This window comes from Chrysemys picta, chromosome 2 (assembly GCF_011386835.1).
Source record: "Chrysemys picta bellii isolate R12L10 chromosome 2, ASM1138683v2, whole genome shotgun sequence".
NCBI lineage: Eukaryota > Metazoa > Chordata > Testudines > Emydidae > Chrysemys > Chrysemys picta.
The window spans coordinates 147,403,542-147,545,922 of record NC_088792.1 but is presented as its reverse complement, the minus strand read 5'-3'; the positions used below and the strand labels follow the sequence as shown (position 1 = coordinate 147,545,922).

The 142,381-nt window shown below is 49.0% G+C and overlaps 2 protein-coding genes across 7 annotated transcripts in view; one reads left to right on the top strand and one right to left on the bottom strand.

Annotated features, from left to right (window-relative positions):
- The window catches only part of LOC101949339 (interleukin-36 receptor antagonist protein-like), an 8,829-nt gene extending 332 nt beyond the window's left edge, over window positions 1-8,497 (bottom strand). Inside the window, exons 1-7 of the mRNA XM_005279281.4 lie at window positions 8,444-8,497; window positions 8,070-8,124; window positions 6,828-6,876; window positions 5,762-5,915; window positions 4,348-4,473; window positions 3,736-3,860; window positions 1-2,335 (exon numbers count right to left, since the gene is read on the bottom strand). The exon at window positions 1-2,335 is cut by the window's left edge and continues 332 nt beyond it. Of these exons, the coding sequence (XP_005279338.2) occupies window positions 2,120-2,335; window positions 3,736-3,860; window positions 4,348-4,473; window positions 5,762-5,864 (570 nt within the window). The 5' untranslated portion in view covers window positions 5,865-5,915; window positions 6,828-6,876; window positions 8,070-8,124; window positions 8,444-8,497 and the 3' untranslated portion in view covers window positions 1-2,119. The remainder of the gene's footprint in view (window positions 2,336-3,735; window positions 3,861-4,347; window positions 4,474-5,761; window positions 5,916-6,827; window positions 6,877-8,069; window positions 8,125-8,443) is intronic.
- A 25,875-nt stretch (window positions 8,498-34,372) lies between these two features.
- Window positions 34,373-137,411, top strand: OGDH (oxoglutarate dehydrogenase). 6 transcript variants are annotated; one of them, XM_008168311.4, is made up of 24 exons: window positions 34,373-34,529; window positions 43,172-43,420; window positions 75,425-75,613; window positions 83,855-83,957; window positions 92,981-93,025; window positions 100,038-100,153; window positions 102,586-102,740; window positions 112,541-112,687; window positions 113,642-113,732; window positions 117,026-117,205; window positions 121,608-121,736; window positions 123,506-123,685; window positions 124,331-124,483; window positions 126,046-126,148; window positions 126,495-126,623; window positions 129,185-129,335; window positions 129,685-129,812; window positions 129,935-130,113; window positions 130,710-130,781; window positions 131,990-132,112; window positions 133,650-133,722; window positions 134,922-135,085; window positions 135,737-135,891; window positions 137,196-137,411. In XM_008168311.4, the coding sequence occupies exons 2-24, from the start codon at window positions 43,199-43,201 to the stop codon at window positions 137,314-137,316; spliced, it is 3,108 nt and encodes a 1,035-aa protein (XP_008166533.1). In that variant the 5' UTR covers window positions 34,373-34,529; window positions 43,172-43,198; the 3' UTR covers window positions 137,317-137,411. The 6 variants fall into 6 exon arrangements, with proteins under 6 accessions (XP_008166533.1, XP_008166534.1, XP_008166535.1 ...); XM_008168312.4 differs by lacking the exon at window positions 83,855-83,957 and adding an exon at window positions 83,644-83,734; XM_008168313.4 differs by lacking the exon at window positions 92,981-93,025.
- Window positions 137,412-142,381: the final 4,970 nt, after the last annotated feature.

The window sequence follows — 142,381 nt, the reverse complement described above, 5'->3', positions numbered from 1 at the left end:
ACCTTAATGAAAGTGGCACTAAATTATCCAGGTGGTAATTTAATAATTCAGGGGATAATGCTTGGCATATCCAGCTATGTTTCTGATGAATGTAGCAAAACATCTTCATCTGAATATCTACTGGGGTATTTATTGGCATATTTCACTCATTCACAGCACATGGTGACGCGGCCAATTTGCACTTCCCATTGAGTTCATATAGCAGAGCGTAGTCTAATCCAAAGTATGGTGGGTTCACACTTAATAAAACACCAAAGGGAAGATTAAGAAACAGTTTAACATTTTTAGCAATGACTTAGAAGAAAACAAAAGCATCACCGAAAGTTTGCAGATGACACAAAAATTGGGAGAGTGATATATAACGAAGAAGACAGGTCACTGATACAGAGAGATCTGGATTGCTTGGTAAACTGGGCGCAACTAAACAATATGTGTTTTAATACAGCTAAATGTAAATGGATACATCTGGGAACAAAGGCGGCAGGCCATATTTACATGATGGGAGATTCTAACCTAGGAAGCAGGGACACTGAAAAAGATTTGGGGGGTGCGGTGGATCATCAGCTGGACATGAGCTCCCAGTGCAATGCTATAGCCACAAGAGCTAATGTGATCATGAGTTGCACGAACAGGGGAATTTTGAGTAGGAGCAGAGAGGTTAATTCCTTCTATATTTGGCACTAGTGAGACCACAGCTGGAATCCTGTGTCCAGTTCTGGTGCCCACAATTCAAGAAGGATGTTGGTAAATGGGAGAGAGTTCAAAGAAGAGCCACAAGAATGATGAAAGGATTAGAAAACCTGCATTACAGTGAGAGACCCAAAGAGCTCCATCTATTTAGTTTAACAAAGTGAAGGGGTGGTTGATCAAAGTCTATAAGTATCTATAGGGGGGAACAAATATTTAATAATGGGCTCTTCAGTCTAGCAGAGGAAGGTCTAACAAGAGCCAATGGCTGGAAGTTGAAGCTAGATACATTCAGACTGGAAATTAGATGTACCTTTTTAACGGTAAGAGTAATTAACCATGGAAACAATTTACCCAAGATCATGGTGGATTCTCCATCACCGGCAATTTTTAAATCCAGATGGGATGTTTTTTCTAACAGCTGTGCTCTAGGGATTATTGTGGGCAGTTCTCTGGCTTGTGTGACACAGAAGATCTCACACTGGTCTCTTCTGGCCTTGGAATCTGTGAGGGAGCGTAAATCTGGTGAGAGATGTCTAAGGATTCAGTCCAGCTAACACCTTAACCTTGCCTCTGCTGCTTCCTACTGCGAGGAGTTCCGCTGACTGCAATGAGCATGCCCAGCGTAGCCAGCAGAGCACCCAGGAGTAAAGAGCCTGCAGAAATAGGCCCGTACTCATAGCATCCAAGCACTATAAGGTGGCTAATGGGATTTGGGAGCTTTCTAAGGAGATCAGAACCTGCACCATGGCCCTGAGTCAGGAAAGAACATGAGCCACACGAATTTGAAGCATGTGTTTAAGTGCTATATTGCCCACAGCTGCTTTCCTGACCTGGATCTAATAGCACCACTAACGCTACCACAGCATTTCCTTGGGGCCATATGCTGCGTGGGACCATATTTGTTAGTGCAATGCCCAATCCTATGTGAACCCATGTGACTGGGTCACAGGACCCTTGACGGTTGGCCCCGATGCAGGGGCTGGAGCTCCTTTTGGGATGGGTACCTAGTGATGCTGGCACAGAGATTCCGAGAGCAGGGGCTCACCCTGCCCTCCTCTGCTCTGAGTTTGTAGCAGGGGCTGGCTTTGACCTTTTGCTGGATCTTTAACAGCAAACGCTTTGCTCCCAACTATGTGTTGAGTGTTTGTGTTAACTGGAGGTTAATAAAAAACAAGACCATAAAAAACAGCCTGGCTAAATATCCCATCCCCTCTCAACTGCTCAGGATTTGCTTCCTTGGTGCCGGTGATGTTATAATGCCACAAGTTCTGGAGTCACCAGAGAGTCTCCCAGAAAAAGGAGAGTAGACACTACTTTAATTTCTAGGACTAAAAAGAAGGAAGCAATATCATTTGGGGTGAAGGGGGGAACCTCTGCGGCCTTCGTCATCCATCGCATACTTCGAGTGTCTTCCCATCGCAGGCAGCTATTAGGTCAGAATCCTATTAAAATAGAACTCAGTGATCTCTGTCTCGCCCATGCGGTTGGTGATGCGGATGGGCTCGCTGTTCTTCTGGGAGGTGCAGAGAAACCAGCCCGGGTAGGCGGCTGACTCGAAGCGGTGGGTGCTGCCTTCAGGAGTGTTGTGGAAAGTGAAGCGAGCGGCTTGCTCCTTGTCTTCAAATAATTCCATGATTTGCTTATTCTGAGCGGGGAAGAGAAAGGAAGATGCTGTTGCAGGAAGCTGGATTATTTCCTGGGAACAACATTCCCTGGGCGTTTAGCCCTTAGTTCTGCTGACTGATCAGGAGTTCTGCAAGTGTCTCTGTTATTCCTAACCAGTCTCAGGACCAGCTAGGATAACAATTATCAGCCTACTGGTTATTTGTGCATGGCTCGCTGTCTGCGACTGGTCATCAAAGTCACACGCTACTGATCCTGTTCGCTGATTGGCTGAATGTAGTTTTATAAACAGGGGACTAAGAAATCGCAAATATCCCTAATGGCAGGTGACAATGTCTAGCCCTTCCCCAAACATTTATGGGAACATAAGCCCACTTGTAGCAGAGGCTTACACGCCTCTGGCTTTGGGCCTGTCTGCTGCCTCAGTTTCCCTTTCCTCCCCAGTTAACTGAACTTCACACTGCCAGTGTTTTCTCACTAACTCTCCCCTTCCGGGAGTCTGGTTTATTAGCACAAAGTTCTAAACACACAGATCTTCCCCCAGCCTTCCTAGGGGGCTCACCACCTTGGGCCCAGGCTCTGAGTCCTCTCCCTGCTGAGCCGTCCTTCCTAGCAGGTCTCTCTCCCAGCTCTTCTAGCTCTGCAGAGACCCTCTGCCTAGGTCTCCTTGCTGGCTCTTTCCTAGGAGTGGAGCGAGCATCCATCCCCAGGGCTGCTCTCCTTGCAGTCTCCTCTGATTGCCCTCATATCCCCCATCAGGCCTTGTACACCCCATCACATGACCTTGGTCTTCATTCCCTCCACCCTGGCAGGGTCAGATCAAGACTAAAGGTCAGATCGCTCTGTGACTCTGTCCATACAGATGCTCATGAACCGTGCATCGCATGGGGCCACAAACATGGCAAATGGGGCAACAGTTCAGAGCTCCAATGCATTTTATTGAGCTCTGGGGAGAGAAGATTCCTCCATCACCTCCACTCCTGTCGGTGGCAAGGACAAATCCCGCTGAAAGTGAAAACAGTCAGTGCCAGCCTGTGGTTTCAAGGCCTGGACAAGTGAGATCAGAAGCTGAGGGGCAGGGTCTGGACCCTGATTCCTCCTGCCCCCTTTGTGTCTCCAAGATGGAGCTGGGTCTTGGGCAGGGTCTCCTGCCCCTTAGCTTCTTGCTGCCCCCTGATGGGCACACGGGCCCCACTCACCAAGCTCCCACATGGACAGCGTTATCCGAGAACCACGTCCACCCCACTCAGCCCCCAGCACTTGTCTGATCCACGAGGAGCCCCGCAACGGCCAGACCGGAGCAGCCCACGGCTTCGGCTACTTCAGAATCCCGTCCCTGGTGGGGGCCAGGAGCAGCCACCTCAGAGGAAGGTGCAAATTCTGTTCCTCAAGGCTGGTAACTCCCGTGCTGAGGACACTCACCTCCAGCTGCAGGTTGGGTTGGGCCGATGTTCCGCATGACAGGCAGCTACTTCCTCCCTGGACGCCCAGGATGATGGGATACTGTTTGCCCTGTACGAACCGGTTGGGCACCACACTGAGTTTCTCTGCAGGGCGAACACGAGAGGACTCAGGTCTCTAGACTGCCAAGAGTCACTTTACCACAGGGGCACACACATGGCAGGGGGAGGCAGCATTAATCCACCCCCCCAAGGAGCAACCATGCGGGCAGCCTTTGAACCACAGACCTGGCAGCCTCCTGCCCCACCCTGCCTCCTGCTCTGCATCGAGCCCCCTGGCAGAATCCGCGGGGCTAGGGAGAGCAAGAGGCTCTGCACTCAGATTTCCTCCTTGCCGGGCACCGCCCCGGAGAGGTAGGGTGACCAGATGTCCCGATTTTATAGGGACAGTCCCGATATTTGAGGCTTTTTCTTATATAGAAGCCTATTACCTCCCCGTCCCGATTTTTCACACTTGCTGTCTGGTCACCACATGGAGAGGGCAACACGGCCCTCAACCCCTCTCTGCCTCAGTTGGGGGAAAACAGCAGGACAGCCAGCGGGAGTGGGAAACGAGAGGGGGTGTGGACCTCACCGGGTTCCGAGTTGGAGGTCTCGGCCACAAGATTGTTGCTCTGCAAGCGGACGACCTTCTGCTTGACGTCACGCAGGGTGAAGATGAACGGCGTGGGGAGGTCCATAATAGTGGAACTACCTTCCTCTGGATGATGGGGAAAGGCAAAACGTTAATGCAGGACCTTAACTGTAGAAATTCTCCTATGGTGACGAGGATGTCCGTAGTAAAGGGATCTGCCCCCCGGCAGCCCCATAACTCCTTGCACTCCTCCCCTCCATTGCCCTGCAATGTCATGGCATTGCCTGGCGCCCCATGATCCCTCAGTGTGCACGGTGAATTCAGCTTCTTCCCTCTTAACTTGTCCCCTATAAACTATCCCAGGGAGAGCTCCTGCAAGGAAGCAGGTAACTGCCTAGGGCTTGCTGCTGCCCCTGCATCCCGGTCCCCGGGCCGAGCTCCAATGATACAGACCGGACTCTAAGAAATTGTATCTCCCTTTTTCTGAGAGTTTTCCCCTGAGATATGACCATAAAGCAAGCTTCTAGATCCCAGGGGAGATGGTTTAGATTGCACATAATTCAGGGCACTGGGGCCAGATTCTGTTCTCAGTGATGCTCCTGTAAACTGGGGATGCAAGCAGAGGTACTGGAACAATTTGTATAGTGGGAGTGCTGAGATCCATTGAACTACACTGTAAACCAGGAGGTGCGGCAGAACACACGCTCCCTTAATTCCAGCAGCACCTATTGGTGCAAGGCCTGTTGTCTGACCCTGCCATGCCCCTCCTTGGTGCTGGGCTGAGGACAGGGCCAGTGCAACCATTTAGGCAAACTAGGCAGCCGCCTAGGGCGCCTAGTGGTTGGGGGTGCCTAAAAGCCCGCTCAGGCGAGGAGGTGGAGTGGAGGTGAGCTGGGACGGGGGGGCGCGGGGAGGGCAGCCCTCAGTAATGGGGGGGGGCGCACAGGGGAACCGCTCCCCGCCCCAGATCACCTCCACTCTGCCTCCTCCGCTGAGCACACAGCCCCCGCTCTAATTCTCCTCCAATCGGCGCCGCAAGCCTGGGAGGGGAGGAGAATTAGAGCAGCGCTGGCATGCTAAGCGGAGAAGGCAGAGCCGAGGTGAGCTGGAGCAGGCTCCCCGGGCGGGGTTAGCTGCCGCGGGGAGGCCTCCCCGGGCGAGGGGAGTGGCGAGCTGCTGCGGGGCAGGGGTGACTGGGTTAGCTGCCACGGGGGGGTGGAGTTAGCTGGGTGAGGGGGGTGGGCGCAAGGTGGAAGTTTCGCCTAGGGCGCAAAACTTCCTTGCACCGGCCCTGGCCAAGGACAAGAGTGAGCAGGAATTTGGCTGATGAGAAGGCACAAAAAGGAGTTTTGCCAGGGAGCCCTCTCAGGCCCCGAGATTCTCCTTTATCTGGAGCCCGCGCCCAGAGACTCACCTTTCGGAATGAATGTGTCGAACAAAACCTTCATGTCTTTGTCCTGATTCCCAAGGGGTTCACTCGGCTGTCCCCCTGACCCTGCTCCTGGCTGGAATGCCATTGTGGTGGACGTGTGCCCGGTGCCTGTCGTGTCCTGGTGGGAGTGGGGTGGCTGGGAAGAACAGATGGACACCAGCTCTCAGGCAGGCTGGTCCCATGGAGGGAGCCCCATTGGCCCTGCTGAGCCAAAATAGGGGCAGAGCAGGGCCCATCTTTGGCCCACTGCCCCCTTCAGATCTTGGCAGCCAGCAGCACATGGCATGGGGTGTGCAGGGGTGGGAGTGAGCCCCACCTGCCAAGCAACCTGATTGGCTTGGATCTGGATGGACAGCAAATCAGGGCTTGTTCCTCATCTCACCTCCCTTGGCCCAGCTCCAGGGCAGCTCCCCATGGAATCGCCAAAGGGGCCGCCCGCCCCATGGCTGTGGCAAGAGGAAGGCCGTGGACTGGCCACTGGCAATGCTGCTGGGGGTGGGATGCTTCCCCGCTAGGGCCCGGCCCAGGTTGCAGCCGTGGGGGTTACGGGTCGTGACCCCTCTCTGCCGCTCTGAGAAGGCTCCGGACTGGCTAGCTGGGCCAGGTTGTCACCCCAGCTGCACCGACAGGGCTTGGCCAACCCAGGCTGCCCTACGCAGGAGGATCCAGGCCTCACAGCGCTCGTTAGCTGCTGGCAGGATGTGCTGGGCGAGGGGGGTTTCTCTAGCCAGGCTGGAGCCAGGGAATGACAGACACCAGGGTCAGTTAGTAACTGACCCCCCCTTAACCCAGTGGGCCACTGGCAATCTCACCCCTCGCTGCTCTGCCCCCGACAGGCCCCTGGGGGTAGAGCCAGGGAACAGCCCCTGCAGAGCGTGCCCCAGAGCAGGTCCAGGAGGCCAGGCTGGGTCCCCACCAAGAGGCTGTGCCCCTTTGGGACCCACTATGACCCAGCGCTCTGCGTATCTGGCTGCCCCTGCCCCTGGACTCGGCCGGGACTCTCAGCCATTTATACACGGGGCAGGGTGACATGAGCACAGATCAGTACCGTGTGTGTGGAGGCCGATCCTGCCGCGGAGACGGGGCCCTCAGGGTCACTGGAGAAAGAACAAGGAGCCGTGAGATTTCTCTCCCTTGGGTCTCAGACACGGGAGCTGCGTCTGCATCGCTCCCAGTTTACGCCTTGGTAGGAAATTACTGTCTGAGATCGTGAGCGCAGACACTCTGCTGCCCTCCCAGCCCCCCTCCAGGCCCACTGCCCCCTGTGCTGCTAGTTCGACTGCTCTCCCATGATGGGGGCGGGGAGAGATCTGATCAATTCTGGAATTTAGTACTCAGAAATTCCTTCATTTCTTCAACCCTCCGTCTCCCATAGCTAGCTTCTCTACCTTACAATGTCTCTTTCTCAAGATGTGATATATGCAATCGGTACCATGGTGTAGTAACACACTCCACCCCGCCCCAGAGGTACAGCCACACCAGAGTTTATATCCACATCTGCTGTGTTAATATTGCAAAACACCGCGATGGATGCAGCATTTCTTGCCAGAGCCACGGAGTCTAAAGTGCTGCTGTCTCCTAAAAGTGTTGTCTATACAATGGTGTAGTGGGGCGGCTCCCCCACTCCCGTGGGAAAAAGATTAAAGTCAGCCCTGGGAGAAGGTTGTGGCTGAGAGCTGCTAAGCTGGGCTGCTTGGGGAAGCTGCTGAACTTGGGCCATGCCCCAATCAGGCCACAGCTGGCCTGTATAAAAAGACTGTGAGGGAGGGACCCAGAAGAAGTCTGTCTCCAGGGTGGGAGACAGAGCAGGACCTGGCTGCCTGCAGAAAGGGTACTGGGAGTGAAGCAGGGCTAGAGAGAGCCAGGGGAGCTCCAGGCTGGCAACTCCCCAGGCTGCAGGGCCTGGTCCAAGGCCCATAGAGGTACTGGGAGGCAGCAGGTCTGAACCCCCTTGCCTATGATGAGTGGCTTTTACACTGCAGTCTGCCCCAGGGAGCAGGGGCTGGGTGATGACTGGCAGTAGCCCAGACTGAGGCAAGATGGGGATTAGAGGGTTGGGGGTTTCCCAGAGAGGGGAGACCCATAGAGACTGGTGAGGTATTGCCAGGGAGCAGGGGCAGCTCCAGGGTAAAGGGGCACCAGGGTCCGGGAGGAACATGGGGCCAGCTACAAGCGGGACACTGGCCTGCAGAGGGCACCCATGCTGGAAAAGAGCTAATTCCCTGAGATGACCAGTAGGAGGCGCTGCATGGGGTGAGTCCCGCACCTTTACAAATGGGAACAGATTTACCTGGAGACTGTCCTCGGATCTGTTGGTTTTGTGAGATCTCTTGGCAGGGCGTATTCTGAAAAGGAAAGAGAGAATTGTTTCTTTATGCTCCCCCATCTTTCTGTATCCACCTGCTCTTACTTGGCTTATACTTAGATTATCAGCTCTTTGGGCTGTCTGTACAGCACCTAGCACAGCAGGAGACTGGGCCGGGACTCGTGCTCCTAGGTGCTACCACAATATAAATAAAATAATAGAAAAGCATCCAGAGGACAAGCACAGTAACAAGCAAAGCTAGAGGAAGGGCCCAAACCATCTTGGGTGTTGCTGAAGGCCCAGGGGCTAGCAGTGGAGGAGAGGAATATTCCCAGCAGCAGAGCTGTCAACAGCAATACCTGTTGGGCATCTAGTTTGAAGCTCCTTCTGTCACAGGCAGGCTCAGGCTGAGCTCTCTATAGCGATCACCCAGCTATTTATACTGGGAGGGGTGGGTCTCATGGGAGTGACTTCTACATGCAAATAACCCATGCATTAGGAAATCCAGCATGTCTAAATGATCCTTCTGGACCAACTGGTGGAGTAGTTGAAAAGAGCCAGATACCAACTCATCCAGGAGACTCACTCGGCAGATCCCCAACCAGGCTGGCTTCATGTAGCAGATGTCCCACTGTAGCTAATCGGCCACAGATAACTCATTGTAGCCCACTGGTGGGAGCACTAGGTCGGAGCACGCTGAGTCACTGCACTGAGGGCCCGATCCAGTGCCCAGTATTCAATGGCAGTATGCCCACTGGCTCAGTGAAGAACACTACAATCGCAGCATCACATCCGGAGGGTGCTTGTCTCCTTTGGTTGTTTACTAATTGTTCCCCCCGACCCAGTTTCCTATTGCTTGCTGAGCTTGGCAGGCCCAGGACTCCTGTAGTGGTCCCAGCAGCAGCAAAGCTGCAATCATGTGACCACTGGTGAGCTTGGACTAGGAGATGCCATGGGGAGTCTCTGGTGTGGGTGTGTAACCCACTGGTGCGTGCTTGTTCCAGATCCCCTCCGTGCCCGATCCACAGAGGAGAGGAGCCTGGGATGGCCCCAGCAAAGATATGAGGCTAGGCCAGGTCGGAAGGTCCCGAGGCGATGACAATTCCCCATGGAGGGTTATGCTTGAGATCGGTCAGCGAGCCGGTATTTAATAGGGACTCACACAAAGGACTGATGAACCATCCCAGCTGGGGTGTTCCAGAGACTTGATTTGAACCTGCAGTTTATTCTATCGCTGCTACAAGCCTGAACCAAGAACTTGGCCATTACTGTATGGAACTGATTCCATTTAACTAATTCTAGCTCATCTATATTTTTTTTCCTTTTATGAATAAACCTTTAGATTTTAGATTCTAAAGGATTGGCAACAGCATGATTTGTGGGTAAGATCTGACTTGTATATTGACCTGGGTCTGGGGCTTGGTCCTTTGGGATCAGGAGAACCTTTTTTCTTTTACTGGGGTATTGGTTTTCATAACCATTCATCCCCATAACGAGTGGCACTGATGGTGATACTGGGAAATTGGAGTGTCTAAGGGAATTGCTTGTGTGACTTGTGGTTAGCCAGTGGGGCGAAACCAAAGTCCTCTCTGTCTGGCTGGTTTGGTTTGCCTTAGAGGAGGAAAAACCCCAGCCTTGGCCCCAGCCCTGCTTTAAGCAATTTGTCCTGAATTGGCACTCTCAGTTGGGTCCTGCCAGAACCAGCATCATTACCAGCAGAGATGAGGTTTGGGGTGAAGAAAGGGGCTCAGGCCTGGGGCAGGGGCTTGGGGTGTTGAGGGGGTGCAGGCTCCAGTAGTTTGGTTACAAGAGGGGACTCTGGACTGGAGCAGGGGGTTGGGGTGCGGGAGGGGGTTCAGGATGCAGGGTCCCAGTAGCGCTTACCCAGGAAGTGGCCACCAGGTCCCTGCAGTGCAGCCCCTAGGCGTATGGGTGGCCAGGGAGGCTCTGCGTGCTGCCCGCAGGTGTCGCCCCTGCAGCTCCCATTGGTCACGGTTCCTGGGCAATGGGAGTTGTAGAGCTGGCACTAGGGTCGGGGGCAGCACACGGAGTATCCCTGGCTGCCCATGTGCCTAGGGGCCGCAAGGACCTGGTGGCCGTTTCCAGGAGCTGTGCGGAGCTAGGGCAGGCAGAGAGCCTGCCTTAGTCGAAAGCCCCTGCTGTGCCGCTGACCAGACTTTTAACGGCCCAGTTGACGATGCCGACCGGAGCTGCCAGGGTCCCTTTTTGACTAGGTGTTCCAGTCGAAAACCAGACATCTGGCAACCCTATTCCGAACAGCATCTCCGAGCAGCTGGCCCCTCCCATGCGTTTGTCATCTTCCTCATCACTGCGGAAGGCAGGACGGAGCAGAGTCTACGCAACATGAACAACTCAGGGCTTGAAGGGGAGACCAGCCCACTAACTCAGCCTGCTTGCTCAAGTTAAACTGGTGCAGCAATAGCCATACAAAGAGTTGTAAACACTTGGCCTGCCTGTGCGTGCTTCATTTCCTTAGCTGTCAGGATTCAACGAGTTTCCTACTCATCCTGAGAGTCATCCTGGACAGGGCGAGGCCTGAATTTTGTCATCTGCCTCTGAACTTGTAGTGGAGAATCAAACACAAAACACCTGCAAAACAAACACCTCTCAGGTCTTCACCTACTGCAAAGGAGCCAAAGCCCCATTTTTTTTTTTTTTTTTGTATCAGAGGGGTAGCCGTGTTAGTCTGAATCCGTAAAAAGCAACAGAGGGTCCTGTGGCACCTTTAAGACTAACAGAAGTATTGGGAGCATAAGCTTTCGTGGGTAAGAACCTCACTTCTTCTTGCATCTGAAGAAGTGAGGTTCTTACCCACAAAAGCTTACGCTCCCAATACTTCTGTTAGTCTTAAAGGTGCCACAGGACCCTCTGGTGACTTTTTTTTTTTTTTTAAATGTCACAGGTCACCCCGAAACTCCCTCTAGTGTTTGCCACCCTGTACTGCATCCACTCCCTCCTGCTCTAGTCCATTGCCATGAGCCTGGATACATTTCCTTGTCCTTGTGACTCAGCCATGCCAAGAGACCCCCTGTGACCCTAGGCAGTGGGGAACGGGCCCAGTTGGCTCTGGCAGCGCGTGCAGATTCCCAGGCAGCACCGGCACCTCTCCCACACCTGCCTCTCCAGTGTGTTTCTTTGTCCTTTTTGCTTGGTTTATTGATGGGTGTAAATAGTCCCCTCTTGCCCACCCCCCAGGCTGGGAGCATCACTCAGCTCTACCAAAGGCTGCAGCACAGCAAGGCAGACTCCAGTCCAGCGCCCCTCAGTCCCTTCGGTTCTGCTCCTGGGACGCAGCTGGGGAGCGGATAGAATTGGCCCATGGCTCATACTTTTGCTTGTTGTTTCCTGCCTGGTTCTGTGACTCTCGGGGATCCTTCGCAGACAGCTGAGAACTATCCAGGTTCTCTGCTCAGCATCCTCCTTTGGCGCCCTCCCTTGGACCTCCACCACCATCAGTTTTTGTCCCCTGAAACCTGTTGTTTTCTGGGTCTTGTTGAGGGGCTGGGTCTTTAGTTCTGGGTGGACCCAGGATCCATATAAGCCTGTCTGGTTCTGCTCTAACGTGTGCCACCCTGGGCTGTGCTTTTTTAACCCCTCCTGAACACCCCATAACAAGTCTGGGAAAAGGTGATCTTTGGTGCTGGGGAAATGACAGATGTTTGCTCTGTTAACTGGCTCTTTCCTGCTCTGCGGATCTGTTCCCCACCTGTCCCACGCTCACCTGCGGCATTTACAGAGCTAAAAGATTTTCATCTACTCCCATTAGCTCCACAAGAACCAACCCTGCCCTGGATGAGGGGGCTGACCTGCAGCCTGGTTCGCAAATCGACAACAGTCGTTCCAGGTGTGGGAATCTTTCTGGGGGTTGATGCATGGGCCGGGAAGAGCCCAGCTTAGCTCTCAGATCCCAGGGTGGGTTTGCACGGAGCTTTGACCTGGAGTCACAATAAACGTGGAGCCCATGATCCTCTTCTGACTGTCACTTTTCAGAGGGTCGAACTGACAGCCAGATTTGGGTCAGGAAGAAATTTCCCCCGGTCAGACTGGCAGAGACCCTAGCGGGGTTTCGCCTTCCTCTGCAGCATGGGGCCCGGGTCACTTGCAGGTTTAAACTAGAGGAAATGGTGGAGTCTCTGTAACTTGAGGTCTTTAAACCATGATTTGAGGACATCAGCCACTCAGCCAGAGGTTCAGAGTCTGTTACAGGAGGGGGTGGGGGTGGTTCTGTGGCCTGTGATGTGCAGGAGGTGAGACTAGATGATCAGGATGGACCCTTCTGACTGTAAAGTCTATGAGTTTATTGGAGCCAGGACCAACACAGAAGCCCGAATCCAAACACTCCAGGCTCTGAGAACGTTTGGAATCCAGATCTGAAGGCAGTAGCTCAGACACTGTTGTTACCAGCTGCTCCTGACTGAGCCGTATGGTGTAGGGAATCCAACATACATCACAGCCCTGTGCAGTTCATGTGTGAGAACCATGTCTTCCTGCTGGCATCGTCCCAGGCACCTCACCAGCATGCAGGGCTGAGCTAATGCATGTGAAAGGGAAGAAATGAGATGACACAAGGTGAATCAAACAAGGTTCAGCCCAGAGATTGCAAAAGAGGTTACAGGAAGACTGGGGCCCTGGTGCTACCCCAGGCCCTGCTCCCTGACTAACGACAATTGCTCTGAATTTCCTCCATTGCTACCTGAGCAACTTCTGCTTACAGAAGCGTGAGCAAGTCAGAACAGCTTCCCCTCGTGTGCTAACATGACCCTACACATCCTTCCCCACAGCCGGGTCTCTTCTCCTCAAGGGCAGGACAAGTCTAGCATTATTTCTATCCAACACGATCTCTGTCACTGGACCCTCACCCCCCACCAGTGTCCGAAGGACAAGGACACCCCCCAGCATCCCAGCGGAGCAGTTCCTATGACACCGAGGGGACTCTGGAATGCACAGCCCTGCCAGAGTGCCCAGTCCGCTCCTGCTCCTAGCCAGGAACTGCAGCTGGTTCCCCTACACTGAGGGAGTTACTGTTCGGAGCACTGATCAGCAGCAGGCTGTAACGGGCCCAATCCCACTGCCTTTAAGGGAATGGGAACCTTCCAATGGGAGCGAGATTAGGCCTTGCGATGCAGGAGTGCCAGAAGCTCCCTAGAAGTTGGGGGGCCAGAGGCCTCTGGACCGTGACCCCGCCCCGCTCCGTCCTTCCCCCGAGGCCCTGCCCACACCCCACCCCTCTCCCCAGGACCACACCCATGCTCCGCCCCAAGGCCTCGCCCTGCCTCTCCCCTGAGGCCCTGCCCTTGTTCCACCTCTTCCCACTCCCGCTCCACCCGTTCCTTTGAGGCCCCGCCTGCGGCTCACACCTCTCCGCCAGCTCCTCCCTGCCATCACTTACCCTTAAGGCAGAAAAAAAGTAATGGGGTCCTGGCCCCCCCGTTCTGGTGCCCATGCCTTGCATAATCTCAGTACTGCACCCGCCTGCCTGGCCTCACCTGTTCTGGTGCTTGGCTGGTTGATTCGTTATCCTCACCTCTGGTGTTCATGTGCCCGAACGCAGACTGTAAACTTGTCAGGGCAGGTCTCTGCCCGAATCCAGCCCAGCGCGCTCATCAGTGCGTGCACCAAATGGGGTGGAGTTCAGGATCCCTGACAGTAGGCCCACCCGCTAGAGGGGAATGACAACATATTTGTGAGCCCAGATCCTCTGCAGAGCTGGGCCATAGAGTCTAAGGCCAGAAGGGACCACAGTGGGCATCTAGTCTGATCTCCTGCACAGCACAGGCCAGAGAACTGCCCTGCATTACTTCCAGCTTGACCTTGAGCCAATCTGTTAGAAAAACATCCCAGCTTGGGTTAAAAATAATCCATGATGGAGCCTCCACCCCAGCCCTGGGTATATTTTTCCAATGCGAAATTGCTCTCGCTTTTAAAGATCTGCACCATGTTCCCAGTCTGAATTTGTCTAGCTTCACTCTGCTCATTAGGCCTTTGGCTGCTAGATGGGGGTTGCCAGATCAGATTAATCGCCAGCAGCAGGTGAGTGACAGAAGCCTCGTGGAGGCAAACGCAGAGCAAATGAGGGCTAATCTCAGATGAGGTTGTCAGTTCTTCAGGACAGGGGCTGTGGTTTTGTCCTGGGTTTGTACAGAGCTGGCACAATGGGGTCCTGGTCCAGGACAGGGGCTGCTGGTCAGTCCAGCAATCCAGGTAATCAATAAGAGGTAGGGTTATGCCTGTGCAAATTAAGAAGGATTTAGTGTTACTGACACCAACTCACCAGGGGCGCTGGAACAATGTGCATAGTGGGGGAGCTGAGAGCCATTGAACCAAACTGTAAACCCTGGATATGATGGAAACCACTTCAAGCCAGGAGGTGGTGCTGCACCCCTAGTTCCAGCACCTCTGCCCCTCACTAAGCCATCTTCCAGCTGGCCAGCAAGAGCTGCTGAGTGTGCAGACCAATAGCTCTGTGCTGGAGGTGCATGCTCAATCTACTTCCCCTTCAAAGTGTTGCCTCATTGGGTTTCCCTTTTTATTTACTGGATCCCCTCACTAGTCAGTTTCAGTATGCTGGTATAAAGCATAGAAATGCTGGGCTGGAAGGGCCCTCGACAGGACATCTAGTTCAGTCCCCTGTACTCAGGCAGGAGCAAGTAAACCAAGACCAGCCCTGCCAGGGGTTTGTCCAACCTGTTCTTTAAAACCTCCAATGATGGGGATTCCACAACCTCCTTTGGGAGTCTAGTTCAGAGCTTACCTACCCTTAGAGACAGAAAGTTTTTCCTACTATCTAACCTAAATCTCCCTTACTGCTGATTAAGCCCATTGCTTCTTGTTCTGCCTTCAGTGGACGTGGAGAACAGTTGATCACAGTCCTCTTTCTAACAACCCTTAACATGTTTGAAGATTGTTATCAGGTCTCCCCTCAGTCTTCTTTTCTCAAGACTAAATGTGCCCAGTTTTTTAACCTTTCCTTACATGTCAGGTTTTCTAAACTTTGACCATTTTTGTTGCTCTCATCTCGACGCTCTCCAGTTGTCCCCTTCTTTGCTAAAGTGTGGTACCCAGAACAGGACACAGAATCCAGCTGAGACCTCACCAGTGCCAAGCAGAGTACGACAGTTACCTCCAATGTCTTACATACAACGCTCCTGTTCATACATCCCAGAATGGTATTAGCCTTTTTCACAACTGCATCACGGTGTTGGCTCATATTCAATTTATGATCCACTATGACCCCCAGATCCTTTGCAGCAGTACTACTGCCTAGCCAGTTATTCCCCATTTTATAGTTGTGCATTTGATTTTTTTTCCTTCCTAAATGCAATCTTTATTGAGTTTCATCTCATTGATTTCAGACCAATTCTCCAATTTGTCAAGATCGTTTTGAATTCTAATCCTTCTTACAAAGTGCTTGCAACCCTTCCCAGCTTGGTGCCATCTGCAAATTTTATAAGCCTACTTCCCACTCCATTATCCAAGTCATTAATGAAAACGTTGACTAGTATCAGACTGGGATTGACCCCCGTGGGACCCCACTAGATGCATCCCCCCAATTTGATAGCAAACCATTGATAACTACACTTCAAGTAGGATCTTTCAACCAACTTTGCATCCACCTTGTAGTAATTTCACCTGGTTGTCCCTAGTTTGCTTATGAGAATCATATGGAACTGTGTCAAAAGCCTTACAAAAATCAAGCTATATCACATCTGTAGCTCACCCTCTCCATCCACTAGGCCAGTAACCCTGTCAAAGAAGGAGATTAAGTTGGTTTGGCATGATTTGTTCTTGACCAATCGATGTTGGCTATTCCTTATAACCCCTTTATCCTCTAGGTGCTTATGAACTGATTACTTAATACTTTTTTCCCTGTACCTTTCCAGGTATTGAAGTTAGGCTGACTGAGTCCTCATTTCCCCCCATTTTTAAAGATAGGTGCTATGTTTGCCCTTCTCCAGTACTCTGGGACCTCACCCATCCTCCATGAGTTCTCAAAGGTAATTGCTAACGGTTTGGAGATTGTTGCAGCTAGTTCTTTAAACAGTTAGGGAGCATTTCATCAGGCCCTCCTGAACTGAATATATCTAACTTATCTAAATAGTCTTTAACCTTCTCTTTCCCTATTTGGGCTTGTGTTTCTTCCCCCTTGTTAACATTAATTGTGTTAAATATCTGGTCACAATCAACCTTTCTAGTGAAGACTGGAGCAAAGAACAACAGAGGGTCCTGTGGCACCTTTAAGACTTAGTCTTAAAGGTGCCACAGGACCCTCTGTTGCTTTTTACAGATTCAGACTAACACGGCTACCCCTCTGATACTTGGAGCAAAGAAGGCATTCAACACCTCCCATGGTGTCAAGTATCAGGGGGCAGCCGTGTTAGTCTGTATCTACAAAAACAACAAGGAGTCTGGTGGCACCTTAAAGACTAACAGATTTATTTGGGCATAAGCTTTCGTGGGTAAAAACCTCACTTCTTCAGATGCATAGAGTGAAAGTTACAGATGCAGGCATTATATACTGACACATGGAGACCAGGGAGTTACTGCGCAAATGGAGAACCAGTGTTGACAGGGCCAATTCAATCAGGGTGGATGTAGTCCACTCCCAATAATAGATGAGGAGGTGTCAATTCCAGGAGAGGAAAAGCTGCTTCTGTAATGAGCCAGCCACTCCCAGTCCCTATTCAAGCCCAGATTAATGGTGTTAAATTTGCAGATGAATTTTAGTTCTGCTGTTTTTCTTTGAAGTCTGTTTCTGAAGTTTTTTTGTTTAATGATAGTGACTTTTAAATCTGTAATAGAATGAATTGGCCCTGTCAATACTGGTTCTCCACTTGCGAAGTAACTCCCTGCTCTCCATGTGTCAGTATATAATGCCTGCATCTGTAACTTTCACTCTATGCGTCTGAAGAAGTGAGGTTTTTACCCACAAAAGCTTATGCCCAAATAAATCTGTTAGTCTTTAAGGTGCCACCAGACTCCTCGTTGTTTTTATTAAACACTTCCGCCTTTTTGATGTCATCTGTTATTAGCTCACCTTTCCTGCTAAGTAGTGAACCTACACTTCCCTTGTCTTTCTCTTGCTCCTAATATATTTAAAGAACCTCTTCTTATTGCCTTTCATGTCCCTGGCCAGGTGCCTCAGCCTTTCTGATTTCATCCCTACATGCTTGTACTGGTCTTTTGTACTCCTCCTTAGCAATTTGTCCCGGTTTTCACTTTCACTTTTCTGTAGGGATATTTTTTGATTTTCAGGTCATCAAAGAGCTCCTGATGGAGCCAGATCGACCTCTTGCTATTCTTCCTAGTTTTCCTTCACAGCAAGCCCCTAACACTGATCTAACACGGGCCGTTTCTGAGATATGGCTCAGCCAACACCAGTTAACCCAGCAGGGCCAGTCCTGCTCCCCCTGGACCTCAATGGGAATTTTGCTATTGACTTCAACAGGAGCAGGACTGAGCTCACCTTCTCCAAGTCCCGAGATGTCGGACCCACTCGCCTGATGTGCCTCACTCTTTGCCTCCAGCTGCAGAGGACAGGTGCATTGTGGTAAGTGCCAGGGAACATTCTGAAGGAACTTGGGGCTGGTCTGGGTTGAGGAACCCCGATATAGTGTGACGTACTTCCCCAGGGTACAATCTGGAAGTAGGGTACCGCTGAGCCCTCTGTCTCACCAGCCTGAGCTCCCTCTCACACTGTGATAACATGACAAGCTGCAAATCTCTCCAGGTACTGCACTTAACACAGACATTCATAGGCAAGGACACACCCAGCTGCGTTACATGAATGTTTTTGCCAGCCACTCATGAACCAACAATAGGGAGGCTCCAGCCAATTCCCCACAGCTCCCCAGCCTAGGACCCCAGAATTGTACCATCTTGCCCTGGTCAAAAGCCTGACCAGTTTATAAGTTTATAACCCATTCCGCCCCTCCCTCAAAGTGGCGAGGACATGCACAGGTTTTTGTTAACTGAGCTAAGATTTTTTTCATGCACTTCACTCAAACCACACTACTTTTAGGTAAAATATAAAGCAGATTTATTAAGTACAGAAAGATTTTAAGTGATTATAAGTAATAAGTATAAAACAGATCAAAGTTGATTACCTAAAAAAAAAAAGCAAATTCACAATCTGAGTTCTATTAACTAGACAGGATTTAAATTAAGCAGTGTCTCACCCTGATGGTACAAACAGTTCACCAATCTTCCACACACATGCTGGGGTTCCTCCTTTCCATCCTGGGACCCCTTCCCCAATCAAAGTCTTTGTCCTCTAGCCATGTTTCCAGGTGTTCAGTTCTGGGGCGGGGGGAGGAGGGGCGTGAGCCCAAGTGACAATGTCACTTCCCCCTTTTAGAGTTTCTTTCATGTGGAGGGAACATCATTGTTCCAAGGAGAGTTCCCAGCCCAGCAGTGGAAAAGTACAGGAACAAGATGGAGTCCAGTATCACATGATCTAGTCACATGTCCTTGCATGCTTTGATGAGTCATAGCAGCCATTATCCATATACTAGCTAAAGCATTCACAGGAAGGCCCATGGGGTTGGGATGCGCTCCCACTAAGGCCCATTGTGTTACCTAATGGGCCATCAACTTGAATAGTCCATTCACAATGTGCTGCCTAGACTGGATGTAAACTACCTTGTGGGTGTCACCCCAGGAGCAAACACATTTGAAATACTGACACACAGTCAATATTCATAATTTCAGATACAATGACAGCACATACAATCCAACAGGATATTAATATGCAACAGATCAAGATTTTTAGACTAATACCTCACAAGGCCTGCATTGTACTAAACATATCATAATCCTATCTCCATAGTAAATATGGGGGTGCCAGGATGTCACATATAGACACACTGAACCAGTGTAAAATGGGGCTTGTGCTGGTGCATCTGACTGGGCCAGCACATCTGCACTGGTGGATTGCATCACTGGTGCTGCATTGGGATCAAAAAAACCCAGTTTAGATGGGGCCTTAGAGGGGAGGGTGGAAGCACATGGGAACCTTACTGTGTTGAGACCCCCATCCTCCTCAACAAAGGGGTGAGAGCACCTTTATCTCAGCAGAGGAAAAGGAGCTATTTGATTCTCTCTCTGCCTATACAAAGTGGCCATCCGGGCAGTATCCGGGCATAGGATTCTTCCCAGGGTTCTGATGTGGAATTTTGCAGGGGAAAAGGGGGGAAGTTATAGCTGTGGTCATACTCTGTGACTTCAGTTGCAGAAGAACAGGAAAGTGCTCGCATGGTATAATGGGTTGTTGGTTTGCAGCTCGCATGCAGGCCAGGAAGTAGGAGGCTGGGGTATTTTTTATATGCAGGAAGCGTCTGTTCTGGAACCCCAAGCTGGGCCTAAAGCCGTGACACACGGGAACCCAGCGGCCATGGTCACTCTGAGTTCAGGAGAAGTATCCGACATTCTCTGTGACTCACAAGAGGAAACCGATGGTGCAAGTGTCCTGTCCTAGTTAGCAATAGCAAAGGAGCCCAGCAGAGCCATGTCCGCACTGCAGGTCAAGCTATGTTGGATGGTTCCAAGTGACCCAGTTATATCGGCTGTTCTAACCCCTGGGTGTGGGGTCAGACCCTTTTCCAGTTGGGGATCTGCCTCCCATCACGCTCTGCCAGGTCCTTGTTCTCCACATAGACCCTGCATTCAACGCTGCACTCCCTGACCGGCAAACCCTTCTCTCTGCCATGTTGTCTAAGAGTCTATGATACAGAGCTAGTGTAATTTCACAATGAAGCCTGGTCTCTATGGTGAAAAGTTTTGCTGCTAGATCTATGTTGGTCGGAGGTGAGGGGGGATTTTCCGCTGACATAGCTATGCTGGCAAAAGCCCTAATGGAGACACAGTTATAGCATCAATAATGGGCTCTTCAACCTAGCAGAGAAAGGTCTAACATGACACAACAGCCGGCAGTTGAAGCTAGACAAATTCAGACTAGAAATAAGACACTAATTTTTAGCAGGGAGGGTAATTAGCCATTGGGACAATGGACCATTGAATCCAAGGGCCATTGTGGATTCTCCATCATGGACAATTTTTAAATCAAGCTTGGATGGTTTTCTAAAAGATCTGCTCTAGGAATTATTTTGGGGAAGGTCTCTGGCCAGTGTGATACAAGAGCTCAGATCAGCTGATCACAATGGTTCCTTCTGGCCTTGGAATCTATGAATCTAGATTAAAGCTAGCTCTGGTTTGTCTACTCAAGCAGCAATTACACCTCATGATTGCAGTATAGACATAATGTAAGATACTTATCTACCATCACCATAGTATCTGAGCGACTCATCACACCTCTGCAAGGCAGGACAGTGCTATTATCCCAGATGTAAGCCAGGGTCTGAATGAGCACTCTCCTGCCAGCTATTAACGAACTGGGGGAAAAGACCACAGGAGCAGGTCTCATTTGCATAGACACACCTACTTTGCCTAGCTGATAAGCAGTCAGATTTGCTTTGCCAAAGTGATCAGTTTTGGCTCTTTTGGGTTAGAGTTCACTTAAGTCTTGGATGAATTGATGGTAATGAAATGTTGTTTTTCTTAGGCCTGGTCCCCACTAAGTCCCCACTTCGGACTAAGGTACGCAAATTCAGCTACGTTAATAACGTAGCTGAATTCGAAGTACCTTAGTCCGAACTTACCGCGGGTCCAGACGTGGCACGGAGGCTCCCCCGTCGATGCCGCGTACTCCTCTCGCTGAGCTGGAGTAACCAGACGCGATAAATCGATCCCAGAACATCGATTGTCTGCCGCCGGACCCTCCGGTAAGTGAAGACGTACCCTTATTGTCTGACTAATGGGCAGCAGAACTGTACTCATAGCTGATCAGACTCAGCTGAGGGTTCTTGTAGCTGTTTAGTGATCACTAGAGCTGAAATCACCAATAGGCTAGGACCTGGTGTGGGGACAGTGTTGGGGTGAAATCACTAAGAACTGGGATAGGTGCGGGAACCTCAGAATACAGAGGCTGCATTACTTGCCCACTCCTATCTGGCGTCTGGAATTTCACTGGCTGAAAGATTTGCCAAAGGTCACACAGGATAGAGCTGGTATTGGAACCCAGGTCTCCAAAGTCCTAGGTGCACACCCTAACCATTAGGCTATCCTGCTTCCCTAGGCCCAGTGACTTCATTGGCACTGCACCGAGTTCCCCCGCGGATGCTATGGCTGACAGTTCTGAAGAGATGCTGGGCAGACGGATGTGGTGTGTGGATGGGTGGTTCCCTGCCCGTTCTCCTGCCACAGCGTGAATTCCCCAGTGGCAGAGAAATACCCACATTGCTCCTTGGCAAGATTGCTCAAGCGAAGGTGCTTCCGTCGCAGTCTCACTTCCCTCCCAGTGGGGATTTTCAGTCTCTTCCTCACCGGGTGTGTGTCGCTTAAGGGCAGTTCCAGGCTTTCCACAGCAGGAAAGATGGCAAATAAAGGATGCTCCTTGGGGTGGGGTGGGGGGTGGGGTTGTTAGATGCACAATGGAAGGTAAACTGAGGCAGCGACCGGGCTGGAAGTCAGGCCAGGTAAGGCCCTGCTATGAGGTTTAAATCAAAGGAGAGCGAGTGATGCTGATTGGACTAGGAGCCCAGAGAAATGTAAATACAGGCCCCTCCCCAGAAACTAACCAATTCCATGGCCTCCTCCCTCTGCTGCATGTGTTAGGTCAGATCTTATAAGAGGGAATAAAATGCAACCTCATTGGAACCAATAGGACCAATGTAATGCAATGGCAGGGCAAGGAAAAGAACCCACTCATGCAGATTGTTTACACTGCAGTTACTTGCAGTACATTCAGGAAAGAGGGGCAGGGGTGGTAAGTCCATGACACGCACCACCCGGAGGCCATACCAAGCATCCTTTCCGTACCCGCAGAGCAACTCAGCATGAGGAGGAGGTAAAAGGACAAGGGAAAACCTGTTTTTCTGACTGATCCAGGCTGCCCCATCTGGGGCCAATGAGGTGAAGGGATGGAGGGTGGGAGCATGTTCTCGAGGAGAGGTCCTACGGCTAGAGCAGTCACATTTCGGGGTGGGGGGCGCTAGGAAATCGGGGATATGATTGCTTTGACTCAGGTCTGCACACTGCAGTGTGGACGCCAGAGCTCCAGGTTCAAGCACAGGTCAGAAAATCCTTAACCTATGGTTAAAATACAATGTAGATGCTCCAGCCGAGGGTTTCCTGACACGGGTCGACTGCCTCAAGTCCCAATAACTCTGAGCTCACATTGCAGTGTAGAAGTTCCCTCAGTGGTGCTAGTAACTGGCCTTGTCTCAGGCTGCTGGAAATCAGTGACCAGCCTGGCCATCTCCCTCACTCCCCTTTGGCAACCGCGCGTCCCCCTCGGCCTCACAGATGTTATGTAAGACACAGCGTGCTGCAAGAGGCTCAGCAATGGTTTCCTCCCTGAGATCCAGCTCTGTCATGAGACACCTCCCGCTGTCCTGCAATCGGCCACAGGCTCCTCCCCAGCCGCCCTGCACCAGCGCACGTGTGGGTTTTAATCTGTCCTTGCTGCTGTCCAGGTGCACGGACAGCCCCCAGCGTAGGTCGCCCACCCCCACACCGATTGCCTCATCCTTAGCCAAGTTAGCTGCTCCGGGCGCCTTGCATCAGCATTTCTTCCAGTTACAGCATTTGTGCCAGGAGTGATTCACCCTGTGACATGGGAGCGGGCTCCATGCCAGGACGTGGCAGGGCTGAAATTCTCTTTCTGCTTACGGAGAGTCACTGCGGGTCATAGCAGGCTGCTGTTTGGCCGCCTCCAGAGAGCCTGCAATGGGAAGTGTTCACCCCCACCAGCACATTCGCAACCTCAGTGGCTCCTGCTTCACCCATCCACCCACCCTCAGCCTTCTCAGCAGCCAGAGAGGTGGTCATGCTGCTACAGGCAGTGCTGGGTTTCCAGCCCCCTCTAATTTGCACCTGGGTATTTCCTTTGGCCCATTATAATCAGGGTCATTTGGATTTGGGATTTTGAATGTTCACAGCATTCAGGGGAAGGGAGGGCAGCTTGGATCAGGGTCCTTGTTTCTCAGCAGAGATTTTCACGGCAAAGAGAGGGCTGGAGTGATCTACGGTCACACGTGCATCGGTTTAATTACACTCGTTAGTAGATTACATTCCCTTCACAAGGGACATGGCAGGTGATTTATGACCAGGCTGTGGAGCAAGAAGAATCCAAACTGACCCACTCTTGGGAACAAGCCTGCGACACAGAAGCTGTGGGAGCCAGGCTCCCCAAGGAGTTCATCACCTGTTGTTCCCTTGCTAGTCTCAGCTGTCAGCAATAGCCCGCAGCGAACCTCCTAGCCTCTAGTAGAGATCAGCAAGGATTTCTGGTAGCTGTGGCCCCAGAGGGCCAGTCTGTGCCTGGCTGTGTGAAGGGAGGAAAAGCCCTCAGCCTGCCTCATGAACAGGACCGGATTAGGGTTATGAGAGGCCTAAGGCTAATGGGAGGGAAGGACCTAAGTATGAATTACATATTGCAAAAAAAATTATGAAGTCATCAACCTTGTATCTACATACATATTTACATATTATTTATTTATGTAAAATGAACAAGTTTATTCTACTCTCATGACACTCAGATCTTCAAACAAACCATTTCCTCCCCCTAGCTTTAGCTGTGTCAAAGTCATGAATGATGTCATCATAATTCAAAGACCTGATGATTTCATTCTCAGTGCTCAAGAGGGACAAAGCACTGAGATGCTCTTGAGTCACGGTGGATCTAGGACATTTTTGAACCTTGTTAGAAGAGAGCAGAAACGTTCTCCACTACAGCTAGTGATCATTAGTGACAAATGGCGCCATAAGGCAGTTTCAACATTTGGGAAACATTCAATCACATTGGGTTCAGTGACTCGGTATATACAAATACATTTTCTTTCGTCATCTTTTCTCTCTTTATCTGAGGGTGATGTGAATTCAACAAATTGAAGAAATTCTTTAGTAAAATCTACTGGGAGATTGTCTGGGTACTTCTGACACAGACGTTTGATACCTTCACTGACTTCGGAACTTGAAATGTTAGGAAAAAAAAGTTTGTCAGTACCAGGGCCACCCAGAGGGGGGGGGGTAAGTGGGGCAATTTGCCCCAGGCCCCGCAGGGGCCCCCACAAGAATGTCGGAGGCTCCCCTCCACCTTCCCCCATCCCCCGGTGCCTCAGCGCGCCGTGTCCAGGAGCAGCCCTGGACAGCGCTGCAGCGGTGGGACCTGAGCTCCTCCCGCTCAGAGCTGCGTGGTAAAGGGGCGGGGCTTCAAGTTCAGGTCCCGCCGGAGCCCCGCCCCCTTACCATGCGGCTCTGAGCGGGAGGAGCTCAGGTCCCGCCGCTGCAGTGCTGTCCAGGGCCGCTCCTGGACGCGGCGCGCTGAGGCTCCAGGAGAGGTGGGAGTAAGCAGCATGATAAGCCCCTCTGAGCCGGACACCCCCCCCCACAGCCCTGACCCCCAGCTCTGAGCCCAGCCCCTCCGAGCCAGGCACCCCCCGACCCCATCCTCCCCACAGCCCTGACCCCTAGCTCTGAGCCCAGCCCCTCTGAGCTGGACACCCCCCTGACCCCCAGCTCTGAGCACAGCCCCTCTGAGCCAGGCACCCCCCGACCCAGAGCACAGCTCCCCATCCAGTCCTGGGCAACAGCAGCGCCACCCCCAGGCAGCGACAGCCCATTGGCACCAATCATCACCATCACCCAGCGACAGCCCATTATGTAATTGCAAATGTATTAAAGCATTTAATGTTTTTAAATAATGTATTTTATGTATTTTCAAATTATTAAAAATTAATTTTTGAATGTATTTCACTGGTTATTTTTTACATTTCCAAATACATATTACTATAGTATTGCAACTTTTTTTTATGGAAGGAGCCCCCAAAATTGCTTTGCCCCAAGCCCCCTGAATCCTTTGGGCGGCCCTGGTCAGTGTACACTAAAGGTTTTCTTAATATTTTCATAAGCCTCGATCCGATGTTCTAATGAACTCTTCAGTTGGTCGATGATTGTGATGAAGGTATTAACTCTGGAGGCCTCCTTATCACTGAATGAGTGGGCAGTTGCATCATTGCATGTCTTCTGTCTTTTGTGGCGTTTGGCTGACTTGTACTCATGGTTAGCAGTCCTTGCAGCCCCCTGAATTTCATACTCATCAGAACTATCCCGCATTTATTGAAGAACAGTTCCAAGACTCCTCGTTAGGTTTACAGCAGTGGAAAGGTCAATTTGAGCACTTTGCAAGCTTAGACTGCACCTGATGAATGGCTGAAGTATATCATTCCAGACCTCACACAAAATACCAGTTTCTAAAGTGTGCATTGCATCACTCAGGTTCTTCGCATCTTTTCTTGTTGCTGATTTTTTAGATTCATTATTCTTGATGCTCTCTAACACTTCAAGGATGTTGGGGTATCTCAGAACAACTGCATTCACAGCTTCAGCTAACTGACAATGTATGCTGCTCACTCATTGCATGATTGGTAATATATACAGTATTCTTCCAATCACTGAAGCCTTCGCAGAACATGCCCCACTTTTTGGTATCAGAAAGCAGGCGGCAATAAAAACAGTACACTTTCTTCTTAGAAGGGAAATAGATGAGCAATTCTCGTGTGCCAATCTGTTTGTTAGGCTTTACATATTCAAACATTGATTTGGTCAGATAACGATTCTGATTGGTGTACTCTTGCTTTGTCAATGAAAAGTCAGAATCTAGATTCTGGCATTTCTGTGGGCCCTTCTCAGTCCAACATGCAATGAAATCTTGAGAAGTCGTGTCCCACTCGCCTGGCTCATTGGAGAAGGATATTTTTGTATTACTATCACTGGGTAAGTCTTCAGAAGAGTGGGGTCAGACTGCAGCTAGAGAAGTCACAGGAGGCTGCTCCTTTTCATCAGGTGCAGGTGCAGCATATTCCCTTGGGCAGGTATTTGCCTGGACTTCCTCACCACCAGATTTAGTAGGAGGAAAAAACGTTAGGAGAGGAGTTCCTTCCAGCACTGCGTCTTGTCTTTGCCGTCTTTCTTTGGCCTCCTTCAATTTCTACCATCCTCTTTTCTTTGAGAGGTTTCTATTGCCCAGTGTAGGCCTACTGTGTACGAAGTTCAACATTGCTTGGGCCCACAAACACTTCCTTAGCCCACAAAGACAAAATCACAACCACCATCAATGGAATTCACAATCTTGATGGATTAATTTGTACAAAGCAATATCAAATGAGACAAAAACATTTTGACAGCCACGCTACCGTCGCTCAGCTGTTACTTCAGTATGGAATGGAGGGCTACAGTAGGGCCTAAAAATAGGAGGGCCTAAGGCTATAGCTTTATTAGCCTATGGGTTAATCCCCTGCTCATGAAGAAGCAGAAAAGGGCCCAGGCTCCTTTTCTCTTTCCCCTTGTGCAGGGCTCGGGGGACAATCACACGGCCGGCAGCCCCGTCTGCATTCCTCTTGCTCAGCTGGATTCTCACGCAACTGTCAGGGGAGGCGCCAGGCATTTGCCTGCACTTGCACCTTTTCACTGCTAGGGGATGCTTTTGTGCCCGCGGAGCAGGGAGCCTGCCTGGCACCTCCCCTCCCTGGTGGAGCAGGACAGGAAGGAGCAGCTGGGAGGCAGTGGTGGCTGGAGGAGAAGGCAGCTAAGGAGGCAGCCTGATGAGGGGCCAGATGCCGGCTCCAGACTGTCTCACCTGTCTGCCACCCAGAGTCTCAGCATCCACCCAGCCCCAGAACCTCAACTCCTGCCATCAGCAGGGGCCTCCTGCCCCCAAAGCAAGGCCAGGCATCCACCCCCACTCAGACTCTTGCACCCAGGCACCCATGAGCACCCACCTACCCGTGCAGCGCCAGGTCCTGCACCCAGCTGGCCCCAGTGATGTATTGCAGTTATATCATAGACCCTCCGTACATGCCCCACCGGGAAGTGGCTTCTTTTCCAAACAGTCAAACAAGGCACCCTCCACCCCCCTCCACTGCATCCAGTCACACGGTACATGCGACTCAAGCTATGGGACACATTTGAGCACCTAACTTTTACCCAGCTACCACTCTGTTGGCAATGCGACAGGGGCCTGAGCCGCAGGTTTAATATTAATCCACTAGAGCAGATTGCAACCGTCCTCAAGGGAATCCTGCAGAGATGGTGGGTCTCAGCCTGCCGTGGTCTGCCTGGCTCCAAGTAGCCAAGTCTGAGGACCAGGGCAGAGGTGAGGCCCTGAGAGTCATGCAAGCTGTCTGTGGCCGAACAGCTAACTGAACCCGGGGTTCTTGAGTCCCAAGGTAGTATCCTAACCACTGGACCATCCTGCCTCTGTGCTCCCCTTGGCTCTGCACACACCTGTGTGTGCTGCATGCACACAAGGCTGAGTTACAGCCACCGCAGGACCCAGAAGCATGGCACCTGTGCACTGCTGCACAGCGCCCCCTGACCAGTTTTTCACTGCCCAGCCCTAAGACCAGCCCTGGCACTGCCTGACTCCTGAGCAGTGAAAAACTCAGTCTTAGGGGAGCTCAGCAGGGAGATCTGGTGCCTTGGGGGAAAGGAAACTATGGCAACTTATATAATGTGATCCATTCAGGCATGTATCTGCAATACCAAGAGGGGCGGGGGGTGCTGCAATACTGGCGGGAGGGGCTCTCTGGCAGGAAGAAAGAGCTTCAGATGGCACTGACAGGGCGGGTATAAAGTGAGATGCCAAATTGCTGTCAGATCTCATCCAACTGTAGGCTTCAAGGCCAGAAGGGCCCATTGTGACCATTGAGTTGACATCATGCAACACACAGAAAACCCAGAGAACCTTAGCCAGCAATTCCTGCATCCAGCCCATATCAGGTCATTGAGCTAAAAGGGATCTTATAGATAGAGACATCCAGTCTTGATGTAGACTCTCCAAGCAATGAAGAATCCACCACCTCCCTAGGCCAGCTGCTTCCTGGTTAACTAGCTGCCCTGGTTTCACTGCCATGTTTCCAGTGGGAGGGGTGATGGTGTCCTGGAGAGACTCCACCCCTCAGCCCAGCCTCTCTGGTGGAGGAGAGGGAAAGCAGGCCATGGAGCCACTGACACCAACCCCCTACACACCCCTCTCCCCATCCCCTGCCCCTTCTCAGCAGAGGGGAGCCCAGGCCTAGCGCTGAGTGCTGCATCGCACCTTCAGCACACTCACATACATGCCTGCAGAGTGACATGCAGCCTTTAGGGGGAAATGGGGGAATAGCTTTATTGCCACTGGAAGCTCACACAGCCCAGAGCTGAGAGTGGGGGAGGGGGTGTCTGGGTTAAAGCTGTAGCTAACACTTAGGAGCTGGAGACAGCAGAGTCTACTGGTTAGAGCCAGGGCCTGGCTTCTGCTCCCTGCTCTGCCATGGTGTGAAGCTATTGCCTCTTTCTGTGCCTCAATTTCATCTGCAGGGTGGATGCAGGGGTGCTGGAACAATGTGCATAGTGGAGGTGCTGAGAGCCATTGAACCAAACTGTAAACCCTGTATATGATGGAAACCATTTCAAGCCAGGGAGTGAAGCTGCACCCCCAGTACCCCAAGCTCCAGCACCTATGGGCAGATGGAAGGAGCTGCGACCAGGCACAGCGAGGCTGGGATGAGGATGGCGGCGGAGCTGGGAAACATTAGCTTCTAGCTCCCCCTAGTGGGGCAGAAGCAATGGCACTGCCTCCATGAGTCGATGAGCCCTACGCAGATACAAAATTTGTATTTGCATCTGACCGGCGATCCACAAACACGGCCCGCGGATATCCGCAGATTTTTAGGGCTCTATGGATCAACCCTTTCTGCAGGGACTTAAGCAATGAGATCCTGATTCGGCACATGCTGAACTTTAAGCCCAAGCTATGTGTGGCATGGATGGCGCTGGGCCAGCTCCACCCCAGTGCAGAAAAGGGCATCATCTGCTATGGGGCAAGTGGGTCAGTTGGCCCCTCCCAGATCTTGATTCCCCCACACGCACATACACACTTTTTCCATTATGTATCCCACGCTGCCCCTTCCGCAGGCTTTGCAGGATACAATAGAATTGCATGTAATGCTCTGTATGCTGCCACCTCTCCATCCTCTGAAATTTTTCTGAAAGCAGGCCCCTGGGGGCAGGGACATTCAGGGGCTGCCCCCAGTGCAGGATAGGGCAGTCCTCACTTGTGTCCCTGCTACAATAGCCGCTATAGACCATTGCAGGGGTGCAGGTCTGCCCCATCCACAACCCCTCCTGCCACAGCACAGGGGCTTGGTTGTGACAGCTCCTTCTCCAGCAGCTCGGCGTGGCTCAGTGATGCCTGCTGGCCCGCCTGATACAGCAACTGCCTGGCAGCCATACTGGTCTCTGCTCCATCAACAGCCATTTTGAATGTGGTGGCACTGAGAAAGCTGTGGGGAGAGTCGTGGTATATTCCCGGGTATTTCTAACACTCACTCAAGCCCTACCTGGAGCAGGACCAGGACAGGGCAAGAGGAAAGCTCAGCAGCTCAGATCTGCGCACGAACTCACCCTCCATGGGCAGGAATCCTGCAGCTGAGCAAAGGGCTCTGACTAAATGTGTTTTCCCTGCTGCTCCAATGCCGCAAGCTCAAGAAGTATAAACCATGCAGGGACGGGATTGTATCATATCTCATATCATGCCTTGCCATGTCCTAGAGCAGCACAACACCCTCCTCTGTCTCCCTTCTAGGAGGAACACACCTGTCTTTTAAGGCTTTCAATCTGAATTTAACAAGCTCCTGGCAGGCAGGCAGTGTTCCCCTGAGCTGCCTCTGTCCTCCCTGGCATCACTCCTCTTCCGCCATCATTCATCTCCTTAGTCCTTCTCAACCCTCATAGCAACCCTGGGGCTGGCAGAATAGATCAGCCCAGGGGCCTGTGTCACCCATTATCCCATCTCTGAAGGGCTCAGTCCCAGTTGCATCAGAGGATGGTGCAAGGAGCCCCCTGCCTTGACAGAGTGACCTGCCCCTTAGGAAAGGCCCCTCATGAATTCAAGACTGGCTTGTGCCCTAAAGAATGGGTGACAGATCCCATTCTCCACATCAACCTCTGATCCCTTGGCCTCACAGAGTTCTTGTGGCAGTCAGTTCCACAGGTCCTCTTGCCTTATGTGACATCTATCATCCTCACATTCACTCACCCCTCCCTGTTCCTTGTTGTTTCTCCTTTCCTGCAGGGTATTAACTGGGCAGAAGCCGGTCTCCTGTGATGAGACCTGTCTCGGACTCTTCCACACACCCATTACCCATAGGGCCCTTCGATAGCCCCTTTCTTCCTGTGAGACCATCCTCCACACATACCCTGTATGGCCCATCCACAGGCCCCATTAGCCACTGTAGGGCTCATATACACCCCCCTGGGGCCCATCCACAGCTCCCCTGCCTTCCATAGGCCCATCTACACACACACACACCAATAGGACCAATCCACATCCCTCCTTAGGGTCCATGGGTTTATTTGTCTAGTGTGGCTAGACATCCATGTTCTAACCCAGGGGTCGGCAACCTTTCAGCAGTGGTGTGCCGAGTCTTCATGTATACACTCTAATTTAAGGCTTTGCGTGCTGGTAATACATTTTAACGTTTTTTAGAAGGTCTCTCTATAAGTCTATACTATATAACCAAACTACTGTTATATGTAAAGTAAACAAGGTTTTCAAAATGTTTCAGAAGCTTTATTTAAAATTAAATTAAAATGCAGATCTTATTAGTTTAGTGTGATCCTTGCCCTTGCTTTTCCTTGCCGAGTTTTCCAATGTCTGGTGGCACGTATTTGGATACTTTAAGCTGCACACAGGCTTCTGAGCTATCAGTTGATAACCGGCTGGCAGGTCAGTGGCTGGAACCCCAGATCGGCAGCTGAGGTGAACGGAGCTGGTGGATGGTAGGGCTGAGCAGGGCTGGAAGCCTGGACCCTGTCTGGCAGGGGGCCTGCGCTGGAACTCCAACTGGAAGCAAGGTGCGTGGGGCTGCGGAGGGGACCTGGGCTGGCAAGGGGTCAGCAGCTGGAACCCCAGAGCGGCAGCGGGCTGAGCAGGTCAGCCCGCCCAGCTCTGAGGTTTCAGGGGTGGGCTGAGCATCTCTGCCAGCCCCCTTCTGGGGTTTCGGCCACTGGTTCCTGCCAGCTGGGGTCTCATCCCGCTGCCAGCCTGGAGTTCCTTCCCCCAGGCCAGCAGCGGGTGCTGAGTGGGGCTGCAGTGGGGGGGACCCCAGATGGCAAGAGGCCAGCAGCGGGAACCCCAGAGCAGCGGTGGGCTGAGTGGCTCAGTCCGCCCCGCGTGCCATCAAAAATCGGCTTGCGTGCCACCTTTGGCACGCGTGCCGTAGGTAGCCGACCCCTGTTCTAACCCTTTCGTTCAGTGTAAGACAATCCTCTGACCAGGGGGGCTGGAACAATTTGTACAGTGGGGGTGCTGAAAGCCATTGAACCAAACTGTAAACCCTGTATATGATGTAAACCACTTTGAGTCGGGGTGAAGCAGCACCCCTAGTTCCATCATCTATGCTTTTGACCTGGCTCCACCACCCACACCATGTCCCAAACCAGCATCAGATGCCCCAGCCTGGTTGGCAGCGTGATATGGGGATGCCATATTTGAGGAAGGAGCCTGGGAGTTGGGAACCTGAGTGTTGGAGACAGGAACACTTCTTAAGCTGTTTTCAGTTAAGCCTGCAGCTTTTGGGGGACGTTGTTCAGACCTAGGTCTGTGTTTGTAGCAGGCTAGCATGTCTGGCTCAAACCAGGCAGGGCACTGAAGTCTCAAGCTGCCAGGGAAAACAGGCTCAGAGGTAGTCTCAGCACATCAGGTGGCAGTTCCCAACGGGGTTTCTGTGACCCAACCTGTCACAGCAGGTACATTTGGAATCAATTGGTTAATAAAAAGCCAGCTGTGTTAGTAAATGTCTCTCTCTCCTGGGAACGGCACATTGAACACATGGAGTTTCAGGCAGTCGTTTAAGATATCCTGCAAACTGGGCCCCTTGTATCTATCCTCCCCCCCCCCATTCGCACAATTCTGCCTGCCCCAGGCAGATACTTTGGAGTGCACTTCCCTGGTACCTTTCCAGGGCCACAGGGTCATTGAAACTGACTTGAACGAAGAGTTCGAAAAAGGGTGTGCGCGTGAGGGCAAGGTTTGTCTCAGGGGTGGGTTTGGCAGCTGGGTGACAAGGTTCTCTTCCTTGTTTCTCCTCTCCTCACCCTTTCGGTTGATCAGCAGCAATCTGGTTAACATGCATAGGAGGAGGCAATACCAAGCTCCTTGGGGAGTCACACTCTTCAGTGGCATTATCTGTCTTCGGACACTGCTCAGCTTTATGTTCGCACGATGGCTTCTGGGTCTACACGCATCCCAATCAACTCTGAGCCCTGCTCTCTACCAGGTGACATCCAGATGGCAAACTGCATCTGCAAGGTGTACTCTGCCCATCAGTTCCGCTCCCCTGGGACTTACTCTACCTCGGAGGTGGTAATTTCCGCACCTAGTTACATACATGAAGTGACAACTAATATGAGGGGGGAACTCATTTGGGCTCCCTTTGTGCACCCCTGCCTCCTGATTTCTCCTGGCCAGAGAAGACACTTTATCGGAGGGTTTAATGGCAGAGGGACGGATTAGCCCATCTACTCAACAAGCTCTCTGAAGAGAAAGACCAACAGCTGCTTTGGAGCCAGCAAGGGCCCTGTACCTCCTGGAGGCCTTCTTGTGATTTTAGCTGCTGATATTGCTGACTGGGGCAATGCCCTAGCATAGATGATAGACAGACATGCTGCATTAGTGCATACATGACTTGCTCTAGCACATTGGGGTAGCTACCCCAGTGCCCAGCACCCCACAGCGCTGGGTGGTGTAGGTAGGGGCAGAAGAGCCTGTGCAGAAAAGGTTCATTGTATTGGAAGCAAGGAAAACTTTTTTCCCGTAATGCCCTGTACACAAGGAATTGCATAAATGACAGACCCTTCCCTTGTCTCTGGCCTGCACAGTTTGCAGGCACAGTAGCTGCTCTAACCCCAGTTTATCTTCACGGGTCAGTGCAGCTTAAACTAAAGTGCGTTCAATCTTCCCCTGAAGAGAGCTTATGGTTCTGTACTAGTCTGCAGACAGCGTCCCTGGCACAATTTTAAATAGGGCCTGGCCCGAAGTCTCCTTCTCAGCTCATAAACTTGTTAATTAGCCCTTAGTTCTATACTGATAAACAATTACAGTCAAGCACATGCCAAACATTAATGAAGCCTGGGCAGCCTGGTGGCATGGGTAATTATTACCCTCTCCATTTTACAGCTGCATGGAGAGAAGGGCTTTGTCTGAGCCACACAGCCAGTCAGTAGCAGAGCCAGACATAGAGCCCTGGTTCAGTGCTCTAAACTAGGCAACATGCCCTCCCCCCCTCCCCACTCAGGAACGAAACTCAGGAGGTCTGGTCCCACGTCAGCTCATGCTGACAAGGTGCTGGCAACTGCGGGTGCTTTTATCACAGGTTGTCAAGCCCTGCGATCGACATGAGCAAACTTCAAGGTGACCTCCGCATTTGTTCAGGTCAGCACTGGCATCATCCCTGAGGGTTGGCAGGTGCTTTGGATTTCCCTGGCTAGGCTGAGAGGGTGCCCCACAGCCACCCTGCAGAACCTGGTTCAGACATACAGACAGCAGTGCATGGAGCTGGCGTGGCCAGCCAAAGAGCTTTCCTGAAGTGGGTGAATGGACACAGGCAAAACTGTCCCAATCCTCTGTGCCTAGAATCATCACTCAGGCTTGACTGATATCTCCACCCCATGCCCTCCAGTGCCTGGCACCCCCTCCCACCTATGCCTCCCCCTGTGTCCTGTATCCACCCCATCACCACCTACCCTGCCCTCATGTTCTGCAACCGCCCCCACCTAATCCTGCATCTGCCCCCCATCACCAACCACCTCCAGTGCCCCACCCCATCTCCCCCACTGCCTATCATGTCCTGCACCCAGCCCCCCAACTACCTCACCCTTCAGTGTCCTGCACCCACCCCACACCCTAGTCCTGCATCTGTCTCTCAATACCTACCACCTCCATTGCCCCCCATCCGCCTCCCCCACTGCATACTACCCCCCAATGCCCATTCCCCATCCCCCACCAACTACATGTCCACCAGTGCCTTGCACCCCCTCCCACCTACCCCTCCTGCCAGTGTCCTGCACCCACCCCCTCCTCCTCAGTGTCCCGCCCCGCCCCGCCCCGCTATTGGTCACGTGGGGGCGAGACGGGGCCGCACGCACGGGCGGGGAACCCAGCGCACCACTACCGAGCGAGTCAAGGGCGAATCCCCGACACGTGACCCGGGAGAGGCGGGGAAGCGCGGTGACGCGGCACGCAGGGGGCGGGGCGGTGGTAGTTGGCGCGCAGAGCGGCGGCCGCTGTCAGAGCAGAGCCGCGAGCGGGCGGGACGGACGCGCCAGCAGGTACCCCGTGGCCTGGGGGAGGGCGCTGGCCGGGCTTAGGGAGCCGGTCCGCGGGGAGCAGGGCGCCGCCTCGTGCCCCTGCCCCCGGAGTGTCCTTGGCGCCGCCGCCCGGGCGCCTCAGCCGGGGGTCACGGGGAGTGACGGCAGCAGCGGCCAGTAAGGAGGCGGCGTGCTGCCATCGCCGCTGTGGATAGGTCGGGCTGTCGGGGGCAGGGTGTGTGCTGAGGCGGGGCCGCTCGCTGATTGGATGGCGGGGGGCGGAGCCGCAAGCGCGAGCGGCCGAGACCCCAGCCCCGCAGACGGCAGGAGCGCGCCGCCCCACGTGGAGGGAGATGGGCTGGGGGGGCCCCTCTCCCCTGCGGGGTCTGGCCCCTGCTCCCTGGGGAGGGAGCCGGCATCGTCACCCCTTTCGCGCAGGCGGGGAAACTGAGGCACAGAGCGAGTCGGGGGCCAGGCCAGGGCTAGAGCCCGAGCGCTCGGCCAGCTCTGCCCGGCCCCATCGGGACTTGGCACTGAGCACAGCACTGTCCTTTCCCCCCATGGCGCTGTGGCTTGGGTACCTCAGAGGCAGGCATGGGACCGGTTCATGGGGGGGCGGTGTTCTCCCCTCTCCCCACAATAATGCTGCGGCCTAGTAGTGGAGAGCCCGTATCTCTCCCCTCCCCGGGAGTCTTTGTGCCTGGAGGTGGGAGAGGCCCTGACCCTTAGCGGTCAGATGATGGCAAGAACAGCTTCCATGACGTCAGGTACCTCCTAGCCAGAGGTCAATTTAAAAGTTCATCTGCGGTCAGTATCGTGGTGAGAAGCCCAGAGTCCTTTTGCTTCTCACTCCTTGGGAGTAGGTGCCAGCCTGCTCCCTCGAGCCTTTCCCAAGGAGCATACTTGTGGGTACCCTACTCACCTTCATGTTGACCTGTGGTTGGTGGATTTTGCCTTGTTAGAAGGTATCTAGCACACTTGCCTAGGCTATGACCTCCATTCCCCCTTTTGCATGACTTAAACTCTTTCTTGTAAACAAATTTCAACCTCTGGGGAATGTGTCCTGCTTTTCTGCCTGGCACCTCCCAGCAGGAATTGGAAACATTGTTAGAGCAAAAAGGAAGCTGTTGGTCTAGGCCCAACCCTTCTGGGCATTAACTATTGTGTGAGTCAGTGCTTGTCTTCGTGTGCAGCTGCTCTGTTGTCGCACTGCACATGAAGATGCTACTGCGCCGGCGGAGAAGCGGCGTAATTAATCCATCTCTGTGAGAGGTAGCTGTGTTGGCGGGAGAAACTGTTCCATTGACATAGCGTTGTGTACACTGGGGCTTAGGTCAGTATAATTGTGTTGCTCAGTGGTGTGGTTTTTTTCACACCCATAAGCGACGAAGTTATACCAATATATATGTCTGTAGTATAGACTTAGCCTCAATCATAGTCACAGTCTTCAATGAATGCTGTTAAATGTCCCTTCATGCCCACTTAGCCTGTTTGAAAAAGGGAATTCTAATAGTGAAATTCAGCAGGTTTAATTGGCTCAAGTCAGGGAAATGTAGGGTTGGTATGAAAAGTATTCTTACTGCTTGAATTACTGCTCTTCACTGCTTGATGTCATGATTGTTTCGATTTAAAAATCGGTTAGGGAGTTGAATGTAAGAAACTCATTATACACAGAAGGTATGTCCTCACTGCAGTTAACATAGATCAGGGAACCCAGGTTGGGTGTGAGCATCCACCCTGAGAAACCACACTCAAGTCATACTGGTGAGCTGCATCTACTCTGATGCTTCAGTAACCTGGGTGAAGTGGGGTAGGATTTATGGGGGCATATCCCATAGTTCTTAGCACTGCACTAAGCTGCAGTGCTGTATGATGTGAACCTCTGGCCAGGTAGCAGCATGCTGGGATGAGGATGACATCACTCTATTCAAGTGCTTGTAGATGTGGTGGGCTGAGTGGAATGGGTTTAAGTGCCAAACTGGTGTATATAAGCGCTGAGTGCTGGTGCAGAAGGAGGGAGTGGGTAGAAGGAAAATAGGAAAATACACCCCTGAGGGAATTGTGGGATGGTATTTGAGGACTGTTAGCACTTGAGTTAAATAACTTGGGTTACAGCTAGATCCATACTACCAAATGAACAGGTTACAGTCTGAATTAAAGCAGAACCAGGGTTCTGTCCTGTACTCTCAGCCAAATAAGGTAGTGCAGGCCCAAAGAACCTCCAAACCTGGGTCAAAAGTTTTTGCATGTGGGTAGTAGGCGGGCTTGGACTAAAACCCATGTGAGAGCCTGTGTTAACTTTTGTAGTGAAGACATATCCAAAGACAAACTATCAGAAATGTCTTGCACAAAGAGGTTGAAATATGCTGACAGTGGGGAGGAATGCAAGTGCCAGTTTTATACACAGAATAGAATATGCTTGCTTTGCCTTTTAATAAAGTTGAAAAGTTTTGTTCTCATACTGATAAATCCATTCTTGGTTTAAATCCTGTTGACTTCAGGGGAGTTATACCTCCGATGAATGTGCACCATTCACTTTATAATAATACTAAACAGCTCAGTGATTATATCTTGAGGGCAAAAAGCTATGACCTGCATCGATTCCTATTGGATAAATGTGATCAGGAACCTCGTTTAGACAGAATGCCCTGCGGAAAACTCTTCAATATTTTGAAGGGGAGTGGTCAAGATTTTTTGGGGCCATTTTTACCTTGTCAGTTACCTTGTTATTAGTCCTAGTTGTAAGAGCTAATTGTCAGGAATCTTTCTTTTCTCAGTAGCCACTACTGAATAACTTAAGGTTAAACAAACTGATAGCATGTGTTCTGTAGTTTGTTTAGAAACTACTGTCCCATCACGTCTGGATCAGTTTGTTTAGTGGGGTTGCACTGAATGTGTGTGTCAGGGTTTTAGTTATTGGGAACATGACTGGACTGACTTTCTTAAAAAGAACAGGAGGACTTGTGGCACCTTAGAGACTAACAAGTTTATTAGAGCATAAGCTTTCGTGGGCTGCTGCCCACTTCTTTGGATGCTCTAATAAATTTGTTAGTCTCTAAGGTACCACAAGTACTCCTGTTCTTTTTGCGGATACAGACTAACACGGCTGCTACTCTGAAACCTGACTTTCTTAGTGCATTCCTTTTTTTTTTTTTTTTTTTTTTTTTTTTAACTCCAAGTGAATTTTCAGCCCTAGCTGAGTGGAGGGAAAACTCACTCCATTTCCTCTGTTTTGATAGTACTATACTTAGTTGTCATAGCTCCTGACTGAACAGTTATAAGGACTTGTATATAAGTTCGAGGTGACCTTGGATAAGTACATACCATCTTTAAAAATAAAATGACACTCTACAGCAGTAGTTAATGCTAAACATACTCAGACATGCTAGGCCCCATTCAACAAAAAAGTGCAAACTAATAGTTTTTACCAATTAAAAAAATACAACCATCATTTGGTCACCTAGTAAGGAACCTGTGTTTTAAAACTAATAACTACACTTAGCAGTCTCAAAACATTTAACAAATGTTAGCAAAACTTAGACACTTCAAGATATTTTTTCCCCCTGTTACTCTGATACTTATATACATTGGGTTCATTGCACTTACTTAGCAGCCTGATTTTCCTCTAAACATTAATTCTATCTTAATTCTCTGTTTGTTTGGCTTGGTTCTGGTTTAAGCAAAAACAATTCCTAAGTATCTGTCTTCAGTGGCAGCTTTCATTGACTCTTCTGGGTGCTTTGAGGCCAAATTAGTAGCTTAATCTACCTTGTTTAATAGTATACCCTTGCTTAGTTTGAATACTAGGTTTATTATGAATATTCTCATTCATTGATCTTTCAGTGAAAAGACTAAAAACGGAATTGGGGAATTTGTGAGTTCAAATCCAGCTTTAACACTAAAGCCTTGTCCACGCAGAAAGTTGTACGTGTGATACGTTGTATGTTTTAATACTGTTTTAGTTAAACTGGTGCAGCTTTGTGTCTAAACTCTTATCAGTTTATCTTGTATCAGTAAACATACAGGCACAAGGTAAACTGACGTATGTCATTTTAAACCAATGAGTCCTCACAGACAGAAGTTCTAATGATGTAACTAAACTGATTCAAGTTAAACCTGTGCAGCTTTTGTATATAGACAAGCTCAAGCGCTCTATTTGGAGTTGGGCCAATGGATACCTCAGTTCTTATGAGCCTAATAAGGGCTTAGGAACACAGAGTTGTTCCTGAATAACTCCATGTGTAGACACTGTTATTTTGGAACAAGAGTGCCCTATCCCTATTTTAAAGTGGATTAAGCTAAACAGGAGCAAGGCACTTTTGTTAAAAAATAAGAGTGTATATACTTGGAGTTATTAAGAATAGCTATTGCTTGTTTCTGCTTCCTTCACGGAGAGTCTCGGAACCCACATCAATTGAAGATATGAAATCAACAAACTTGTGTCTCAAAAGGCTGCGTTTTTGTTTTATTCTGTTTGAACAAACAGAATAAAACATTTTGGGAATCTGGCAAGAGAGTTGGCGAGCTGTTGGGATACAAATAAGCAAAAGGCTAACAAATAAGATCGCTGCTATTTGCGATAGTAGCAATAAATTATATACAACAGTCAGATATTAATAAACAATTTCAAAAATTTTATTCAGAACTATAGCCAAATGGGGAATCATTAAAGATTGCCCTAGTTGACTTTTTTTTAGTGGATTGTCTCTGTCACAGTTCTGACTCTCAGAAAGAACTTTCTGATGCTCCTCTGGAAACTGCAGAAATTACTCAGGCTATGAAAGAAATGAAGGTTGGAAAGACTCCTGAAGCAGATGGATTCACAATTGAATTTTACAAAAAGTTCTCTGAAACTTTAACACCTAGATTATTGAACGTATTCAGTGAGGCCAAGAATGAGCAAACTCTCTCACCTACTCTAACAGAGGCTGCTATTTCAGTTATTCCTAAACCTGGGAAAGAACTTGCACTATGTAGTAATTACAGGCCAGTTTCTTTAATCAATTGTGATGCTATGATTTTAGCCAAAGCTTTTGCTATGCAATTGTACAAAGGTCTCTCACACAAGACAAGCTTGTCATATTAGACAAGTTCTAATTGGAATGCTTAGACCTGACTTTCAGAGATGTTGAGCTCTCACAGCAGTCATTGAAAACTCTTAAGTGCTCAGCATCTTTGAAAGTCGGATCCAAAATGTCTTCGGTTGGGCACCTAAATTAAGGGCTACTCTATGAAAACTTGGTCCGTAAGCCTCTCAGCGTGAGGTAACTACCATGAGGTAAAATCCAAGTGAAGACAAGGCAGTTTGTAGTTTTTTCATACAAGTTAGCAAGCCAATTTAAAGGCTATGTTTTCATTGCCCAAAAAGGTGTGGGGAAATGGGTTAGAGTGAGTTATCTTGCTGTAAGATGCCACTCCCTTCTGACAGAGAAGACATAGCCATAGACTGGGAGGGAGCTTAGGGTTTATACTGATGTGCTAAGTTGTGAGAAACTGTAGCCTACCTTATCTTCACGAGGATTTTACCACCCATTAGCTAACTCAGATTAAGAACATACCTTTTTTCCTAGTGAAGATACAGCATAAGGTTGTGGCATTTCAAGTTCTTGGTCCCTGTTCTGAGACCTCTAACAAAGAACCTGTTGCAAGGAGCCTTTGATGTGAACACCTGCCTCCTAGGAGCGGAACTGAGGCCCTAACTCATTTCACAGGTGTCCTTTCCTAATGTGACCGACTGCTCATTCATTCAGTTCCATGATCTGTGTTCTTTGTCTTCATGAGCTCCCTTTTTAATAGTGCTGTGATGGGTGCATAGGAAGAAAGGTACTATACTTTTCAACTAGCACTCGATTGAATTTGGGCCGAAAGCACAATGATTGCTGAGTGAGCAATGCAGCAAAATTGTACTTGGGGAAAAAAAGTGCTGTTCCAGTTAACCAGGTTAAACTCTCAGCCAGTGCCTGCTAAATAGGAATGGGGATAATGGAAAATGTTTCTAAGCTGCGTTCATGTAACTGAAGTTGTTTTCTTGTGGCTTTGGCTGTGATGGAGAGCTGTGCACTGTTGGAGTACATCATCTTCACATTAGATTGGAAATGAGAAAATGTGACATTGAGCGCTAAAATCCAGCTGCCAGACAAACCCTGCCAGTGCTCAGCTAGGGATAAATTTGTTTTGATGTCCATTTAATGGGCACTCAGTGAACAAACTTGTAAGGGTTTTTTTTATGTGAATGTTTTGTAAACCAAAGGCTTAACCACAATTTCCTCACCATCTTCCTCCAAACATTTTCTCAAACTTGCAAGCCAGTATACTAATTCTGTGGAAGTAATTTCCAGCTCATGCGTCACTGTCCTAGGAAGGTCACTAAGGGCAGGTCTACACTACGGCAGGGATCAACACTCTGAGATCGATCCACTGGCGGTCGATTTAGCGTGTCTAGTAAAGACCCGCCAAATTGACTGCAGATCGCTCTCCAGTTGATCCCTGTACTCTACCCCCGATGAGAAGAGTAAGGTAAGTCAACGGGAGATTTTCTCCCGTCGACCCCCCCGAGTGTAACTCGACCTAAGGTACGTCGACTAACGTAGCTGGAGTTGCATAGCGTAGGTCGACTTGCTGCGGTAGTGTAGACATAGCCTGAGTGGTCACTACCTTTCTTCTTTTTAAAAAAAACAAACTGCTTGGTATTCTATGGCCTAATGATGGCTGCTCTGCTAACAGAATGATCCTGAAATATTCAGTTGTTTTATCTGTGCAACTAGATGCCGTCATAACTTTTGCACGGTCATTCTTTTTTAAAGGGGAGTGAGTGTTTATCTCAAGCACTTGATTTGAAATGTTAACAGGAATAGCTGGTGAGGTGAGCAAAAGTGTGAAGGCCAGATTTTCAAATGTGTTCCACTCCCATTGAAAAATTTTCCATTTTTTAAATGGGAAAAGGCAACTGTAAAAGGAATTGGCAGAAGGACCAGAAATTATTTGAAGCTTTTCTGAAATTGACTTGATAATTACAGTACCTTCTCAGCTGAATTAATATGCTTTAGGCATAAAATAACTTTAGGAGTCTGGCTAACTAAGGCTAAGTCTTCACTGCAAAAAAACTGCATTTTTTTTTTTAATGAGGAAATCGCTATCTTGATGTAAAATCCTAGTGGAGAAAAGGCACAGGTAGTTTTTACATCAAGGTGGCTACTTGTGGTCAACCCTATAATCTCTCCTGTCCACCTGGACTTTATCTCCATGTAGCTACACAGAGGCAAGAAATATTTTTCTTGTCTCCACTAAGATTTTACTTTGAGATGTTAAAATGGAACCTTTTTTTTTTTTTTTTTAGTGAAGACATAGCCTCTGAATTCCAGTCTTCTACTCTCAAAAAGTGGAAATATGGGTTTCCAGCTCTCTCTCAGCATTCTTAGTTGGACAGCAAATCCATTAAGACTTTGTCCTTTTATACTTCTCACATGTAACTCCTTTAATTTTGCATAATAATAGCTGATAATTTTTACTCTGAAGCTTTAAGGACCTCTTCCTAGTGCAAGTAGGGAACAATGGAGCACATGCTGTGAAATGCCATCAGGCATTGTGCTGCAAGGAAGGGCTGCTTTTTCCCTGTTTCAGAAGTGTGGGAATGTGCAATATGGACACTAGTAAGGGCAAAAAGGTGAAGAGAACTGCAGGGAGGTGGGAATGGGAATACAGTTCAGCAGAAGTGTGGCTGTCTGAGTGGCAGTCTTATCAGCGTGAAATAACCACTTTGCTACCACTGCTTCCCATTAGTTATAATTACATTCTCTGTTGGGGTGTCTGCTCCTGTCAATAAATCCCTTTTTCTCCCACCATCCCCTTTGTTTATAATCATCCTTATCTCTTCTCTAACCTTGCTTCTGATGGTCTTAGTCAGGAACCTAGTGACCACCTTTCTCTGATCAAATTTACAGCCAAGCTTTCCCTCCTCCATTCCTGTACCCCGACAAGTATAAATGATGAGATCTTTCTCCTTTTGTCAGCTGTCATCAGAAAAAATAGAACATCTATTCACAATGTAGTAGTACTTGATAAATGTGAAACTTGCAAGTTAAGATATTAAAATCAGTTGCACATGATGTAAACGGAAAACAAAATAGGGGAGAAAAAACATTGATGCTAGGTTTGGTTGACAAATTTAGATGTTTGGCTCAAAGCCATAAGTGATAACTCCCCCCTCTCCTCCTCCAAAAAATCTATTCCATTTCCTGTTTAAAATTCCCTTCCCCTAATGACTGGCTGCGACTGGCTGGGGTGGTAACTCAAAGGGATACTAGTCCATATCTTAAATTAGTGGTTATGCAATGCCAATACCTGCATTAAACTATTGGTTTCAAGTAACCAAATTAGAAATCAGATTATGTAGGGAAGGCAGTGTGGCCTCATGGATGGAGCATTGCACTAGGACATGGGAGACCTGTTAGTGGCTCTGCTACTGGTCTGCTGGGTGACCTCTCTGTGCCTCCATTTCCCCATCTGTAAAATGGAGATTGAGACTGATCTTTGAGGAGGGCTTTGAGATCTATGGATGAAAAATGCTAAATAACAGCTATGTGGTTATTAGGTTGATTTCTCTTTATAACCTGTGCATTGTTCTGCTGTAATGTCTAAAATGCTTCTTATTCCTATACCAACAGGAGCTTGTGAGCGGCTACAGGACAAAAATGTTTCACTTAAGGACTTGTGCTGTTAAATTGCGGCCATTGACGGCCTCACAGACTGTTAAGACAATTTCCCAACACAAGCTGGCAGCACCACGGACGTTTCAACAAATCAGGAGCTACAGTGCACCTGTTGCTGCTGAGCCATTTTTGAGTGGGACTAGTTCGAACTATGTGGAGGAAATGTACTATGCTTGGCTGGAAAATCCTAAAAGTGTACATAAGGTAAGGAGGAGCAACTGCCCCAGGATATTGTTGTTTCATCTCCTCTGTGTGTGTGTGAGAGAGAGAGCCAAATGGCATGTTCAGGTAAGTGCAAATGTCGAGAATTTGGCATGAAGAGCCTGTGAATCATGAATCATCAGTTCCACATCTGCTTTTGCGAAAAGAATCAACAGCATTTAGCTGAGCAGTAGCGAAACAATATGATTCTTCTTTGTTCTGCATTGAATCCACCAAGCCCAGAGCATTCCGTCAATATGGGATATTCCACTTCGGGACTCAAACGTGGATACGAAGAGGAGGAGTTGCCTTTCTTGGGAATCCCCCCTTTTGCTGAGCTGCTGCTTTTCCTTTGTGATGAAATGTTGGGAGAACAGGGAGGCGGGAATTGAGTTCAAATTCTGATCTTTGTCCATTCCGCTATTAATGTGTAATGCAAATTGTGCTCGATGCTGCTGTATTTGATCTATGTGTAAGTACACTGGCTCTGCTTTAGAGTTCTTATAACACCATTTGGATGGCAAAATGTGGCTATAAAATTCAGCCTGCCACTACAACTTGGTGGTGGGATTGGTTCAAATCACCCATCGTGGTGAGCAGTGATCTTTCTACCAGCCATTTCTTAACTTTCCTTCAAGCAACTAACTTAAGAAGATAACTGTTATAAGGTTTAAAGGTGCAGAACTGTAGTGAGTATTAGTCTACCCAGAGTTTGTATCGGGGAGCATGCCACCTCGAAATCTGTCACCAACATACACCTAGCTTTGGCCTAATGGCCATCAAAATACAGTCAAACTTTGGCCACGCTCCTGTGGTAAATTACTATACAGTGAAACTTGTAGCCCTATTAGAAGGCTATATTCAACCATATATAAATGTGTGCAACTCTATTTGACATACATGTCACTTAAATCCCTCTTCAGCGGGGCTGAATTTGGACTGCAGAATGCTGTCAGTTGGATGGTAGTTGCCAGGAGCCATTACCAAGGGAAGTATCACTGGGAAGTCTGAGGAATAACTGTGAGAAGCTAATAGACATTGAACTAAGGCTGCTGTTGCTATACGCTGTGTAGTCTTAGTTATAAAATGTGAAATTAAAAACACTGCCACTAGGAAGGAATGGTTGGTGGGGCTAGGAGGTAATCTTCAGCCTCATGTCTAAGGAAAGTCTACGTTGCCTTTTCATCTCAGGCCAAGCTTTGGAGAGGCTGTTAACTGAGACCTAGAAGTGGGTGTAGAGAACTGGAGTTCTGAAAGCCTACTGCATGTCCCTCTTATTCTGGCATGTGCAGAGAGATTTCTCTTCTGAGTAATTCAGATCTTCCAGTACCATGGGAATTTATAAAGATTGCCCTGTGAGATCTACATGTCCCTTGAGATACAAAGCAACAGAACAGTATTTCAGTTCCTGTTCAGTGAACTATAATGAAGACCAGAACAAACATCCCACAAACCAGAACTCACTCTTTTATTCTCCTTTATTCTGCCCTCAACAGACATGCATGTCAATATTAAATACCTGTGAAATTTCAGTAGTGGTCTCATACAGCCAGAATACATAGCCCTATCTATCTCTGGGATGATACTTGGCCGAAAAGTTTTCAGATGGGAGGAAAGCCAAATTTTGGTCTCCCTCTTAAATAAACAAGGTTTTTTTTTTTTTTTTTTTTAAACATTGGGTGTTTTTCCTAGGATTGTGGGGGGTGGGGCACCAAAATACAGAACTGCTCCCAGTCAAGGCTTTCTGTGTTTAATTATTGACGCAGAGAGCACTTAACTCTGAAAGAACAAAGCTACATAATTTTGGATTATGTGCCATTTGGCACAGCAGTAATTTAAGAAGAAAGTTGTGTATTTTTCATGCAGATTTTCTGTTATGTGGAATAATTTATTTTAAAAGGTGTATATAGAACTTCTAAGCTGCTGCACATGCGTCTTAGTCTTATAATCTAATTTATAGTAAAGTGAGTTGGTGTCATAACACTCATCCTTTTGATACATGTGACTACACCTCTTACAGAGCCCCACAACAGACTTCTTTAAAAGGTGATTATTTTGCCAGTCCACAGACCTTACTTAACACCTCCTTCAAGGGATGTTCAAGGCAAAACACTGACCTGGTAATAAACTGAGAGCAATCTGTTGCAGGTGTCCTGTGAGTAACTTCAGAGCATGTTGGGCTTTTCAAAAATCCCACCCCACCCCCCCCTTTTTTTTTTTTAAACTAAGGCAGGCTGCATGCTGGCTGTGACCCTAAAATAAGAGGGTTACGTTTTTCTTTATATAGACACATTGATCGATCTTAAGGCCAGATGAGACCATTAGATCCTCTAGTCTCACCTCCTGCACACTACATGCCATGGAATTTCATCGCAATTTCTTGTGACTAGGCCTCAGTGTAAGCCAGAATGCTATCCAAGGTGTATAGTTCTTGTTAGCATAAGCAAAAACCCTTAACCCTGAGAAATGCAGGTGTCTGGCACTAGATACTTCTTGGAAATGTTTCTGGACTGTATTTGTAAAATGTAAGAATATTTAATACTCTCTGAATTTCTAACTCTCTTGTCCTTTGATGTGTCACATGCTGCAGGAGCAGAAGGCTTCAAAATCAGTAGCTGACTTTTTTTTTTTTTTTTTTAATTTTAAACCAGCCCTCCTAGAGCTTTGTAAGCTGCCAGTAGCTGGAATGTACACAAGTTCTTGCTCTCTTGTGATCTTGTTCCAGGAGCAAGCCTTGTGTGCAAGGTTAGGGCTTTGGGGCAGTAATTAAAAACCTGGTGCCTCTTTTCTACAGATACAACAGTTGAGCCACAAATGGTAGAAAACTGGAAGTCAGCAGCTGAATTGTGCCTGCTGTTCGCCATAGAAATAGAGGTCAGGTCAGCTGAAATAACCTTTATATCCTACTTTTCTAAACAACTTCATATTTATGTAATTCCCTTTGGCCCCTGTTTCCATGGCTAGGCTGCTGGTAACTGGCAAGCAGCCATACCTGAGAGAGAACTTGCTTGTACAAGGATCGGCAACCTTTCAGAAGTGGTGTGCCGAGTCTTCATTTATTCACTCTAATTTAAGGCTTTGCTCGCCAGTAATACATTTTAACGTTTTTAGAAGGTCTCTTTCTATAAGTCTATAATATATAACCAGGGCCGGCGCAACCCATTAGGCGACCTAGGCGGTCGCCTAGGGCACTACAGTTTGGGGGGTGGCGACCGCAGTGGTATTTGGGCAGCGGGACCTTCCGCCGCCTCCGTTGGGGGTGGCATTTCTGGGCGGGACCTTCCGCCACCTAGGGCAGCAGAAAAGCTGGCGGCGCTCCTGAATATAACTAATCTATTGTTGTATGTAAAGTAAATAACATTTTCAAAATGTTTAAGAAGCTTCATTTAAAATTTAAATTTAAAATGCAGAGGCCCCCTGACCAGTGGCCAGGACCTGGGCAGTGTGAGTGCCACTGAAAATCAGCTCGGCACGCGTGCCATAGGTTGCCTACCCCTATGCTTGTAGATGTCAGCTGCTAACTCTTTAATGTAATCTCCATATTGACACTCCAAAACCAACTATGGATTTTAGGAGCCTTTTGGTAACCTAAATCTGTGGTCCTCAAATCGGAGAAATTGCTCAAGGTGTTATTTGGATGGGCAAACTGGATACATAGCTGCACGGCTTGGTTAACCATGCGATTAAAATCTTTGCTAGCCAGCCAGGTGTTTTTTATAGTAATTGCCTTCTAACTGTCTGGAGGGATGAGTACAAGAGTTGGGAGTCTGCAGTCCTAGGTTCTAATCCCAGCACTGCAACTGATTTGCAGTGTGGTGTTGGACAAATCACTTTTCCCTCTGTGACAGGTTTCAGTGGTAGCCATATTAGTCTGTTCCAGCAAAAAAAAACGAGGAGTCCTTGCGGCACCTTAGAGACTAACAAATTTATTTGGGCATAAGCTTTCGTGGGCTAGAACCCACTTCATCAGATGTATGAAGTAAAAAATACAGGAGCAGGTATAAATACATGAAGGGATGGGGGTGCTTTACCAAGTGTGAGGTCAGTCTAATGAGATAAATCAATTAACAGCAGGATACCAAGGGAGGAAAAATCTCTTTTGAAGTGGTAAGAGAGAGGCCCATTACAGACAGTTGACAAGAAGGTGTGAGTAACAGTAGGGATAAATTAGTATTGGGGAAGTTAAGTTTAGGTTTTGTAATGACCCAACCACTCCCAGTCTTTATTCAGGCCTAATCTGATGGTATCTAGTTGGCAAATTAATTCCAGTTCTGCAGCTTCACGTTGGAGTCTGTTTTTGAAGTTTTTGTTGTTGAAGAATTGCCACTTTGAGGTCTGTTACTGAGTGACCAGAGAAATTGAAGTTTCTTCTACTAGTTTTTGAATGTTATGATTTCTGATGTCAGATTTGTGTCCATTTATTCTTTTGCGTAGAGACTGTCCCCGGTGCCTGCTCTGTCCACGTATCTATTCAAGGGATACCATCATAGGACCTAACCACATCAGCCACACCATCCAGGGCTCATTCACCTGCACATCTACCAATGTGATATATGCCATCACGCCAGCAATGCCCCTACTCCATGTACATTGGCCAAACCGGACAGTCTCTTCCAGTTCTGGCACTAACAATCATAATGCAACACCATCAATGTCATGCTGGTGGTTATTTAGTTGAGGGCCAGATGGCCATAAATCTAAGCTGCCATTTATCAGCGGCTTAGAAATCCCTCCCCCACCAACATCCCTAAATAGCCTCTTAAAATAAAAATATACTAACACGCACAAAGTATCCTTAGTCCAGCCCCAAGTGCAGCTGGACTGGTGGGGGTAATGTATACTGTCAGCAGTATCTTAATCGGATCAAAAAGAACAGGATGTGAAATTTTGTCTCTTACGAGTCTGTTAACCATCACATTCTTGCCTGCCCTGTATGTGACCATAATATCACTTTCTGTTTCTGTACCTTTCCTGTGCAGCGTTAGCTTAAGTAAACATTTGACAGGACGGATTTTTCACTAGCTTTCTTACACTCCCCTTCCAAACATCTTGTTTTTCTGCTCTCTTCCTCTGATCTCATTCTCACAAGTCTGACAGCAAGCTTCCTTTTGACTCTAGCAACAAGGAGTTAGCTTCCTTATCTGGTTTTCACTGCGTGCTGACACACCCAGTTATTGCAGTAATTAGTGTAGTGCATTTATTGTTCCACACTAGTACAGATTGTTCTACTAGCTTCTCCAGGAGCAAACAGGGCACTGATCCCTGTGTGCACTTGAGTGCACTAGTGTTATACTTGTCCATGGTGAATTCGTTCAGTAGGGTCACAACTTGGTGTCATAGCATCTTGGCGGGGAGGGGGTAACTATGGTTGAGGGAGCTCCAGACCTGTCCCCACAGGAACGATGGACAGCAGTGAAGCCAGTGAAGCCTCTCCAGAATTAGCATTGCTCAGCGTGGGTGTTTTACCTTACTGAAAACAAGCCTGCGCTCTTTTCATAGTACCTCTGTTGTATATTGCTTTAAGCAACCTAATGGCTAGAGCAAGGCACTGGGACTCAGAAGAGTATATGGACTGGATTCAACTCCTTGCTCTGCCCCAGCCGCCTATATAACCTTGGGCAAGTTATGTCCCCCCTGCCTCAGTTTCTCCACGTGTAAAATAGTGAAAGCACTCTGAGATCTCCTGATGAAAACAGGTAAGCTAGATCACTATTTAAGTAGAGGCTGCCATCTCAAGTAAGCAGCACCAGACCGGAAACAGAGGTTTCAGACTAGTCAGTGTACCACTCCCTCCTGCTCTCCATATTATCATTCTGCTTCTCAAGTGACGGTGATAGTGGAACTAATGCCTGAGGCTTTATTGCACTCTGCACTTAGATAACTTTCTTCAATGCCTGCTGATTTTAGTGGGCACAGTTTTTGACCCATCATTTCCAAGTTAGTGTCATTCTCTTGTGTCCTCTTCTCTAGCTTTGAGAAATCCCATCTTCCCTGCTCATATCCATTCACAATGCTGCTGTAAAAAGCACTTTCTGGCCTGTCTCTTTGACCACGTCACCCCCCACCCTTTCTCCATCCCATCAAACATAGGCTACTTATCTTCACTTCCGAGGCCCTTTGCAGCCTATCCCTATCCTACCTATCATCTCAGGAGCTAGCGAGGTGTTGACAGCTGCCTCTGCTCTGCCAGTCATGGCAGCCTTCATCGTCCACTTGCTATCCTTTCAGACCAGCTCCTTTGTGCTTTCCCCCATGCCTGGGAGAAGCTCCCCACAGACATTGGCAGAGCCACCTCATTGTCCTCCTTTATAGCTCTTCTCAGCCATGGTGCCTACAAAAAGCTTGACAGTGGTTAGGCACGTGCTGTGCGAAGAGCTTTGCCAATGGTCCAGGGTAATTCCATCCTGTGGGCATACGTTTGAATGGTCTTGGCAGCAAATGTGAGCTTGCTCTGTCAGTTGATGTTTTTGGAACACTCAATGGGCTCTGTGTGGTCTCTGTGACTATAACGCTTTATTTTCCCAGTATGATTGTTGCTGTTTATGTGTACTTGTATTGTGCCATTCAGTTTGAAGGCTTCCAAAGTGATTTAGGGACTATGAGTTTATCCTTGGAATACTTTATTTAATCTTTCCTGTGGTGGTTGTAGTATCTGAGCACTTATACCTCCTTATCAGCTGGATATGTGAACTCAGCTGGGTCTAATATATTGTACTAGTTTATAATAGGCCTTTTCTTGGTCCTACATATCTTATACATACAGCATGTAACATGATGGTCCAATGCTAATCACACGATCTCAGTTTTAGTACAAAGAACAAACTTTCACAGAATTTCCCCCCAGAGTTATAACTTGTGAAAACTGATCCACAAAATGTACTCTAGTCATTTTGTTGACTAAAGTTAATGCTGATTGGTTTTTTTATCCCCCATACATACAATCGCTCAAACTCTAACCCCTGAGTCATCTTATAATTCATTTAACCCACAAACTTGAAACTAACCTTTGTGGGGAGGGTTTAAGCCAGTGTAAGTATTGGGATCTTCTGCGGCCTTTTCTAAATAGCTTTAGCACTGGGGTGTCAGGATTGTGCGTCTCTCACATGCACAGGCACACTCTATCCCCAATACAGTTAAAGCAGTTCATCCCCAAATGTGGAACCAGTTATACTCATATAGCTTATTCCCTTTCCTATATGATGACAACTATACCAGTATAAGCATCCTGATACCAGCAGAAGTGCATCCATGTTGTGCAGGTTATATACTGGTATAGTTAAAGCAGTACAGTTTTCTAGTATGGAGAAGGATTTCATGCCAATGAGTGATCTGAACCTCCTCTCCTTCTGTGTTTCTTTGAAAAGATGGTTTATCCAGCTCTGCGGAACCTGCTAACATAGTCCTGGGGTATTGGTTTAATACTTATTCCCCAGAGGCATGCTCTTCTGCAACATTGTGGGTTTCCTTAGTGAACTTCCATCAAAGTCCTGAGCTGGGTTGACCCTGAATAGCTTCATGTTAAACAAAGCCACAGCTGCAATGTAACTAATTCTTCACATGTAAACTGAAGCAAACCTGTGACACGGTCACAAATGCCACGGTAGAAAGAGTCCTGCAAGTCTTGTATAAATCCTGTTGCATATGTGTGCAAGAGGTGCATCTCGAATGCAGTGATCTGGTAACGCTCCAGTGCCTCAGTGGTGCTCCCAGAGCAGACTTGTTTCACTTAACCTTGTTTTCAGTGACCAGGCAAAAACCGTGTGTATCTCTGTCTAACACATTGAATAGAATCTGCGACAGCCTTGCACTGTGCTATTTAACTTCTTAAGCCTAAAAAGGTCAAACTAGTACAATTTAAGTGCAAATCTAACCTTGACACCACTGTGTGTAAGCCTTATCTCCCCTCTCTGCTCTTATTCATGTCCCGTGCCCCTTGTCATTTTTCCATGTTATGTCTAATGTAGGCCTAGTTTATGGAATTACTATGAGCTCCAAGTGAGGGATGGCACATAGACCAGACCAAGAACTGTAGTGTAACTTGAAATCCTTGCTCAAGAGAGGTAAGCTGTGCCAGTCCTATACCTAGTTCGGTTTACTCCCATCCCCCTTTCGAGTTGACTCAGCTGCACTGGCTGGTGTGTTGCAGTGAGCAAAAGCAGTGCTCCCCACCCACTCTCTACCCACAGCCCAGCCATGTCACCAATCTGCATAGGGCAGGGAGGAGGTGTTTTTATGCACCTTACTCCTGTGCATGGGTATGGAGAGAGCTAGGGTACTTAGAAGGTCTTCAGTCTTTTTAGCTGCCTATAGCTTCAGTCTTGACACTGTTAGTAATAAACACTTGTTTCTCTATCTAGGGCCCAGTTATGTAATCTTTATTGCTGTAAGGGTTGCACGATTGGTCCCCTAATGTATAGTGCGATGTAAGAGATCTGGTGGTGCCTTGCTTGAACTGTTAGCGAGGTTACACTAATACTTTTCGGGCAGGAGGTGAAGGGATTGGCTAGTGCTAGCTGGGGCAAACTACAACTCTTCCTGTATATATTGCTATTAGTTATAGCTGGGATACACCTGTTCTGAGCCTTGATTAATAAGTTTCACTTTCACACTGCCACACTAAAATGAAGTATCAGCTTGATCCTATGTTTCCATCAATCCAGTACTGTTCATGAGTAGGGCAAGCTCCATATGAGAGAACTGCACTGCTGTGAGATGACCAAATCTGTGGACACATCCTTGGGTATAACTGAAGTTGCCTGGCATATTATCACGCAGTGTATCCCTAGGGCCACTTGGAACTATTGACTATGGCACAGCAAGATGATAGTAACTGAGTCTTATAAAACCAGGTTCTTACCCAAGAAAGCTTATGCTCCCAATACTTCTGTTAGTCTTAAAGGTGCCACAGGACCCTCTGTTGCTTGTAAAACCATGTAGTATTTAATAAATGTTTCCTTGCAATAGGATCTCTGAGTCTGCAGAAAGATGAAAGGAAAACAAAAGGCAGGTGGTTCTTTTCCGGTTAATGTACAATGACATGCAAAGAAGTAAGGCTCTGACTGCTTAGTTTGGAGCCAGCTGGTGCAGCGTCATTGGGCAGAGAAGGCTGGCTCTGCCTCCCTCTCTGAGGAGAGGACTGGAGAGTTCTATGCGAGTGCTCTGTATAATCCATTAGGACTCAGCAGGGATTGGTCGGGGGGAGGTTTTCTTGAAAGAAAACTTAATACTTAAAAAAAAAAAAAAAACACGCTGGTGTTGTAATATGTATGATTTTAAAACATGAGACTAGCCTTGAATTTTGGCTTTAGTATTAAGAGCAAGATGCTGTATCATGTTTGCTCCTCCTGTCCCATACAGTGAGTGTGCTCAGCAAATGACAGACAAGATATACCTGTGGGATCCCTAAGGCCTGGTCTAAACTTTCAAGTTTCACCCTCAACTATGTTTGGAGTCTGACTTTTTTCCTCCTGATATAGTTATACCATACAAGCCCTATTGTAGACAGCTATACAAGTACACCTCTACCTCGGTATAACGCTGTCCTCGGGAGCCAAAAAATCTTACCGCGTTATAGGTGAAACCGCGTTATATCGAACTTGCTTTGATCCACCTGAGTGCGCAGGCCCTTCCCTTCCCCCCCCCCCGCCCCCCGGAGCATTGCTTTACTGTGTTATATCGGGTCGTGTTATATCGGGGTAGAGGTGTATAAAGATGGTTATCCCAGTATAGCTTATTCCCCTTCCCATATGAGCTATACTGTTATAAGCACTTTTATGTCTATATAATAGTATCCACACTATTAGAAGGGAGGTTGTACCAATTTTAACTATATCAGTGTGGTTAAAGCACTATAACTTTTATGTGCAGACATGCCAGACAAGACTTGTTGTTGAATTTGCTGTAGTATGGGCACTTCGTCTTAGTCTGGTCCTATTAAGAATTGGTGTAATTACATACTGATAGAAGAATTGGAATGACTGTACACAATGAAGCTTTTAAAGTCAGTTTAATCTTAGCAAAGAGGGGAGAAGGTTGAATAATGCTTCTCTGTGCTCCCCATCTTTTAAAAGATGTGCCCAAACTGTCTGGCTATTTTGTAACCCTTGTATTGTAAACATCTGGCAGCTGCTCAACACAGCCTGATATGTCTGGCCTCTTGTTTGCCTGCTGAACATAATGGGTCATATTTATGCCCCCAGTGTACACTACAGACTTCTCTGCAGTTCCACTAGGGATGAATGTAGCCCAGCGAGTGACCTTTTTACTCAGGTATGTTAGCTGCCCTGTCTGTGTGAGCACTGGGGTTGCCTTACCCCCATGCATGAAGGTTGGAAAAAGCAATTAGGCTGCTGTCTGCTGTGACACCTGCAGGGTGAGAGCTATGGAAATAGCTACTAAACAGTAGTGCAGGAATTTTTGCATTTTGGGGGGGAGGGAGGAAATGGGGGAGGGGTGAATTCCTTCCAGGAAAAACACTTTTTTTAGTTTGAAATAGCATGAATTCCTGCCTGATGGCCTTTCTCCTCCCCAGACAGGAAATTGCTCCCTCTTCCTGGGAACTGTTTGCAGCAGTACTGGCTCCCAGACAGCATCTCTGCCTTTCCTCTAGAGAGGAAAGGGACCCAGGAGTACAACTGTCCCTCTGGGACCTTGGGAGGAGGGCTAGAGGAGATGGAAGATCTTAAGACCCAGGGAGCTAAAAATGAATGCTGTGTGCTGGTTGACTGATTGCCTCTAACGCCAGGCCACTAAAACTCATCACATGATCCAGCTTCTTAAACACAACTTGCTTCAGTGTTAAAGCCTCGGTTCTTTACTCTGTGAGGGTGACTTGAAAACACAAGTATGCGATCCAGTCACAATATAGTGACTCATCTTCTTTCAAACCATTTTCCAGTATTATAACAGTTAATTCTGGGACCAAGAGACACAGAAAATTAGATGCCATTCTCTGCTTCCCCACAAAAAAAGCAGGAACAATTAGTTAAACTATCTCTAGAGGCTAGTCTGTTTCCTTCAGTAATCTTCTCTTGGGCAGCAAGTCTGAAGTATAGGTATTTGCAGTCCTGTCTGGGCTCATGGGCATCCATCCTTTTGTTCAGCAACACTGTTGGGCAATTATAAATGGCTGCAAAGATTTTTAGCTTAAGTTAAATACTGAACTAGACATACGTTCAGTATAGACCCCAGCTGAGTGTTCCAGCTATGGGAGAGTGTTGTGTAAATCTCTGGATGTGTGTGCCTGGTTTCTCTGCCGGGAATGGGAACTTGGGTGTCAAGGCAAAAGAGATCTGAGATTGCCAGTAGTAAATTATGTAGAGTTTCTGGGCTAGCATCCATGCTTCAAACGTATCTAGTTGTTTATAGTCCAAAGTACAGCACACACATTTGGGTAAACTGAGGTGATAAATGATTCCCTTCAAGGTCATATTGAAGACAGGCTTTGTTGCAATATGTTTTGCAGAATTCACAAGGTCTGTCAGTGTACAAAGTCTCATCTCAAAATTTTTTTGGCATGACTCAAACAGGCTTGTTTGGCTGACAATGCCCTTTACAATCAAATGAAGTTGTGATGATGAAAGCTAAGGATCCCAGCTTTCCAATGTACTGGACCGTTTAACGCCTGATCTCCTAAACGATCAGACCAAGACATAGATGGCCATCGAGGTCTCTAGGTGGTCATTGGTTCCTAAGTCTATCAGTGCATGTTTTGCTCTAATCAGAGACAGTTGGATCAGAGTAACTTTCAGATCCTATCCGTTTTTCGTCTGGCTCCTCTTGAACGGGATGTGACTGACTAGCAAACACTTAATTCCTGACAGCATGATGATACAAGGTCTGTGTTTCTCTGTAGATCAGGTATGAGAGCAGTCAGCCATGGACAGCTGGGAATCAAATTGTCGAGGAGACCATCTGAAAGAAAACAGAGGTCCGTAAAGTGGCCTTCACTGACTGTAGTAGGGAAAGATGCACTTTCCCTTAGATAGTATATACATGCTGTTAGAGACGGATCCAACTCTGTGTGCTTCAGTGGTTCCTAATCACCAATCTAGATTTTAATACGGTGCCCATTTTGTGATATCCGGGGAATGATACCTGGCCTGGTACTGATCATGCCCCAGTAACTGGCACTGACTTTCTCCTGTGCATTAGCGAGCCTCTGTATAGTGCCTGTATGTTGCTAGCCTGCTGCATTCCATGGGCACCGAAACCCATAGTGGAGTGTGAGCTCTTTCCAACCAGAGCTCTCACTCATCGGGGTAGTGTGTGGAGTTGTCTGGATGCTGTTTGGTGAGATGTTGCTGAGCAACTGGGCTAGTAAGGGATCTGCTTATGAAATTGTATTTGTGCTGTGAGTTTAGTTCAAACTATTCACAACCACAAAATGGCACATTATTCTCGTTATGAGAACATTCATAGAATCATAGACTTTAAGGTCAGAAGGGACCATTATAAAATCATCTAGTCTGATGGCACGACGCAGGCCACAGAATCTCACCCACCCTCTCCTGTATCAAATCCCTAATCTATGTCTGAGCTATTGAAGTGCTCAAATTGTGGTGTAAAAACTTGAAGGTGCAGAGAATCCTCCAGCAAGTGACCCTTGCCCCACGCTGCAGAGGAAGGCGAAAAACCCCCAGGACCTCTGCCAATGCCAAAATTCCTTCCCAACCCCAAATATTGCCATCAGCTAACCCCTGAGCATGTGGGCAAGACTCACCAGCCAGACACCCAGGAAAGAATTCTCTGTAGTAACTCAGATCCCACCCCATCTAACATCCCATCAAGGCCATTGGGCATATTTACCACTAATAGTCAAAGATGAATTAATTGCCAATTACCATCCCCTCTATAGACTTATCAAGCTTAGTCCTGAAGGCAGATATGTCTTTTGCCCCCACTGCTCCCTTTGGAAGGCTGTTCCAAAACTTCACTCCTCTGATGGTTAGAAACCTTTTGAATCTCCTTTCATAAGACAGGTTTTCCATTCCTCGGATCATCCTAGTAGCCTTTCTCTGCACCTGTTCCAGTTTGAATTCATCCTTCTTAAACATGGGAGACCAGAACTGCACACACTATTCCAGATGAGGTCTCACCAGGGGTAGGCAACCTATGGCACGCGTGCCGAGCTGATTTTCAGTGGCACTCACACTGCCCGGGGGGGGGGGTGAGTGGCTCCCAGAATCGCGGCCATGGGGACCGTGCTGTGCTTTGCAGAGCCACCTGCCCTCCCCTTGCACCAAATGGGAGCTGCCCCAGGTAAGTACTCTGCACCTCCTGCCTGCCCCAGCCCTGAGCCTCCTTCCGCACCCTGACTCCTTCCCAGACCCTGCACCCCCAGCCCTGAGCCTCAGGGGTAAGCCGGGGCTCCTCCCCACCACAGAACAGTACAGTATATAATGCCTTTTGTCTGCCCCCAAAAAACTTCCTTGGAATCTAACCCCCCGCATTTACATTAAATCTTATGGGGAAAATTGGATTCATTTAACGTCGTTTCACTTAAAGTTGCATTTTTCAGGAACATAACTACAACGTTAAATGAGGAGTTACTGTAAATTCAAATCTATATGCCCACTCTTGCAGAAAATCCTGCTGATGGCTTTCTTGACTCTCTCTTGTCCACGTCCTTGCCCCCACCCTATGGAAATGGCTAGGCAGAACTTTCTAAGTTGTGTTAGATACAATTGGGCTGTGTCCCGTTGTTGCTTTTGTATCTAATGGACATTACTTATGCACTCAGCAAGATTAAACCCAAGGATAAAATCCTTGCTCCACTGAGATCTATGATGTCAGGGTGTAGTGGGGGCAGGATTTCATGCACGTGTTATAATGGAGGTAATGTAAGCATGTATATATAAACTACTGTAGAAATATCAGACTATTTCTGGCTCCATGGAGGTGGAGAGCAAAGCTAGCCAGGCAAATTTGATTTGTTTTTTGGACAGGATCACAAAAGCGGTAGATGTCACTTGGGTTCTAGCCCAAGCAATTTGATACAACATCTCAGTCTTAATTGCAATATTAATTTAAATTGGCTTAAATATAGAAGTATCACGTGGCATCGAAACTGGCCAAAGGACTATAAACATAAGGGACTGAGGAGGAAAGCATTTGAGGATACTGAACTGGAAGGTGTCACAAATTCTGGTGAGGACAAAGAGGAATACAGGCACCTAGGCAGAAAAGTGTATTTGCATTTTTTCTCCTAATATTTGCATCTGAACTACTGATTCCAGTGGAGCTGAAAGAATCCTAGGGGCGACAATATCTGTGCACTGCAGGAGCAATAAAAAGTGAATTCAGTTTTGGCTTGCATATGTAGAGGTAAAAAAGTCTCTGATAAAGACCTGGTGATGATGATAGTAGCTAGTCATTGGGTGAAAGACTAAGCTCTCTAATGCCTTACAAACTGGATCAGAAAGGAAATCAGTTTTCAACATGGGAAGAGGCTGATAGCAGGGTGCTGCATTGATGCATGCAGGAACAGGGGTGTCAGTACATACATTTTGATGTGTAAAAGCAAAACTTGCAGATGATGCAATTTATTACTTACCTAATTTCTTCAGGAGGACTTAACATGGGCACGACGGTAGCTGTTGAGATACAGTGCAGGGAAGTGCAACGTCATTAAACAACTCAGACCCTCATGATGGGTTCCAAACTAACTGTAACCATTCAGAGTAGCAGCCGTGTTAGTCTGTATCCGCAAAAAGAACAAGTACTTGTGGCACCTTAGAGACTAACATTTAATTGCACATAAGCTTTCGTGGGCTACAGCCCACTTCGTCAGATGCATAGAATGGAACATGTAGTAAGAACGAACACACACACAGACCATGAAAAGGTGGAAGTTGCCATACCAACTTTAAGAGGCTAATTAATTAAGATGAGCTATTATCAGTAACGGGGAAAAAAAACTTTTGTAGAGATAATCAAGATGGCCCATTTCAGACAGTTGACAAAAAGGTGTGAGGATACTTAATATGGGGAAATTGATTCAATTTGTGTAATGACCCAGCCACTCCCAGTCTCTATTCAAGCCAAAGTTAATGTTATCTAGTTTGCATATTAATTCAAGTTCAGCAGTTTCTTGTTGGAGTCTGTTTTTGAAGCTTTTCTGTTGCAAAATTGCCACCTTTAAGTCTATTACTGAGTGACCAGAGAGGTTGAAAAGTATCAGGGGGTAGCTGTGCATCCGAAGAAGTGAGGTTTTTACTCACGAAAGCTTATGCCCAAATAAATCTGTTAGTCTTTAAGGTGCCACCAGACTCCTTGTTGTTTTTTCAGAGAGGTTGAAGTGTTCTCCTACTGGTTTTTGAATGTTATGATTCTTGATGTCAGATTTGTGTCCATTTATTCTCTTGCGTAGAGACTGTCTGGTTTGGCCAATGTACATGGCAGAGGGGCATTCCTGGCACATGATGGCATATATCACATTGGTAGATGTGCAGGTGAACAAGCCCCTGATGGTGTGGCTGATGTGATTGGGTCCTATGATGGTGTCACTTGAAACAAAGCCCAATGCCAACGTATCTATTCAAGGATAGGTTCCTGGGTTAGTGTTTTTCGTGTGTGGTTGCTGGTGAGTATTTGCTTCAGGTTGGAGGGATGTCTGTAAGTGAGGACTGGTCTGTCTCCCAAGATCTGTGAGAGTGAGGGATCATCTTTCAGGCTAGGTTGTAGATCTTTGATGCGCTGGAGAGGTTTTAGTTGGGGGCTGAAGGTGACTGCTAGTGGCGTTCAGTTATTTTCTTTGTTGGGCCTGTCCTGTAGTAGGTGACTTCTGGGTACTCTTCTGGCTCTGTCAATCTGTTTTTTCACTTCAGCAGGTGGGTATTGTAGTTTTAAGAATGCTTGATAGAGATCTCGTAGGTGTTTGTCTCTGTCTGAGGGATTGGAGCAAATGCGGTTGTATCTTAGAGCTTGGCTGTAGACCATGGATTGTGTGTTGTGTCCTGGACGGAAGCTGGAGGCATGTAGGTAAGTATAGCAGTCAGTAGGTTTCCAGTATAGGGTAGTGGTTATGTGACCATCGCTTATTAGTACAGTAGTGTCTAGGAAATGGACCGCTTGTGTGGATTGGTCTAGGCTGAGGTTGATGGTGGGATGGAAATTTTTGAAATCATGGTGGAATTCCTCAAGGGCTTCTTTTCCTGGGTCCAGATGATGATGTCATCAATGTAGCACAAGTAGAGTAGGGGCGTTAGGGGATGAGAGCTAAGGAAGTGTTGTTCTAAGTCAGCCATAAAAATGTTGGCATACTGTGGGGCCATGCAGGTACCCATAGCAGTGCCGCTGACTTAAAGGTATATATTGTCCCCAAATGTGAAATAGTTGTAGTTGAGGACAAAGTCACAAAGTTCAGCCACCAGGTTAGCTGTGACATTATTGGGGATACTGTTCCTGATAGCTTGTAGTCCATCTTTGTGTGGAATATTGGTGTAGAGGGCTTCTACATCCATAGTGGCCAGGATGTGTTTTCTGGAAGATCACAGATGGATTGTAGTTTCCTCAGGAAGTCAGTGGTGTCGTGAAGATAGCTGGAAGTGCTGGTAGCGTAGGGCCTGAGGAGAGAGTCCACATAACCAGACAATCCTGCTGTTAGGGTGCCAGTGCCTGAGTTTTGGGGACAATATATACCTTTAAGTCAGCGGCACTGCTATGGGTACCCGCATGGCCCCACAGTATGCCAACATTTTTATGGCTGACTTAGAACAACGCTTCCTTAGCTCTCGTCCCCTATGGAAAGACTAAGACAAACTGGTTATCTTCTCTCTGCCACTCTTTACTTTATAAACTCCTGTCAGGTCAGTTGGGTGATCCTATTTACTCTTTTTCACAAGAACAAAGGGATGCCCAATAAAATTCAAAGGTAACAATGTTTCTTACTTATTTTAAACTTGTTGCACACAGTACATAACTAATGTGTGGAACTCAGTCACAAGATTAGTAAAGCTAATAGCTTTATAGGTCAGCTCCTAAGGGTTATTTATCAGTAAATGTCGATAAACACGATCACTGTACACACTCAAACTGGCAAATAATCAAAATTTACAGATAGGTAAAATAAGAAAAATGCTGCTTGAGAACTAATTAGTTTGATTTAAGGGTACTTTGTTTATTTTGACATGTGATGTTGACCATTTGTGTTTTAATAGTTATGAAGCTTTAACTTTTTTTGTATCTCATTTCACTGTCAGTAAGTAATTATTTTCTAACTCTCCCCCAAAACTTTTTTTTGCCCAACTGAAAATTTAAATGGATAACAACTTAAAAAATGCTTTAAAATAAATATTATCCATTGAAATTATTTAAAAAAAATCAAATTATTCCAAGCGAATTTATAGATGTCTATTTTCATCCTATATGGTTTAGTTACTTGATAGTGGGGGTCGGGGGTAAGTGTGTGTGTTATGCCAGCATAGGTGCAGGGAGCAGAAGAGGAGGCTGGATTGGAACAGGAGTTGAATCCTGGGAGGATAGAATGACCGGTGGGAAACTGGAGGCTAGATTGACTGGGTGAGCCTTGTGGCCTGGGGGTGATAGTGCAATGTAGGGAATTGATAGGTATGTGGGGTTCTGCTAGCAGTGAGGTAAGGGAAATATGTGATACTGTTCTGGTTACTGATAGAGTGGGTGAAAGAGAGAAATGCAGCTATAGGGTTTCTAATAGGTAAATGTTCATGAGGGAAAACTTAAACATGCAGTTGTGGGAAGATGATCTTTAAAGTGGAGGTCTTGGTTCTCTTCTGCAAAGCAGATCGTGTGTATTTGTGGGTCCCATAGTTAGTGAAAGAGATGTGTGCTGATGACTACTCTTGTGGCTTGCTCCTATTAAAAGGTGCCCTTTTTCCTGCAGCTGACTGGTAAGCATTTGCCAACTAACTTGTTTGGCAGGAGGTTGCCAGTGATTAGTGATAGAATCAGCATACTGGGCATGTTCACAGCACTCCTGCTCACTGTATGACCTTGGCAAGTCACTCAAATCTCTTCTTTTCCCACTGGCAAAAGAGCTTCGTGATCTGTGGATGAAAAAGCATTATACGAGTGCTGGTCTAAATGCACAAATTGTACCACTTTAATTATACCCTTCCGTTGCTGCAGGAAGTGTCTCTATGGTATTATGATGCTATAGCTGCAGAGCCATTGCTGTACCACAGCAGCACCTGTAGCCTAGGTATGGCCTCAGTAAAAACTCGTATTCCCCTAATAGAAAGAATACCAATACAAGATCCTTGTGTAGGCCGTGTTGTACAATAGTGCCTTGAAGTCTCCATAAGGGTTGGGTCCCCATTGTGCAAGATGCTGTGTAAACCATGTTTGTGCCCTGAGGAGGTTGCATTCCAAATACTAGTCTGGAATAATCAAATACAGCTGCTTTATACACTTGGGATGGAGATTTAAAACTGGTGACAGTAGCATACCATGGCTGATATCCTAGCTGCATTAAGGTTGATGGCAGAACTCCCATTCAGTGGAGCCAGGATACTACCTTCCAACTTGGCTAGCCTTGTTTTGCTTATCCAAAGCTAATACAGAAGCAGAAGATACTTGTCCCTGTGTAGTTCTTCACAAGCATATATGAACCACAAGAGATCAGGGGCCTGCTGAAGTCAGTTTTGCCACTGACTTCAATGGAGCAGGATTTCACCCCAGATCTTCAAAATAGGATAAACTTTGAAGCGATATCTACACTTGAAACAGTACAGTGGCACAGCTGCAACATTGCAGCTGCACTGCTATAGCACTTCAGTGTAGACACTACCTATGCTGATGGGAGGGTTCTCCAGTTGGTGGAGGTAATTTACCTCCCCAAGAGGTGGTAGCTAGGTTGATGGAAGAATTCTTATTTGACCCAATACTGCCTAAATTGGGAGTTAACTCAGCTTAATTTACTCAGGGTGTGGACTTTTTTGCACCCCTGGGCGATGTAGCTGAGTCAACCTAACTTTTTAGTGTAGACCAGGGGTTCCCAAACTTAGTTCACGGCTTGTTCAGGGTAAGCCCCTGGCAGGCCGCAAGATGCTTTGTTTACCTGAGTGTCTGCAGGTACTGCCGCTTGCAGCTCCCAGCGGCCGTGGTTCACCGTTCCTGGCCAATGGGAGCTGCGGGAAGCGGTGACCCGTCCCTTGCCGCTTCCTGCAGCTCCTATTGGCCCGGAACAGCAAACTGCGGCCACTGGGAGCTGCGAGCGGCCGTACCTGCGGACACTCAGGTAAACAAAGCATCTTGCGGCCTGCCAGGGGCTTACCCTGAACAAGCCGCAAATCAAGTATGGGAACCCCTGATGTAGACCAGGCCTTAATTGTATGTACTTGTATTACTCAGAACAAGCTTGTAGTGGAGAAAGGGTGGCTATGAAAGCTAATGACCTTTGACTTGTGGGGTAGCTGTCAGTTCTCATCTGTTGTCAATTTGGATGCACGCTACTGTAGTTGCTGTGTTTCACTAATGAACAATAGCAGTCCCAAAGCTCTGAATTTGCCATTGTTTCCCATGCAGAGTACAAAGCTAGCTTTTATTAAGCAGTAAGCACTGCCTGGTTTGAAGTCTATAATGAGCACTTCTTGAGGGTGCTTGCATGCTTTTAGGAGTCAATCCAATTATAGCATAATAGTTGCACAGGGAGGGAATAGCCACAACCAATTAGTGCTGGGGGCCTTCAATTATCTGAGCAGAGACCCTGTCTCCCTTTGTACAGATCCTAGCACAGGAGTACCCGAGTCCTAATCAAGGTTTCTGGGCACTATTGTAATTATCACAAATCGCTCTTGTGATACACCCGATCCAACCAGCAAGTGGCCATACAGATGTAAAAAGGGGGTCCCAACTTCACTGATGGAAATAGGAGCCTCTGGGGACAGAATGGCATATCCTAATGGGCACCAGATTAAGCTTCTCACTAAAACCAACCAAAATGTGATCCAGTAGTTACTGAAAGGGAAAGACTACATTCTGTGTGCGCACTGTGGAAGTGTCTGATGACCCCCTAGTTAATGTTGTGCTGTGACTTGCTTTCCAAGCAGAACTAACATCCCTCTCTCGGACAAATAGTTGAAGTTCGTTTCCAAGCTTGACACCATAACCCTGTGAAGGGCAGCTGAAACTTTCCATAATGGTTTGCCAAGATATTAGCATATAAAGGGCTTCCTAACACTGCTGTTCTTGTCTTCTGAGCACAAACTCAGCAGTGTCTAGCTCAGGGATCGGCAACCTTTCAGCAGTGGTGTGCCGAGTCTTCATTTATTCACTCTAATGTAAGGTTTCGTGTGCCAGTAATACATTTTAATGTTTTTAGAAGGTCTCTTTCTATAAGTCTATAATATATAACTAAACTATTGTTGTATGTAAAGTAAATAAGGTTTTTAAAATGTTTAAGAAGCTTCATTTAAAACTAAAATGCAGAGCTCCCCGGACCGGTGGCCGGGACCCGGGCAGTGACAGTGCCACTGAAAATCAGCTCGCATGCCACCTTTGGCACGCGTGCCATAGGTTACCTACCCCTGGCCTAGCTACTCAAATGCCAGTGCCTGGGTGCAGGCACCTTAGTTTCCCCCTACTCTGCAGCCTTGACTCTGACACGTCTGGCAACAGCAGTGCCAGTGGAGTATCTCAGCATTGGCTGCCCTTGCTCCCTGGCTCACAAAGCCGTGAAGCCCTTAGGGTGCAGTGTCAGGAGAGTCCTTTAAGCATGATGCAGAGAAACTGAGCTCTTCCATAGCCCCTGTCCTTACCCAAAATCTCTTCTCCACCACCTCCTACCACACAGCTATTTCCCCTAGCACTCCTGCTTACCACCACCCTGTTATGTTTCCACTGGCACACTACGCAGCAGCTTTCTTGAGAGCCAAGACAGGTGAGCTGCTGCATACGTGGAGTAGTTTTTTGAGAGGGGAAATCTAGGAGAAGGGGGGGCATTCGGCTGTAGGGAGACAGTGGTGGGGGGAGGAGATGATCAAGGATATGCAGAAGAGGTATAGAGGAACAGGGCTATGTAGGGGGAGCACTGCCAAAAGGTGGGAGAAGGAGAAGGACCTCGGAGTCCTGGTTGATCGCAGGATGACTGAGTCGGCAATGTGACGTGGCTGTGAAAAAAGCTAATGCGGTCTTGGGGTATATTAGGCGAGGTATTTCTAGTAGGGATAAGGAGGTGCTGGTTCCGTTATACAAGGCATTGGTCAGACCTCATTTGGAGTACTGTGTGCAGTTCTGGTCTCCCATGTTTAAAGAGGATGAATTCAAACTGGAACGGGTACAGAGAAGGGCCACTAGGATGATCAGAGGAATGGAAAACCTGTCGTATGAAAGGAGACTCGAGGAGCTCGGTTTGTTTACCTTAACCAAAAGAAGGCTGAGGGGGGATATGATTGCTCTCTTTAAATATATCAGAGGGATAAATACCAGAGAGGGAGAGGAATTATTTCACCTCAGTACTAATGTGGACACGAGAACAAGTGGATATAAACTGACCGTCGGGAAGTTTAGGCTTGAAATTAGATGAAGGTTTCTAACCATCAGAGGGGTGAAGTTCTGGAACAGCCTTCCGAGGGAAACAGTGGGGGCGAAAGACCTCTCTGGCTTTAAGATTAAGCTTGATAAGTTTATGGAGGGGATGGTTTGATGGGATAACATGACTTTAGTCAATAGGTCAATAACGCACCATTGCTGGTAATTAGTAACAATGATCAATGATGGGATATTAAAAGTTACTACAGAGAACTTTTTCCGGAGGGTCTGGCTGGAGAATCTTGCCCGCATGCTCGGGGTTCAGCTGATCGCTATATTTGGGGTTGGGAAGGAATTTTCCTCCAGGGTAGATTGGCAGAGGCCCTGGAGGTTTTTCGCCTTCCTCCGCAGCATGGGGCAGGGGTCGCTTGCTGGGCAGGGTTCGCTTGCTGGAAGATTCTCTGCGACTTGAAGTCTTTAAATCATGATTTGGGGACTTCAATAGTTGAGTCAAGGGAGAGAATTATTCCAGGAGTGGGTGGGTCAGCTTTTGTGGCCTGCATCATGCGGGAGGTCAGACTAGATGATCACAATGGTCCCTTCTGACCTTTAAAGTCTATGAATCTATGAGCTGCAAGGAAAGAAGTGAAAGGGAGAGGAGGTATGTTTTTATATGCTTAGTAAGGTATCCTCAAAGGGCTCCACTCTCTCTGCGGGGTGCTGGTTATTAGGAAGGCTTTTGGGGAGGTCTGTTTCTGACATTTTTTAGAGTAATTAACTCTGCCATGCGTCTAAAGCATGAGAAGCAAAAACTGAAATAGACTAATTCAGGTAAAATAAAAATGTCCAGGCTTCCAAATGTTTAGATGAATAATGTTCTCTTGATATGTGGTAGCTACATCTAACTTACCCTTAATGCTCCATATTAAGGGTTCTGGTGGTGTTATGAATAAACAAGCTCTCAAACCTGGAAGTGGGCAAAGGAAGACATATTTGGAGGGAGTACAGTACCTACTAGTAGCTTTGTCTGTAATTCCAGTACAGCAAGTGTGCATCAGAATTGCTCTGGGCTCAGTTAGCCAAAACAAGTAAGAGCAGGAGGGAAAGAACAAGGAGTTTTGGCAATGATAATTCTTATGTACCATCTTCCTCAGGTGCACAGATCTTCTGTTTGCCAAGGTGGGTGCTGTTCAAAAAGCTAGAGCACTCATGCAAACCAGTTCTTCCCACCATTGTAGTAGCAAGGTTTAGAATTGCATTTATCTTCACTCATTTGAGCAATACTTGGAACACGGTCATGAGTACAAAGGAAGGTCAGAGGAGGGAAACCTGATTAGACTAATTACGTGCTGCAATTGACCTTCAGCATCTGCTGAAGTAAAAGTCAAAGTACATCGTCCTATGATAAGCAAAGATAGCACTTGGGAGGAGGATATTTAGTCATTTTCAAAAACATCTGTGCAGTATAAAGATTTCCAAAGGGCAGAACAAATGCAGCCCCCAGACTCCATTAATCCTCAGTGCTCCATGTTCTCAAATCTCCTGGTTTTGTTGGCTGTGCCAAAGTTGGAAGCAACACAATAATCATCAACTTCTATAACTTTGTTTATAACCCCAACTTCAAATACATCAAATTAGTAGTCCTTAGTGAGAGCAAAGCCTGTTGTAAGTTTGAAATGTTTGGGAGTTATCCAGTATGATAAAGTACCTGGAAAAACATGCCTGAGTGTGTGCCACAGTTTGGAAATGGCTGAATGAAATATTGTCTAATTTACTTTACTTTCAGCCTAATGGGTAACTTGAAGGCTCAGGCACCAGGGGCTAGTGATCATGGGCGCCAACTTCTGCTCCTGCTGGTGGGTGCTCAACCCTCCTCTGCCCCTGGCTCTGTCCCCATTCCATCCCCTTCCCCAAGTCCCCACCCCTGCTCCGCCTCCACCCTGCCCCCATTCCACCCCCTTCCCCAAATCCCCTGCCTCTTTCCCACCTCTTCCCTTGAGCGTGCTGTGCCCCCGCTCCTCCCCCTCCCTCCCAGAGCGCTGCCAAACAGCTGTTTGGCGGCCGTCAGAAGTGCTGGGAGAGAGGGGGAGGAGCAGGAATGCAGTGTGCCCAAGGGAGGAGGTGGGGGGAGCTTGACTGCCAGTGGGTGCGGATCACCCACTAATTTTTCCCCGTGGGTGCTCCAGCCACCGAGCACCCATGCAGTCAGCGCCTATGCTAGTGATAACCATAACTGTGGTAGTGTCATGTGAGCTAGGCTATATATAGGGCTCTTTGTTTTTAGTTTCTATTTAATTTTTTCCAAGAAATTAATCAGTGTTTATTACCACAACACCAAAAACAGGTGAAAATCCGTGCAAAAAGCTATTAATAATTTTTCTGGGTAAATATCCGGGTTTATTTTGGTAGATGGAAAGACGGGGGAAAAACTTATTCAGTAGATTAATGCTTTGAATTCCGTTCATCAATGTGGTTTGCTGGAGAACTAAAACAGAACTCAAAACACAATGCTACCTCTGAGTTTAAGAAAACAATATCTCTCTAATCACCAAATACAACTTTTCATTTGAATAAACAGTTGACTGTTGTAGACACAGAACTATTAGTCTGTAAGTACGTACATATACTCAACTTCATCCTTTTCTCCTGTTTTTGTGTTTTAAAACTTTCAAATATTTCCTTGTTCTGAAACACATTCTGATACAGATTTTCATTGTCTTCCTCTTTTAGTGTGTCAGATCTTTAAACCATTATCTGCTAATAGCTTGAAATGTGTATGTGTTGGGTGTGAGATTCATCAGTACTTCAGAGCTTGCATGCATATCTGTTAGTCTAGAAGATACACACAACAAACAAACAAATTGCCTTACTTCAACAGGCAGCTTTGCATATACCCACAGACTACTGTATTTTCCTAATAAAACAAGTTATTTTTCATATATTTGAATGATACAAAAGTAGGGTGAAAATAAAAAAAAGAATAATATTTTTTGTAAAACCTGGGAATTTTTCAATTAAAAATGAGTTTAAACTGAGAACGAAGGGCCTTAGCTATAAGTAAGGCTACAATTTTGTCACGGAGATCACAGAAGTCACGGAATCCATGACTTCCAAAGACCTCTGTGACTTCAGCCAGTGGTGGCTGGGAGCTGCAGGGTCCCACAGTGGCTGGGAGCTGCGGGGTACCCTGCCTGCCCACAGCAGAGCCCCCAAGCTCCGAGCTGCTGCAGGGGGACCCTGGACTTCAGCCCCCACAGATGGTGGGGACCCCTGGAGCTCCCAGCTGGCCCTCGCAGCTGCTCAGCTGTTCCCCATTTTGTCATGAATATTTTTAGTAAGTCAGGGACAGGTCACTGGCTTCTTTGAATTTTTTTATTTTTTTTATTGTCCCTGACCTATCCGTGAAATCTTAGCCTTAGCTGTAAGTGACCATTGATGAACTTGTCAAGTTTAGAGGTGTGATGGAAGAGAATCAACCAGCATGTTTCAGGATGCATACTGACTCCAACCCAGGATAGCATAGCTTTTCTCCCCTCCCCAACCCCAAAAGAATGTAACACTGTGTTTAGGTGAGTTGCATTGGTTTCCCATCTTCTGAATCATCAGGTGCTAGAAACAGGATGAGAGAGACGGGGGGGGGAGGGATAGCACAGTGGCTTGAGCATTGGCCTGCTAAACCCAGGGTTGTGAGTTCAATCCTTGATGGGGCCATTTAGGGGTCTGGAGATAGGTCCTGCTCTGAGCAGGGGGTTGGACTAGATGACCTCATGATGTCCCTTCCAACCCTGATATTCTAGGATTCTAAGAAACAGGATGGCACTGTTGCTGAAATAGGTTCCTTGTTAGTACTTCCGGTTGTCATTCAGCTTTAGCCCATCAAAGAGATATTTGTGGCTTATAAGTTTGATGGTAAATGTAACTCCTTGTTGCAGGATTTATCTAAAAGACTGTTTTGGCGCTGAAAGACCTGTATGAGATGGAGAGAGATTGTTATAGTTGAACAAAAAGATTCCTCATGCGGATGAGTGAAGAACTGAGATTCAGTGTGAACTCTGAAGGCTTTTCATTTTTGTTTATCATACCTCTGGCATTTGTTTGAACACAGGAATTTGTGGTGGTCTGTCACTGAACAGCTGTTGCTCAGTTAGTCAAGGAAAAGAACAGGTGGACAGGCTAGAGCACAGCTGGGCATTTGGTCTTGAGTATGATACATGGAGAGCAAAAGTTACTTTCTACATTTGCTTTGAGGAAGAAGCTACTGCTTTTGTGTGTTTAAATGTTATAACCCTTGTTTTGCCTAGTGGATAAAGCAATGGACTGAGACTTGGGGTTCCTGTTCCCTGCTGGGTGATCTTGGGCAAGTCATATGAACTCTGTGCCTCAGTTCCCCCTTCTGTAAAATAAGGATAATGATGCTGACCTCCTTTTGAGGTGCTTTAAGATCTATGATGAAAAAGCAATATCTAAGAGCTAATAATGTTAGAGTACCAGATCGGGGAAGGGGGGGTGTTTAAGTTGCTCATGTCCACCTATGTGGTTGTTCTCCTAACCTACGAGCCCCTGAATGGGAAGATCATTTTGACATCCCCTGTCTGAGACCCAGCAATTGGCAACTACTCCTTAAACCTGACAAAAGCCAAAGCCACCAGAGTCTTCATCCTGCTCTGAGTCCCACATTTAAATCGGTCTTGAGAAATCTGGCAGCAGCACAGGATACTGTCAACTGAGGAGGAAATCTCTCTGGTGCAGTCTCCCCATTTCTCAATCCCCTTCCCAGATCTTTCTTTGGTCTCGAAATTCAGGCTTTTCTAATCTGTAGGAAAGCAAAACACAGAGGCAAACTCCCTCCTATCACAAGCAGCATTAATTATCTCTTCAGATTCTTAAACCACACCCACCATCATAATGTCTGCGCCATTGTGGTGTCTAAAAGAGTCCTGCAGCTTTCCACAGCACTGCTGTGATGAAGACAGGTATTGATTAAACGTGTTTGCTTTGTTTCAGAATCCTTATGCCTAGAACTGCTATGCCAAATAGCTGTCAGACCAGAGTGAGGCTTATCAGGTTAGGTATGGAGAATAGACATAGGTATTAGACTGCTAGAGTTCATCAGATTTGTACAGCACTATGGCTTTTAAATCCAAAGAAAAGAAATGGGTAGGGTATATGTTTCTGCTCAGTCAGCATTGCAGACCCAGGCTAGTGTGTGGCTAATTTGGTATTGTTCCACATTAGTTACTAGAAGTGTCAGAATGGGCACTGTGACACAAAGGGTTCCCCAGAAAAGCCTTGATTTAAGAATCTTCCTCTGTCTCATAGCCCTACCTCCTTTTTACACTGGGTCCCTTTTTTGTGCCCTGGCTAGTCTGATGCCTGATGAACATGATTAAAATACAGAGAGAACGCTTTGGCACCAGGATCAATAAGTGATTTTTTTTTTTTTAAAAACCACAGTTTATTTTCCTGCATTATGACCTCTTTCTAAATTTATCACCTTGTGGAGCCATGTGAATGGTAGTCTGTAAATCAGAACTGCTGGAAATAGCTTTCCCATTACCATGTGATCCGCCAACACTGCAGCAGCTCTGCTCTGAACACCAGTCCCTGGAAAACACCTGCTAGCAGAGAAGAGCCTATTCTGCTTTCTGCAGAGCCCGTGTGTGTGTGTGTGTGTTCTGGCTTTCAGTAGTACTCGCTATTTCCTGACACCTGTAAACTCAGTTTTTTCTGACACTTGAACAGAAAAGGCACTGAAATAGGTCTGAAGGCTGTCCTAGTCTTAGCCAAAATTATGTTCAATACTTTAAGTGCTGCGGTGGATAAGATGTACCCCTGTAAAAGCTACTGCATGTTGTTACAAGGTCTGCGTGGTAGCATTTCACATCTCCTTTTCGAACCTGACCTTTAGCGTTGCCCTCCTTTCTCTTCTTTCATTTGAGGATTAATTTCAAAGCTCTTCACAAACTTCTCACAAAGGCCCCATGTGCAGGGAGATACTATGTATGTTTCAGAGGTGAAGAGAGGAAATCACAGAGAAGGGAAGTGACTAGCCAGTGGTAACACAGCACGTCCGTGTAGTGTCAGCAAAGGGGCCCAGAACTCATGACTCCAGCACTGTAACCACGAGACTGTATTTTCTAAGAATAGCAAGAGCTGACATTACGGAACTATTTCTTAGTTATCAGAGGGGTAGCCGTGTTAGTCTGGATCTGTAAAAAGCAACAAAGAGTCCTGTGGCACCTTCTAGACTAACAGACGTTTTGGAGCATAAGCTTTCGTGAGTGAATACCCACTTCATCAGACACATGTATTACTTAATTCTTCCCTTTTAGTTTACAGGAGATTCTTCCTTATAAACTTCCCATCCTTGTTAATACTGGTTCATAGACTTCAAGGCCAGAAGGGACCATTATGCACATGTAATCTGTTCAGTTTAGTGCTCCCAGTGTTGCTAACACCAGTTAATGTGGACAGGCCACCAGTTGCTGCACGTGGTTTTTTTAACAGTGTGTTATGGCTAATCAATATGATGCTCAAAATGCTGGGAGCAGCCTGTACACTGCAGTGAAGTGGGCTGTGTTGGTACTGAATAGGCCATGTACAACTTGGGACAGCTGGATGGTAGGAATTTGAGCTTGTTGTGTGTAAACCAACGAAGGGCCATCCATTAAGACAAGCTTTTGGTCACTCCTCTGTAAAATACAGATATGCTTGCAATAACCTTGTGATACAGTCACCCTCAGCCATTAGTTTGGTTTTCTTTCTAGCATAGCGTGTGAGGGCTAGCATTTGAAAATGCTGGTTGCCTTTAAAAGTAACAAAACCATTTGAACGGAAACCTGACAGTCTGAGTGGGGCAGAGAGCTGACACTAGAGGATGGGACCTCCTCTGACTTCTAGGTCACTGGTTCAAAGCACAGTGGTGACCAAAGCCCCCATGAATGGATGGCTCTTTGTTGGCTGTTGTAAAACAAGTTGACCTTCCTACCATGCAACTGTCCCAAATTGTACATGACCTTATATCTAGGTACCTATGTGGCCTACTTCCCTGCAGTATCTGAGTGCATCATTAGCAGCCTCCAAAGAGAGAACTAGGATTAGATGAGTCATGCAGGCGCATCTATCCCTTCACTCTTAGAGGTGCCCCACCAGGTCAAGATCAAGATACCTTCGCAGAGCAGCCTGTGTGAGGCAGCTTGAATGACTGCTGCTTGCGTGCATCTGCATAGAGCTGGGAGATGGGAACTCTAGAGTTCTTCTCCCATTCCTGCCTCTGAATTGCTGTTTGGCTTTGGCCAAGTGGTGTGCGGACCTGCTTTCTTGAGGTGCTCTGTACCCAAAAAATCAGACTCTTACCCTCAGGACTCCGTTTCCTCATCTGTAAAATGGGGGCAGTGTTTATCTGCCGCCTTCACTGGAGCAGGATTGAGGATCAATGAGCTAATGTGTGTGCTCAGAGCTGTCTGCAGTGGTGGTGTAGCTGTGTCAATTCCAGGATACTAGAGAGACAAGGTGGGTGAGGTAAAATCTTTTATTGGAGCAACTTCTGTTGATGAAAGAGACAAGCTTTTGAAGAACTCTATAGCTCAAAAGCTTGTCTCTTTCATCAACAGAAGTTGCGCCAATAAAAGATTTTACCTCACTAACTTTGTGGTTAGTACTGTCGCTCCACCACACTCCCACATCCAGAGCTTTTAGGGGGGCGAGGGAGCTGAAGTGGGGGACGACTTAACATTCCTCCCTCCCGCCAGGTTTTAAACCTTAAATCCGTAAAGAACGGGTTAAATGTAGTAAACTTCATTCCAATCTCTACCCCTGTGCTTGGAAATATCCTCCTGAGTGCTTTGGCTCTACCATTTATTCCTCCGATACGCCTGCTACTTCCATGTTACTCACAAGTGAATTGTCCTATTGAAAATATATATATGTGCATATAGTTTATAAGCTCATACCAGAGTATAGTAATCGTGTAACCTTATTACTGTAACCCTTCTCCTTTCTCATGCTAATTCTATCGGGTGTGTTGTATGGTCTTTCATTTTGTCACAGATCTTAAGTACTCTTGGGGCAGGGACCTTGTCAATGCCATCTCTTGCCCTCTCCACTTTCTGTGAATTGTACATACAATTACCTTAAATATGTTGTGGAGGGGGGATTTGTCCCAGTCATGCAATGTGTGCCATTCATGTGGAGCTGTGTTGGAAAAAAAAATCTATGAATTCATTAATTGCTAAATGTTAGCAAGTCTGCATTGTTAATGTTTAAAATCTTAAATGGTGTGCTTGGCCTCTAGGGTGGGGCATGATCATGAGGCAGCTGTGTGTCTTCCTCCCCCAACGCCTTAAAATTCATCACTGTTGGCTGCCACGAAGGTAACAAGAGTGTAGACTAGTCTCTAGAGTAAAGAGGTTCTGTTATCTCTGGGTTTGGCTCTGGTGTGACTGCCGCTGGAGTACTGTGTCCAGTTCTGGTGTCAAAATTCAAGGATGTTGATCAATTGGAGAGGTTTTGGAGAAGAGCCATGAGAATGATTAAAGGATTGGAAAACCTGCCTTAGACTGAAAGAGTCAAAGAACTCAATCTCTGTAGCTTAACAAAGAGAAGGTTAAGAGGTGACTTGAGCGGTCTGTAAGCACTTGCATGGGGAACAGAAATTGGATAATAGAGGTGTGACGGGTTGGACGCCCTGGGATGTCACCTGGTGTGCTGAGCTGACTATTCTGCCAGCCTGGGCCCCCTTTTTACCTGGTCTTGCTGGGCTGGGCTCCCCAGCCTTTTCCAGCCTAGCACACAGGCAGGGCCGCACCCAGGTGCACAGAGAGACAGAGATCCGCTCTGAGAAGGCTCAGCTTAAGGGGCTTGCCACAGAACCCAGATGTCCACCACCCCTTGGAGTACAAACTCAAAATAATATGAAATTCACCTCTTCTCTCAATGGGGACGAGGGTATGCACTTCTCTTCCCCCCCCCCCCCCCCGCGCCCCAATTAGAAATCACATAAATTGGGTTATATTGTAAATTAGAAATAGATTTATTAACTATAACAGGTATATTTTAAGTAGTTAAGGAGGTAGCAGACAGAACAAGGCAGATTATGAAGAAAATGAACCAGAGCATGCAAACTAAGTTTAATACACTAAAGAAACTGGTTACATGTAAGTTCTGATTCTAATAATCTTCACAGGCCAGACGCCCTTCCAGCCTGGGTCCAGTTCTTCCCCCAGTTCAGTCTTAGTTGTTTCCTGCATTCATCTTGGGTGGGGTAGCAGGGTAGAACTCACAACCTGGATTACCTTGCTCCCCACGTCTTTTGTTTCCTAGTGTGACCCCTGCCCCCCAGCTTCTCGTGGAAAAGTACAGAATTCGAGATGGGTTCCAGTGTCAGGTGACATGGTCACATGTCTCTGTAGCGCCCCTGTAGCCATTCTTCACAGGCTGACCCACCCGTTCACAGGAAGACTAAGCTCTTTTACAGTCCATTGTCTCTTGCTGATGGGCCATCACGGGCATTTTCATTGTTGTACCTGAAGTGTTAGCAGGGGGCGTCACTCAAAGTAACACAGTTGAAATATAGATACGTAGTCAATATTTCTAATTTCAGAGACAGACATGATACGTGCATACAAATAGGATAATCCTATTCAGTAAATCATCACCTATCCAATGATACCTTACAAGGCCCATCTTGCTTAAAGTACATCTTAGTTATGTCATATTCCTATCAAGCATATTTTCATAAAGATTATGGAGTATAATGTCACAAAGGCTTTTCAATGTGGCAGGGAAAAAGTATAACAGAATCCAATGGCTGAAAGTTGAAGCTAGACAAATTCTAACTGGAAATAAGGCACACATTTTTAACAATCAGGGTAATTGCTCGTTGGAACAACTTGCCAACAATTGTGGTGGATTCTGCTTCAATGGAAAATTTGTAAATCAAGTTTGGATGTCTTTCTAAAAGATATGCTCTAGTTCATGCACAGCAATTGGACTTGCAGCAGGAATTAATTCAGGACAGTCGTATGGCCTGTTTTATGCAGGGGATCAGACTACACTACCACAATGGTGCCTTCTGGCCGTCAAATCTGACTCTCCGGCTGCTGTCAGTGTGTTTAGCTGTGTGAAATGGCAACTGTGAATAAGTGGGAGATTTTTAGGCTACTGGGAGCCTGTCTACACTTGAAACACTCCAGTGGCACAGCTGCTGCTATAGCTCTTTAGTGTAGACACTACCCATGCCGGCAGGAGGGGGTTCTCCCGTTGGTGTAGTTAGGGCACCCCTTCCCTCTCCTCTGACCCCCCCAAGAGGAAGTAGCTAAGTTGATAGAAGAATTTTTCCAGAAAACTAACCTTGTCTACACCAGAGGTTAGGCTGGCTTAACTAATCATTAAGGGGTGTGTGGATTTTTCATGCCCCTGAGCGATGTAGCTGGGATGACCTAACTTTTGAATGTAGATCAGTCCTAATGCTAGTTTAGACAAGGTCTGGGATGGAGTTTAATGCTTTTGAATTTTTGTGCAAAGGATCTATCACTCTGCTCTTTCCTTTTGTCTCCTTAGTCATGGGACATATTCTTTCGCAATGCCAATGCTGGAGCTGCTCCAGGTACTGCTTACCAAAGCCCCCCTCCACTGAGCACCAGCCTGTCTGCACTGACGCAAGCACAGTCCCTGGTTCAAGCACAGCCGAATGTAGATAAACTAGTGGACGACCATCTTGCAGTGCAATCTCTTATCAGGGCATATCAGGTAAGAACACTCTTTTGTGTGGCGGTGGTGGTGAATGGATACCAGTCTTCAGTTCAGGATTTGCTCCTTTTTAAAGACACGGGGCCTGATTCTTGACTGCCAGCAGCTTGTATAGTCATTGCCACTTGCCTTGCACTGGTGTCAGAGCCTCCTAGACAAAGGGCAGCGTAATGAAGAATCAGCCCTGTTACTATTCAGGTTGTTGCCTGAAGTCACATGCAGAATTTTGGTGACTGGGTAAGCAAACTGCATGCGGTGTCACTTTTCTGAACTACTGGTGGAACTAAACCGTTTACCCTGGGGTGCTGGAAAAGGCTTCCATGGTTCTGGCTGTTCGTGTTGTATTTACATGGTAAGTATAGCTTAAGAATGTTTCCTTGCTGTTCTGTGTGTAAAATCTACCTAATTTTAACTGCAAGCCACTGATCTATTGGGAGGATGCATTAGCTGACACTTCCTAGATAATAGGAGAACCAAAACCATTGTTTTTACCCAAATAAAGTGATTATTACAGCTAAGCTAGTTATTAACCCCATCCCATCAACTGCAAAACAAGAGACATACCTTTGCCCACCCCTGACTGTTTGGTGGATAATTAGTTTCTAGAATTAACTTCTTAACAATAATGCATCTCCCACTTCATTCCTAGCTTAAAACGTGCTGCTGTGCAACAACTCTGTCTCCAGTGTTCCAACACACTTCCAGGATTAATCCCTGATATCCTAAAATAAAAATGCAGGATACATTTCTCATCTGCAGTTAGGAAGAGGCCATGCTGTCGCTGGCTACTTAAATACATTTAAATATGCTGGCTGAAACATTCGGATCAATACAAAGCTTGATGCCAAAAATCAACACGTCAAGGGGAGCAGGCGTCCTTTCTTGGAGAGAACATCTATAAACTATGGAATCTACGCTGCTTCTGATTTCCTTGCAGAGGCTGTTTTTTCTCAAGATGCTCTTAAATTTACCCTTTTTTGTGGTTTAGTGGTTTCCTATGCTGCTGCTGAGGCTGGCTCATATATTTTTAATTGCTCTCCACTTTGTCAAGCCTGTGATCTTTATTGTGGACAAGTCTCTCACGATTTATACACTTCAAAAAGAAAGAAATCTCATCTGATCATCCCCTCAACTCCACACACATTGTACCATCCCCTTTATTAGCGGCCCCTGTAGCAGGTTTGCAAAGCTGCTAATTACCATTCAGAACTTTTTATTCTTAACTCATGTCTCACCATCTCTCAGCTGCTGTCTGGCGCTGCCGCTAAGGAAGAGCTCCCATGAGAAGTTAGGATCACTCCAGGCATGGTAGGGGTGTTATCATATTTGGAACTGTTGCCTAGGAAACTGGATCAAGCCTATACTTTCATAAAGGCTAGGTTTGTTTTCCCAGCCCCTGAATGCAAACCTTGTTACCTGAACTGTCTCCCCACTGGGAGAGCTGAAATGAGCTCCGTTAATACAGGTGTTGTTCCAGCAGGATCGCTGTTGAGCGACATTGTGGTGCCTCTGCTTCTACCCCTCCTGCTGCAGAGCTGTGTCTCTTCTGCAGGACTCTAGGCCTTGCATGCTCATGGAACAAGAGGTCAAGTTTGCAGTATTTAGCTCATACCCTGCTTGGTACTACATAGGCACTGGTTCTAGGCCAAAAGTCAGGCCGTCGCTCAAGGTCAAGTTGAAATCTGCTGTAGATGGTCTTGGATATCATCCCTGATTGTATGGCAGAATCATCCACTTCACTCTACTTCCCTCAGTACCAATGCTAATTTATGTTAGCAGCTAAACCCAATGTCTGCCCATTCTTGGTTTGTAGAATAAGTAGGCAAACCAACAAGAAAAATACTTGGATTTTAGTTGTGTATACGTAGTCCAGCCTGAGGTTATTGTGGGTTTTGTTTTTGTTTTGTTTTCTAAATCCAATTACTAGTGAATATCAAATCCCCATTTCTTCCTTTTCTCTCCCTGCCACAGCCTTTGAAATGGCAGAATAAGAGTGTCCACACAGTGAGTTATACTGGTATAACTATTCTAGTAAAGTAGTGCCAGGATATCTTTCCCATGTAGAAAAGCCCTTAAAGGAAAGGACTACAGAGCCTGGCAGATAAAGCAGATGTTTGTGACATATAGCCTCTTTAAAAGCACCAGGCAATTACCATCTTAAAAACTGGATTGAACTGGAATATCTCCAAATTAATTATAGGGGAAGAAGAAACTGCTGAGTTTCGTAGTGGCAGGAATGGTGGTTTCTTCTTCGAATGATTTGCTCATGTGTATTCCACAGTAGGTGTGCGTGCTCGCCACATGCATCAGTGCCAGAAGTTTTCCCCTAGAAGTACCTGTGGGGGGGAGCACCTCCAGCGACCCCTGGAGGGGTGCCTCTCCCCACCCTCAGTTCCTTCTTGCCACCAGTGAAGGTGCGTTGGAACTGCTTAGCTCCAGCCTTCCTGCAGCTTGTCTCCAGAACTGTTTGTTCAGCAGTACCTGTAGTCAGTTTAGTTTTCAGTGAAGTTTAGTTAGTTTCTGAGCCCGGGCCAGGGCATGCCCCGGGATTTAAGTCGTGCGGCTCTTGTAGGCATTCTATGCCAAGGAGTGACCCAACACAGACTGTCTGCGCTGCTTGGGAGAAACCCATATCAGCAAAAGGTGCAAGATCTGCAATTCGTTCAAGCCCTGGACCAAAAAAGAAAGGGACATTAGACTCTGGGCTATCCTGATGGAGTCGGTGCTGGCCCCGACCCCGGCACGTCGCTCTGATCCGGTATCCGGCACAGCAGCGTTAGTACGCGGAGACCCTCCGGTACCTTTGACTAGTCGCCACCGCTCCCCTTCCATGGGGCATGCCAACAGGACCAGAAAGACTCCCTCTTCTCAACGGCACTGAGTGAAGTCTGGGACAGAGGCTAGGCCCATGTCGGGTAGTCCTCGGTCCCCATCGGGCCCTAGGCCTCCGACTCATGCTGAGTGGAGTAGCCTGGCTCCTTGGGAACAGGCCTCTCCGGATGTCTGGATGCCACTACGCCTGAAGCCCTCCAGGCGGCTAAGGATGTCGTGTCCATGCTGGTGCTGGAAGCAGCACCGATGTCGGCCCCACGCTGCAGAGGCAAGGCGCCGCTGGGATCGCCGCTGGCCCGGTCTCGGTCGAGGGAACGTTCCCAACACCACTCACCGCCCAGTGACGGTTCAGGGCTAAGTCCATGTGGATCGCCCTCAACGCCGGCTAGACTGTCTGGATGGGTGCCATCTGATCAGGACTCCCGGCACCACTCGTCTTCACGGAGCGAGCGGTCCTCGTCTCGAAGGTGGTACTGCAGTCGGTCGCGGCATGACCATCGATGCTGTTCCGGCTCGGAATCCTGCTCAAAGTCTCTGCCAAGGCACCGTAGCTCCGGGCGTCGATCGCCGGCTCCTCGCCATCGCGGGTCCACCTGTCAAGACCGCTCACAGAGCAGCTACTACAGTCAGTGCCGTTCTCCCGCCTCGAGGTTATGATCCAGTGGTCGACATAGATCCTGGCACCGCTGCCACTCCTGGTCCGGGGGCAGCAGCGTGTTGTACACCAGCCCTACCTCCGCTCACAATCGCCCGTCTACAGGCCAGGTTAACCAGCTTGATTGGCCGGCCCCGCTGGTGCCTTAGCAAGTGCAGTGGCACCATGCGTCGTGGCCAGCCCAGTGGTACCAGTGGGCACCTGGCCTCCGGCGCAGCCCACGGTGGGGGCTCGCTCGGTGGCCGGGGCATCAGAAGCACTATCAGCCTCCATCCCTAAACCGCCGAGGAAAGAGTCGACGGGACCCACTTCCTCGGTGCCGTGCCCGGAGTCTGACCAGGTGGTGGATCCTCCGGTGCCGGCCGACACCCAAAGCACTGCACCGGCCTCCTCGCCCTGTCTGGAGGAGCTCATTGTGGCCCTGCCCCCCCTCCGTCCCGCAGAAGGACTACCGGGCCCATCAAGAAGGAGGCCTCTGTGCTCGGTGTTCTCATGAGGCTGTTTCTGCCGTCTGAGGCGACTTTTATGCTGCCAAAGTGGCCTAAAGGAACATTAGTGTAGGTGAGAATTGGGCCCCGTACCACATGGGTCAGGACATTTTTCTACCAGTCCTTTGCCCCAAACCCCACGCGACTAATGAGGAACGCCACCTCCACACGCTCGATGTGAGGCAAGCTCTGGCTTTCTACCTCGAGCGAACCAAGCCATTCAGAAAGTCCTTGCAGCTGTTTGTTGTCTCAGCTGAGCGCACGAGAGCCCAGCCAATTTCCACTCAACAGCTGGGCAACTTGATCACTTCATGCATCCGCTCCTGTTATGAGTTGGCGGGTGTTCCCCCGCTGCCTATTGTTAGGGCACACTCGACGTGGGCACAGGCCTCGTCGGCTGCCTTCGTGGCCTATGTCCCTATTCAGGACATTTGTAGGGCCACAACGTGGTCTTTGGTTCACACTTTTACCTCACACTATGCGATAGTCTCCCAAACCAGGGATGACGCCGGGTTCGGCAGGGCACGGTACTCCATCCCGAGAACTTGTGAACTCCTACCCACCTCCAGCAGATACAGCTTGGAATCACCTACTGTAGAATATACCTGAGCAATCACTCAAAGAAGAAAAGGCAGTTACCTTTTCCGTAACTGGGGTTCTTCGAGATGTGTTGCTCATGTCTATTCCACATCCCACCCTCCTTCCCCTCTGCTGGAGTTGTCTGGCAAGAAGGAACTGAGGGTGGGGGGGAATGCGCAGCTCCCCTTATACTGCACCAGGCAGGAGCCACTCCAGGGTTTGCGGGGGGTGCTCTCCCTCCCCCCTCCACCCCCCCATCCCCCCCCCCCCCCCCCACGGGTACTGCTAGGGGAAAAACTTCTGGCACCGGTGTACTTGGCGAGCATGCAGACCTACTGTGGAATAGACATGAGCAACACATCTCGAAGAACACCAGTTACGGAAAAGGTAACTGCCTTTTACTTTCTAATCATACCAGTAGTTATGTGTCTGTTTTCCTGCCTCAAAACAAGCCTCTACCAGCCATTACAAAAATTAATCAATCTGCCTTTGTATGATTATAATGAAGGAAATAGTCATATGCCACCCACTCAGGTGGCATTCCATACCTTGCTGCTTTCATGGCTGCCTACGCAGTTCAGCATGTTTGCACTGCAGAGCTGCTTTGTATTAAATCTAGGAGATAAAAGGAAACTAACTTCTTCCAGTTCCCCCACACATTCAGGGATTTGGGAGTTGGGTTAGAAACCAGACAACTATCAAATCCATCTCCTGGTGCTCTGAGTTCTGAGCTGTTTGACAGCCATAACCAGCAAGCTGACCCTCCTCTGTTCACCGTTACCAAAGAACAGGATTTCCAGCATTGGAACCCCAGACCCCTTGACATGCATGATTTGTGAAGCTGAACTGGTTGATCTAATGGATCTCTCCATGTTTCAATTACAGGACAATCCTCATGGATTATCACATGCCTGTTCAAAGGGTGGGGAGTGGGTCCCAGACTGGTGCAGGAGAACATTTTTCTTATTCTAATCCAAGACTGTGGGGACTCATCAGCAATAACTCTGGAGAGGTCACGTGATGCAGGTGCTCAGCGCTTTCTCAGTGAGTTCCCCTAATTTCAAGCACTAAATTCTGGCTCCTCAATGGATTAAACCACAGAAATCACTTCCTAAACCTCTCTGGGATCATTTACAGTACTAAGGCCTTGTCTATACATCCAAGTTGTACCAATAACTATGCCAATATAGCTAAAGTGGTACCACACCCCAGTTATATTCAGGAAAGGAAATAAGCTATACCACTGTAAGGAATTGTTATATTTGTATAACTGGGTCCACACTCGAGTGGGCGCTGCAGATATGATATCCTAACTTGCAGCTCAGAATGGAAGCTGATCAGGAAGGGAGTCAAAATGTCTGCAAAATCTAGAGGCCTGGTCACCAAGATCAGGCAACATACTGCCTTCAACTTGTAGTAAACTTTCAGAAATCAAACTGGCTCTCCAGGCCCCCTAACTGAAACAGCAGTCTGTTTCAAAATCAGCTGACACCAGTGGAATAAAGAACAGCAGTGTTTTAAGGCCCAAACTGTTAGATACACCCATCTGCAGCTTCTGGACAACAGCCTCCTAGCTGGAGGATAAAACTATAGATACTGAAAATAGAAGTTATTGACTCAAAGTTTCGGCAGCTGAGCAAGCAGTTGGTGGGAATGACCCCAGTAGTTTCTGAGGGAAGAACTCATAACTCATCAGCAGGAAACTGTTTGGCATGAGACTTATTCAAAAAAACTAAATTCTGATCTGGCATAACCTCTCTCATTGTGGGGTTGGGTGTCTCTGCACGTGTGAGCAATATCCAGATCAGAACCCTCAGCAACACTTTCCTGAGTTTGAGTGATATCTTCCCAAGCTTTTCTGATATCAGAAGCAGAACTCCCGAAGCTGTTTCTGAAGAATACCTAACAACAATTCACACAAGTAGAAAACAGCCCAAAGTCTGTAATAGACCAGAGATGGTCTGAGAAACATCCTTTATCAAACCAATGTCTGCACAGCCTTTAGAATTCTCTCTGTTTGGGTGTCTATACTGTGCTCCTCGCTGCGGTTTCTGGGTGCCCGTACTTATTCCTTAACAGCCTAAAGCTCTTTAGAAAGATGAGCTCCGAACCTGACTTGTAATATTGGCCTTTGATGGGTAACATCCTGTTTAGTTTGGAACTTGGTGTCAGTGGTAAGGGGAGGGCTACGCTAGAATGAAAAAGACGAAACTATTTGAGACTCATCTTAGGACCATCCTCTGTGCTGGAAGCACTTTGCTATTCTTGTCCTTAAACTTGTTGAGTGGTTTAAGTCTTCTTCCTTGGTTCAGTCAACCATTTATGAAATTGAACTGATGTATCTGCCCAACTTCAGTCTTGGAGCATTGCCAGCTGTTCTTGTGTTCCCAATCCAACCCGCAACTCCTTCTCTTTTGAATTATTGTTGCAATGCAACAGGACTATATTCTCTGCACTAACTAGTCATTCACATTTAAGCCTGCCAGCCAACTTGGCATTGGTCTGACCACTGGGATTATTAACCTGGGAGCTGACTCTTAACGTGCTATGGTGCTTACAGGAAATAGTCATGGTTGAGTTCTTAAAATCTGGAAACTTGTATGATAACAAGTGCCTCTCCTGTACAGATCCAAGGTGGTGGTAGGTCTACTCTTTGCTTTGGGATCACTTCTCTGATCTCTGAGAATCTTTCAGCGGAGAAGAAAATCTTTGCTTTGCCTATATTGAATTTGACCCCCAGTGTTATAAATTTCTTCACTGTAGAGAAGGTGTTTTGCTGCATTCATAACCATGTGAGCCTTCTGGGCTGCTATCTGGTTTTGAGCTGAGAAACTTCACACTGTAAATGTTGTTTAAATATGAAACCAGGACATCCTAGTGATCCAAGCAGAAACAAAATAAGAACAATTTACCAAACCACACAACATACAATAAATCTACTTTCTTGTCTCCTTGCTACTGTGGGTTGAAAGGGAACCCTAGAATCTGATGGGAACCAGGAGACTATTAATAATGTTTCTCTTAGGCATGTGTTCAGGTCATGCTTGTGAATCCCTTGACCTGTTATTTAGGAAATGCTTTCAGAAATTATCTGATAGAGTTCAAAAGTCCCTCTGCAGAACATGAAGACATAATCCCTTCCCCAAAGCGCTTACGGTCTAAGTAATCTCCCCTCCACAGCTTCCTTTGAACTGTAAAATGGAGTTAATAATGGCTAACTCGGGGGGAGCAGGAGGGGAACGGAGCGGAGCGGTGGAGGGAAGTTCTGGGGCCATGCTGATAAACTTTGTATATGGTGTATACTCCATGTTGCTCTTAAACAAAAGTTGTGATGTTTATGGGCAACTTTTTTATACATTTATTACATGCAGTGGATCCCTTTTGTACAGTGGCTTTGCAGAAAGGGTAGAATGTGAAAATATGTATGTCTCTTTTAATGAACTTGTTTAATAACTGATCTGTGTTGTTGCTTCCAGGTCAGGGGTCACCACATTGCAAAGCTTGATCCTCTCGGCATTAGTTGTGTAAATTTTGATGATGCACCAGTAACTGTTTCTCCAAACGTCGGTGAGAATTACTCTGCAAATTAATTCGAATGTAATTTAACTTTTTTTATCCCTTCCCTTTCCTTCCCCCCCCCCTCCTTTTGGTATCCACTTTCCTTTCCATTCCTGGCCCATTTCATAGATTCGAGGGCATCATGTAGCACAGCTCGACCCACTGGGAATCTTGGATGCAGATCTGGACTCGTGCGTTCCAGCTGATATTATCACATCCTCAGACAAACTGGGTGAGGGCTTTGAGAGCAGTTAGTGCCGCATTGCTTGCGCTCCTCTCTCACTTTCACAGCTTTGTTGTAGATAGAGCGCTTCACCAGGAAGAGAGGTCTTAAGTTTCCTTAGTAATGATCACGTTCTAAATTTGTATCTGGTGAAACATTGGCTTCACCAAACTAGCAGCAGCGCACCAGTTCTACTACTCCTTCTAGTTATCCTAGTGGATGTGTATTGTACCATGTGGTAGATCTAGGAGCCATGTTGTCTCTCGTCTCCTATCAACATTTGTTAATTTCACATTGCAGTTGTAAGTGGACTGACTAGTCCACTGGTGCAAACAATTGCATTTCTGTGGAAATGTAAAGTGATAGGGGGAGACAGGTATCATGGAGATAGGTGTTCATGCTTCCTTTCCTTAGCATCCTTTGCTACTGGAATCCTCAAAGCGCACTGCTGCTTTCTCGCCAACAGGCTGCTACTGCTTCTGGGGGCCATGGTGGTAGCCCTCAGCAGGTTGGAGAAGACAGGAGCTTTGTTGGTATTCTCCATACAAGAATAGTGCAGTCAAAAGAAATCTCTCTTGAATTACCCACAGTCATATGTCATGGTGTTAATTTTGTGACAATGCTGTTGCATTCCTTAGTTCCTTGGCTTGCTGTGGAACTTTAAAACAAGTTGAATGCACAGTTTCAACTCTGACCAATAATTGTCTGCTAGTGATCATGACAAGGAAGCTTTGGAATGTCTTCCCATATTAAGTAGAGAGGTCGAAAATACAGTGCTTTTGGTTGGAAGATGCATGTATGTTGCACAGATGACTGTGTGTGTTGTTCAGTACTTGAAATTCTGTCCCAAAGGTGCTGAAATTCCAGTACCTCATAACAGTCTCTAATTTTGATCTCTGTAGTATGCTGCCATTCTTCTAGTCTAGATTATGGTGGCTGAGCTCTCTCTCAACTTGCTGGTGCTTTCCAAGGGTTTATAAACCTGATTCTGTAAGCTCTCCTAAGCAGCATGCTTCTAACTTAGACTAGAGCAAGAGTAATGACCACTAACCCTGACATGGGTGAAACACCTGATCAGAATATATTGTGCATGTAAATGTATTTGATGATGTCTTGTCCAGCTACCAGTATAGGAACAGGAGCATGCTGCTGGAATCTATTCAGGAGTGTGCAAGGGGAAATAATTTAAAAAATCAACTTGTTTGGCTTGGCTGAAGCGTATAGGATTATTGAAGCAGTAGTTGCATTGTAGCTATGAAGGTCAGGTAATCCTGTCTACGATCATTTATTGTTCCTAGAGCTCTTGACATTTGGGTCCAATTTTGTATTCGGGTTTATCATTAGCCATTCAGTCCCTTGTAGTCCAGTACAACTTTAAAACAAACAGTCTTAGCTGGTGCTGACTCCGTCAGGGAGCAGTAATGAGGGACTTGCTTTCAGACACCCAAATTCATCAAATACGGGAAAACCTTTCGCAATCTCAGCCCAATGTCCAGAAAATGTGTATCTAAATAGAGTTGTCTGGGTCTGTGCCCCAAAGATCAGTGAACTCTGGGTGGAGCTAGTTCTGTGTCTGGAATCCCTTCAGGTTGATGGCTTAGCCTGTCAGTTCTCAAGAGTCCAGATCCAGGAAAGAAAAGGAATGTTTAATCTGATGTCTGCTAACTGCATCACTGTAAACAGCTGATGAGCATTTAAAATCATTTGGTGGCTCTCATTCTAGTCCTCTGCCCATGTTTGTGGCAGCAAGGGGGGTAAAGGTGGTTTTGAGCCACATCTTGTGCTCCCTGGATTCTGAGATTGTGTGGCACCCTGCACAGCCCCTCATGTAAATTAGAACAGCCTTGTGCTGCTTTAATTTTAAGATCTACTTCCTGTAAGCCCTGGAAAGCAAAGAATAGTCACAGTGAGTGTGTTATGGCCATGACGCCGATGCACCCCCTACAGCTGGGGGGATGTCTGAGAAATGGGCCAGTGTAGACCCTTATACCAGGCTGAACACCAGCTGGGGGGAGGCCTCTGTGCTCGGTGTTCTCATGAGGCTGTTTCTGCCCTCTGAGGCGACTTTTATGCTGCCAAAGTGGCCTAAAGGGACATTAGTGTAGGTGAGAATTGGGCCCCGTGTATCAACATTCTATTGATGATGTAAGAGCTAGACTAGAGCTGGAGCGGAGCAGACTGAAACCCATTAAGGGAGAAATTGAGGGCCAGCACAAAACCTACCTGTATGCACCAGTTTAAGACACATCCTGAGACTTTAAGTGGTGTGTAGGCTTTCTGCTGATTCTAGACTCTGACTAGACTTGGGGATGTATTAACATGTTTTCTAAACATAACACCCAAAGTCACCAGTTACTTTTGAAATCTTGATCTTAACATCTTTTCCCCAATCTTTACTAAGATCAGTGTAAAAAGCTGCATAGGATTTTCAACATTAGCAGGGTTACTATTTACAGCATTTTTCTCATCCTGTCAAGGAAACAGTTGATACATGAATTTGAAAGGGAACTTGTCATTAAATAGAAGATGGTTGTAAAATTCAGCCATGTGTGGGAAGATCCCTGATACAAGAAGTACAGCAGTACATCTGAGCATCCAGTTAAACAAAGGTTGTTCTGCTCTGGCACAGTCCTCACCAGGATCAGAGTGTTTGCTTCATTAAATAAAAATAATTTAAAACTGGATGTCTTCCCCAAATGGGCATTGCAAGATCTAAAAGCAGGAGCAGTGCTGCGGACAGTGGAAAGGCTGTAGGAACGCCAGATGGGTCAACGAACACAAGAGAAAAGTAAGCACTAACACAGATGTCTGCTGAAGAGTTCCTGCATTCTGTCAAAATCTGTGTCAAGAGTAAAATCCTAACATTGTTGAAGAACAAGATAAGAAGCCAATAAGAATGTTGTAGAACTTTGTCTGAGTGTCCCTGCTGCAGTTAAAACTCATTGTGGAGGAATCTAATCTGTCAGGAAGTTCTAAATGAAATTAGCTGGCTTAGCTGTGAGCAGATGTGCATCGGCTAAGACTCCAAAGGAAGAAATAGTCTTACTAACAGGTATAGTCTAGTTATGCTTGAGGGAACGGACTTTCAGAAGACCGCTGTGCCTAGCAGCTAAACTGGCATGTGTTTGAAAAATGGTTCCCTTCATTTAGGAGCCAAAGGCCTTATCTAAACACACAAGATGTACTGTTTTAACTATGCCAATATAGTTAAGTAGTTAAAACACAATACGCACAAATATGCAACCATGCTAGGGATTTTACTTGTATAACTAGATCAGTTTAAAAAAAATGAATCCCAAACCAACCTAGTTTATACCAGTACAAAATCTGTGGGTAGGCCAGACCTAAATGAGCATCTGGCCCCAAGTGCTTAACCTGGCAAGAATTTCAGTTCAGCTCTCTTTAGAAGAGATTAAAACCAGAGTGGTGAAGAGTAACCCTGGGAGACTTGTGAAGGATTTAGCGGTGCAAGGGAGGAAACTAAATCTACAAAGCAAATGTCTAGGATTCCTTTCTACAGAGAGACTTTGACACTAGCTCTAACCAGAGGGCTGTGGAGTGGGGAAATATACTGTGCATTACTTGGTGTGTGGGCCAAATGCTGCATTGAGATCAAATGTGGCTGCTCAGGCAGTGCAAGGCAGCTGGGAATGGGCTGCAACTGACAGGCAGAAATTTCCTCTAATATAGGGGGGCTCTCTGCTGGCTCAGATGTGCTTGATCTGAGCCCTGTCTGCACCTGGCACCTGGCCCACCATCAGTGTAGTGAGGAGGGAAGGAGCATGCCAGAGCTCACTATGTTGGTTCCTTCACTGGTGCAGGCTGTGGGTTCCGTTAAGGACCCGACATCTGTGGTGCAACTTAGAGCTGCTTATCGGCAGTTCCAGGTGGTGATGGTGCTGGAGGGTCTGGGAGCTGTAACTGGTTACCTAATGCTCCCTCCATTCTCTGGTGCTGACAGTATAGGAGATAATCTGGCATAGCGTTTCTCTGTGCTGCCTTTTCCTTTGGCAGGGCAGTGTGGATTGTGTCTGACCCTGCCATGAAGTCATAATGCTGAATACAAGGCACTAATCACACCAACATCAGTGTGAAGTTACAAATGGGAGCAAGAGAAGAGTCAGAATGAACATCGCAATGGCTTTGGTGGGGCAGTTCCATCTCATTTGTTGAGATGAATCATAGAAATGAGGTCCCTTCCGGCTCTACAAGAAGTTATCTAGTCCATCCCCAGCACTGAGGCAGGTTTAAGTACATCTAGACCATCCCATCTACACCGTGGATTTTGTTTAATTATGACTATCTGAAAGCTCTCCCCAGAACAAAAGTCTCAAGGAGCTGGGCAATGCACAGTTCTTGTACGGATTTAACTTTTGGCTAGGGGTGTGATCTGTTTTACCAAAATAGATAAATCATTGCAGACTTCAGAGAAGCAGGCCTGATGCCCAGTGGAGGGTCTTCTGCAGCAGATGAGTTAATAGGAAAACAAAACTCAGCAATACTAGCTTGGAAACAAACTCTCTCTCATTTGTGATGAGAGCGCCCATAGGAAAATATTAGTGACAATGCCATAGGCAGGTACAGCAGAGGACACATCCAGTACATATATTTGTACTGCAAGTGCTGACCTGACCTTCTCTGGAGCACTTGGAATCCCATTAGATACGACTTTTATATGCGAGACTGAGTCAAACCCAGCTGCAAAATCCTACATCATTGGTAGGCAGTGTGTTGCTGGGATTTCCTTTTTTAACTGGTGACAATCTCCAGAGCCAGGAAAATGCGTCTGGATTGATGAGGATTTTGTTCTGATGTGGCACCATAGCCAAACTAGTTCAGATCTTTGCCATCCTAAAAGCCATATGTGGCTGCTGAGTTCAATCTGAAACCAGTGGGTTTGAAGAGGTGAAAATTAACACACAGCCCTGGCCTATTGTATTAGATTTTGAAAAGGCTAAAAAGCTGTTGTGCAGTCAGTGTTTTCAAAGCTTAAAAAAAAAAAAGTGGTGACTGACAAAAAGATACAACTGATCTGCCAGCTATGCAGCTTCGTTTACTCACTGTTCCCTAATTAGCCCCACCCCTTCGGGCTGCCACTGCCCAAGCAAGTAAACAAAGTTGCTTCATAAGAAATAGGACAAAACCAGATGTTTTTCAGATGCCGAAGAGCACAGTCAGAAAGCAATAATTTCCCCTTCTTCAGACTTCTCTGCTATAAACAGAGGAGTGGTGCTATACACAGAGGAGAGGCACTAAAAACCAGAATAATTCACAAAATCATTGTATTGAAAACTGAGATTCAGGTTGGATGGATGTTGGCGCATGATGTAATCTAGGGACAAGTAAAGAGGTTGCCTTGCTCTGCTATTCCAGGGCATCCACAGCTGCCTAATCAAGAGCCAGGCTGGCATCTTGCCACAAGCCCAGGAGTGTAGGGATGTAGAACTGTAGGGATTACAGGACCCAGAATGCAAAATTGAGGGCAACCGCTGAGCACCGTGGGCCATGTCTGGCCGTGTAACCTGTCGGCTGCGTGCTGGCCACCTCTGTTTTTACTGAGGTATCCCTCACTCTTCCTCCTCTCTTCCAGGAGTGAGAATCTGTGAGCCTCATTCTGATCTCACTTACAGCGGTATGAATCACTGAAGTGGGTGGGGGAGAGGAGAAGAGAGGAGAATAGGGGTCTGTGTGTCTCTTGGTTTAAGGCCTTTCCCTATGTATGCCTTACATGAGAGGATGATGTAGGACTGAGAAACTGAATCCTTCAGATTTAGTGTTATCATTCATCTAAATCCCAATTTCAGCACTGGTACCCCCATGGCCTTAGGCAAAGACACCTATGCCTCCATTTCCTCATCTAGAGGTAATACTTGCCTGGCATTCAGGACTGCTGCAACCTATATACTGTTGGTAAAGTGCTTTGACTGTGGGGAAATGCTATACTAGTATCAGGAGATCATGTACAGTTACTCTTGCCACGGGGGGGGGGGGCACTTAGCAGACCTCTCTGCCAATGCTGTTCACTGGCTGGTAGCTCAGGAATCATTAGAGGGAGGAGGAACACCTAGGCCTTCTCTTACAACTTGATCTTTGCAAACTTTGAGTCACCAGCAAGACAAGTACAAATATTCTGGTCACTGGCCTGGGATCTGCAGGAGCCTGTTTATCACATATGAAGCTAATTTCTAAGCAAATCCTACTCGGTTTTATGTTAAAATGGTTTCTTGACACTTAGGCTGCAGTTAACGAGCAGAATGGTTAATTACTCAGTGATTTTATTTGTCCTGGTGACACGATCTGCTTTCAACGTCTGTGCAGTGAAATCCATGGAGATCAGCTTTAGTACAAGTTCTGCAACTAATAGCTTGGGTACAAGATACTGTTGGGTGTATGCTGTAATTAAGAGGGAGTAGCACAGAGCCAGTTTCCGAAACTGATCTCTTGCTTTTCAAATGGCTTTTATTTAGCAATTTGCTATTATCGCTGCTCTTTCAGAAACTCCTTTTGACTTAAACAACGTGACCCCATTTATGCTGAGAAATGTGTACGGGTATTGAAGCCTGTGTGAGAAGTTTGAGGTTGGGATCTCCAGAAAGACTTAAGCACCCAGTTTCTCTGGGATGTGGGTGCTGAACTTCCTTATTTTCCTTTGAAAATTCCAGCCTAACTCCCTACTGCCAGTAATGGATCTGATGGACAGTGATACAAAGAGCCACGTTAGCTGTTAAAACCCAAGGTGCCTTGAGTCTTCGCAGGAGATTCCACCCTAGGCTAGATGCTGGGGGGTGGGGAGGAGAACACATATTGAAATCAAGGTACAGCAAGTGAGCCAGCCAGCCCGTTTATGCCCCTGGATGGGTTGTTGGGTGCATTCATCAGTGGTGCTTGTGGCCCTGTTGCGCCTTCCTCTTCAAAATCGAGCTCCAAGAGGCTCAACAAGCAGGTGATTTCCCAAACCCAGATTGATCTTCTGTGTTGCTTATGTGATCACTGGGCAGCATACAAGATTATTTGTAACCAAAGGCTCCCAAACCTTCCTCCCCTTTTCAAACTGCTGCCTTCCTTCCCCTGCTTTAACTTCAATACTCAGACATTGAACCAGTTCTTCTCTCCTCCCCTCCTCCCCCCCCCCCCCCCCCCCAGCACCCTTTCCTCCCCACTGTAACTTCTTGATAGCTCCCTGATAGTTGTTATATCCAGGCCTGGCTTTACCTGCTTAATCTGGTGTAAGCATTTTATGCTGTCCTACACATCCCCTCTGGGTTGTCAAATTGTAGAGCAGCTCCTATTCCCAGTCCAACTCCCAGCAAATGCCCTTTTGGAGAAGCATGTTAGAGCAAACCTGAAAAGAGTTGCATGGAATGGACCGGCCTGAGCCTGCATCTGTCTGTGTTCATGTAATCATTCAGGCTCTGACCTGTCTCACAAGCCAACATATGCTGCTGTTCCTTGATCTTACGTAAGTAAAAGATAGTGGCATCCACCCTCTAGCTCTGAAATGACCAGGCAATCACGTGGAGTAGTTCAGCAAGCTCATGAGTGATTAGAAGAGATGGGCTGAGGGAGGTGTGGTCTCTCCGATCAGGAGTATGAGTGGATGGGTAAATCTGGTGTGCCTGAAAGATTTCCCTGCCTGAAAATCTCATTCCACAAGCCAGTAAGTTTCAGTAGCACGTTGGTCAGATCCAGTCCTGCCTAGATCTCGTATATGGAAGTGCGCTGCTTCCTTTCTCACCGAGACAGCTGTGAACTTAGCCTTCACAGTTCACACTGGGGGTTTATGCTCCACATTTTCTGCTGCAGAGGTTCCCAGAGTGTAATCTGCTGAGAGCTGGCTGCTCACCTGTTGCTGGCTCTCCTCCTTTCTGGCTGCTAAAATGTCATTAAGACAGCTAAAAAACACACTGCATACTTCACTGTTCTCCATGTAAGCAATTGCCTAGGGACGTTGTGGAATGGCCAAAGCGAGGAGAGGTCTCGGATGTGGTCCATGCTATGAAAATGGTTGAGCCCCCAATCTTTCTAACCCACAAAAGGAGCTTTGGCACTGCTAACCAGCTGTAGCCCGTCCTGCGCAGGAGTCCAGCGTGTTGACTGCCTGTGGCCCCAGCATGTCCGACTCCATCCAGCATGCTCACAGCCAGTGTCAGAAACAACAAAACATTTTGCATGCGTGGCTCTCCATTAAATGAGCAAGCCATTAATAACATTTATACACAGGGCAGACTTGAGTCAGTGCAAAGACCGTGATCAGAACATCATCCCCATAAGGACAGGTGTGCATCCCCGCATCTGTCAGCGTGCAGAGAACCTGTTCTCCTCTGTCTGTGCCTTGCACTGATGTTGCAGAGGCAGCTGAACGGTGGCTCTACATCCAGTTTCCTTGTAGCTGAATGCTGTCAGCAAATCCATTGTTGCTCTTTAGGGATGACCTTGAAAATCCTATCTCCCGCCAGCAGCAAGGATCGGAGCTGAGGCATTCAAAACGCTGGCATTTGCAGAACAATTCCCAGCTTGATAAACTAGCTGTGAAGAAAGGGCAAGGTCTCATGTTCAGCATCTGGAACTCTGCATATGATACCTCCCCATAAGGCTTTATGCTTCTACAACGGCTTTTGACAGAGTTGGTTTCCAGAGCTTTGTCAGACTCCTGGCTGCTGTTACATGCTGATGTACTGTAATCTTCTTGTGTGCATGTTTCGTTTAGGGGAACAATAAGAGGAGATCTCAAACCATGCAGCTCAATTGCTCCCCAGTGTCAGTGACACCCCTCACTTTCACCTGCACCCTCTTTGCAGCTGGCTTTCTGAAGGATTTCCTCATGGATCTCTTCCCCAGTATAATGCGTAGTCATCCCCCATTCTAAACCTTCCCTCCTAAGGTGGTGTTGACCATATTTGAATACTTTTATTTATTTTATTTTTTTTAACGTGTGCTTTCCATGACTTCTCTTCACAGTTCTGGTTTTACTAACTTTGACTGCATCTCTCTGTCTTCTCCCTTCTGCATCCCACCTTTCCCTCCCCTCCCAGATCTTGCAGTGTTCAAGGAGCGGCTGAGATTGCTAACAGTAGGAGGTATGCAAATAATGAGCCTTTAACCCTTCTGGAGTTCAGGACTCTCTTTGAATAGGTTATTCTGGGCATGTGCAGAGCGGGTAAAGTTACAAAACCCTTCCATGTTTCATCAACAGTGTCAAGTGTTTTGTATCGTTTTTTAATTTCTCTCTGAATAACAGTGCCTGAGCTAAATGCTTTGTTAGTGATGCTGCCAACGTGCATAGACTTATTTTAATCCTGAGTTTTTCAGGTGCTTTCCATACTGTCCACTTGCATGTCTGGCTTGCCAGAAATACTATTTCATTGTGCTCAATCATTCTCTGGTATCCTGATATCTTCTAGAGCCTACAACCTGTTTTGAATTGGCATAATAGTGGGGTAGCTTTCAATGCACCTACCTTTCTTTGACCAGATAACATTCATATTACTAGGTCCACTTTGCTTTCATCTGAATCGTTATTGTGCATGGAGGCCAATTTTCCCTGTTGGGCACCTAAGGTCAGGCCCTTCTCTGTTTCAGCCTCTAAACGGTTTGTCAGAGGTGCTGAGCGTCTGTGTTGCCATTGACTTCTATATGCTTGGCAGATTTGAAAAATCAAGCACCTAAAGAAATGGCCTAACTTCCAGGCATCCAAACTGGGGAATTTTGGGCCAGTGTTTTAAAGAGGTGATCTCTGTTAGAATAAAATAACCCCGTATAGCGAATAAATAGAAAGGTTAGGGAGAGCCCGACCACACTGTACTGCCATTGGACCATGTCTGTGTGCTTCTTCATAGTCCTGTTCTACAGGTTACATGCGGTGACATGGAGGAGTATGGGGGTGAGTAGCAAGGGAATTCGTCCCAGCTGTGTGGGCTGGGAACAGCCGACAATCAGAGGTGCCCGCCTACAGACTGATTATATTCCTTTTTCCTGCTGTCACTAAATCCTTGAATCTCGCCCTCCTGACTTGCATCTGACCTAGATCTAAATTGCCTGTGTGCGAACTCTGCCCCTAATCCACACCCTCTCACACCCAGTTATATGAATTGAACTCTGGTTTCTATAAATACCAACATAAATAAAAAAACTGGAGCATAGCAGGGGAGCAGAGAAACAAAGGTCTGAAAACAACCCTGAACGTTGATCCTAGCGTTCACGTAGCCACCATAAAATTAAAGCAAAAAGTCAAGGGAAACTCAGAAACCTGAATCTGTAACTGCAGTCCCATTGTTCCCAGGTGCAGGGGCAGCAAATTTGTATAATTTTTGGTGGTGCCCAGAACAGGTCCAAGTCTCTCTCCTCTGTTTCTCTCCCCCCGCCCGCCCCCCACCTGCCTAAGGCTCTGGGAGGGAGTTTGGGTGTTGGAGGGGGCTTGGGGTGCGGGAGAGGGTGAGGGGTGCAGCACTTACCTTGGGCAGCTCCCAAAAGGGACCTGCACACCCCTCTGTCAGCAGCTCCTAGGCAGCGGGCTGAGGGGTCTCTGTGTGCTGCTGCCCACAGGCACTACCCCCGCAGCTCCCATTGGTTGCAGTTTCCTGCCAATGGGAGCTGCAGAGTCGGGGCTGGGGCAGCACGCAGAGACACGCGCCTCCCGTGGCCACAGGGACGTGCTGGCCTCTTCCGGGAGTGGTGCAGCGCAAGGGTGGGCAGGTAGCCGTCTTAGCCCTGCTGTGCAGCTGGTGGTGATGGCAGCAGGCAGGGCCCCCCGGGCCCTCTTAACTTGCCTAGGGGCAGCAGGCAGGGCCAGGAGACGCTCCAGGGGAGGCGAGTTGGGGCAGCAGGCAGGGCCAGGGGAGAGACCTGCCCCCGAACATTGCCCCAGGGCCCTGAATATTACTGGAGCACGGACGCCAGGGGCCCATACAACTCGCCACCCCTGCCCAGGTGCCCCCAAGCCCCCATCCTCTAGAGTGGAGGATGGAGTGAGTGAGCCACCACCTTGCAAAGAACAAGAGGAGGCAACCAGCCTGCACACACCTAGCAACTGTCGGGACACCTAAAGGAATGCTCCGCTATCTCCTGGGTCTATAGTTCACCCTCTTCTCTTGCTAGTGTCCTGTTGGGTTCCGGGATGTGGCCGGGGGCAAGCCTGCCCACAGCTAAAGGCCTCTCTCCCAGCCTACGGGGAGCCTCCCTTGCCAGTGTGGCAGGCAGACTTGGAGGGCCCCAGTCTAGTACCAAAGAGTTTCCAAATGGCAGGTGGCTTTTCACAAAACTCATTGACATTAAGCACCAACTTCCTTCTTGAGGCCACGTTTCTGCCGAAAGGCAGCATGTCCATGGCTGAGTTATCAGCTCAGGCCAGTGTAGCACTTCCACTTTTTTAGTACTGCTGCTGGAGTAGAGCTGAAATCCTATGTCCGTTGCCCTGGCCTAATCCCCGCTGCCTTTTAGGGCTTGACTACATGGGGAAATTACTCCAGAATACGGTAGGGTGTGAATTTAAAGCACTATAGGTATTTCAGAATAAGTGTGGGAGCTATTCTGATCAATTTCCTCATGTAGATTTCCCATTACACATCCTTACTCCTATTGGGGAATAACTTTCTTGTGACTGCAGTGGAAACTGCTGTTAATCTAGGCAATAACATAACATTCCTGAGGCTCTCAGCATTTTCTTTGGCATTAGAAACCCCCCAGCCTAGGACTGTTCATGGAGAAGGAGCAAGGCACTCCTGCTAGTCATGGAGAAGGAGCAAGGCACTCTGTGCAATGTAGTCCCATCTCCTACCCAGAGACCTTGCCGCATCTCACACACAGGCTGTTTTGGCTTCACCCCGGTATGTGTAATTTATATATAAACAGCTTCACTTAAATTGTGTTTAATTGCTCAACACAGCCAAAAGCAAATGCTGAGTCAAGCAATAAGTGATAGAGGAGGTAAAGAGACCAACTCTTTTTATGCGTATGGAGCCAGATTCTGCTCTTTATTCCCTTTGAAGGCAGTGGGCTCCATTATACCCCAGAGCAGGGGTGGGCAAACTTTTTGGCCCAAGGGCCACATTTGGGTGGGGAAATTGTATGCAGGGCCATGAATGTAGGGCTGGGGCAGGGGGTTGGGATGCAGGAGGGAGTGTGGGGAGAGAGGTGTGGTATGCAGGAAGGGGCTCAGGTTAAGGGGTGGGGGTGCGGAGTCTGGCAGAGGGCTCAGGGCAGGGGGTTGGGGTGCAGCAGGGGGCTCAAGGCAGGGGGTTGGGGGGCTCAGGGCAGGGGGTTGGGGTGCAGCAGGGGGCTCAGGGCAGGGGATTAGGGGGCTCAGGGCAGGGGGTTGGGGTGCAGCAGGGGGCTCAAGGCAGGGGATTAGGGGGCTCAGGGCAGGGGGTTGGGGTGCAGCAGGGGGCTCAAGGCAGGGGATTAGGGGGCTCAGGGCAGGGGGTTGGGGTGCAGCAGGGGGCTCAAGGCAGGGGATTAGGGGGCTCAGGGCAGGGGGTTGGGGTGCAGCAGAGGGCTCAAGGCAGGGGATTAGGGGGCTCAGGGCAGGGGGTTGGGGTGCAGCAGGGGGCTCAAGGTAGGGGATTAGGGGGCTCAGGGCAGGGAGTTGGGGTGCAGGCTCCAGCCTGGCATTGCTTACCTCAAGCAGCTCCAGGGTGGCAGCGGCGCGCAGCGGGGTTAACGCAGGCTCCCTGCCTGCCCTGGCCCTGCGCCGCTCCCAGAAGTGGCCAATATGTCTGGCAGTGGCTCCTGGGGGTGAGCAGGGGAGGCAGGCGGCTCTGCTGCACACTGCCCTCACCTGCGGGTACCACCCCCAGAGCTCCCACTGGCTGTGGTTCCCTGTTCCTGGCCGATGGGAGCTGCTGGGGGCGGTGCCTTCAGGTGAGGGCAGCGCATGGAGCCCTCTGCCCCTCTTTCCTCTTCCCCCTTCCCCCAGTGGGGGGCAGGTGTGGTGTGGTGCGGTGCAGGGACGTGGTGCTGGCCACTTCCGGGAGTGGCAATCCCATGGGCCTGATTGAAAGCCCTCATGGGCCGGATCTGGCCCACGGGCCATATTTTGCCCTTCCCTGCCCCAGAGGTATAAAATTCTATTGTGGAGAGGAGGCGTTCAGCAGCACAAACCACCTGCCACTGCAGTTCAGCTGGAGCCCCCAGATCTAGCCAGCTTGGCCTGGACAGGGCACGAACATCTTGGAGACATGAATGCAGTGCACATGCCAGCAGCAGGACTCTGTGGAACTCCAGTGAGACCAGCTGTTCCTTCACCCCCACAGAGAGTGGCTGCCACGTTGCTCATCACTTGCCCATCCCCAGGATGACTCGCCTGTAGTGCAGTAGCACAGAGATATGCTCATTGAAGTAACTCAGCACTGCTGTGATTTGAGCATTAGAAAAGCCAAGACGACCGACTAGGAATTTGCCAGGGACAGGTCCCTGGCCCATGGAAACTCCACTCTAGCCGATTGAGGCTTTACTGCAGGCTTAAATTTGTGTGTTATTAAAGTTGCACCCTTCCACCAAGGCAGGAAATTCTAAACAGCATCCATATTTGTAACGTCGTGCATTGTGGCCTCCTGTAGCACAGCACGTACACTGTGGGGAATGTAGGGACTGCGTAATACTGAGCTGAGACTTTAGAGGGCCTGACTGTAGACCCAGAGGAGATCACATGCATTCAAAGACTGGAGTGTTGATATGAGCTGCGATGACTCTTCTGTGTCATTCAAGCTTCGGCCACTTCATGGAAAGTGTATACTGTCATGTGGTCCCTAACCCTTCCCGTGGAAGGCACTAGTCACTCTGTAAATGTGTATTTAGCCACCCAGTAACAATCTTACTCCATGATCTTACCCATCCCTTTGGTGTCATCCTGCCAACCTGTATGTGGCAGGATTCCAGAGTTGGCACTGTTATGGCACATGGCTATTCATCCCCATACGAGTGCAGAGGAGCTGCAGTGTCTGCACAGATGCAAGTGGAATGGCTTGAGCCCTGGGCCGGGTTAAACCCTATATCAAATCTAAGCAGATTTTTCAGCACCAAGAGAGAACAAATCCTGTTTGTTTGCTTTTACTAGTTCACCACACTTCTAGTTAATAGGTAAGTGTGGCCTAATGGTTAGAACAGGGGACTGGTGGTCAGGATTCCAGGGTTCTGATCCCAGCTCTGCCGCTGACTTGCTGGGTTATGAAAGGAAAGTGCCTCAGTTTCTCTGTCTCAAGCACTTTGACCTACCTCACAGAGGTGGTGGTTTCATGTTTGTCACTCATTTTGAGTTCCACTGAGGTGCTATAGGGCAGGATAGTAATTATTGAACATCAACAGGAAGGTTATTTTTGTGGATTTAAAAATACCCCCTTCACAACTTGAAACTTCCTGTCCAGAATTCCAGCTTGGTTCTGTGGCCCATTTATGCCCTCTAAAAAAGGGCTTGGCAGTATAAAAGCTGCTGGGAGCATGCCTGTAATTAGCTGTGCTAATTATCTGCCTGTTTTACTAGTGCCCTCAAATGATGTTAAACAACCTTCAAATACATTCATGCCAATACCTCGTCCATGATTAAATTGCTCCATCAGTGCTCACTTTTAAATCCGAGGTCCTTTCACTTTCAGAAGTAGGCACTGAAAAGTGCTCTGATAGAGGGAGCCCTACAGAGCCATTAACATGGAGTGACCTTGTCTCCATGCGACGTGGCAGCTGAGAACGTAGACAAACCACTGTATGGTCACAGGATGGCTCCTATCAGTGGACTCCAGTTACCGCAGGCAGGTCAGGAACTCCGTCTCTGCCCAGAGGAGTTATTGCTAGTCCAAAAAATATGGAATGAAAATAGAATTTCTTAGCAGATCTGTATCTGCTTTGAAACAAGGTACAAGGAGCAGGGCTGAGTTACATGTAAATAAGGGTGTGTGTACTAGCCAAACACTTCCACCTAGCTGCCTGCTTCTAAAAGGAGATGATCTTCTGCTCAGAGAGACCGTTGTAATGGTGTTTAAATTGTAATCCTGTGGGCCAGCGTACAGCTTTGGTAACGTCTGGGGGAGGTTGGTGGGGAAGAAACCTCATGGCACAATTGGCCTGTTGGTAGAGGAGGAATGGCACATATAGGGCCATATCAGTAACATCTCTGGTTATCACTGGTGTACAGGTTAATCTTTAAGGGATTGCCTCTGGTAATGGGATGTTGCATAGGCATTGCTGCCCTGTTCTGAGCCCCTTGCCAGTTCTTTGCTTTGAGCCCTGTATTTGAGCCCCATGTAGATTTCCTTGTAGACCATTAATTTCTTTTAAGCTGAAACTTCCCATTTACTATGCTGAAGGCTTCAGCATCGCCTCCTCCGATACCAAGGTGTGGTGGGCTTGGTGTAAGAACCTATCCACCACAGGGGAAAACAAAGAGCTCCAAGGGTGGCCAAGTTTAAACCTATAGGCCTGAACAGGCTAACGGGGCCAGCTCTTGGGAAGAATAGCAAAACCCTCCTGCCTGTCTGCAAAGAGGGCTTTGCTCAAAGCACATGGGTCCCATTTATTGTAAAATACTTCTCTCCCCCACATGAGCTATTCAGAAGAGTCCACTGCAGAATCCTGAAACTGACACAGCTTTCTTTATCTTGCTTTCCTTCCTTATTTTTTATTGTTTTGGGTCGGTCCATTTAACCTTTTTGTTTTCTGCTTCAACTTTGTTTTGTTAATTCGGAACATGTGGTGAAATCTGTTTGCTCAATGACTGGCCAATCCTCTTTGTTTTTTCTTCTCTCACTTATATTATATTCCTAAAATGTATTTTGTGTATGTGGGACTCCAATCCGTCTCAATTCAACACTCAATTTAATTACCAATTCCTATGCATATATATTGCTTTGTTGTGTTTTGTATCCTGGTGTTGCCTGCGTGCCTTTTGTAATAACCTTTTTGTTCTGTGCTTGTGTGTCTGTTTAATTACTGCTTGGTTATTGATCCACTCAAACCTCCTTCATGCTTATTTTTGTTTTTTGTGCTGCTTTTTTTGTCATCCTTCCCACAACCCTGGTTCCTGTGTGACTGTCCATGTCCGAAACACCCCCCGCCCCCTCTCTCTCTCCTGCTTTGGCTTGTCCTACCCATGAAATCCTGCAGGGTTTTATGGACTTGATGAATCGGATCTCGACAAGGTCTTCCACTTGCCCACGACCACTTTCATTGGAGGCAATGAGACGGCTCTTCCACTCCGCGAGATCATCCGCCGCCTGGAGGTAAGACAAGTGCAGGGGGATTGCACAGACTTCAGAAAACTAGGCTGTTCAATTTGGTTCCCAATTTGGGACCTTTATCGGGAGATTTAATAATAAAACTCTGAATGCTACTTCCCCCTGCCTCACCAGAGATCAGAATTCTCTGTTCCCCTTTCCTTTATTACTCATATTCAGCACTTAACATGGCACTCTTCATCCATGGATCTCCAAGCTCTTCACAGCAATAGGAGGCGCTGTTATCCCCATTTTACAGCTGGAGAAAGAGGCTATGCGAGATTGTGATATGCCCAAGATCACACAGTGAGCTAGGTCACTGTGACCTAACCAAGTTCTGCTTACTACCAATCCAGGGACCAGTATTGCCAACCCCAAGTGTTTAGATTTCATAAGTGCGGTCCTTCCCCAAGAATCGTGAGATCATAATAAAAATACTCCCAAATTTACTATTTGCCTTCTGGATTTTGAGCCTTTAGGATCCCATTTTCCAGCCACACTCTGCGATCATGAGGGAATAGAAACTTTTTCTTCACTTATGAAAGGTGAGATTCTCCCATCAGCACAAGACTCCAGGAGCTGGAAATTCAAGGGAAAAAAAAAACTAGATATCATACGACTCATAAATATTCTGAGAATTAATAACACTGAGAGCTTGACCCACTGCAGACATCCCCAAAACAGTATTGAAAGCAGGAGAATGTCACTCCCAGCTCTGCACTCGAGAGAACAGTGGATGAAGGAAGCGGCTGGGACCTGTAACTCAAGGCTTGGCAGGGAGAAAGCTTTCTGTCCCATGATGGACATTTGTAGTACTCCTCTCTTCCAGCAGCTGTGTTATGTATCTGGAAGGCTCAGTGCCTCAGTCTGGGATTGAAGCAAATCTTTCCAGCTCATAGTTGTACTCTCATTCCAGGAGTTGGATCTTGGGGACTGGTGCTACAGGGCAGTGGGGTGCTGTCATAAGTAACTTGTGCCCCCTTCCGCCTCATCCAAGGAGCCACTCTAGGGAGAATGAGAACCAGATGCTTGTTAGGATGGTGGGTGCTAAACCCACTGGATGTCTGGATGGAGGAGTGAGGTGGTGGCCAGAGTCAGCCTGCTGTTATGGGGTGGGCAGGCACAAGGAGGGAGAGCTGGGCACCATCCCTCGAACAGATTCACTAAGGAGTTGAGATGGGGGAAGAGCAGCCCTGGCGGAAGCAGACACCTTCCTCTGTCAGTGGTTGGAGCATGTACCCTTGGCCTGCCGCTCTTGCAGGAGTAGGGAGGGAGCAGGTGCTGATCATGCTTCCAATGAAGGAAGTAGGGCAAGGAGCCAGTTACTCGGGCACTGTCACTTCTTTGTGCACCTAGTCACAACAGGTGCAACCATCCAGCTGCCCAGCCCAGCTTTGTTTATTCACACTATGAAGCGCCCTTCTCCCGAGGAGCCACTGAGTTTCGTGCATCACCCCAGTCCGTAGAAGGACTGTGATCACCTCCTTTTATGCCTCGATGGTGGCAGCCGTGCTGTAATACATTATATATTTCAAGGGGTTGTGCAAATCCCAGATGATAGAATATTGCACATGCTATGTTACCTTGATTATGAAAGGAGGAGCTGTGCATGGTAACTGTTCTGTCCTGAGGGCCATGTTCTGGAGCTGTTGCTCTCAGAACCAGTCAGTGTTCAGAAAACAGTGTGCAATCTATGGCTCACAATGTCAAATACAGCACATTTTCTCAGTAAGATGCATATAGTCTGAAACCATCAGCACAGCTTAAAAAACAGGACAGCACCTGCCAAGTCATAGTCTCTTCTTACCATCAACATCAAGTCCTGACTGCTAGTCCTATGTGCTAACATTAAGGACCAGATTTCCAAGAAAGCTGAATGCGTTGGGTCCCGAGCTCTTGTGACAATCTGGCCCCATATATCTTGTGCCTCAGCATGCCCTTCTCTGGTTGTCAGGCAAGTTCTTGTTCCAGGTAACTCCCTAGCATGCACTGTGCTGTTGACAATGCATCTCCCACACAACCTCATTGGGGCTATGCCTGTGCCTTCTGCAGAATACCTCTATTCTGTAAGTATGGACTAACCAGCTCCCTGGAGCAACCCTATGGCTGATACAACCTCAGCAGCTTAGTGCAATGCTGGGGAATAGCTCGGGAGAGGAGTGAGCAGTTTGTAGCAGGGCTGGATTTCACAAAACACTGGCAGGTCTCTTCGCTTTCTGATGTGCCAAAGGTCCAACGTGCTCTGGTGTTAGGGGGATGCAGGAGGCTGTTCTAATACTGCTTGGGCCTTCTGTGCTGTTTGCAGAGCTCCTTGAATTCTGAACGAGGAGCCCATGCCACATGCGGCAACAGGCATTTATTACATTTTATACTTTGCAGGGCAAAAGTGACTTAAATCTCCGGCTTTACCTTGTGTTCCTCTTTCCTGTGTTAAATAGATGGCTTACTGCCAGCACGTTGGCGTGGAGTTCATGTTTATTAATGACCTGGAGCAATGTCAGTGGATACGGCGGAAATTTGAGACTCCAGGAATCATGCAGTTTACCACTGACGAGAAACGCACCCTACTGGCAAGGCTGGTGCGCTCAACCAGGTATTCTGTCTACCTTTGGTGTCCCTCTGGTGCCGTATGGATGGGGTGGTTTGGTGATGTCCCACGGAGCTCTTAGTGCCACTGATTTGCCTATGGTACTTGTCCAGCCCCGTCACCTATGTATCTGAAACTCTCTCACTCTTTAATGTATTTATCCCACAATACCCTGTTATACAGATGGGGCAGTTGAGGCACAGAAAGGCTACAGGACTTGCCCAAGTCTGTAGCAGAGCAGGGACTTGAATTCAGGGTGGTTCTTCGAGTGATTGCTCATATCGATTCCAATTAGGTGTGCGCACGCTGCGTGCATGGTCATCGGAAGATTTTTACCCTAGCAACACTCGGTTGGTCGGCTGAGGCGCCCCCTGGAGTGGCGCCTCTATGGCACCGGATATATGCCCCGGCCGACCCAGCGCCCCTTCAGTTCCTTCTTACCGCCCATGACGGTCGTTGGAACTGTGGAGCGCAGCTTAGCTGATCTCCACTTTCCCTAGCATTCGCTTTAATACCTGTTAATAGTTTCTGGTTAGTTGTTAATAGTTGGTTATAGTTGTTAAGAGTTGTGAATTACTTAGTATAGTTAGAGTTAGTTTAATTAGTGGGGGGGAATGGGGTCTTCTCCCTTCTCCCCTATCCCAGTACCCAGGCACATGCCTGGGTCTCAGGGCTTCAAACCCTGCTCGGCTTGCCAGAGGCCGATGCCAACGGGAGACCCCCACGACTCTTACCTAACGTGTCTGGGGGAATCCCACCAAGCAGACAAGTGCCGCATTTGCAAAGCCTTCAAGCCGAGGACCAGGAAGGAGCGGGACTTTAGACTGAAGCAGCTCCTTATGAGCGGCACTTAGCCCGGTCCCTTCCTCCGCGCGCCGAGACTCGGCACAGTCGTCCTCGGTGTGGAGTGCCCCTGTGGCACCGACTGGTCTGGCACCGCGTTCGGACTCTACCAAAGACTCGCGGCGCCAGATCTCCCCAGCACCTCCACCACTGCAGGTCTCTATCTCCGAGCCAGAAGAAGAAGCAGCCCAAGCATTTCTTGTTTGTCGGTGCGAGAGCCACCAACGCTTCCCGCACCACAGTTGGAGCCACGTCCATTGCCGGAGCGCATAGGACAAATATCGGCTCCTGCACTGTCAACTCTGGCGCCGCAAGGGCCGTCGAGTCCGGTGCACATAAGCTCCCCGGTGCACACCACGGTCGAGCTGAGACTACCCTCCACACCGGAGATCTTTTCAACAGCATGGGACTTGATCGCGCTCAGAGCCGACTCCTCTGCAGCCGGCAGCACGGACGGTGCTGTTGAAGGGAAAGCCGTCCCTCATGCGACCACTGTCGCCGAGTGAAGAAGGACGACACCGGTCCCGGTCCCAATCTTCTTCCTGGCACCCATCACGACGTCGCTCACAGTCCCGGCACCATTCTCGTTCTCTGCGCTGGTTGTACTCGCAACGCTGCTCCGGCTCGCAGAGATCCGAATCGCATTACGGCTGATACCGAGCGGACTTCCAGCACCTCTCCCGGTACCGGTCAGAGCGGCGCTCAGCCCGGAGCCAATCCTGACACCGATCTCACCGGAGGTCGCCATCGAGACCCAGATCAGGCTCCCGGTACCGATACGATCGCAGGCACCGAGCAACGTCTTGGTACAATTCTGCCTCACGGCACCGGTCCCCGGCACTGTACAGCACCGGGGTACTCGGCAACGGCGCGTACAGCACTGTCTTGGCCATCTCGCTCTGTCTCTTCATGCTCACATGGTGGCTACCACGCCCAGGACCAGGGCGGGGGCAGTACAGGCCAGTGGCTAGAAGGCCAGGACAAATATCAGCTTGTATTTTAAAGAATCCTTATTAAGTTTGGAGGGGAAAAAACCTCCCGATGTGTAGAAAGAATAGTAAATATGGCAGGTGACCAGCTTGGCTTAACAGTGAAATCCTTGCTGATCTTAAATGCAAAAAAAAAGCCTACAAGAAGTGGAAGATTGGACAAATGACCAGGGAGGAGTATAAAAATATTGCTCAGGCATGCAGGAGTGAAATCAGGAAGGGCAAATCATACTTGGAGTTGCAGCTAGCAAGAGATGTTAAGAGTAACAAGAAGGGTTTCTTCAGGTATGTTAGCAACAAGAAGGAAGTCAAAGAAAGTGTGGGCCCCTTACTGAATGAGGGAGGCAACCTAGTGACCGAGAATGTGGAAAAAGCTAATGTACTCAATGCTTTTTTTGCCTCTGTCTTCACGAACAAGGTCAGCTCCCAGACTGCTGCATTGGGCAACACAGCAAGGGGAGGAGGTGACCAGCCCTCTGTGGAGAAAGAAGTGCTTCGGGACTATTTAGAGAAACTGGACAAGCACAAGTCCATGGGGCCGGATGCTCTGCATCCGAGGGTGCTAAAGGAGTTGGCGGATGTGATTACAGAGCCATTGGCCATTATCTTTGAAAACTCATGGCAATTGGGGGAGGTCCCAGATGACTGGAAAAAAGGAGGAGGATCCGGGGAACTACAGGCCAGTCCCTGGAAAAATCATGGAGCAGGTCCTCAAGGAATCCATTCTGAAGCACTTAGAGGAGAGGAAAGGGATCAAGAACAATCAGCATGGATTCACCAAGGGCAAGTCACGCCTGACTTATCTCCTCATAGAAGGCAATTAGGTTACTGGCTCTGTGGATGAGGGGAAAGCAGTGGACGTGTTATTCCTTGACTTTAGCAAAGCTTTTGATACGGTCTCCCACAGTATTCTTGCCAGCAAGTTAAAGAAGTATGCGCTGGATGAATGGACTATAAGGTGGATAGAAAGCTGGCTAGATCGTCGGGCTCAATGGGTAGTGATCAATGGCTCCATATCTAGTTGGCAGCCGGTTTCAAGCGGAGTCCCCAAGGGTCGGTCCTGGGGCTGGTTTTGTTCAATATCTTCATTAATGATCTGGAGGATGGTGTGGACTGCACTCTCAGCAAGTTTGCAGATGACACTAAAGCGGGAGGAGTGGTAGATACGCTGGAGGGTAGGGATAAGATACAGAGGGACCTAGACAAATTAGAGGATTGGGCCAAAAGAAACCTGATGAGGTTCAACAAGGACAAGTGCAGAGTCCTGCACTTAGGATGGAAGAATCCCATTCACTGTTACAGACTAGGGACTGAATGGCTAGGAAGCAGTTCTGCAGAAAAGGACCTAGGGGTTACAGTGGACGAGAAGCTGGATATGAGTCAACAGTGTGCCCTTGTCGCCAAGAAGGCTAACGGCATTCTGGGCTGTATAAGTAGGGGCATTGCCAGCAGATCGAGGGACATAATCGTTCCCCTCTATTCGACACTGGTGAGGCCTCATCTGGAGTCCTGTGTCCAGTTTTGGGGCCCCACACTACAAGAAGGATGTGGAAAAATTGGAAAGAGTCCAGCGGAGGGCAACAAAAATGATTAGGGGGCTGGAGCACGTGACTTATGAGGAGAGGCTGAGGGAACTGGGATTGTTTAGTCTGCAGAAGAGAAGAATGAGGGGGGATTTGATAGCTGCTTTCAACTACCTGAAAGGGAGTTCCAAAGAGGATGGAGCTAGACTGTTCTCAGTGGTGGCAGATGACAGAACAAGGAGTAATGGTCTCAAGTTGCAGTGTGGGAGGTTTAGGTTGGATATTAGGAAAAACTTTTTCACTAGGAGGGTGGTGAAGCACTGGAATGGGTTCCCTAGGGAGGTGGTGGAATCTCCTTCCTTAGAGATTTTTAAGGTCAGGCTTGACAAAGCCCTGGCTGGGATGATTTAGTTGGGGATTGGTCTTGCTTTGAGCAAGGGGTTGGACTAGATGACCTCCTGAGGTCCCTTCCAACCCTGATATTCTATGATTCTATGAGGACCCAGGCCACGAACCCCCACAGTGGTCCTTTTGGACCCCCTGGGCATATCATCAGGCCTAGGGGACTCCTTCGGGGGCTTCCCGTTCCGCCCCTTCAGAGCCTCAAGTACCAGAGGCCACTGTGTCTCACGCCCCCCCCGGGAGGCTCTGAGGCAACTGTTCCAGCACCAATACAGGCCCACACTCCTAGCGTGGTGGACCTTGAGCAACAAGATCCTCCACAAGAGGACTTCGCGCAGGATCCCTTAGTCCTGGGGGTATCTTCCTCGCCCGATGAGGCAGTGTCGGGGACTACGGTTTCGGGCCTTCCTCCTATGGACCTCCGCGCCCACCAAGAACTGTTCCGCAGGGTGGCGCGCAATATGAACCTGCAGTTTGAGGAGGTGGTGGAGGTAGAGGACCCCATGGTGGACATTCTGTCTGCGGAGGCACCATCCAGAGTTGCTTTCCCCATCATATGAACCATACAGGCCAATGCCAAGACAATCTGGCAATCGCCAGCCTCTATTCCACCTACGGCCAAGGGGTTGGAAAGGAAGTACTTTGTCCCTTCAAAGGGCTACGAGTACCTCTATACGCACCCCCAACCGTGCTCCCTTGTCATGGCTTCGGTCAACGAGAAGGCGCGTCACGGTCAGCAGGCCCCGGCGCCTAAATCAAAGGACACTAGATGCCTAGACTTGTTTGGGCGCAAGGTGTACTTGGCCGGAGGCTTGCAGCTCAGGGTGGCCAACCAGCAGGCACTCCTGAGCCGATATGACTATAATTCGTGGCACTCTATGGAGAAATTCAAGGAGTTGGTTCCACAGGAGTCCAGAGAGGAATTTGGGGCTACAGTAGAGGAGGGCAAGAAGGTGGCCAGAACCCTCCCTATAAGCCTCTCTGGACGTAGCAGACTCAGCAGCTAGGACCCTGGCCTCGGGCATAGCCATGCGCCGCATCTCGTGGCTTGCAGGTCTCTGGCTTACCACCAGAGTTACAGCAGACCCTCCAGGGCCTGCCCTTTGATGGCCAGGGCCTATTCTCCGAGAAGACAGACTCAAGGCTGCAGAGTCTGAAGGACTCAAATTATCATGTGCTCTCTGGGAATGCATACCCCAGTAATGCAGAGAAGGCCCTTCAGACTACAGCCTCGGAGGTCATACTTCCCCCTCGGCAGAGACAGGACTTCTTTAGAAGATGTGGCCGAGGTGGTAAAAGGAAACACACTGGATACCAAGCCAGCCAAGGCCAGGGCCCTCCCAAGCCATCGGCAGGGCCTAAGCAGAAATTTGAAGGTGCGCCCGAGGATGGAGCACCAGTCTCCATTCAGGATCCTTCCCTCCCTTTCCAAAATCATCTCTCCCATTTCCTCCATGCGTGGTCCTACATAACATCAGACCGTTGGGTCCTACACACAGTGGAAAGGGGATACTCCCTCCAGTTTGCTTCCCCTATCCCCCTCCTTCCCCGTCCCTCTTCAGGGACCCTTCTCACATGCATCTCCTTCTACAGGAGGTCCAATCACTCCTGGCTTTGGGAGCAATAGAGTAGGTTCCAGGAGAATCAAGGGGCAAGGGCTTTTATTCTCGCTACTTCCTAATCCCCAAGGCCAAGGGCGGGCTTCAGTCCATCCTGGACCTATGCAGACTCAACAAATTTATGGTAAAGTTGAAGGTTCCGCATGGTCTCACTAGGGACCGTTATTCCTTTCCTGGAGACTGGTACGCTGCCCTCGACATGAAGGACACGTACTTCCATATTGTGATCTACCCAGCGCACAGATGCTTCCTTTGCTTTGTGGTCAATCAACAGCACTTTCAATTCACCGTCCTTCCTTTCGGCCTACCCATGGCCCCCAGGATGTTTACCCAATGCATGGCTGTGGTAGCTGCCTCCCTTTGTCGACAACGGGTCCAAGTGTTCCCATATCTCGACGACTGGCTTATTCGGGGTCGCTCCAGGGATCAGGTGCAGTCTCACGTTCAGCTCACCATGAACATGTTCAGTCAGTTGGGCCTCTGGCTTAATGTTGCGAAATCCACTCTGGTACCAACTCAGAGGATAGAATTCACAGGAGCAGTATTAGACTCAGGCCTAGCATGGGCAATTCTGCCGGAAGCACGCTTCCAATCCCTGGTGAACATCGTCCACAGCCTGCAAAGCTTCCCAACCTCGACCGTGAAAACATGCTTCTGCCTCCTGGGACACATGACCTCTTGCACGTTTGTGACCAGGCATGCCAGGCTGCGACTACGTCCACTCCAAGCTTGGCTATCAACAGTATACTGCCCAGGTCGGGACAGCTTGAGCTCGGTGGTTACCATCCCGCCAGGGTTATTAGCCTCTCTAGGCTGGTGGCTGGACCCCAAATCAGTTTGCGAAGGGCTGCCATTTCACGCCCCCCAGCCCTCAGTGTCCCTAGTCACAGATTTGTCATCCCTGGGATGGGGAGCCCACCTCGGGAACCTCTGTACATAGGGGCTATGGTCGGCAGGAGAGTTATCCCCGCACATCAACGTACGGGAACTCAGAGCAGTGCGCCTGGCGTGTCAAGCATTCCGAGAGCGCCTTAAGGCCGTTGTGTTGCAGTCCTCACAGACAACACTACGGCCATGTTTTACATCAACAAGCAAGGGGGAGCCGGTCGTCCCCCCTCTGTCAGGAGGCCACTCGTCTGTGGGAATTCTGCATAGCCCACTCGATCCATCTGGTAGCGTAGTTTCTCCCAGGGGTCCAGAACACCTTAGTGGACCACCTCAGCAGATCATTCCAGGCTCACGAGTGGTCGGTTCGCCCGGCCGTCATCCACTCTGTCTTCATGAAGTGGGGCTTTCCCCTGATAGACCTTTTCGCCTCTCGCGAGAATTGGAAATGCCAGGTGTTCTGCTCTCTCCAAGGGCAACTCTCCGGGTTCCCTGTCAGACACCTTTCTAATTCAGTGGAAGGATCACCTGTGCTATGCCTTTCCTCCATTCCCGCTAGTCCACAGGGTCCTAATCAAGCTGCGCAGGGATAGAGCCCGTCTGATTCTGGTCGCCCTGGCGTAGCCCAGACAACCCTGGTATACCACTCTCCTAGAGCTGTCGGTGGACACCCTGATTCCACTCCCGCTGTGGCCAGACCTGATCATTCAGGATCACGGTCGACTCTGTCATCCCGACCTGCATTCTCTCCACCTCACAGCATGGATGCGGCATGGCTAAATCAGTCTGAGCTGTGCTGTTCTCACTCGGTCCAGCAGATCCTTTTGGGTAGCAGGAAGCCCTCTACCAGGTCCACATACTTTGTCAAGTGGAAGCATTTTTCCTGCTGGTGCTCCTGGAATCCTACGACACCCCCCCTACAGGCATTAGTACCTATCATCTTTGACTACCTCCTGTCCTTAAAGCAGCAGGGCTTGGCAATATTTTCCATCAGGGTGCACCTGGCAGCTATTTCAGCTTTCCACCCGGGCGAAAATGGGCGCTCGGTCTTCTCCAATCCCATGGTCAGCAGATTTCTCAAGGGGTTGGAGCGCCTGTTCCCACCAATTCGACAACCGGTCCCTATGTGGGATCTTAACCTGGTCCTATCCAGACTCATGGGTGCCCCGTTCAAGCCGATGGTCACCGACTCACTCCTGTACCTTTCCTGGAAGACAGCCTTCCTCGTAGCTATCACCTTGGCAAGGCGCGTGTCTGAGCTCAGAGCACTCACATTGGAAAATACTGTATATGGTGTTCCACAAAGACAAGGTACAGCTGCGACCCCACCCGGCCTTCTTCCCTAAGGTGGTGTCTGCCTTCCATGTCAACTAGGACATATTCCTCCCTGTCTTCTACCCGAGGCCACACACCTCTCAACGGGAGCAACAGCTGCACTCCCTAGATGTTCGCAGGGCCCTGGCCTTCTACATCAAGCGAATGAAACCCTTCAGGAAAACATCACAGCTGTTTGTTGCTGTGGCAGACTGGATGAAGGGCCTTCCAGTCTCCTCCCAGCGCATCTCGTCCTGGATCACATCATGCATCCGTGCGTGCTATGACTTGGCTGGTGTCGCATCTACGCACCTTACTGCCCACTCCACGCAGGCTCAAGCTTCATCCTCTGCTTTCCTGGCGCATGTGCACATTCAGGAGGGATGTAGGGCAGCGACTTGGTCATCAGTACATACCTTCGCCGCCCACTATGCGATAGTGCAGCAGTCCAGGGATGATGCTGCATTTAGTTCAGCGGTCCTTCACTCCGTGACACCTCACTCTGACCCCACCTCCTCGGTAAGGCTTGGGAGTCACCTAATTGGAATTGATATGAGCAAGCACTCAAAGAAGAAAAGACGGTTCCTCACCTTTGTAACTGTTGTTCTTCGAGATGTGTTGCTCGTATCTATTCCATTCCCCCCCGACCTTCCCCTCTGTCGGAATAGCCGGCAAGAAGGAACTGAAGGGGGGTCGGGCCGGCAGGGTCATATATAGAGCGCCATACCGGCGCCACTCCAGGGGCTCCACAGCCGGCCCAATGAGTAGCTGCTAGGGGAAAGTTTCCGACAGCCGTGTACGCGGCGCACGCACACCTAACTGGAATAGATATGAGCAACACATCTCGAAGAACAACAGTTACAAAAGGTGAGTAATGTTGGTTTTTTTGTTTGTTTTTGTTTGTTTTTTTCTGTATTGAGTCTGATCTCTAGCAACCTCATTCTCTGAGACTTCAGCTATCCTTCTGACGTCCCGTTTGACCCCTTGGCCTCCCATTTCTTTTCCACTGCCTCCTTGTTAACCTTCACCCTGTATTAATTCCCACACTCCTTACAATGGCTCCTCTCTCGACCTTGTCTGAGCACTGCTCTCACCAATCTCCCATCACCAAGTTCCTTCTCTCAGGCCACCATCTCGTCTCTTTCAACATCACCTCCTGTCCACCACCCCGAAGCTTTCTGTGGTCTCCAGGCGGTCAACGCCTTTGATGGCCTTGCTGTTCTCAGATGATTCCTCTGTTGATTTTTGTTGTGGAACCTTGCTCAGCTATCTCCCGTCTCCCCTAGTGCCTGATTCCTCTGCTCCTGAATGTTTCCAGGAGGAGTTTCACTTTCTCCATTATGGGTGTGTTTCTCTTCCTTCAATCCTATCCTGCTCTTTTCCATACAGTGCTATTCATCACTGCCCACTGGTTCCAGCTCACAGAAACTCAGCCTTTGCCTCCTTTCTGAAATGCCCCCCATCTTGCATCTTTTCCCCTCCCTGCTTAAGGTCTTCTCAGCTCCTTCAAGGAGATCAACAAGATTATAATGAGTCTTCCACCAGCCCCCACTTTCCTTATTCTCTTCTGTCACAGACAGAGGTTTTTGATTGCTCCCTACCTTTGCCTTCTCCCCCTTTCCACCCCATCTCCATTCACTACCACTGCCCCCTGCGCCTCTCCTCTAACTCCTGGAACCTCCCCACTTGGACTTTGCCTCCATTCCATTCACTGCAGCCACTCTTCCCAAGTTCCCGCTTTGCAGCCGCTTCTCAGGGCCCTCTTCTTCCACCCCCCTGCAGCTTTTGGTGCTCTTGATTATAACGTTCCATTTTGAAATCTTGACCCCCTTTTGGTTTCCACCACTCCAGCCTACTTCCAGCCTGTTAGCCAGCTGGCTGTTGGCTGCTCATGGGAATTCTTGGCATTTACTTAAAGCTATATTTAGACTGTATATTTTATCCTTCTCTCTTGCCCTTCATATGTTCCTTTCATTCTTAGATTAGGACCAATGTTGGGCAGGGACTGTGCTGGGTGTGGCTAGCACTTTGTACATAGTGCGTGCTATCCTAGTAGTAATAATTATAAGGGCACAACACAGCCAATGGAGCATAGAAGAATCACTTGCACAAGTGACCTGTCAGTCTATATCATCCATCTGTGACTCCCCCACTAACGTCCCTGTGGGTTCTCTGGCCCATGCAATAGGCTGTAGCCTGACCATTGACTTCTATCTGACTCTGCCTTTTAGGTTTGAGGAGTTCCTCCATCGGAAGTGGTCTTCGGAGAAGCGTTTTGGCTTGGAAGGCTGTGAGGTGCTTATCCCAGCCCTAAAGACGATCATTGACAAGTCAAGTGCGAATGGAGTGGATTATGTTATCATGGGAATGCCACACAGGTAACAGGATCCTTATCTCCCCACCCCATATTTTGGCGGCGGGGGCAGCTGCAGAAAGCTGCAGGCAGGTGGCAGTTGGTTGGTGGGGCTGAGGTGTAAAGGGAAACTGGCTTCCCCTAGAATTCTTGCTCCTAGCCTGAGATGACTGTTTTTCCGAAGACTATTAAGTTTAATTTGATTGAAAATGATATAAACAAACTGAGATTCAAATGCATCTTGGGCATTAGCATCACCCATTCATAGCTAACATCACCCATTATACAAGGCTGCCGGAAATGTATCTTAACATACAGGGAACACCCTGTGCCTTTCTAAACAAAATGCCCAGCAAGCCCTTGTTGATTATCTACATAACTTCATGCTGGAATCTGCAGAATAATAGAGTTTCCCCAGTAAGCCCTTAATCTAGGGTATGTGTTGTACCTCCTGCAGAGAAGCCAGGGGTTCCCTGTGAATATTGAGGCCCTGTTGCTCAGGTGCACAATACTAGGCAATTTGGACCTGTGTTTTAAGAAGGTCTGGCCATGCAACACGGATTTAACTTGCATCTGGATCCAAATTAATTGGGAAGTGTAAAGAATGGTCTTCCTGAGGTGGCTGCCAGCATAGGGGAATCTCCTGTGGCTGTTTCTGCCAGAGTCCGGCATGAGTAAATCATAGTATTGCAAAAAGAACCCCTCATGGGACAGGGTGCTGCCGGGTGACCCACCTTGCTTTCCTCTTCAAAAGGAGCGCGGGGTACTGGAGTCTCTTGCCACAGACTGTACCACCAGTTTGTCAGGGCATGGGGGAAAGTAAAACTGCTTGTTCTTGGTGTAAAATAGGAAGAGGAATGTGTCCTTTGCCTTGGTTTGAAGCATAGATGGCGGGGTGAGAAGCACTCTCTCCAGACAGGCAGCATAGAGTGCAAGGCGAGCTGTCCACCTGTAGCTGACTGTGGCATTGATTTCACAGAGGGCGTCTGAATGTTCTCGCCAATGTGATCAGGAAGGAGCTGGAGCAGATCTTCTGTCAGTTTGATTCTAAGCTGGAGGCTGCCGATGAGGTGAGTGAGGTTTGAGTAGAGTCCAAGCAGGCAGCCCATGAGAGTATAGGTACAGTATGCAGTGGGGCTCTTTCTCCAGACAGCAGACTACACTTGGCAATCCCTGTCCCCAGAGGCCCCAGCAGAATTCACGAGAAGACCACATGAGTTGTCAGTCCTAGGGGTCCCATCTAGCCTGGTATCCCATTTCTGACAGTGGCCAGAACCAGCTGTATCAGAAGGAGGTGCAGAATCCCCTTAGTGGGCAATTCTGGAATAACCTGTCCATACGGGAAACCTCTGCCTGTTCCTGACCCTCGTCAGTTAGTGGTTGGCTTGCCCTGAACCAGGAAGGTTCATAACCCTTCTGTTTTTCTTATCCTGTGACTTACCGTTGGGTGTTCTCCTTATCCAGATGGATAATTAGTTATTGATTGATCCTGCCTCAGTTCATGGCCTCGATACCTTGTGGCAGTGAATTCTGCAGGGTAAATGTTGTTTTAAATGTGTTGTCTCAGTTGATCCAGTTTCCAAGCCAAGACAGTACTTTATCCCATGACTGTTTTGTTTACCTTAATAGCTTCTTGTGAGACTTGGTAGCCTCTTCAAAATAGTCTTGAGAGTCCAGTAAATTATGAATCTTGGTTCTCCTGTAGCCTCTACCTTGCTGTCAGAGATGCTAGTGGATTAGAGAGACATGGTTGTTTGTTGACACAAGCTGGGCTGATCTGTCCCTATCCTATCATGAGCTTCTAGGTCAGGCTTCCCCCTTTCTTCCATAGTGTGGCCCATATGTTGGTAGAGAGATCATCTTATGGAGCACTTCCCCTCTATAGCATGTTCTGATTTTTTGGCCACATGCCATGCCACTAGCAGCTATAGTAATTCCTTGTTCCTCTTCGAGTGATTGCTCATGTGCATTTCACAATAGGTGTGCATACTCGCCACGTGCACCGGTGCCGGAAGTTTTTCCCTTAGCAGTACCTGTAGGGGGGAGCGCCCCTAGTGACCCCTGGAGTGGCCGCCGCCTGGTGCGGTATAAGGGGCTCTGCGCACTCCCCCCACCCTCAGTTTCTTCTTGCTGCCAGTGAAGGTGCTTCGGAACTGCTCTGCTCCAGTTCTGCTGAAGTTTTCCCTCTTGGGACTCTGTTAGCCCGTAGTTAGTAGTGCCTGTAGTTTAAACAAAAACAAAAAGTAGCTTTAGTTAGAATTAGTTAAGTGCGCCTGGGTCGGGGCATGCCTGTGCCTCAGGCTTTAAGTCGTGCGACACTTGCAAATGGTCTATGCCTGTGAGTGAGCTGCACGCAGACTGTTTACGCTGTCTGGGGGAACCCATCTCAGCGACCGCAGCAAGATTTGCAGATCTTTCAAACCTCGGACCAAGAAGGAGCGGGACGTTCGGCTCCAAGCCATTTTCACACCACTGCACCCGCTCCAAGTCAGCACCGAGCACTGTGGCATCAGTGCGCGGCGACCCAACGGTGCCCTGCACCCGTTGGCACCACTCCCCGTCCATGGGACACTCTAAAAGGGTGAAGAAGAGGTCTTGTCCACCAAGGCACCAGAGCAAGACTGGGGGAGAGACTAGACCCCACGTTAGGCAGCTCTCGGTCCCCATCGACCTCGTGGCCTCCGACTCAAGTTGAGCGGAGTAGCCCAGCCCACTCCAAGCCGGCCTCCCTGGACGCCAGTGGCCACGTTCGGGTGCCCTCCAGGCCGGAGGCCCTGCAGGCGGCTCGAAACGTTATGTCCTCTCTGCCTACCATATGGACCAAGACATTTTCCTGACGGTGCTCTGTCCCAAACCCCATGCGTCCAGTGAGGCGCTGCCTCCACATGCTGGATGTGAGACGGGCCCTGGTTTTGTACGTTTCAGGTAAAAGGCCATTCAGAAAGTGCTCGCAACAGTTCATCGCCTCGCTGAACACATGAGAGGCTGGCCGATCTCCACTCAGCAGGCTCTCCAACTGGGTCACCTCATTTATCCATACTTGTTACAACCTGGCGGGAGTTCCCCCGCCGCGATTGCGCAAGCCTCGTCGGCTGCCTTTCTGTCCCATGTCCCTATTCAGGAAATCTGTAGGGCTGCCACATGGTCATCGGTTCACACTTTCACCTTGCATTATGCGATAGTCTCCCAAACCAGGGAGGACACCGGGTTCGGCAGGGCAGTACTCCGTCCCGAGTGTCTGTGAACTCCTACCCACCTCCAACAAATATAGCTTGGAATCACCTACTGTGGAATGCACATGAGCAATCACTTGAAGAAGAAAAGGCAGTTACCTTTCCGTAATAGGTGTTCTTTGAAGTGTGTTGCTCATGTGCACTCCACATCCTGCCCTCCTTCCCCTCTGTTGGAGCTGTCTGGCAAGAAGGAACCGAGGGTGGGGGGAGCGCGCAGTGCCCCCTTATACTGCGCCAGGGCAGTGCCGCACTCACTAGGGGCACTCCCCTATGGGTACTGCTAAGGGAAAAACTTCTGGCACCGCGGCACGTGGCGAGCATGCACACCTATTGTGGAATGGACATGAGCAACACATCTCGAAGAACACCAGTTATGGAAAGGTAACTGTCTTTTGGGGGGGAAGGGGAAGCTTGTGTATATATGTGCCCCTTCTTACACTTACACAATTTTACTTCACCTGTCCCAATCTTTCTCCCACCCTCGTGAGTTTATTCCCACTTCTTCCTGATCTCCCACTTCCAGACCCCCGCTTCCTTCTCTCTCTCTCCTCTCCCCCCTGCCCCGTCCACCTCCCTTGCTCTCTCCAGACCCCATGCACTTGCCGCCTTTCCTCATTGCTTCTACCTCCTGGCTGCTGTCCCACCCTCAATACCCTTTGGTTCTCCCATCTCTAGGGTATAAATGAGGTCAGATGCTTATCGGAGATGCACAGAATACAGCTGGTAACCAGGACCTATGTTGTTGACCTTGGATGCTTAAAGCTAGTAGTACTTAGGTACCCAAACAAGAGCCCTGCCTTGGCTTCAATGGGAGCAGGACTGGGTTCTTAAACAATATAAATGATTTTCACCTTTGTGGCCAATGTTTGGGGCACTTCTGTGCTGCTGTTACTCTGTGAAATCAGCAGATGCACGTGCTCTGTGGGTTCAGTGTTTCTGGTAATTGCAGCTCTAGCTGAAGAGCTCCAAATTCATGACACTTGTATACGCTACACAGCACTAGCAGATGCTGCGTACCCATGCTGTGAGCCTATGGACTGCGGGAGGCATCGGGGACTCCTGCTCTCATCCGAAATCTCCCCAAGCTCTGCCGCCCACGCTCCTCTCTTGACTCTGCTCTTTCTCTCCAGGGCTCGGGAGACGTGAAGTACCACTTGGGAATGTACCACCGGAGGATTAACCGTGTCACTGAGAGGAACATCACCCTCTCCTTGGTGGCAAACCCCTCTCACTTGGAGGCTGCAGATCCAGTGGTTATGGGCAAGACGAAGGCAGAGCAGTTTTATTGTGGGGACACTAAAGGAAAGAAGGTAAAGGGCACCGAATATCTCTGATCCAGTGTCTGTTATAAGTTTATTCAAACTCGGCTCGTAGCTGACTGAAGGGAGGCAAACTGCTCCATCGGGAGCCAGATTAGCCGAAGAAATCCATGTAGTTTGTTTTCCATTCTAAATTTCCCCAGAGAGCTGGAATGCTGTCTGCCACAGGAAGAGTTCTGGTCCTACATAAAGCACCCTCTTCTGTTTTATTCCTCCATCAATAGTCAGAGCAGTGCCGCTTCTGTCCTGCTCCAACTTAACCGAGACATAGCGAGCAGCGGAAGTAGCGGCTCAGCCAAAATGTCCTCTCTGATTTTGGGTGTCTTGGAGTGGGGGGGCCAGATTTTTAGAAACGGTAAATGCACGAATCTCCAGTTCAAGTCAGGGGACGGGGGCGGGTGTTCAGCACCTCTGAAAATGGGGCTCAGAGTGTTGCAACTGAGGTATCTGAGAACCGAGGCATCCCAAATCGGTGGCCATTTAAAAACAAAAAAAATCAGCTTGGTGCTTGTGCTGTGCTGCTACTCAGCAGCAGCCAGAGGCCTCGGTAGTGTTCTCCGAGGGGCCGGGGGATGGAAACGGGAGGAGATATTGAAGTCGATGAGATGGCAGAAGGCTGAAAGATGCCACAATTAAGCTTTGTCATAACTTGCTGGAAAGGGATAAGCCAATATTTGGTGGCTATGGTGGTGGATTGCAGATCTAGACGTCACCATGACTAGGTGATGCAAAGGGGATTCACTCAGACTGAGAACCACTGGCAGTTACTCTGGAAATCACTGAGAACAGCAGAGACTGGAGAGAAACAGAGAATAGCAGAAAGGGTTGGAGAAAAATATCTGTGGTGCGGATCCCTCAAAAAGAAAAATAGAATGATGTGGCAATTTACCAGCCATTAATCCTTTCCATTGTAAAAAGACACCATGTGAGTGACTGGCCCACGTTCAATAAGAGAAATGAGCTTATGTGGAATCATCGTAGACTCTTCACTTTGCTCTACTAACAAAATGTAGTGGAGGAAGAGGACACAGAGGATGGAGGATCTGTTTGTTTCAGTGAATTTGATCAAGTGCCTCATTTAGTTCAGATGCCCTTGTATAGGGACAAAGTCTTAAGGCATATTGTAAAGTGCGGTAAAGGAAAGTCCAGCGAATGGATGCATGAGTCATCAGTGGATTGGGGTTAGATCCATTCTGAAAGAGTGGTTAACAAGCAGACCCACCCTAGAATTGCAAACCCCACCGACAGAGAAATAACACTAAGGAACCTGAGAGGGAGTAATGTGAGAGTCAGGCTGCAATGATGCAGCCTAAGGCATCGGGATGGGGGAGGGAGGTCCCTTTTGTGGCAGGAGATCTCTGCGACAAGTAACCAGGTGTGAAAGTGTCTGGGTGAAGTCCTGGTTCCATTGCAGTTGGTGGGAGTTTTGCCACTGACTTCAGCGTAGCCAGGAGTTGCATGTCTAGAGGCATGTTGTGCAGCAGGAAGTCACTTTCTCTTCTAGAAAATGACTATAAACAAACTCTCCCTCCCCAGATAAACCCCGACCAAACTGAAGGAACTGAATGTAAATCGAGGATCACTGTGATCCTGAGATGTGTCCTTGGCTTGGAATAGGTAGTGGGGAACAGAGGATCCATTCCTTGAGAGAGAACAGCTGTGTCCTTCAACATGTATCCTAATGTGAAAGAACAAGCCATAAAAAATGGGCTGTTGTAAGCAACTTCAGTGTCTGGCTTATAACAAACATGTATCCAATATCCTGGGAGAGGTATAAGGGTGAGATTCAACGAGATCAAAAATAGCCCTGGTCCTTTGTGGGAGGACGGAGAATATACCAAGACGAATACTGTCCTCTGGTACCGGCAGCATCTGTAGACAGCACTCCACGTCTAGCGATATTAGGCAGCAGCCCTCACACAGATACTAGTGGAATTCCCATTTTAATTGCTGCACCTGAAGTGTCCTCAGTAACGTTTGAGGTGGCTTGTGAAATGTGCATCCTTTCTCTCTGTGCATGAATTTTTTCAACCCACACTTGGGAGGGAAGTCTGTCATCAGTAAAATCAAAAGCAACCACTCATTTTCATTTAGGGTGATTCCCTTTTTCCAAAAGCTGGAGAAAGTGAGATAGGCACCTGGCTGGTGCTCAGTAAACTTTATCCACCACTGGGACTGGTTCCAATGTAACACTCAGCAGTAGATCAGTTAATTGGCATAATCCACTAATTGCCTTTAATTCCAAGAATCCTTTTTAACTAGGGTTGTAAATTAATCGCCATTAATTCATGCGATTAACTAAAAAAAAAAAAAGATTTAAAAAATCACGATTAATCTCACTGTTAAACAGAATGCCAATTGAAATTTATTAAATATTTGTGAACGTTTTCTACATTTTCAAATATATTGATTTCAATTACAACACAGAATACAAAGTGTACAGCGTTCACTTTATATTTATTTTTTTATTACAAATATTTGTACTGTAAAAAACCAAAGAAATAGTATTTTTCAATTCACCTAATACAAGTACTGTAGTGCAATCTCTTCATCATGGAAGTTGAACTTACAAATTGTAGAATTATGTACAAAAAAATAATAACTGCATTCAAAAATAAAACAATGTAAAACTTTAGAGCCTACAAGTCCACTCAGTCCTACTTCAGCCAATCGCTCAGACAAACAAGTTTGGTTAAAATTTGCAGAAGATAATGCTGCCCGCTTCTTGTTTACAATGTCACCTGAAGGTGAGAACAGGCATTCACATGGCACTTTTGTAGCCGGGGTTGCAAGGTATTTACGTGTCAGATATGCTAAACATTCAGATGCCCCTTCATTCTTCAGCAACCGTTCCAGAGGACATACTTCCATGCTGATGATGCTCGTTAAAAAAATAATGCATTAATTACATTTGTGACTGAACTCCGTTGGGGAGAATTGTATGTCTCCTGTTCTGTTTTACCTGCATTCTGCCATATGTTTCATGTCATAGTAGTCTCGGATGATGACCCAGCACATGTTCGTTTTAAGAACACTTTCACAGCAGATTTGACAAAATGCAAAGAAGGTACCAATGTGAGATTTCTGAAAATAGCTACAGCTCTCTGCCCAAGGTTTAAGAATCTGAAGTGCCTTCCAAAATCTGAGAGGGACGAGGTGTGGGGCATGCTTTGAGAAGACTTAAAAGAGCAACACTCCGATGCAAAAACTACAGAACCCAAACCACCACAAAAGAAAATCAACCTTCTGCTGATGGCATCCGTCTCAGATAATGAAAATGAACATGCATCGGTCCGCTCTGCTTTGGATCGTTATCAAGCAGAACCCATCGTCAGCATGGACGTATATTCTCTGGAATGGTGGTTGAAACATGAAGGGACATATGAATCTTTAGCGCATCTGGCACGTAAATATCTTGCGGCGCCGGCTACAAGAGTACCATGAGAATGCCTGTTCTCACTTTCAGGTGACATTGTAAACAAGAAGCGGGCAGCATTATCTCCTGCAAATCGTAACCAAACTTGTTTGTCTGAGCGATTGGCTCAAGTAGGACTGAGTGGACGTGCAGGCTCTAAAATTTTACACTGTTTTATTTTTGAATGCTGGTTTTTTGTACATAATTCTACATTTGTAAGTTCAACTTTCATGATAAAGAGATTGCACTACAGTACTTGTATTAGGTGAATTGAAAAATACTATTTCTTTTTGTTTTTTTACAGTGCAAATACTTGTAATCAAAAATAAATATAGCGAGCACTGTACACTTTGTATTCTGTTGTAATTGAAATCAATATATTTGAAAATGTAGAAAACATCCAAAAATATTTAAATAAATGGTATTCTATTATTAACAGCGCGATTAATCGCAATTAATTTTTTTAATCGTGCAATTAATTGCGATTAATTTTTTTGATCGACTAACAGCCCTAGTTTTAACGTAGTCGTCTAGAATTTCGGGAGGGGAGGGCTCTGAATCCCCTCAGTATCTTCCTGAGTCATTGCACGAGAGACACTAGCCATAGTCTGTTCAGATCCAGCCTCACATGGAGGAACTTTGTTGAAACATCAAACTGGAACCTCACTCCCTAGTGCAGTCACCTGGGGACTAAAGCATCAGCTCTTCCTTGCCATGAAGGTTACGGATAGGCAATGGAAAGGATGAGGCAAAGGAGCTGCCACCAGAGAGATGTGGAGATGTATGTACAGTGGGGAGATGGAGAAGAGTTTTCCATGCCCAGTCGGAGCCTGCTTGTAGCTGCTCCCCCACCCTAGCCAATAGCCCCTCCTTCCCTAGTACTGCTGGGCCCCCTCTGTAGGCACTTCTGGGCACCTTTAATGCTGAAAAGAAGCCAACAAGCCACCAGCCTTCAGTTTGGTCCTCTTGTCCCCACAGGTGATGTCTATTCTCTTGCACGGAGATGCAGCTTTTGCCGGGCAGGGTATAGTGTATGAGACGTTCCATTTGAGCGACTTGCCATCCTACACCACGCATGGGACAGTTCACGTGGTTGTGAACAACCAGGTAAAAACTGGGCCTCTTGGCTGCAAGACTGGGTCCTTCAGCTCCACCGATACCAGAATCTTTGAGAACATGCACTTTAAATGCCCAGGGCAGGGAGAGTGGTTTGTCAGTCTCTGACGTATCATGCTGGTGCAATGGTAAGCGTGTGTCAAGGATGTGTTTTATCCTAGGGATGGGGCCCTGCATCAGGGTCTTCTCCCACTAAAATGCTGCTGTGTTGTGCCTGTGAAACTCCAGTTATGGTTCACTGCTGGAATTGGGGCTTCTGGGGATGTGTATAGGCAGATTCATAAGCAGGAGAGCTCCTATGAGACAAGGCTAAGGAACAAGAAGAACTGATGGTAACTTGCTCTGGGCTAGAACGGTGAAGTCCCTAGTGTCTGGGGCCTGATCTACACTACAGACTTAGGTTGACCTAAGACAGGTTACTTCAGCCTAATTATGTCAGTGTACACACTACAGCCTTGCTCCCACTGATGTAAGTGCCGATGTACCTCCATCTCCACAAGAGGTGTAGGGCTTATGTTGGTGTAGTTAGGGCGATGCAGTGTCACTGCGGGTTACTTACCTGGGCTGTTGGCTGTCATTCTTATCAAGTTCATGGCTCCATGCTGGCATCCTGAAATTGACAAGAAAGCCGGGCTGTCGACCCCGGGATGTGGAGGGGGCTCCAGCTAAAGCCCAACTGCTCCCTGGGTCCTGTCTCCCCACTCCCAGCCTGCCAGTTACATGGGCTCCCCTCTCCCAGCCCAGCTGCTCCCCCGGTCCTGGCTCCCAGCCCAGCTGCCTCCCACTGCCCAGGGGCTCCTGAGCAGGGAGCTGCATGCAGAGCTGACAGCTCATGCTCTCAGCCCCCTCACACTGTCCCTCTTAAGTCGGTGGAAGCGTTCCTGATGATGACACGCATCACCGACAGGAGGAGGGCAGTGTGGACATGAACCACCGCAGTGGTGGCTGTAAGTCAACCTAACATAGGTCAACTTAAGTTTGTAGTGTAGACCTGCCCTAAATTATTGTGTCTTTTTGATCCCCTATTCTGTTTTGAGCTCAGGTGACAGTGGCTTGATTGATATCCCGTTCCCTGATGCTGGGCAGCCTGGTTCTGAGCAGAGCCCGGTGGGAGAAGGAGGGGGACTGTTTAAGCTTTTATATGGTCTCTCTGAAAGAGTCTTTTTACCCCGTCTTACCTCTCACAAGCACCGCCCTTTATGTGGACTCCATTAATGTTCTGCCCTGGTGACTGCCCTCTCTCTGCTGAACAGAGCATAGCAAAGTCAGAACAGAGCTAACTTAAAACTGACCTGGATAATTTCTCTAGCTAGACCAACATAACAACTGGGGCTCCCTTTACTGGCCTGGGAAGCCTTCTCCAGGAAAGGTTATAGTTGTTCTGTAATACTTCCCTCTGGTTGGAGCTCTATTATCCAGCAGGTGGGGTAAATGGTTGTAAAAATCTCTTGTCATCAATCATGACAGCTCCTTGGTCTAACCTGACATGGAGGCAGTGTGGTCTTGTGGTTAGAGCAGGGACTGGTAGGTAGTTGGAAGCTTGCAAATTTACTCCCAGCTCTGCCAACAACTCGCTTAAAATCTGTCTGTTTTCCCTCTGCAAAGTGGAGGGAACTCTCCCTCCTCCCACTCTGTGTGAAGCATTTTGAGATGCTCAGATGATGAGCGCTATCTAATTGCCAAGCCTAACTATTTTCTAGACCTTTTTGTGTTCGCCTTCTGCTATTTTCCATGACGGCCCCAAATTGCTCTGTTTCCAGATTGGATTCACTACAGACCCTCGTATGGCCCGTTCCTCTCCGTACCCAACCGACGTTGCCCGGGTGGTGAATGCACCTATTTTCCATGTCAATGCGGATGACCCAGAGGCAGTGGTGTATGTGTGCAATGTAGCAGCAGAATGGAGAAGCACTTTCCACAAAGACGTGGTGGTTGACTTGGTAGGTGATTGGGAACCAGTTGGGGCTTTGCTAAAATCCTGGCTTTGTTTAGTGAACTTCTGGGGAAATGACACAATGCTCTTCAGATGAACCATTGGAGGCATCTTGGACTGTGTTTGTACAGCACCTAGCACAATGGGGCCCCGGGCCATGACTGGGGCTCAGAGGTGCTACTATAATCCAAATAATAAATAATGACCCTCTTGTGCTTCTTTGCACCTTAACCCTCTGTTCTTTGGGTCTGGTAGTTGGGGGGGGGGGGCATCTAAAGAAATATTTAAGCGAAAACAAGGCACTGGAAATGTAGCTGTGTTGTGCTTGAAGAAAAGGAGATGCTAGTTTTCCTGTAACTGCTCAAATAGCTGCAGTTTTTCTTTTAAACTGGGATGAAACCATTCCACTAAGTCATTAACTACTCTAGTTTTACACCAGTGTCGCTCCACTGACTTCAGTGGAACCTACTCCTGATTTACACTAGTCTAAATGAGATCAGAATCAGGCTCTGCCTTCAGGCTGTACATGATTTCCTTCATCATGGGTACATCCCACATACAGAGCAATGTAAATGCCACTGCTTTTTTGGCTTCTGACATAGGGATTGAAGACTGGCTATTTTTTATGGCTTTCTTTCCTTGAATGCACTAGGTGTGTTACAGGCGGAATGGTCATAACGAGATGGACGAACCCATGTTCACCCAGCCGTTGATGTATAATCAGATCCGGAAGCAGAAACCTGTGCTGCAAAAATACGCCGAGATGTTAATTTCAGAGGGGGTGGTAAATCAGCCAGAGTATGAGGTACTGTCACCCAGTGCTCTAAAAGAAAGGTGCAGTCAGTGATCAGTCATAACCCCTTAAATCTAGTTGGCAAATAAGAATGTTGAATGGGGGAAAATGCAAATTAATATAATGCAAGAAATACATGAAGGTTACCGGTGTTGCCATAGTTGCATAGCATGACTGTGCCCCTCCTCGCTGACTCAGCAGTGTAGTGTAGCATTGCCTTGCCCTAAGGGGTCTGGGTAGGGGAGGACTAAAGGGGTGCCTAAAGATCTGCCGATGTGTTTGAAAAGTAGGACTCAGAGTTAGACATCCAAGGGCCTCAACACTTGTTGCTTGCATTCCTAGCAAGGTTCTCCTGACTAAAGAAGCTAAAGCTGTTTCTGAGAGCAGCACAAACCCATCCATGCTGCTGGTTAGAACCTGGCTCTTGGGCAAAAAATCCCTCTCTGCACTGGTCCTGTAAACACACGGACTCCATTTAAACCCAGTTGTAGCTGGTACAGTTATAGTCCCAGTGTGAATAAGGTCTGTGGTCCAATCTACGCTTTACATGCTACCATTTTGGTTACCCACTTACAGTACAGTAATTGTGTCAGCATCGTTCCCCCTTCAGTGTATTTGGAGCACAGCAGTAATTAACTGTGTTTGAGCCATGCTGCAGTCTTGGGGTGAAACCCTGGCCTCACTGAAGTCCATGGCAAAACTCCCTTTGATTTTAATGGAGCCAGGGTTTCACCCTTGGATTTAAGCAGGGCTGTAGACATAGTTCAGGACACAGGGGACTCCTGGCTTAGCCTTGCCTGCACTATAAGATCAGACAGTATTGTACTGGTGCTCCTTACATAGTTGCTGGCACTGTGTCAATGGGACCTAAATGAAAAGTGCTTTATTCTGCCTCTTGAGCATTCAGACCCATTCGCTGGCTGTGGCATTTCCTAATGTCAGGGGTATTTGGGATGCCTCAATGGAACTGGTTTTTGTATTTTATGTAGCTTTGGCATTAGCGAAGGACATAAGCTCTTAACTGGCGCACAGCCAGCAGTAGGCAGTGCCCTGGCAGTGCTGACCTCTCGTTCCTAATGTTGTATGGTCAGGCACAAGCATGGCAGCGTGCAGCAGCCGTGAATGTGGTGCGAGGCTCATTTGTAGTCCAGGTCCTAACCGATGAGTACATAACATAAGAGCAGCTGTATTGGGTCAGACCAGAGGTCCATCTAGCCCAGTATCCTGTCTACCGACAGTGGGCAATGCCAGGTGCCCCAGAGGGAGTGAACCTAACAGGTAATAATCAAATGATCTCTCTCCTGCCATCCATCTCCACTCTCTGACAAACAGAGGCTAGGGACACCATTCCTTACCCATCCTGGCTAATAGACATTAATGGACTTAACCTCCATGAATTTAAAGTAGAGTTGAAAGTGTCTGAAGAGGAGTTGGATGTGACAGTGCCCCCTCTGGGAGCCACGTAGACTTGTGCTGAAATGGAGAGGGAGCAGCAACAAGAGACACGGCCTTTAACCCCAGCGCTCTTACTTTGGCTACTTCTCAGTAACAATATTCTGCCCTATTGCTCTCAGGAAGAAATTTCCAAGTATGATAGGATCTGTGAAGAGGCCCATGCCAGATCCAAGGATGAAAAAATCCTGCACATCAAGCACTGGCTGGATTCCCCTTGGCCTGGTAAGTAACTAGCAGCTTCCCTGACAAATGGCCACAATTCAGGAACCACTTCTGCCTCCAGTGGATTAGACCTTCGACTTCTGGTGCAGATAGGAGCTGTGTGTCTCCAAGGACGTGTAATGAAGAGAGTGGGAAATACACCATTCCAGCCTGGTGAAGAAAATGCACCCATCGGGAAAGCATGGGGGACTGACAGAGGTGGAGCAGCTCTGGGTTTGCTCTGCATCCCAAATCCTCTTCCACATCAGAGAGTACAGAAGGGCCTGTAACATAGTCATCAAATGCTCTTACTACAGAGCCAGCCTGGCCTTCACCAAGTCACGGATGATCTCTCCTTCTTCCCCAGGTTTCTTCACTCTCGAGGGCCAGCCTCGGAGCATGACCTGTCCCTCTACTGGTCTGAATGAAGAAGACTTGGCCCATATAGGCAAGGTGGCCAGCTCAGTGCCTGTTGAGAATTTCACAATTCATGGAGGTACAAATGTGCTGGAGTAGATGCCCCTGGCACCCTAGTCTCTAGGGGTTTATTCTTTGTAGAGCTGGATGCTTTACAGGGTAGAGGATATGGTTAATGCTGTGAGTGAGAGTTGTTCCACCACGATCTACAGGGAGTCATGGTCTCTGGTGCTGTAGACTGAGGCCATAGGCCAGCCTGGGGAGTGGGAGGGAGAAGATCTGCTAGAATGGTTAACTATTGGAACAAGCTACTAAAGGAAATGGTGGGTTCTCCCTCTCTTGGTGTCTTCAGACAGACTGGCTGCCTTTCTGGAGATGCTTTAGTCATACACAAGTTGTTGGGCCAGTGAAGGGGTAACTGGATGAAATTCCATGGCCTGTGTGCTGTACAGCAGTGGTTCTCAAACTAGAGCTGCCGCTTGTTCAGGGAAAGCCCCTGGCGGGCCGGGCCGGTTTGTTTACCTGCCGCGTCAGCAGATTCGGCCGATCGCGGCTCCTAGGGTTACCATCCGTCCGGGTTTCCCCGGACATGTTCGGGTTTTTCAGCTTTAAATGGCCGTCCGGGGGGGATTTCTAATCAAGTAGAAATGTCCGGGATTTCCCCCGTCCCCTCATGCAGAGTGCGGCGCGGCTGATTGGACGCCTGGCCTGATTGAAAGCCGCTCGCAGCCACTAGGGCCTCTAGCAGCCAGAGTCCCTCCCCTGCTCCCTCCTCCCCCACAGAGCAGCGCGGCAGTGTTTGAGTCCACGTGGAGCCTGCAGCTCTCCCTCTGCCTGGTGAGCGGGGGGGGCGGGGGAGCTGGGCAGGCGGCGGGGGGGGGGGGTGTAGAGGCTGCAGGGGCAGGGCAGGCAGGGGGCGCAGAGGCTGCAGGGCGAGTGGGGAGCAGGGGGCACAGAGGTGGCAGGGGCGGAGGGCTGCAGGGCGAGTGGGGAGCAGGGGGCACAGATGCTGCAGGGGTGGGGGGGTGCAGAGGCTGCAGGGCAAGGAGGAGCAGGGCAGGCAGGGGCATAGAGGCTGCAGGGCGAGTGTGGAGCAGGGGGCACAGACGCTGCAGGGGTGGGGGGTGCAGGGGCTGCAGGGCAAGTGGGGAGCAGGGGGCACAGACACTGCAGGGGTGGGGGGGTGCAGAGGCTGCAGGGCAAGGAGGAGCAGGGCAGGCAGGGGCATAGAGGCTGCGGGGCAAGTGGGGAGCAGGGAAGCACTTAGCAACCCCCAACCAAGATCAGAGCGGGAGGGAGAAGGGGAAATGTGGGGTGCTCAGAGGAGGGGGCAGAGTTGGGGTAGGGACTTTGGGGAAGGGGTTGGAATGGGGGCGGAGTTGGGGCAGGGCCGGGGGCGGGACCGGGGCCCTGTGGAGTGTCATCTTTTTAAAATGTTTGAATATGGTAACCCTAGCGGCTCCCATTGTCGGCGGTTCGCTGCTCCAGGCCAATGGGGGCTGCAGGAAGCGGCACGGGCCAAGGGACGTGCTGGCCACCCTTCCTGCAGCCCCCATTGGCCTGGAGTGGCGAACTGCGGCCAGTGGGAGCCGCGATCGGATGCGGCAGGTAAACAAACCGGCCCGGCCCGCCAGGGTCTTTCCCGGAACAAGCGGCGGCCCTAGTTTGAGAACCACTGCTGTACAGGAGTAGGTGATCTAATGTCCCTTCTGATCTTCAAATCTGAGTGAATGGGGACTTCCATGTGGTGGTTCAGGCCCAAAGTATGATGGTTGGGATGGGGATGAGTGCTAATGAGACTTCTGAGGGTGCTTCTGTCCCCCATCACTAGTATCTGAGATGCTTCCCATCTTCAATGTGTTTATCCTCTCATACCTCTGGGGGGCAAGCAGGGCTGATATCGCCATTGTTCAGAGGGGGAACTGAGGCCCAGAGAGGCTAAGGAACTAGCTCAGGTCACGCAGGCAGCCTGTGGCAGAGCAGGGACTTGAACCCAGTGTCCCATCCTTCCTCTCAAAAAAAAAAAAAAAAAAATTCCTTATGGCAGTGCCCAAAGTCTCTCCAGCTGGTACTTACAGAGATAGCAAGATTCAAAGATTCAGTCTGGCAAAGTTCTTGACCTTTAGAGCTTCTTGTGAGTTCCACAGTCTGGTGACATGAATCTAGACCCCTCATCCCCAGTACCTTCTGGCCGTGGGCCTGGCAATGCCCATGCTTTTGACCCAGCACTCAGAAACTGTTCTCTCCACTACCACTTGGACTCCTCTGAGGTTAGAGTTCAGGTCTCCTCTCCTGGGCAGTGATGTCTGTGAGTGCTCCTAATGCAGGTGAAGTTGGCTCAGTGAAAAGCACATTAGTTAAAGAAAACAGAGAATGACCAGCAACTCCAGTTGTTTTTCAGAGCTGGTCTCCTCTGCTCCTTACCTGTATGTGCTTTTCCCTGCCTTACCCTGTGCTAGGCTGGAACAGTCCACTTCCCCTTTGTCCCTTTATGTCCAGAGCATCTGCGTGTCAGGGAATCCAGACTGCCGATAGATGGGTTGATAGCATGAGCCGTCTTGACCCAGCCTAAGGCTGCTTGCATAGTAAGTCACTGCAGTTCCTCCCCAGCGGGCTGCAAACTCTGTTTTTTCTCTGCAGGTTTGAGCCGGATTCTGAAAACCCGTGGGAAGTTGGTTAAGAACAGGACAGTCGACTGGGCCTTGGCAGAGTATATGGCGTTTGGCTCCCTCCTCAAAGAGGGAATCCACATCCGACTGAGCGGCCAGGATGTCGAGAGGGGGACATTCAGGTAAAGCCGGCAGTTTCCCTCAGTAAAAGGTGATTCCAGCCCTCCTCAAGAGGAGGGGAGTAGAAGAGGCCAGCCTTAGGTTGCCTGCTGTGCTGGAGCTCTGCTGAAAGGCAAGGGGGAGCCCAAATTGGGGGTGGAGAAGTCTCTTTCACAGCACTTAATGGTGTTAGTATGGGCAGCTCCTAGATATGATCGTAACCTGGCTTCATTGCATTCTGCAGTTGCAAGCCAAGCCTGTCAACAGAGCAGCGTGAGCCAGGTGGCCACTTGCATGCAGGCACTTGCTCTGACCCACTGGCTAGGGTAACACTTGAGTAACATTACTGCTGGCCGTTGTTTCCTCCCACAGCCATCGTCACCATGTACTGCATGACCAGAACGTAGACAAGAGGACCTGTATCCCCATGAATCACCTCTGGCCAAACCAGGCTCCTTATACTGTCTGCAACAGCTCCCTGTCAGAGTACGGAGTCCTAGGTTAGTGTCGCTGGGGAGTCTCCGCCTGGCTCGCGACGGCCACAGGGCTAGTTAGTGCTCGGTTGTCTGTGCCAGGTGCTGGTGGATATGGCTTCTTCATTCTTCCTCTCTCTTCTCTGCAGGTTTCGAGCTGGGCTTTGCTATGGCCAGTCCCAATGCCTTAGTCCTGTGGGAGGCCCAGTTCGGTGACTTCCACAACACTGCTCAGTGCATCATTGACCAGTTCATCTGCCCTGGCCAGGCCAAGTGGGTGAGACAGAATGGCATCGTGCTGCTGCTGCCCCATGGCATGGAGGGCATGGTAAGGATGCACTCGCTTCCCATCTTTCTGGGCAGCACTGACAGCTCAATGCCACGGTTCCCGTAGCACCCCAGGACACTTCCCCTGCACAGACCAGGTCTCTGTGCGACCAGTCACCTGGGAGCATTGGGGTAGTCCTGCAATTCGGAGATCGCCCACCTCTTTGCCTGTGTCACCCGGCCTGCATCAGCCTATGTCATTGCTTCCCATACAGCTGTGTGTTAACAGCCTGCAGAGGGGCCTGGACTCCATGTGGTTGGGAGCAGTGCCAGCCCCTCTACAGGTTAGAGTGTACAGCTGAATGGAAGACGATTGGGAGCAACAGGGCTTGGCACAGGGGCTTGTTGGGGCCAGGGGAGTGGAGCCTAAAGTTCAGTACTAAGGGACGGCTGCAGCTGTTGGACCTACTTCTTAGTAAAAATCAAAACTTTTAAACCAGAGTGAAATCCTGTTGGGCAGCACGTACCAAGGTCCTCCTCAAACAGTGACTAGCATCAGCTGGCTCTGTGCCAGCTGCTCTGCGAGGCATGGAGAGCTCTCCTACAGAAGGAAACTCATGTGAGGTTCGCTTCACCTCTTGTTGATTGTGCCCGCAGGGTCCTGAGCACTCGTCAGCCAGGCCAGAGCGATTCTTGCAGATGTGCAATGACGATCCAGATGTCTTCCCCGTAAGTGTCTGACTGTGCTAAACTCACTTTCTTCCCCTTTGGGGCCTTTTCCATCTCTCCCCTCCTGCATCTTGGAGCACTTGCTCTGTCCCTGACTCTGATCACTACACAGCAAAGGCTTCCGGAAACAGCTTTGGGGGATTTTGCGGATGGGATGGTAACACATGGAACAGTTTTACAGGGCACCTGGATTCTGGGCAGCAGGCCAGGGGCAGCAGGATATAGGAAGCAGTGCTGTGCTGGTGACTCACATTTAATGACTCCTGGGCTTCCTCTGCCCCCAGAGTCCGGAAGACTTAGGTTGGGTTATCGAGGGGGACTCGGAAATGTCCGTTGCTGTGTTAGCACAGAAGGAGCAGAGCTCTGGTTAGTGTGCTAATGTGGGGCAGTAAAGGCTGGCTGTAACCCAAGCGAGGCCAGTGCATGGAACTCTGTTTCCATGGCTTCTGCTCTTTCCTCCTTGGCTTTCCCCAAAAGCTGTCATCAGAGTCACACCCATCGCTCTCAGGCCCATTTGCTCATTTTTTATTAGGGAGCGATTTCCCGGTTCCATAGCCGGGGGGTTTATCGGAGTATTTCGAAGTGCGCTCCAAAACCCTGTGCAAACATGGCAGCGCTCCTGCTCTCAGCCTGTACTGTCTGCATAGCTGGCCCATGCACTTAGGGAGGCAGTCCCTTTTTGGGTTAGGGACACGGAGGCACTAAGAGGCCAGGATAGGCTGAAAACCACCTGAGAGGATAGTGTAAAAGGGAAAGCAGAAAGTTACACTGGCCCAGAATTTGCTGTGTTCATTCCTGAGCAGTGTCCTAAAAGCTCTGCTAGGCAGCGAAAGCAATGGACAGTATAGAGCCGGGACTCCAGTGGCTTTGAGATACCTGCTGCTAAAATCCTACCTCAGTTGAAATGGAAAAACTAAAGTGAAGCACTTAACTAAACTTGACTTTTAAGAGCCAAGTTCTCCCAATTTGCCTGGACTTGAAACACTCTAGGATGAGCTTGCAGGTTAGGGCCGCTGCATTCAGCTAACCACTGGTCCTGGGCTAGTGATGAGCAAGAGAAATTCCTGGCCCTCATATTGGGGTACTCCAGTTGACTCACATAGCCTCTCTCTGTTCATACCGAAGCTGCCGGCAGATGTAAATGCAGGATGTTAATGTGGGACATTCACGATTTTGTCTAAACCGTTTCTACTTCTCACGTGCTGTAGAAACTCGATGACTTTGACGTTCGCCAGCTGTATGACTGCAACTGGATTGTTGTAAACTGCTCCACTCCAGCGAACTTCTTCCACGTCCTGCGGAGGCAGATACACCTCCCGTTCCGGAAACCGGTCAGTGAGCTCTAGACACTGCCCTGGTACGGACCCGGCCACACACCATTGTCTTGTAGCTCAAGTGCTAGGTTAAAGCCAATGCTTGGCGGGTGGGGCATGGGTGCTGGTGCCGGGAGGGCTTAGGACCTGGATTTGAAGCTAACTTCTCGAGTGCTCCAGTAGGGCTAGTCAAATTTTCCACCAAAAGTGTTGAAAGTTGAGATTTTGACCGAACAAAATTTTTTGCAAAATGTGTTTGCTTTCCATGCAAAAGAACAAAATTTTTGTCCAAAAATAAAACCAAAAAAACTGAGCACCCTAAAACTAAAATACTTCAATTCTGGAATGCTGCCGCGGTGCCTTGTGGGACTTGTTATTCAGGTGATTCATGTTCTATGAGCTGGGTTCCCCAGCCAGACTACATCTCCCATAATGCACTACAGCCTCGTGGCTGCCATAGAGTATAGCTTCCTCTTACCAAGAGCGGTGACTGTCATGCATCATGGGAGATGTAGTCCAATCCGGGAGCCCAGCCTATAGAGAACTACTACTCCCATGGGGCACCACGATGGCATTTCAGGATTGAAATAATTTGCCAAAAACTCCCAGTTGTCTGACCAGCTCTCTGCTCTACCCTTTACCTGGTTAATGGATAAGTACTAACAACCCTTGGTAAAGGTCTATTACCTGATAAGAGACACCAATATTAAGTATCGGAGGGGTAGCCATGTTAGTCTGGAGCTGTAAAAAGTGACAGACTCCTGTGGCATGTTATAGACTAACAGACTGATTGGAGCATAAGCTTTTGTGGGTGAATACCCACTTCGTCAGACGCATGTACATGCATCTGAGGAAGTGGGTATTCACCCACAAAAGCTTATGCTCCAAAACGTCTGTTAGTCTATAAGGTGCCATAGGACTCTTCGTTGCTTTTTACCAGTATGGGGGTAAAGTCCTGTTAAAGGCTGGGCAGTCTGTGCTTGCTGATCTGTGCTGTGGTCACTGTTACAGGTGAGCTGTATGTTACCAAGCACACTGGGGCCCTGTGACTGGCACTTATTAAATAACCATGTCTGCCAAGGTTCAGCTGAGCTCTGCCCAGACTGGAAACGCCTGTCCTGTCTGGGCAGCGGCATTTGTGAGCCGCCTGCACGTTATTCCATAACAAAAGGGCTAGAGGAGAAAGTAACGCTGACTGCTGTGCAAACAAAGCGACCTGCAACCAGACCTGCCGACAGCGCCAGGGTTCTGCACGCCACTTCACATTGCCCTGCCCCAGAGCAACCTTTGGCTTCAGTCTTTCTCTCTGGCCGGCATGGGAGAATTGAGACGTTCCTGTGATTCCTGCCTGGGTTAAATGTACAGTTCATCAATGGCACTTGAATTAGGGGGCTGGGCAGGGGCCAGGCTGGAACTAGCTGACCAAAGACAGTGGGGTGTGGAGGGAGGGTCTGTGCTCTGGCTCTCGTAGTGATGATCCAGTCCGCAATATGCAGCTTGTGTGCCAGAAAGGCTATTTCCAGCCCCTTCTGATTGCTTTGCCTTGATCTTCCAGCTGATCATCTTCACTCCAAAGTCGCTGCTGCGCCACCCCGAAGCCCGCTCCAGCTTTGATGATATGTTGCCAGGTATGAAGGGTGTTGCCAGTGTCCAAGGGTGCAAGTGAACCGGAGAGATGCAGAGCAGGGTTCAGACCACAAGAGGGCAGTGTCTGTCTTCTCTTTCATAAATCATAGAATATCAGGGTTGGAAGGGACCTCAGGAGGTCATCTAGTCCAATCCCTTGTTCAAAGCAGGACCAATCCCAACTAAATCATCCCAGCCAGGGCTTTGTCAAGCCTGACCTTAAAAATCTTTAAGGAAGGAGATTCCACCACCTCCCTAGGGAACCCATTCCAGTGCTTCACCACCCTCCTAGTGAAAAAGTTTTTCCTAATATCCAACCTAAACCTCCCCCACTACAACTTGAGACCATTACTCCTTGTTCTGTTATCTGCTACCACTGAGAACAGTCTAGATCCATCCTCTTTGGAACTCCCTTTCAGGTAGTTGAAAGCAGCTATCAAATCCCCCCTCATTCTTCTCTTCTGCAGACTAAACAATCCCAGTTCTCTCAGCCTCTCCTCATAAGTCATGTGCTCCAGCCCCCTAATCATTTTTGTTGCCCTCCGCTGGACTCTTTCCAATTTTTCCACATACTTCTTGTAGTGTGGGGCCCAAAACTGGACACAGTACTGCAAATGAGGCCTCACCAATGCCGAATAGAGGGGAATGATCACATCTCTCAATCTGCTGGCAATGCCCCTAGTTATACAGCCCAAAATGCTGTTAGCCTTCTTGGCAACAAGAGCACACTGTTGACTTATATCCAGCTTCTTGTCCACTGTAACCCCTAGGTCCTTTTCTGCAGAACTGCTGCCTAGCCACTCGGTCCCTAGTCTGTAGCAGTGCATGGGAGTCTTCCGTCCTAAGTGCAGGACTCTGCACTTGTCCTTGTCTTTACAGGACCCCGCCCTTTTCCCAGGTCTCTCTGGATTCTGGCTCCTGTCCACATGTATGACAGTCCAGAACTGCACCAGGATGGTGTGTGCTTCAGACTGTTTCCCCCCGTCTCTCTCCCTGCACAGCCCCAGCTCAGTGGGACCCTGATCTCAGTGGGGTCTCTAGGCCTTAATCATCTCTGAGCTAGCCCAGTCCTTCTGCAGGCATAGCCAATTCCACAGGGTCCAGGCCTGTAGCCGGCCCCCATTAACATTCTCCCTCCCACCATGTGTGGCCCCTGGGATGTTGAGGCATGTCCCCCACGGTTGTCTGTGCTCTGCTACAGGCACGAACTTCCTGCGCGTAATCCCTGAGAGTGGCCCTGCAGCCCAGAACCCCGACAACGTCAAGAGGGTGCTCTTCTGCACCGGCAAAGTGTATTACGAGCTCACCCGGGAGCGCAAGACCCGGGACATGGAGCCAGACGTGGCCATCACCAGGGTGGAGCAGGTGAGCGTGTCTGTACCCCAGGGGGCTCCACGTAGGCCAGGGGCCAATAGTCAGGCCCGTTGCTGGCTTGCTCCACGTCCCCGGGAGCCATGAGGAGTTTAATCCCCAACATGTCCGCTGTGGCTCAGACACAAAGCGCTCTGTCCCGCGTCCCACTCCCACTGCTTAACGTCCCAGCCCAGCCTCGGGGTGGAGAGCAGGCAGAAATACGCCATCACCACCCCTGAGAAGGGATGGACGGAGGGCCCAGCTCGATCCTGTGTCTTCAGTCTGAGTCCAGGAGACACTGCGCAGCACCCCTGGGTGGGCAGCGAGGGCAGAGCTGGGGTATCTGGGCAGGTTTGCAGGGAAGAGCCCGTTGGTGGCGGGAGTGGTGCTGGCCAGCCCAGCGGGCACCCCACCATACAATCTCCCGGGCCTGGAAGGGTCGTTCAGGCTCACGCTAGGCGACCCCAGATCCTCTAAGTGTGTAATGTCAGAGCCGTGTGGGGTCGGGAGATGCTGCTGAGGCAGCACAGGCTGAACAGTGAGCATGGAGGCTGCATGGTCCACTGCACAGCCCACCTGCAGCTGCCTGCACCCCGCCTCCGCTCCTGGCTCCCCCAGGCTTGTGTGCCCCAGTGGAACTGAGCTCTCCCCGTTCCCCTGCAGCTGTCCCCGTTCCCCTTCGACCTCCTCCAGAGGGAAGCACTGAAGTACCCCAACGCCGAGCTGGTCTGGTGCCAGGAGGAGCACAAGAACCAGGGCTACTACGACTATGTGAAACCCCGGCTCCGCACGACCATCGACCGCGCCAAGCCCGTGTGGTAAGGGCCACCCCTCTGCACCGTGACGGGCTAGTGCCGCGGGTGGCAGCCACACCTTGTCCTGCTCTCGGGACCTCCCCACAGATGGGCAGTTGGTGCTATGGGTGGTACATCTGAGGCCACCAGCTCCCCAGTGGATTTCAGTATCCTGTGGGAGCGGGGATGGAGATCTCTCAGTGGCACTGGGGGTAGGTAATGTGGGCTGGGGAGGGGAGTCTCTTGGGTGGGTGTGACAGAGTCACAGGCCCGATGCTCTGGAACTGCTCTGTATGAAGCCAGCCAGGACTCTGGGGTGGCGTGACTCCCCTCAGGACATGCTGTCCAGGGCAAAAAGCCTCCTTGGCTACGGCCTCCCTGGGACTGACCTCGGAGCTTTCAGCATCCCTGTTCATATCATACACTTCCCTTTGGCAGGTCCACTTGGACGGGACCTCTGGGGAAGCCAGAGGGCCCTACACCCCCACTCTGCAGTCAGCTGTGACTCTCAGCCAGTGTGTAACACAGGTTTATTAGTCAGCAGGAACACCGCGTAGAACAGAGCTTGTTAGCACAGAAATCAGTGACTTTCAGCCAATTCCATCTTGGGGTGGGGGGACCCCAGGCCAGACACCCTAGACTCCCCCCTCAGGGTCCCAAACAGGAGCTGGCCCAGCTTCCAGTGACCCGACCTCTGACACGCCTGTTCCCCCTCCTCCTGGTCTTTGTCCCCCTTCCGCGACAACGTGTCACCTGGTCTCATCCCCCTCCTGGGTCTCAGGTTATGAAAGGCATCGGCCATCACTTGTGTGCAGGCAGCTGGAGCCTCCTCACCTGCCCCCAAGGGTCCCAGCAAAAGTCACACACCCCTATTCCCACCATCTAGGCATTGGTGCAATACACACGGAAACTGAGGCCCACACAGCATTCATGCAAAACAGTAAGACTCACCTAGGCTCACATACAACATAATAAGGTCACAGTGGGCATGGTGATCTCATTGCTCTCTCCACAAGATGGTAACTGGGTGAGGGACAAGAGCTTGATACAGGGTCTGTGTTGTGGCCAACAGCCAAGTGGGGGATGCTGTAGGCAGCAGGGGCTGGTCCCTGGTTGGTGAGCGTTGGGCTTTGGGGTCTGCACATGATACAGCATTTCTTTCTAGGCTAGGTGGCTAGATCTTGGCAGCCTCTGGCCCTCTCTTCCATCCAGCTTTCCTGTTGCTAGACCAGACCTGTATGTAGCCATCCCAGACCTGAGTCCGGTGTAACGTCCCGTCCCTGTGCTGGCCCTTATCTGAGCTGCTGCTTCTCCCTCCCTTGCCATAGGTACGCCGGCCGCGACCCAGCTGCTGCACCAGCCACTGGCAACAAGAAGACCCACCTCACTGAGCTCCAGCGCTTGCTGGACACCGCCTTCAACCTGGACGCCTACAAGGCCTTCTCCTAGACCCCACGCAGCTGCTGCAGCATGCTGTCTCTCTTGCTCACCTCCCGTCTCCGTACTTAACTACAGACCTTGTAAACTAAATGCCCGCGCCTGAAGTCCTTGTTTGTCACTCTGGCTTGTTGCCTTTCACTGAAATACCTCTGCAGGATGCTTGGGTTTTAACTCCCCCCTTGCCCTGTCCTTGAGGGGCTGCAGTCTCTGTGCCCTCCTGAGTGGCCAATTCCATCCCAACACTACCCCAAAAGCCCCAAGCGCCAGCCAGCTCAGGAGGTCCGGCAATCAGCCTCTGCTAGCTTCTGTCCTTAGCCCACCCCCTCCCTGGGGGGTTGCCATGCTGCCTTGTACCTGGCTCAGGGGAGCAGCTGGGGTTGGCAGAGCCAGGAGGAGGGACATTGCAAGTACACCTCTCCCTGGCAGAGAAAAACTGCCAGCAGCAGGGGATGCAGTTAGGTTCTCCATAAGAAGGAGACAGTTCTTTTTCCTTCTGCCTGTGGCGGTTCTTTCCCAAAGATCAGAGCCTCTTTGGCTAACGTCCTCAATCGCTCCTGGCCGGCTGGGTCGTAGCCTCGGGCCACTGGCACTGTAGCCCGCTCAGGTGGATTAAGATTCAGTGGAGCCCTAGGCACAAAGAACATTTGGATCCCTCACGCTTTTCCCCTGGCCTGGCCCGAAGCTAGAGCTGTTCCACGGTAAGAACTGCCCAGGGAGTCTTGGCTGCTGTGGGGAGCCCTGGACCCTCCCCCTGCCCTGGGCAGCACGCCTAGGGGGACAGGCCAGGAGTTGCTTTTGGGGCTGCTAGGGTAGGTGGAGGGGCCGGGGCTCCCCAAGAGTTGCCCAGGGAGCCTGGGCTGCCGTACCACAGCCTATGCTGAGCATACGTCCTGTTTTGGCCAGGACCGTCCCCTGTTTAAGCCCTGAACCAGACATCCTGACAAATGCCCAGTTTTGTCAAAAAGGGCCTCGGGGGGGAGGGGTGAGTGGCAAGGTTTTGGTGGGGACCCCGAGCATGATCTCGTGGGCCTGTGTGTTAATCTGCCACGGAGCCCACTCCCAGCTGTGTACCCCCAGCTCCCTGCCACCTTGCTAACAAACCCCAGGGCATGGTACGTACATCCCTCATGCCCCTCCTGCATGTCCACCCCGCAGCTGCTGTCAAAGGAACCCAGTGTTGGATTTTCAAACTGGGCCTTGGCTGAATCACGGGCACTGGCTGCTTGGCTGAGCCCGGCAGGGCCGTCTCTAGTGCGGGGACAGGGAAACACTAGAGAGGGATGTTGGTGTGTGCTCTGCTGAAGGGGAGCCTGGGGCTCGTGGCACAGTGCCTCTGAAAAGGGCTGGCAGATTCCTCATGGCACTCCCTGCTAAGGCCCATCTCTCCCCAGAAGGAAGGGGCCACTTGACTTTAAACAGCTTCCCTACCGCCAACCATTAATCTCTAGGGTTGCATAGAGTCAGGGGCTGTTTCTAAACACTGCAGCAGGTGGGCTGTGGGAGCTGGAAGAGCCAGGGTCGGGCCAGCATGGACCTCTGCAGAGCTCTGCTTACAGCGTAGGAGAGTCCCTCGAATCTCTCCCTTCTGCCCTTGCCCTCCTCTCTCTGCACCCCTAATGGGCAGTCCTAGCTGCATGCCTGCTGCCCTACAGGCCTCGCTGCTGGAGCCCCTCATCCCTAGTACAGGGAGCCCCTTAGCCTGACAGCCTCAGCCCCGGCTGGGGCAGCGCAAGCCCATAGCCCAGGCCAAGTGCAGGGCTCTGCATCTCTTTGAACAGCCGGCATCTGCCAAACCTGCTTGGGTGAGGAACACCCTGAGCCAAGGGCCCTTCCTCTACTGCTCAGCCCCAAGGGGCTCTAGGTCATTTCCATGAGATGCCCCCTGCTCCCAACTGCTATGGGTGAGACACCAGCACCCCCTGTCCTCCCTGTGAGCAGAGATGCTAGCCTGGTGCCTTCCCGAGCTCCCAGCACCTGCCCTCTCCAAGCCCCTCTCTGGGGACCCCATTCACTCCCCTCCCAGCACTGCATGAGGCTTTCACTCAGCGCTCTGAGCCCCGCCTGAGGATGCATCTGGCATTTAGAAGGACAGTGCTCTTGAGACTCAGTCCCCTGGAAGCCCAGCCCTGGGGAACCATCCCTTCCTGGACTGTCCAGCACCCAGGGCTGCCCCCTTGTCAGTCAGGTCTCTCCCCTGAGCTCTTCAGCCTGCTCTGTGTATGTGCTCACTTGTCCCTGTGTTGGAGAATTTCTCTCCCCCCCCCCCCCCCCAACTCTCCCCTGGATTGCTGCAGCTTTTCCCTCATTTCCACAGGAGCCCCACTGCTTTGCCTTTTGCCTCAGTTCCCCTCCCCCAGAGCACCGCATCACATTGTGTGTGCTTGCTCCCGGCCGCTAAGATCCTGGCTGCAGCTTGGGAATAAAAACTTCTAGCCAGGGGGCTGGGCCCAGCCTCTTCCCAACACCGTGTGGCCAGGGCCTGGGCTGCAGGCCCCGTCCTGGCTTCTCGCTCGTGGAACTGAAACATCCAACGTCTCTTAAGGGTGAAGACTGCTCCTGGAGCTCTGATCTCACTGGGCCAAAGCCAGGTGGAGTAGAGCGATGCAAGCCATGTTGCCCCTGGGCATTGCTTTGCCACCCCCTCACACTCTCAGACTGACTGACTTATTTTCATTTTAAAGAAAAAAACTAAGCCCTCAGCTTGTCTCTGGCTTCCCCAATAAAAGCTGAGGCTCCTCTCATTCCTCATGGTGCCCACTACTGGGCCCTTCACCCATCTGAGCCCCATCAAATGGGCCGGCCAGGAACCAGGCCTGTACAGTGCCCTGGGGCTCACCACGCCCGCCTCTGCCTTCTCCCTGGGGGAAGCTCAGGTCCTGCAGTGCCTGCTCCCAGCTTATGCAATCTAGCCTCCCTGCAAGAGGGCTGGAGTCCCAGCTTGGCTAATACCTACCTCTGCCCAGGATGGGGATCCCTTGGCCTGAGCCTAGCACCCGTTAGAGCAGCCGTGTGCTCCCCAGGCCCAGGAATTGTCCTGTGCTAGGGGCAGCTATTGGCCTTTGGCCTCTCTTCCCTGGGGAGACCTGGCTCCAGTGATACGGCTCCACGGCTGGTTCTAGCAAAGCTCCCCCACTGCCCTGGGGCTGCATGGAGAAAGCTGGGCCTGGGTTACAGCCGGGGGCACCGGTCACACAAGCTGCATCCACTAGGTGTCCCTCGTGTGCTACAGAGGGGTGAGTGGGGCAGCCTTGCCCCATGTTAGGGGGTGGGGTATGTCAGGCAATGGGGATTCAGGGGGTGGCTCCTTCCCCTGGGCCCAGAAATCTCAGGAGCCAAGGGCCTTTCCCCTTCCCAGCACCTGGCCAGGAGCAGGGCTACTCATCTGCTATTCCAGCACAGCATCCCCCAGCGCCACAACCCACTGCTGTGGTCAGTCCTGGGGCTTAAATTAAATTAAATTAATGGAGATATCCCATCTCCTAGAACTGGAAGGGACCTTGAAAGGTCATCGAGTCCAGCCCCCTGCCTTCACTAGCAGGACCAAGTACTGATTTTGCCCCAGATCCCCAAGTGGCCCCCTCAAGGATTGAACTCACAACCCTGGGTTTAGCAGGCCACTACTCAAACCACTGAGCTATCCCTCCCCCCTGCTGTGTCTGCCCTGTGGATGGCACACACCCCACCACTGCACTGGGGCTATGGGGAGCGCACCCTCTGCTGAGCTCCCCACCCTGCTCCCTGCAGCACAGCGCCCCCTACTACTGTGCTGGGGTCAGTAGCCCCCTCCTCTTCCTTGGCCTCCCACCCAAGCACTGAGAAGGTTGGTGCCTGTCAGGGCTGTGAGTGGATGGTAACCCTGTGTGAACCCAACCCTCCACCCCTGTGTATCCCCAAGGGGGTGGGGCAGCAATGCACATGCAGCCTTTGCCCCTGGGCACAGAGGGCTCTGCCCACGGCTGGGTGCTGCTCCCAGCCAGCACCTTAGCTCAGCTTGGGGCCCGGCTGCCTGGATGACAGCTAGGTTTTCATCCTAGGTGGGTGCCTCAGGGGGGCCCGAGCCTGCAAACTGCTGCCCTGCCCCCCCCCTTCTGTGTCAGCCTCTTGTCTCCCTGCTGTGCAGCGGGGGGTCTCCTGGCCCCAAGCGTGCCTGTGCTCCAGCCAGGTGGCACTTCCCCAGGGGTGCCAGCACCAGTGTGTGTGAGGGGTCCCCTCGGAGCCCCATTCACAGCGGTTCTGAGCGTGTTGCAGCCCCGGTCTCTTGCTCAGACTGGAACTGCCCCTGGCTCGTGCCCTAGTGTCGGCGGAGATGGCAGGGCTCTCACGCTCGTGAGAAGCAGAGTTCCCATTGGCTTCACATGCCCCCTCGGCCTCCTCCAGGGAAATGCAACCAGACCCCTGACGGGGGATACCCGGGCACTCCCTGGTTTAGGGCCGTGTCTGCCTCATCAGAACTAGGGTTCACCCCTGGGCCTTGCTGGCTAGGCAGCCCCCTCTACTCTCAAACTGGCTGGAGCTAGGGTTCCAGGCTGGGAACAGAGTTTGGCATCCCGTTCCCCAGCAGCAGGGACAGTCGCCTTTGACAAAGGCAGCGTGTTAGATGAGTGGGACAAGGAGGGACCCAGCAGCTATCTGCACAGCTCCAGTGTCAATTATTCCATCCTCAGGGCCACTACATGGTGGTAGAGCATCGGCAAAGGAGCCACAGGCCCAGGGCGGCAGAGCCCAGGAACCATCTTACACCCAAAGACAGTAGAAGGGGGCACCTGGCTGGCAAGAGGCAGGGCTGTGGGTAGTGCCTGGGGGAGCATGGTGCAGGAGGGATGAGCACTGGCCTTGCTCAGAGGAAATGTCTGTTCTCTGGCTCTCCCCCCCACAGGGACATTTCTGTACTTCCCACAAATGCCAGGGGCTTGGTGTAATCGGCCATTTCTGTTCAGCCAAGGCCTAGGGCTAGAATGGCTGCACATTGGGATGCAGCGGGGTTGGCAGAACTGTGGGGAGATGGATGCAGGGCTGTGTTAGCAGGGGCCTGCGGGTCAGGATTGAGGGGCATTGGCAGAGCTGGGGTAGGGTG

Bases quoted from the DNA above. Each gene is read 5' to 3' on its own strand.
- OGDH (XM_008168311.4), top strand. From the start codon at position 43,199: ATGTTTCACTTAAGGACTTGTGCTGTTAAATTGCGGCCATTGACGGCC. The intron at 102,741-112,540 runs GTATTCTGTCTA...TCTGCCTTTTAG, and splicing joins AGGCTGGTGCGCTCAACCAG to GTTTGAGGAGTTCCTCCATC. The intron at 130,114-130,709 runs GTAAGGATGCAC...TTGTGCCCGCAG, and splicing joins CCCATGGCATGGAGGGCATG to GGTCCTGAGCACTCGTCAGC.